General features: G+C 37.4%; 9 protein-coding genes and 2 pseudogenes across 12 annotated transcripts; 5 read left to right on the forward strand and 6 right to left on the reverse strand.

Moving 5' to 3' along the window:
• Nucleotides 1-290: 290 nt before the first annotated feature.
• On the reverse strand, nucleotides 291-1,178 carry LOC143632101 (uncharacterized). The gene has a single exon (XM_077100687.1). The coding sequence runs from the start codon at nucleotides 1,176-1,178 to the stop codon at nucleotides 291-293; it is 888 nt and encodes a 295-aa protein (XP_076956802.1).
• Nucleotides 1,179-4,217: 3,039 nt separating this feature from the next.
• LOC143633095 (protein YLS7-like) lies at nucleotides 4,218-10,277 on the forward strand. Of its 2 annotated transcripts, XM_077101448.1 has the most exons (5): nucleotides 4,218-4,335; nucleotides 5,212-5,786; nucleotides 6,438-6,712; nucleotides 8,051-8,518; nucleotides 9,623-10,277. In XM_077101448.1, exons 2-5 carry the CDS (start codon nucleotides 5,309-5,311, stop codon nucleotides 9,953-9,955), a joined length of 1,554 nt encoding a protein of 517 aa, XP_076957563.1. In that variant the 5' UTR covers nucleotides 4,218-4,335; nucleotides 5,212-5,308; the 3' UTR covers nucleotides 9,956-10,277. The 2 variants fall into 2 exon arrangements, with proteins under 2 accessions (XP_076957563.1, XP_076957568.1); XM_077101453.1 differs by lacking the exon at nucleotides 4,218-4,335 and having other exon boundaries at nucleotides 5,122-5,786.
• Nucleotides 10,278-12,758: 2,481 nt separating this feature from the next.
• LOC143630940 (65-kDa microtubule-associated protein 3-like) lies at nucleotides 12,759-16,922 on the forward strand. Of its 2 annotated transcripts, XM_077099827.1 has the most exons (12): nucleotides 12,759-12,899; nucleotides 12,986-13,192; nucleotides 13,259-13,498; nucleotides 13,575-13,769; nucleotides 14,627-14,782; nucleotides 14,846-15,005; nucleotides 15,126-15,277; nucleotides 15,365-15,452; nucleotides 15,530-15,603; nucleotides 15,694-15,768; nucleotides 15,908-16,163; nucleotides 16,238-16,922. In XM_077099827.1, exons 1-12 carry the CDS (start codon nucleotides 12,828-12,830, stop codon nucleotides 16,678-16,680), a joined length of 2,118 nt encoding a protein of 705 aa, XP_076955942.1. In that variant the 5' UTR covers nucleotides 12,759-12,827; the 3' UTR covers nucleotides 16,681-16,922. The 2 variants fall into 2 exon arrangements, with proteins under 2 accessions (XP_076955942.1, XP_076955935.1); XM_077099820.1 differs by having other exon boundaries at nucleotides 13,268-13,498; nucleotides 15,908-16,373.
• Nucleotides 16,923-26,246: 9,324 nt separating this feature from the next.
• LOC143632113 (proline-rich receptor-like protein kinase PERK15) lies at nucleotides 26,247-27,765 on the forward strand (annotated as a pseudogene).
• A 2,404-nt stretch (nucleotides 27,766-30,169) lies between these two features.
• Nucleotides 30,170-30,652, forward strand: LOC143630956 (putative calcium-binding protein CML13). Its single transcript, XM_077099838.1, has one exon. The coding sequence runs from the start codon at nucleotides 30,205-30,207 to the stop codon at nucleotides 30,640-30,642; it is 438 nt and encodes a 145-aa protein (XP_076955953.1). The 5' UTR covers nucleotides 30,170-30,204; the 3' UTR covers nucleotides 30,643-30,652.
• A 7,842-nt stretch (nucleotides 30,653-38,494) lies between these two features.
• On the reverse strand, nucleotides 38,495-40,375 carry LOC143632123 (histone-lysine N-methyltransferase, H3 lysine-9 specific SUVH5-like; annotated as a pseudogene).
• Nucleotides 40,376-48,440: 8,065 nt separating this feature from the next.
• On the reverse strand, nucleotides 48,441-48,941 carry LOC143632139 (YDG domain-containing protein At5g47150-like). Its single transcript, XM_077100721.1, has one exon. The coding sequence runs from the start codon at nucleotides 48,939-48,941 to the stop codon at nucleotides 48,441-48,443; it is 501 nt and encodes a 166-aa protein (XP_076956836.1).
• Nucleotides 48,517-62,839, reverse strand: LOC143630965 (uncharacterized). Of its 2 annotated transcripts, XR_013153268.1 has the most exons (3): nucleotides 62,383-62,839; nucleotides 48,900-49,216; nucleotides 48,517-48,621 (listed from the first exon to the last, which is right to left on the reverse strand). XR_013153268.1 is itself a non-coding variant. In XM_077099850.1 (2 exons), exons 1-2 carry the CDS (start codon nucleotides 62,825-62,827, stop codon nucleotides 49,023-49,025), a joined length of 639 nt encoding a protein of 212 aa, XP_076955965.1. In that variant the 5' UTR covers nucleotides 62,828-62,839; the 3' UTR covers nucleotides 48,897-49,022. The 2 variants fall into 2 exon arrangements, 1 of the variants encoding a protein (XP_076955965.1); XM_077099850.1 differs by lacking the exon at nucleotides 48,517-48,621 and having other exon boundaries at nucleotides 48,897-49,216.
• An 8,288-nt stretch (nucleotides 62,840-71,127) lies between these two features.
• LOC143632148 (uncharacterized) lies at nucleotides 71,128-75,504 on the reverse strand. Its single transcript, XM_077100729.1, has 3 exons — nucleotides 75,218-75,504; nucleotides 72,735-73,198; nucleotides 71,128-72,028 (listed from the first exon to the last, which is right to left on the reverse strand). The coding sequence occupies exons 1-3, from the start codon at nucleotides 75,502-75,504 to the stop codon at nucleotides 71,172-71,174; spliced, it is 1,608 nt and encodes a 535-aa protein (XP_076956844.1). The 3' UTR covers nucleotides 71,128-71,171.
• An 11,266-nt stretch (nucleotides 75,505-86,770) lies between these two features.
• LOC143632158 (uncharacterized) lies at nucleotides 86,771-90,910 on the reverse strand. The gene is made up of 2 exons (XM_077100737.1): nucleotides 89,455-90,910; nucleotides 86,771-88,680 (listed from the first exon to the last, which is right to left on the reverse strand). Exons 1-2 carry the CDS (start codon nucleotides 90,908-90,910, stop codon nucleotides 86,771-86,773), a joined length of 3,366 nt encoding a protein of 1,121 aa, XP_076956852.1.
• Nucleotides 90,911-91,483: 573 nt separating this feature from the next.
• LOC143633116 (uncharacterized) lies at nucleotides 91,484-97,208 on the forward strand. The gene is made up of 14 exons (XM_077101464.1): nucleotides 91,484-91,741; nucleotides 92,424-92,557; nucleotides 92,637-92,786; nucleotides 92,870-92,981; nucleotides 93,058-93,376; nucleotides 93,454-93,667; nucleotides 93,756-93,845; nucleotides 94,610-94,865; nucleotides 95,460-95,572; nucleotides 95,648-95,746; nucleotides 95,836-95,883; nucleotides 96,004-96,114; nucleotides 96,200-96,290; nucleotides 97,070-97,208. The coding sequence occupies exons 1-14, from the start codon at nucleotides 91,492-91,494 to the stop codon at nucleotides 97,198-97,200; spliced, it is 2,118 nt and encodes a 705-aa protein (XP_076957579.1). The 5' UTR covers nucleotides 91,484-91,491; the 3' UTR covers nucleotides 97,201-97,208.
• Nucleotides 97,209-144,179: the final 46,971 nt, after the last annotated feature.

Genomic DNA, 144,179 nt, shown 5'->3' on the forward strand with positions numbered 1-144,179 from the left:
CATCAATATTGCAGCATCCAAATCCATTTCTCGCCATCAATTCTTGCCAGTTAAATAATTTAGATATAACTTCATTAACACAGTTTAGACCACTTGGCTCACATTTGGCTACTTTTTAAGGTATAGCTTAATTAAATCAACTTAAATGATCCAATGATCCTTTTAACTAATTATATATCTTCTTAATCTATACCTAATAAATAAGCAACTCGGCGCGTCACATTTCACAAACCATAGGAAATTTTGGGATTTCCTAATATTCAAGGCTAACTATTTAATATTTACTTTATTCAACCCATGTAATGCACTGGTTTTAAACTAGTAATAAAGATAATATGTAACATGTCAAGAATTAGCAAAACTAGGATGAATATTAATACCGTGGAGTGATAATACTGATCTTGCGATTCAATGGCTTTCTTAAGGTAACTTCTTCTGCTCATCATAATCAGCTCACCAAGTGTTAACGGCTTTCTCTCACCACCATAGCTTACAATCTCAGTACAAGAATTCGTTGGTGGGACCCTATTTCTCGAGCAACCGACGGTTTCAAGGAAACTAGTTTTCGGGGCCATGAGCGGAAACATGCATTCCAAGAACGACGAGCCAGCCAGACTCGTCGTTCCAGTTGCGTAGCTGCTTGCAAAACTCTCGGTTTCCCACGCGGGCGATGAAGGGGCTTGAAGTTCATCATCAGAAGAATCACAAAACGGGTTGTATTTATCGTGTGTTGGATGATTAGAAGCTTGATGTTCTTGATCAAGATCACAATAGGACGCAGAATCAGAATCACAAAACGGGTTGTTAGTGTGTTGTAGATGTGGTGGTGATGTAGGGGCGGATCCATTACTGGTCCATTTTTGGTGTATTTGACCTGTTTTGACTGGAATATTATTTGTCACCACTGATGAAAGATTCTGGATCTGCCACTCTGGTGAAGTAGGGATAGTGGGTCCGGGTGACTGGTGAGAGAAAGGACCGGGAAGTGGTGTCCCAGGCTTTTCTTCCCACATGAATGGGACTGAAGCGATGAGTTTAACGGGTAGTTGCATGACGGGGTTAACTCGTTTCCAGTTTTTTTTGGGTGTTCCTGGCTTTTCTTCCCAAAGAAACGGGACGGAAATCGTTTGTTTGATTCGTTTGATGGAAGGGTTTTCTGTGGAGTCTTGATCAGCCATGGTGTTTGAGATGAATAGTTTGCATGAATGAATATGTTTGCATGTTTTTATGTATGAAGTTAAGGGAGTTGGTAGAAGTGGGTTAGTAGTTATGGGTATGTTCAGCTGAAGCATTGTCTATGACTAAAAGATTTTTATAAGGTTTAGGTGAAGCAATACGTACTTACAGTGGCGGACCCAGGATTTTTTGTCAATGGGGTCCCATATTTTCGGTGTTCAAATTTTTCGGGTCGGTCGTTGTTCAGGTCGGGTCGAGGAGAAGAACATAATTAAAAACAATATCATAATAAAACTTTCTTTTCAATCATCACTACCTGAACGGGTCAAAATGGGTCGGGTTGACACATAAACACTTTGTTTTCCCTTTCTTAAACATTTTTGAGATAGAACCTAGATCCACCCTTTCATAAGCATGTGTTGAAAACCATTAACTTAAACTAGTGAAAAATAAAACTGATATTTTAAAGTGTTTGAATGTTTCTAAAGAAAACCATGCATAAAGTTGAAAACAATTATATGTATTTTAGAGGTGTTTGAATGTTTCCAAAGTTATAATTGCAACATTAGCAATCAAATGATTGATTAACACTAAAAATTAACACAAAAAACCAAAAACTGAGCCTTGTAAGACTTGAACCCATGACCTTTCAAAGATAAAACAAGGGACTTTCCACCAGACCACATCAACATTAATAGTATGGGTTCCAAGTATTAAATCTTATGGGGTCCTCAAAAAATTTAATATACCGCTTCTAATAAATTTTTAAAAAACATTGGTGTCCCGGGACCCCGATCCACGCTATGTGGGTCCGCCCCTGCGTACTTATATAGTACAACTATACAAGTTTAGATGCGCCAGTTTTACTCAAAGGTGTAAACCATGGGTCGGGTAAGTTCAGGTTAATGGTTAATAGATGTAAAATAATAATAGAAAAATTAATGTCTAAGACGTACGAAGTTATCAAGATTAGACACGTTGTATTTAGATTTTGACAACAAGTATATGTGATTGATACATAAGCTTATGTTCAAAGTTATATGCAAACAACAAAGGACTATTTTTTTTGAACGACCAACTAACTAACGCCGGGTACTACGTACGCGGCCCCCATTGGCTAAAGGTAGCCCGAGCCGGCCACTAGTCCGGACGGACGGAGCCCGAGCAGGCCACCTATTGAGGGATTCACCAAATAAAACCCGACCACACGCCCGCCAAATGGCACGACAGCGAGGAGCCGGTAAAACCGGGTGAGATCAGGACTCGAACCCTGATAAGCCAGGGTCATCCTTCATATCTCTTATATAAATTGGTTACACAAAATATGTTTATTATTATACAAAGTTACATTTTTTTTCTAACTACAATTTTTTTTTACATCTAAAATCCAACAAACTTTGTACTTCTAAAAATTTGAACCCGCACTATTTTTATAAGGCCAAACATTATCACAAGACTACTAGGTACACCTAGTTATATAGTATATATATATATATATATATATATATATATATATATTAAGTAGCTGCTTGTTCTCTTGCGTGAAAGAATATCAGCGTGCGATGAAGCGACATAACTTTGGCCGGTACGAGTGCTTGAGAAAAATGTGTGTGTTTTCATTTTACTCTCAATCTTTTCATAGCCTTTTAAACGTTAAGAATCTTTCTATACATAGAGTATTTGAGAAAAAACAACAACGATGTCTTATGAGAATGAAACACTTTAGTTTGGCATTGTATCTCCATTTCACAATTGGGTCACATGATGATACTAATGTAACATCAAAAAGGATTATTAGTAATAGATAACGAGCCGAGTAAAGAACAGGCCTCTAAAACCGTGTTCTCAATTGTGTAATATATAATTTGATAATTTTACAAATAAGTTTGTCTTTCAAAGGTCCAAAACAAACAAATAATAATAAACATGTTACTAAAATAATTTATATAAAACTCAAATAAAGTTTTCCTTCATTTTTATAAAGAAAACTAATTATGAGAATTAAACCATGACCTTTATTTTCATAGAACCAAAATAGTTATTTTGTAGACTTTTAGAGTTTTAGGTTAAAACAAAATTATAGATAGAATATAAATTTTATTTTTTAACAATTATGGGCCTCTTAGAGGAGTGGACCTATGTCCGTCGCTCTTCTCGCCTCCCCTTGGACCAAGCAAAGAACATGCATCATTTCCACGTAATCCGTAATTCTTTTAATAACATACATTTTCTCTCTTTGATCATGTCTCTCAATCTTAGCATCAGTCTTCTAAGAATGTCGTAAATTTTTGTTTGAACTTTGAAACAACGTAAATGAAGGTTATGGACAAATAAAGTTATTTTTTTTAGTTTTTCTTGTAAACTAAAGTAAAAGTTAAACCTGTATTGCTGATCATTTTGTTATCATCAATTGATATATCATAATTTATAGTATATATATATATATATATATATATATTAAAAACTAAAATTTCTTCCTCCCGCATTTATCACTATTCATTGGTGTCTAACTTTTTACATATAGTACAAGTCTTCATGTGCTCTTAACTTCTAAGATTTGCCAATTTTAGTTCATATAAGTTTTGCCACACAAATTTAATAAACATTTTTTTTATCCTCTACTTTTATTAATCAAATTTAGTTCATTAAACTTTTGTCATACAAGTTTAATAGATATACTTTTTTGGCTAATCTACTTTAATTATAAACTTTGATTTATTACACTTTGTCACAAAAGCTTCAAAATATATTTTAGGCCTCTCAATTTGGTAACAAAACTTTTCCTCTCTTAACTTACATCTTTACTTTATGGTCCATTGACTTTGGTAACGAAACTTTTACTGCAACTTACAAATCGAACTAATTCCTACCAGCTTTTTATTGCGTACTGCTGCAACACACGATAGCTTTTGAAGATGTCATGCATTTAATCCGCTCCACCGCAACACGGGAAAAAAATACTTGTTAAAATTTCAAAACCAACATTTCCTAAATAACTTGTCTTTTCAGTTTCATTATTTATTTTTTAACATGGTGATTCAGTTATAATTAAAGTACGAGTCCGTTGGCTCACACGTCTGGCAACGAATAATATCTAAATTTCTCCTGCAACCACCATTTCCGGCCACCGCCAATATCTCCGATCTCTCAAATCCTCCGGTATATATATAGATATATATATACACACGGACACTGGTATATTCAACACTCTCATTACGTTCACGAACTAATTACTAATTACCTAATTCTAACCCTAGAACATATCGTCATTCAATTCCGAACTTCAATTACATCTTCCAGTCGATACTCTGTAAAATTAGTCCAGTTATATTGTTTATGACGTCATCAATGCGTTAGATTTGGTACTGTTTTAACTTAATTACTTACCATCACAGCAACCTTCTGACTCTTTAAAAAGGAAAAAAAAAACTGTTAGTTTGATCAATATGTTGTGATGACTTGGAGAATCTAATAACTGTCGTAACGAAGGTCCGATATCTTTTGCTTGATATGCTTACATATTAATTAATCTCTGTAATTTTGTTATTAGGATTTAGGAGTTAGCTTTAGCATTGGAATCTATTAAGTCTTAATTATGCATAATTAGTGATTGCGAGTTTGGTTCGGAATATATATCTGTGGATTTCGGATGCCTTTTCTACTTTTGTAGTTAGTGTTAAGTTTCATGAGCGTATCTCATGGTTAATGGTAGAGTTTTTTTTGCATAATCTCAAACAATGTTAGCATAGTAAGTAGTAGTAGGGATGAGCTCGGTACCGATGTCGAAAATATCGATACCGAAAATGGTCAAAAATGGATACCAATGCGAAGACAAAAATTCGGTAAAATAGCGATACTATACCATCCCGAACCGGCAAAAAAGTTAATACCGACGGTACCCGATTAGATACTGGTTTGGTATCGGTACCTGGTACCATTTGCTCATCCTAAGTAGTAGTAACTGGTATGAAAACAGTATAGCGTTTCTGTAGATGTGAAGGTATAAATGTATCTGAAGTGTAGCACTTGTTACAGGTGGATTTTTATTTCTTTTTGCTTTGTCGGTACAAAATGATGCAATGAAGGGGATGATTTTCTTTCTTCGTATTTAATTATTTGGATATTATAAACTATGAGACTGGGTTTCCCAAAATCAATGCCTGCATATCCAAAGAGGGTTCTACCAGTTGCAGCTTCAGTGGGAGGGCTTGCCTTATTCTTAATTATCGCCTCGTTGCTTCTGGTGTATCAGCCATTTGGAACTAACGTTAGTGGTTATTTCTATAATGTGGATCAAAGTCCCAAAATTGGGATAGTATCTTCTAATAATGAAACAAATGTAGTTGAGAATCGGGTGAATGATTCAGACATAAAAGGAAAGATTGTGGATTCAAGTAACGACAAGACTGTTGATTTAGGTACCAACACGGCTGTTGACTCAGGTACCACCACGACTGTTGATTTAGATACAAAAAAGACTAAAGATTTAGAAACCAGTGAGACTGTTGATTTAGATACCAACAAGACTGTTGAAATGGATACCAACACGACTATTGATTTAGGTACAAGCAAGACTGTTGATTCAGGTGCCAAGAGGATTGTTGATTCAGGTAGTAAGCTTTGAATTGCATTCATTTGTAAACCAATACTGCCTTTGCGTTTATAGCATCTTTTATCTGATTTATTGTGGAAGTTATTTTATGCAATTTGCAGTCATCATTTACTTTTGAATGTCTGCTTCATGGAACTCAAAAGGCTTAATGATATAGTGTACATAGTACATATATGAGTACATATATGTTGGAACATCAGGCCTTGATCGAACACAAAATAGACAATATAAATGAACTTATTTCACTCTTGTATTATTGATAACCCGAGAATATAAAGCACGCCCAAACCCATTACATGTTGACTCTGTTAATAGCTAAACAATCTTGATGAACAGGTAACCCAATCCTAAATGGATTCTTACCATAAACATAAACAAATAAATAAAACCCAAACAAAACTCTAAACGAGTTAATTAATTTAACTAGTTAACCAACCCATAATAACCAAAACCCAAAATGCCCCTGCACTATTAGACTTTTGGCAGGATTAATCAACAATATAATGCGTGATCATCTAAGTTGGCAGGATGTGCACTATACATTAATACATCTTTTATGTTAAGCTAGTTTTGTCTTAATACATTTTGGAGTTTGAACCAGTTTAAGTTATATTATTCTGAACTCATGATTTTATGCTTGAATTTGTAGGGTGTGATTTGTATAATGGAAAGTGGGTACATGATACAGCTGGACCATTATACTCAAACAACTCATGCCCCGTGTTGTCACAGAGGCAGAACTGCCAAGGAAATGGTAGGCCCGATAAGGACTATGAGAATTATAGATGGAAACCCACAAAATGTGAACTCCCAAGATTTGACCCGAAATTTTTTTTGGAATTGATGAGAGGAAAGACGTTAGGTTTCATAGGTGACTCGGTTGCCCGAAATCAGATGGAGTCATTGTTATGCATACTTTGGCAGGCAAGTATTCCATCTCTGTTTTCTCTTATAAGTATTAAATGCACTTGTATATTTAGTAGTCATTTAGGGTGTGTTTTATCTTCAACGGGTCAAATCAGGAACTTTAACTAGAAAGGGGATGGGTCAAATGGGTCGAAAGTCGCCCAAAGTATAGATTTTGTGCAGAGAACCTCTTATATCTTGAAATTCGAATATCTAGATTATTATTGTGATAATATTGTTTCTGTTATCATCTTTAACTTCTAGTTATTTATAAAAAAACAGTGCAGCATTTGACTGAACACGTGGTTTATTAAATTGGCCAATTTTTAATTAAGTATAAAAATTACTCTTCAATGTTGAACAATAGAGGGATCCTCATGATTTAAATTCATTTTTGTCAATATTTTGTAATTATTTTTAAGCCTCCGAAGAAAGAGCAACATTGCATAACCTACTTTGGCGAAAAGAAAAGATTATATTTTATTTTGAAAGAATTTCATATATACCCCCCTCCAAACGTCCTTAATATCATATACCCTTCTAAACAATAAAATATCATATATATCCTTGTCTAATAATTCCTAAAATTAAGATAATTTTACCGTTAAATGATTTTAATTAACTCCAGCATTAAGAGAATTTTACCCTTAAGTAGGAGTGTGCAAAAGAACTGAAAAATGAACAGTATTCGTAACCAGAAAAAACCAAACCGATTTGTGAATTCAGTTTTCGGTTCGGTTATCGGTTTCACAATCTTGCTTATTCGGGTAACCTAACTGAAATCAACGAATAAACGCAATAGCAATCGCCAATCGGTTTAATCGGATAACTGAAGTAAATAAATCAATTTAATGGTTGAATTCGGTTTTGTTAGACGCATTCCTAATTTGGATCAGTTCAGTCTTCAGTTAGGGTCAAAATAAAAAAAATTTAAAACCGAATAAATGAACGATGAACACCCCTTTTTATGACAGTTATTGAAGGATTTAAAATAGTTGGGTTAGTTAAAATCACTAAGGGTAAATTTTTGTCTTAATATTAAAGAACTATTTGACAAGGGTATATATATTATATTTCAAATTCACTTAGATATTTATGATATTAACATAGTTTAGAGGGACATATGATATTCTCCCTATTTTAAATGTACACGCAACTTCCTGAGTCGTTGTATTCAAAGATTTAGTTTGTAATAATATCTTTTTAATCATTATTAGATAATATAAATATTGTCTATACAATATTTATATTATCTAATAATCATAAACAACACTTTCATTATTGAAAAAGTATAACAGTGGACGCAGAACTGTTTACAGGTCTGCTACTAAAAAAGTTTCATTTGAAACATTACAGGCTGAAGTTCCAATAAACCGAGGGAATAAACGAATGCAACGTTATTTATTCCGGTCAACGTCCACAACAATAATACGAATCTGGTCATCATGGCTCGTTCAAACAACATCTGAAAAATTTGATTTTGCACCCAAGGGTGTTGACAAGCTTCATCTTGATGCCCCAGATGGATCTTTTATGGATATGATTCCGTCTTTTGATGTTCTTGTACTTTCATCGGGTCACTGGTTTGCGAAACAATCTGTTTACATTTTAAACAACGAGATCGTGGGTGGACAGTTATGGTGGCCCGATAACTCTCGAAAGAAGAAAATTGATAGCAGTGAAGCTTATGAGATATCTGTAGCAACCATTATGTCTTCACTGGTTACTAACCCGGATTACAAAGGTTTGACCGTGGTGCGATCCTATTCACCAGATCATTATGAAGGTGGAGCCTGGAATACGGGCGGGTCATGTACGGGGAAGGTAATAATTACAAACTTAGAGAAGTGCAGTTGGTGATAATAGGGTTGTGTGTGTGTGTGTGTGCGCGCGCGCCAGTTTTGGGCTCAAACTGAACCAAAATCTGAAAGTTCGGATTTTGGGTTTTTGAAAATCGTGACATTTTCGGTTTTCAAGATGGGTTTGATTTTGGCTTTTTCGGTTTTGCGATTCGGGCTTGAAATTGTTTGGGTCGAAAAAAAGCAACCCCAAGTAATGGATTTGGGCCTAATTTTTTTACTTTAATTAATGATTAATTGAATATTACACATTTGAGCCTAAAATTTTTAGGCCACACCATTTATAGTCCATAAATTTAATAAAAAAAAAAGTCGCTCTTTTTGCTTTTTACAGGTTCGGTTTGGTTTTCTCTGTGATAATATCACTTTTGTAATCAAATTTGACACACCAATAAATTAACAGTTTTGATCTGTAGAAAATGGTTTACTTGTTATTCAGATGAACCCATCTTGACCCGTCCTCGAAGTTATAAATAAAACCAAGTAAATTCTTTGTACAGGTCAAAACAGTTTGATCCATGTTGACCTGAAACACTATTTGTCCCAATATTTTATATTTTATATAAATAACCAGTGTGTCAAATATGATTATAGAAACAATAATATTTCAGTAATAATATAAATTTTGAAATAACATGATTTATGAGGTTTATACATTAAAAATACACTTAAAAACAAGTAACTTTTTGGTACGGGTCAAAACAGTTTGACCCACGTTGACCCAAAACTCTATCTGTCTAAAACCGGCATGTCAAATATGATTAAAAGACAAGAATATTTCAGTAATTATATAATTTGGAATAACATGATTTATGATGTTTTATACATTAAAAATACACTTTAAAACAAGTAATCTTTTTACCCATGTTGACCCACCAAAACACCATTTGTCCAAGATTATATATATTTTATATAAACTAGTATTCCAAGTGTGCTTTCAAAAACAGTAATATAATTTCGAATCACATGATTTGAGGTTTTATACATTCAAAAAAAACACGTACGGCTACATTTGACCATAATGTTTGACTCGTTTTCTTTTAATCTTATCAGTTAATATCTTTATCAGGTAAAACCTGTAGCGGATGGCGAGTTAGTCGAGAACGGGTTCACCAACACAATGTATGGCAAACAAGTATCGGGGTTCAAACGCGGCATAAAGAAAAAGACTAACAAATCACGGGTCGCATTCATGGATATCACGAAACCTTTCTCGTATCGGCACGATGGTCATCCAGGCCCATACCGGAATCCTGACCCGAACAAGATCACAAAACGGAGTGCGGACGGGCGACCCCCACCGCAGGATTGTCTGCATTGGTGTATGCCGGGCCCAGTTGATACATGGAATGAGTTTTTATTGGAGATTATAAGAAGGGACTTTGAGGCTCATGATTCATGAGCTTTCTGCAATTAAAATGGTATGATAATATAAAGTAGTTGTAGCATGTTGAAATAGGATGCTTATATATGGGCTTATAATTTTTTAGGCAATGATATTATTGGCTTGCTTCTTAAGCTTCACACGTGTGACTGATCTATCAGAGTTATATATATTATTGATTGCGGCATGTATAAGGATGACGGCGTCGTTTTGTAATATTTGATTAGTACTTGGAACATTTTTTTTGTTAATAGATGTTATATTAAGCTTTCTATGCGAGAAAATATTTTATAAGGTTTTCAAGTCATAAGAAATCTAGCACGCACGTCGCACACAATACAGTGCGTATTCTCATGTCATATGTAGATGTTGTGAAGTGTCATTTCATGTGTATCGCGACATAGATAATGTGTGATGTGCCTTATCATGCGTACCGTCATCATGTGACAACCAACATGAAGTTGTATGGTCTCATGTGTATCGTCCCATTATAAGTGTCATAGTTTGACTTTACAAGTCTTTCTTTTGCAACATTGACCGTAAATATTTTTGTTCGTGTCATATAATACTTGATGAAAATTATATCAATGTAAAATACATTTAAAACCAAATTCATTCATATATTTTACATCAAGTATTATATAACACAAACAAAAATATTGTCGGTCAAAGTTAAACAAGAAAGACTTGAAAAATCAAACTAGGACACTTATAATGGGATGGAGGGAGTATTACGTAGAGCTAGCAAAACCTACCGCATTGAACGCAAAATGAGCTAATTAACACCTGTAATGAACCCAAACACGACACGTTTAAGTAATTTCTCATAAACACTAACATGGACATGTTTAATAAGTGGGTTACACGACACGACATGTCTAACACAATTAAAGCAACCAGTGCATACACAACACGACATGTTTCAAAACTAAATACAAGTTGTTGATAACACGAGTGACATGACACAATTCATTTAGGCACAATTATAAAGTATTAAACCATATTATTTTGATAAATACGAGTCATAAATGTGTATTGCCAATCTATTAGCGTATTTATCACCATAAATAAAACGTATTATGTCTGTCATATACATGTTAAGCAGGTTAAACTGGTTTAGACATGTTTTTAATTGTGTCATTATCATTAAGTAGTTCTTTTTTGTATTAATAATTAAGTGAAAGAAAAATAAAATAAAAAAACGCTCCTTTTTTTTGAACGGCCAACTAAGTAACGCCGGGTACTCTGTACGCGGCCCCCCATTGGCTAAAGGTAGCCCGAGCCGACCACTAGTCCGGACGGACGGAGCCCCTAGCGGTCCACCTGTTGAGGGATTCACCGGATAAAACCCGACCCCCACGCCCGCCAAACAGCACGACAGCGAGGAGCCGGTAAAACCGGGTGAGATCAGGACTCGAATCCTGACAAGCCAGGGTCATCCCTCATATCTCTCATATAAATTGGTGATAGTAAGATTTGAACCCCATACCTCTCACTGGTAAATTGAGAACTCGCCATATCCAATTAAAAAAAACCGCTCCATTTAAATTCAAAATCCTTCCTACCATAAATTAAAAAAATATATAATTTGTCACCGTCTCAACGGTTGAATTAATTCAATATATCTCTAATAATTTAAATATCTCAATTTTTATCAATTAATTCAACAAAATTGATTTCTTCTTCGCCACGATTCACTGATCCAGTCGCAAAATCACACAAATTCAGGTTCAATTTCTAGATTTCAATTGCTACTCATTCGTTGTTTTCTGTAAGTTGTTAATCATTGAATTTAGGGTTTCTTAATTACTTACTTGAATATGGCTAGGGTTTGTATGGCTGATCCAACGTTACACCGTATACTGTACTTTCTATAATTGTTTTCAAATTGGAGCCATTCGCGTTAATTCTTCGAATTAGGATAACCAGTGTGTGAACTGTAACATCTATTTGTTCAGTAATTGCTTTCAAAATATCTCACTATGTGCTTTCTAATGTGTCTAATGGTGTTGTACATGACCAAATACCCTCTCCTTAAATGTCACGTCTGGCCTTTCCTGTATCGAATGTTGTCTCCGATGATGAGGAACGAATCGCAGTCCTGCATGAAAATACAATGCATTGTGAATCCCGCCATGGATATATTGAGTCTGTAGTATCAGATGGACTAAATGTGTTTCATTAGATGTAGACCGTACATCTAGCCATGGTCCTAATATAACTCCTGAAGAAAAAATATTATACGCGGTCTCATTATAAAAGAGAGTGTAACTGTCAATCCTGTATACTTGTATTTAAATGTAATTAAGCATGCATAAATGTTTACAAATCATCAAAAAAAAAAAAATTAAAGTTCTCCCGCAAACCTTCTTCTTAGGTGTATCTGCGTTTTGCCAGACATGTTCCTCTGTCTTGACCTTATTTTAACCGATCTGCAATCAAACACGACGACAATTACTAGCAAAATAGAAACAGGAACACACGACAAACAAACATACTTGGTAAAATAAAAATTGTCACCATTATGTTAAATGTCTCAAGTTATCAAGGTCGGGTTGAACTTTCTGGTTTTGGGTTTCTTGAGTCGGGTTCCTTAGGTATGAGAAATTTATTTCTATTACTCACACCCGACCCTAATCTCTCCCGGGTGTTTTTCGGGTTCGGGTTTTATGAGTACGGGTTAATCGGGTTTTAAGTATTTGACCTAGAAAACTAAAAAATATATATATCATCTTCAAAATTTAACTTCCATAAGCAAATATCAAACCACATAATCCAAAATACACAATACTTAGTCATGTGTCTAATGGTGTTGAGATACATAATCAAACTATGAGATTGTGTGTTGTGTGATCTTATTTTATTTATGTGAAATTTTACATGTCTCAGAATGACCACTCCTGCATATGATCCACTTCTGCAAGTAGAAACAACATGTGGAACCCTTCTTTATGAACTACAGGTATTATTTTTTACCATTAATCTTAATTTATAATTCTAGACTTTTTAAGTAAAGATGTGTAATTTGTATGCCAACTGTGAAATCAGATAATATGGGATGAGGTTGGAGAGTCCGATGTTGAAAGGGACAAAATGTTGTTAGAGATCGAAAGAGAATGCTTTGAGGTGTATAAGAGAAAGGTAGATTTAGCAAACAGAAACCGAGCTATATTAAGGCAAGCAATTGCTGATTCCGAAGCAGAGTTAGCAGCCATATGTTCTGCAATGGGTGAGCGACCCGTGCACATTAGGCAGGTAATAATAATAATAATAATAATATTTATTAAGATATAATTGTTGTATGACATGTTACTTTTTCAGTCTGATCAGGACTCTAGGAGCCTAAAGGCAGAGCTCAAAGCCATTCTTCCGGAACTAGAAGAGATGAAAAAGAGGAAATCCGAGAGAATGAATCAATTCATTGAAATTCTAGAACAAATACAACGGATACAAATGGAAATTTATGCAACTTCTTATAAAACAGTATTGGATGAAACTGATTTATCATTGAGAACACTTGAAGAACTTGATGTGCAACTACAAGAACTTGAGAACAAGAAGGTAATCTAGTTTTTTACGCCATTAGCTTGTTTTAAAACGATTACTAACTACTTTAATTTTTCTTTGAATTATCCAGAGTGATAGACTTAAAAATGTTCTAGACCACATGAGCACCTTAAATTCGCTGTGTTTGGTGCTTGGAATGGACTTTAATCAGACAGTTTATGATATTAATCCTGAAGGAACAACGAACATAAATGATGATGCAATTGGGAGTCTTGCTGCAGCTATAGAGCAGTTACTTGAGGTCAAAATACAGAGAATGCAAACAGTAAGTATAAGAGTGAAATGGGTCAACTGGAACGGACAATTAGAGGAACATGTTTTCTTGTTCGTGTTTGTTTGTTAAGTACATGCGCATGTTCGTGTTTGTTTATGTTCATTTGTTAATGGTATACATGAATAAACATAACCTAGTGAACACCAAATAAAAACTAAACGCCAACATCAATCTGTTGGGCCAAAAAGGTAAAACTAGACTAGATTGTAAGAGGTGATATATTACCTTCATAGAATTAGACTAGATGGTAAGAGGTGATACATTTATTTAATAGAATTCGACTAAATTGTAATAAGCATAAAAATAAACGAACCGAAACAAACATTAACGAACATAAATGAACCATACGAGCGAAAATAAATGAACAAACATAAACGAATGTTCGCAAACTCAAATGAGCAAACGAGACATGTGTTCATGCATGTTTGTTTAACTAAACAAACTAAAAACTTTGTTCATTTCGTTTATCAAATAAACAAACATAAACGAACTGTCTGCAAACAAGGGTTCACTGAATGTTCAGTTCGCTTAAATAAACAAACATATTTTATTAGAGATGGCTTGGGATTAGATTTCAGCTCTAACGGGCCAAATGTATAAAAGTTGAACGGGTCAAATGGTCAAAAGTTGCCAATAGTTTCTTTAAGTATTTGCAACCTCTAAAATCACTTTACTAAAATAAATGGAGCTTGTCAAATGGGTGGAATGGGTTGTAAGTAACTTGAATTGCATTTAAATACTTACATCTCCTAAAACGTGTTGTTACAGATAAAATGTTGGATTAGACTTACTAATGCAGTTTTTGTAATCATGTTTAATACATTATTAATTGGGTAAACACATTGTAGATAAAGAAGCTTGCAACTTCTCTGTTAGAGCTTTGGGATTTGATGGATACACCAACCGAAGAACAACAAATATTTCAGTGTGTCACCTGTAACATAGCTGCTTCAGAGGAGGAGATCACAGAACCCAATCTGCTCTCGGTTGAGTTCATTAATCATGTAAGATATGGTATTTTAGATGAACTATTCAAAATGTTTGAAATCTAACAATTTTTTTTGAAGGTTGATGCTGAGGTTTCACGGCTTGAAGGCTTGAAATCAAGCAAAATGAAGGAACTCGTGTTGAAGAAAAAATCAGAGTTAGAAGACATTTATAGAAAGACACATTTGCTTCCAGACTCTGATAGTTCAATGGAGATTGTTATGGAAGCTATCGAAACTGGTATGTATGTACAATATATACACACATCATATGTATTGCATATTGACTGATATGTTCAATATGTACACATACATATGTATTGCATATTGACTGATATATGGTTTGCATTTGTAAATGAAGGAGCTATTGATCCTGCTGGTCTTCTAGATCAAATTGAGGTTCAAATTGGGGAAGTGAAAGAGGAAGCATACAGCAGGAGAGATATACTTGAGAAAGTTGAAAAGTGGCTTTCTGCTTGTGAAGAAGAGTGTTGGCTTGAGGAATATAACAATGTTGGTTCTCTTTCTTTTATTTTTATTAAATGCTTCTTTTTTATTCAATGCATATCAAACTAATGCAACTTATGTATTATTATTTAGGATGATAATCGTTATAATTCTGGAAGAGGTGCCCATCTCACTCTAAAGCGTGCAGAAAAGGCTCGGGCTTTGGTAAATAAACTTCCAGGTATGATCAGTAATTTCTGAAATGTTTCTTTTGGACATCAACATTTTTATATGCTTTTATCGATGATTATGGAACAGGAATTGTGGAGGCAATAACAGTGAAAACAAGAACCTGGGAGAATGAGAGAGGCACCGATTTCACTTATGATGGGGTAATAACTTTTGATATCATAAATTATCTAAAAATCTGTTATTTTTCTAATAGATCTGGTCCATATTAAAATCTAAGCTATAAAATGCAGATCCGACTTCTTTCCATGCTTGAGGAATATAAGAGATTAAGACAAGAGAAAGAGGAAGAACGAAAACGACAAAAGGTATGTTTTAATCTCAAACGGGTCAAATAAAATATAGCTAAAAGAGCAACGGGTCAACCTGTCCGTCCTGTTTCAACTTTTAACCTAACCCAATCCATTTTACAATGGTGACTTTATAAAAGTGTTTTGTGTGTTGTAGGACCAAAAGAAACTTCAGGCTCAATTGATAGCAGAACAGGAAGCCATGTTTGGGTCAAAACCGAGCCCCATGAAGCAACCAAGTGGGAAAAAGGTAGGGTCTAGAATACCTTATGGTGGTGCAAGTAACAGAAGATTGTCGCTCGGCGGAGCTATGCATGCACCTAAAACCGATCTTTATCAAGTTAGAGCGACACCTAATGCCTGTGACACTAAAAAGTATACTAGGGATGACGGATTTACAGCCCTTTTAACTGGTACATTTCTACCTCCTTATTTGATTATATTATTATTACAAATCTAAATAATATAATATGGTATAAATAATCAGGGAGGAGAGGTCTGGACATAGTTGGACTTCCTGCAAACCGAAAACATTCTATCAGTGAAGTTGAACAGTCACAACAACCGATCTTCCGCCCACCTTTTTCTCCGGTTTCTTCAACAAAATCATCAAAATCCAACATAACAACGACATTGTTAGAAGACATCAACAGAAAACAACATAAAGCTTTTCAAAACACCAACATGATTCCAACGACAACTCCTTCCAAATCCTTAATGTCTGCTGCAGATGATGAAAACAAGAATCCTAAAACAAACATGATTCCTATGACACCATTGGGTTCTCTCCCGATGCAGACAGCAATGACACCTGTGCTGCCGGTTAAGGAGATGATGGTGCATGATGCGGTTATTGAGTACTCTTTTGAAGAAGCGAGAGCTGGTTTTGTGATTCCAAGGGCACATTTGAAGATGCTTGCTGCGGTTTAATGGATTTGGTTTTCTTTTGATGCTTGAGGTCAATCGTAATTGGCTTTTTACACAAGTTTTATGTTTTTTAACAAGATAAGTTGAGCCCACCGTAAGCTTACGGTGTGTACCATAAGGCTTGTTGCCTAGCATTTTCAACGTATGACCATCATATGATGTGAAAACTGAAAAGTGAATATCCGGGCTTGCATTGAAAGTGTTTAAATCAACCAGTATAGCGGTCGGTTGGATTACAGTTTTTTAAAACAGTAGTTTTTTTAATTTTCATGTTGAAAGGGGTTGCACTAATCTAATTGCTATTTTCTTCATTAAGAGAACAAGCTCATCACTAATCCAAATTGCATCTTGTAATTAAAAATAATTAAATGTAGCAGTTCAACTGCTCCCAGTTTAATTATTTTTCTAAAAAGATTTTTTGAAAAGTATATATGAAACTATGCTATAATATTATATCCCAACAAAATAAACAAAAAGAAGATATGAACATTCTTTGAATTTGATTTTTAACATGTGTTACATGAATTCAATCCTAGCCTGGCTCCAACCTTAATTTAACTGGAATTATGCACCACCCTAATATTCATAATTATTTTAAACTCAAATTTTCAGCTTTCCAACCTCTATTAATCTTGTTAATAAATTCTTCAACTTTTTTCATCATCCTGTAATTCCTCGGGTTCTTCGACCGATAAATTGCAATCATTCGACACTTGATCAACGTCTACCAACACATTAATGGCACTTTCTTGAAGCCCTGCAGTCCGAGTGGCGGTTCCATAGCTTTTGTTAGCAGCAGGCAGCGGTGACGGTGGCGGCGGTGGCACATGAAGGAGTGTAGCAATGTGATTGTGATCAGAATGTGAGGTGGATTCCAAACTAGCAAGAATAAGAGTGACTATGATCAAGTTGCAAATGAGAAATATAATGTGTGGATTTGAAGCAGCAAGTATGATCAATTCATATGTGTAGGGGTATGGTACTAAAACCCGGTTCTACGACCCTAAATCTATTATGTTTGGCTTATTTCATTACATGGACTAATACAATGTTATTGGGCTGAGGGGGTTTTGTGGAGGTAACCCTAACTGGGCTAGGCCCATTAGGGTACCATGATTGTGGCCATGAGACTCTATATAAGGAGGTCTCCACCTCCTTATCAAAAGGGATGCTCAATAAGAGCCACCACCACTTTTTGTGTCTGTGAACAAGAAATCCTCAGGATATCTTAGCAGTCACCTCCACACCCCCGAAACCATTGCAGGTCTCAACATTGCAGGTCATAGGCGCAGCCGCAGAAGAAGAAGATCAAGACGTGGTTCGTTCATCTCGAAAATCCGTGGAAACATCGTCATGGATCAGGTAAGATTCATCTCGTGCTTCGACATTGGCGCCATCCGTGGGACGGCAACGAACTGCCCTTCGATCTTCATCTCGGCTGTCAGATCTCTCCCAAGAAAAACACAGATCTGGAAGTTTACAGAAAAAGGCTTCAAAGCTTGTTCTATTAAAGCTCAAAAAGATCCATAGATCTAAAAAGAGGCTTCCAGATCTGGGCAAGAAGGAAAATCCGTGATTCGAATGATCAGATCTCCGAATCTGTGATGGTTTTAAATCTGCTCCGGGCTTCAGACCTGTCCAGAGTTGATTTACAGATCTAGGTCTAGATTACAGACCTGGATTTTAGGTCTAAAGTTGCAGATCTGACTCTTAAATTGCAGATCCAGAAATTACCAGACTTCCGCCGCCATGTACGCACGCCCGTGGGTTCTTACTCCGCAGCCGTGCATGTGCCGCCGCGGAAACCACCATCTGGGTTTTGCGCGAGAGACCTCCGTCATGCACGCGCACTCGCGAGTCACCACTCTATCGCCGTGCATGCGCGCATCAGGCTACGCGCCAAACTTCAAGGTTGGGAATCCTCCTAATATCCCATATGGCTACGCGCCAAGGTTGGGAATCCTCCTAATATCCCATATGGCTACGCGCCAAACTTCAAGGTTGGGAATCCTCCTAATATCCCATATGGCTACGCGCCAAGGTTGGGAATCCTCCTAATATCCCATATGGCTACGCGCCAAACTTCAAGGTTGGGAATCCTCATAATATCCCATATGGCTACGCGCCAAGGTTGGGAATCCTCATAATATCCCATATGGCTACGCGCCAAGGATGGGAATCCTCATAATATCCCATATGGCTACGCGCCAAACTTAGGGGTTGGGAATCCTCATACCATATGCTCACGCATCACATATGCTCACGCATATTACACATGCTTACGCATCACATCCTTACGCATCACATGCTCACACATGTCACAGTCTACACGCACGCGCACGCAACATCTGCGCGTGGCGCATAACACAAAACCAAAGTCTACGCGCACGCGCATGCAACATCTGCACGTGGCGCGTGACATAAAGTAGCTCGTAAGCCGCCTCACGCGCAAGCTCCACTATTATTCACACAGCTCATAAGACGCCTCGCGCGCAAGCTGTTATTATTCTTACAGCCCGTAAGTCGCCTCACGCGCAGGCTTTATTATTCACACAGCTCATAAGACGCCTATTCTTACAGCCCGTAAGTCGCCTCACGCGCAGGCTTTATTATTCACAGCTCATAAGACGCCTCACGCGCAAGCTGTTATTATTCTTACAGCCCGTAAGTCGCCTCACGCGCAGGCTTTATTATTCACAGCTCATAAGACGCCTCGCGCGCAAGCTGTTATTATTCTTACAGCCCGTAAGTCGCCTCACGCGCAGGCTTTATTATTCACACAGCTCATAAGACGCCTCGCGCGCAAGCTGTTATTATTCTTACAGCCCGTAAGTCGCCTCACGCGCAGGCTTTATTATTCACAGCCCATAAGACGCCTCTCGCGCGCAAGCTTTATTACTTTCACAGCTCGTAAGTCGCCTCACGCGCCAGCTCAATTATTATTCTCAAAGCTCATAAGACGCCTCTCGCGCGCAAGCTTTTATTACTTTCACAGCTCGTAAGTCGCCTCACGCGCCAGCTCAATTATTATTCTCAAAGCTCATAAGACGCCTCGCGCGCAAGCTGTTATTATTCTTTCAGCCCGTAAGTCGCCTCACGCGCAGGCTTTATTATTCACAGCTCATAAGACGCCTCGCGCGCAAGCTGTTATTATTCTTACAGCCCGTAAGTCGCCTCACGCGCAGGCTTTATTATTCACAGCTCATAAGACGCCTCGCGCGCAAGCTGTTATTATTCTTACAGCCCATAAGTCGCCTCACGCGCAGGCTTTATTATTCACACAGCTAATAAGACGCCTCGCGCGCAAGCTATTATTATTCTTACAGCCCGTAAGTCGCCTCACGCGCAGGCTTTATTATTCACACAGCCCATAAGACGCCTCTCGCGCGCAAGCTTCATTACTTTCACAGCTCGTAAGTCGCCTCACGCGCCAGCTCAATTATTATTCTCAAAGCTCATAAGACGCCTCTCGCGCGCAAGCTTTATTACTTTCACAGCTCGTAAGTCGCCTCACGCGCCAGCTCAATTATTATTCTCAAAGCTCATAAGACGCCTCTCGCGCGCAAGCTTTATTACTTTCACAGCTCGTAAGTCGCCTCACGCGCCAGCTCAATTATTATTCTCAAAGCTCATAAGACGCCTCTCGCGCGCAAGCTTTATTACTTTCACAGCTCGTAAGTCGCCTCACGCGCCAGCTCAATTATTATTCTCAAAGCTCATAAGACGCCTCTCGCGCGCAAGCTTTTATTACTTTCACAGCTCGTAAGTCGCCTCACGCGCCAGCTCAGTTATTATTCTCAAAGCTCATAAGACGCCTCTCGCGCGCAGGCTTTATTATTCTTAGCTCGTAAGTCGCCCCTCGCGCGCAGGCATTATTATTCTCAAAGCTCATAAGACGCCTCTCGCGCGCAGGCTTTATTATTCTTAGCTCGTAAGTCGCCTCTCGCGCGCAGGCATTATTATTCTCATAGCTCGCAAGTCGCCTCTCGCGCAGGCTCTATTATTATAGCTTGTAAGCCGCCTCACGCGCAGGCTTCATTATTTTTACAGCTTGTCACCATCATGGGGAAAACCTCCCAAAACTCAGACAATAAAGACAAGGCCAAAGAAAAGGGAAAAAACCGCCTCACACCTTATAAAGTCCAGCGCTCCACCTAGACGCTTGCGCGCCCAGGAGCAACACTGGACTTGGGGGGGCTTGTAGGGGTATGGTACTAAAACCCGGTTCTACGACCCTAAATCTATTATGTTTGGCTTATTTCATTACATGGACTAATACAATGTTATTGGGCTGAGGGGGTTTTGTGGAGGTAACCCTAACTGGGCTAGGCCCATTAGGGTACCATGATGGTGGCCATGAGACTCTATATAAGGAGGTCTCCACCTCCTTATCGAGACCTCCTTATCAAAAGGGATGCTCAATAAGAGCCACCACCACTTTTTGTGTCTGTGAACAAGAAATCCTCAGGATATCTTAGCAGTCACCTCCACACCCCCGAAACCATTGCAGGTCTCAACATTGCAGGTCATAGGCGCAGCCGCAGAAGAAGAAGATCAAGACGTGGTTCGTTCATCTCGAAAATCCGTGGAAACATCGTCATGGATCAGGTAAGATTCATCTCGTGCTTCGACAATATGTGAATTCTAACATGGTGTTTAAGTTATCGGGTTTTGGGTTATTCGGGTTTGAGTGTGCTTTGTAAGCTGTGTGTGTAATTTGAAGCTGATGAAGTATATATATGATATATAGGGAAGATTGGAAGAATAAGAAGAGTGTGTTCTGTAAGCTTTTGGATGGTTTAAGGTGTGGTGTGAAAGTTAATGACAGTTGACTAATATAAAAATAAAGTAGTTATGTTTTCAAGCAATTATCTGGTATATAAAATTCATTTTTAAAATATTTTGCTGTATAATTAGAAAACATTAGAGATTTGAGCCAGTAATATTTTTGGATATTTTAATGATAAATGGTTGTTATTAAGTCACTAATTATACCAAAAGTATGGTGTATCTTCAATCCACGTTGAAAATGTAGGGTGGGGCCTATAGGATGATAATTAGAATCGTACCATCACTTTTTATATATATATAATTAAGTCATCCAGGTATGCAAAAAAGTTCTTTTAGAACTTAATAAGGCACATGTCATCGGTTATCCACTTATTTGTTATTAGCGTTTTTTTTTCTCGAACTATCAACAAAATAAAAGCTTGTTATCAAGGGAAACCCAGTGGTACTAAAATGTTAGTGATTTAGTGTAATTGGGAATTCATTTGTTGATCAACTTAATTGTAATATTAAATAAGTCGGGTGCGTAATGCACACTTATTTGATCTTATTATAATTGAAACTTACTAGTGAAGCCCCTAAGTCATGGGGGTTCCAAGGGGCACACCCCCTTGGCAGGGGCTAGTGATGAGTTTTTTTTACCGAATACCGAAACCGTACCGCTACCGTACCGACCGCTAGTAAGCGATACCGGTATCGGCATTCCTTTTTCTAAAATTCGGTATCGGTAAAAAACGGTATCAGTACCGACGGTCTAGAGTTGCAGTGTCAAAATCAGTATGGGATGTTGTCAGCATGTTTTAGGAACTAAAACCGGGTGAGTTCAGGACTTGAACCCTCGCAAGCCAAGGTCATCCCTCATATCTCTCATATAAATTGGTGATAGTGCGGTTTGAACCCCTTACCTCTCACTAGTAAAGTAAGTGCTCTACCATTAAGCCACTTCCAATTTATAAGGCTCACTTAGTTATTAAGAGTAATTTCAAAAGTTGTTAAAAAAGAAGAACTTTGTTGAAATTAAGACACGATTTATGCTTACATAACCTTTAAATTAATAAAATTGAAGAAAAATAATGGAAATGGGTTTAATAAAGAAATTTTGCTTACAATAAATTAATAACTAAACACAACTAGCTTGATATAATGACAAGGGTGTAACTTTTAACCAAATGACTATAAATTTTAGCCTCGTTTAAGGCATAGAGTAAAATAGATATAAACAATACTTTGGTTTAAAAAAAAAGAAAAAAAATGGCAATCAATTATAGACAATGAATGCGCGCACTACAAAATTCTTTTCACATCGATGCCTTTATCATAGCTATATATAGAAATAATCGTTAAGAAGCACGGATCATTCATTGAAAAAACATAAAAACAACAATAAAGTCCTTAGTCACAATTTGAAAATAAAGTATTGATGACGTTCCGATGTTGATTTACTTTATTTTGATGTTGAATATATATCGAATAGTAAATATGAAGTGAAATTTAATATTTCATAAATTCTGATTCTTGTTAAGCAATAATAAGTTCCTTAGTGACAATGGTGAATTGTGAAGTAGCTATTTTAGATGCTCTGTGTTTGTTGAATATTAGCGTATATGTACGTGTCTATGCTAGCGTATATGTATATATGTTTCCGTATATGTTTCCTCTTGTCCATAGATAATAGTTTGTAACCACTTTTACTTTTGAATGAGAATCATTATTTGAATATTACAATTTTCATGCAACAGACATAAAATTTCCAGGGCGGGTTAGGAAATACTAATAATATAATATAGAAATTGTGTTTTTTTAATGGAAATTTTCTTGATACATGGTACATCTTCAAATACGGGGTAGCTGTCTACCTGGTGGAATGCCAATACAAACGTAAGATGTGCCTGATACATCTCTAGTCCTCTAGATAGGTCCATACGTTTGTAACGAGTGGAACTTCGGGTCTCAGCTCACTCATATTATATCTATTTAGACCATGGTAGATTTTATAAGGTCATTACGGGTATTAAAGAGTTAGATCGATCATGTATGAGAATCATAACGGGAAACAAATTGCGGTAAAAATCGGTATTGGTACCGAATTTATATAAGATAAATCTAGATATTATTTAGGGGATCATTTCTCAACTTTTGAAAATATCACTGATTATGCTTACCTATTTTATGCGAATTTTAAGCAATCTATATATCATCCACCAAAGAACAATATGAAGTTAGTGGTATGAAACTATAAATTACTTAACACCATTATTTACTTACGAGTCGACATTTTTTAACGTGTCATTCAAACTGAATATTGCGTCTTCGTAACCATTGATACAAAATATTTCTTTCGTGCACACCAAGAAACATGCTTATGGTTTTGTAAGTATTTTATAAAAAAACCCTTGTCACTTTATGTTTTCCATTTTATCACAAAAGGTTTAAAAAGTTGAGTATATTAATGATAACTAATGATATATAATGATTTGAAGTCATTTCCAACATAGAATCAACTAAACCCCTTTTTTTGTGTAGATAAAAATATAAAAAACTACTTTGGACTAGTTAAATGTTAAAAAAAAGTACAAAAATGATAAAACGGTATCTAAGCGGTAAATTACCAAAATACCGGTACCAATACCAATAGCGTACTGGTACCGAACCGATGTATGCAGTACGGTATTTGGTTTCTATTTTTCTTCAAATGCGGTATTGGTATTTTCGATATCGGTACCGGTACGGTATCCGTACAGTACCGATCTCATCCCTAGCAGGGGCAGCGCCCCTGGCTGGGGTCAAGCTGACCGGCCTGGAAATTTTTATTTCGGACATACATTGCTTCATTAAAATCTTATTAGAAATTTAATTTTACTTAATTTGATTCTTGCACTTAATCTGAGTTTTATCCGGTCAAAACATTTGGGAACCTACAAATAGTTTTGATTTGAAAGTGTTTCACGACTCTCAGATTTTTCTAAGATATAAGATTTACAGAAATCCCTAACATAAAAAATGACCTTATACACTCGTGATCACAGACGTCACTGACTCACTGGGTAGCCCTTGCCTACCATCTTCGGTTATCACTGGTACTAATTCATGATCTACATGTTTGTCACTATGTGACTAGACCGTCTAGACGTCTAAACTAGTGGATGCTTACAAGTTATAATAATTATTGAGAGCTTTCTATTAAGTAAAGCTTACGAAGTCGGGTATGTACTAAAAAAAGTATATTTTAAAATTGAACCCTATAAATTCGGCATCCACATTACCTTCATACTTCACACTAATCGTATCATATTCCTTTCAACCTTACCATATTTTAATTCTCTAAAAAAGTGAATGATAACCCCATATTTCAACTATTGCTAAGATGTTTAAAATGTAAACCAACTTGGAATTATCTAAAAAAATTAAAATATAGCCAATTTATTCTTAGTACTAGCCTATTCGGTCCAGTCAAGTTTGATACGACCAACCGTTGGTATAAACAACATACCAAATATTTATTTATTGTTTAAAATTTTTTAAGGCGGCTGACCAATAATTTTAAAAATGCTGGTAAAATCAAATGGATAATCAGTTTGGTTGATTTAATGATTTTCAAGACTAAACTGTGAACATATACCCGATGTATTAGGTTAATGTCTGATAATGAACCTGTCAATGCAACGGTTGTTACCAATTGAGGATCAAGAACCCTTTAACTTATAAGTAAGCCTAATATATATTACTATTAATATTAATTTTAATCAAGTAAAAACTTTTACTTAAGCAAAAAAGGAAAATAGATTGAGAAATATAACAAATAAATTAAAGTTGATTTCCACAAATCGTAGCTTCAATATTAGTATATTTTCACCAAATAATTTCATTAAAAAACTTTATTTAAAAACCTATGTATATTTAGAAATCAAACTTTTATTCTTACATTATTACACCGACAATGTAGTAAAAATTAAGGGGGCTAGAATCCTCTCATTATATTTAAAAATTTTAAACATGTAAAAGTGAAAAAAAAAATAAAATAAAATAAAACTATACAAGATTTTTTAGATATTCAAAATCTTGTATTTTCCTTGTTCAATCAAAGCTCGTTACATATATATAATGTACTTGTATCCTTTCATTGGACGTACTTATAATAATAACCTTATTATATATTGTGTGTGATCGACTCAAGAACTCATCAAGTCATCAGGCGTCCTCTAGTTCAGGCACCACAACCATCCATTACCACCACTTCACCACCGCCAACAACTCCTTCCACCGCCGTACCTCCACCGTCGTCTTCTTGGGAGGTCATTAAGATTGCAATATATTCAGGATTGTTTATAATCATCATATTTAGCCTTCTTCTTGTACTTTGTAAAAAGAAGAAAACAAGAACCCACCCTAAAGTTCTTCCCATTAAAGGTATTATAGTTGTCAACTAGCTAGGTTCAAACTTCTATGATTGCATGCATGGTCCATATTAATATATGATGACGGTTTCAGGGTAAGAGTTGTTTATGAGTGTCATGTGTCCAGTAAATTAATGACACTCACGGAAGTGTCGTAATATTGCTAAAACACAAAAAAATATCCTAACCACTTCCGTGAATGTAATGACACCCATAAACAAAACAATTTCAGTTGTTACCCAGAAACCGTCATTTATTTGGGAAAACTGCCAATAAAAAAAATAAATTAATTTAATTAGTTGTACTTCACTTTTTGGTTTAACATATCTTTTAATGTTTGGCTGTGTAGTTTCTTCTCCTTCTCATTATAAAGATCATGTTATTACGATGCCGCAACGCGATCATGTTAACATTGTGATAGAGCCCTCACCGCCACATTGCGCTAGTGAAAACCTCAAGACCATATTCACATATGAAGATTTAGCTAATGCAACACAAGATTTCTCGTATTCAGATGATAATATTCTTGGAAAAGGCGGTTTTGGTTATGTTCACAAAGGAGTCCTTCCGAATGGAGAGTGAGTTGCTGTTAAAAAGTTGAGAACCGGAAGTAAACAAGGGGAACTTGAATTTCAAACCGAAGTTGCTATCGCTAGCCCTATTCATCACAAACACATAGTTTCGTTGGTTGGACACTGCGATTATGGGAGTGAGAAGATGCTGGTTTACGAGTTTGTTCCAAACAAGACCTTGGATTTCCACTTGCATGGTGAGTGAACATTTGTTAAAAAATAAATAAAAATATAACAATTAATAGGTTGATGTTTGTTGATGATTACCCAGACCCTACTTATAGCTTTGATGTTGGTGGGACTTCACTGGGTATGATTGATTGATGTTTGTTGATAATTAAGCAACTCATTTCATGTGAAAACTATGACATGGCAGAGAATGGAAACAATGTGTTAAGTTGGGATATGAGGGTGAAAGTTGCGATTGGAATAGCGAAAGGATTGACTTATTTGCATGACGAATGTGAGTTTATTGTAAGCTGTATCTTGATGTTTCTAAATTTTAACTGTCAAGGTATTGAATCAATTTATGTTGTAGGTAAACCTAAGATCATTCATGGGGATATAAAGTCTGCAAATATACTTCTTGATTGCAATTTCGAGCCAAAAGTATGTATAACGTACTAAAACCTTAATGTGTCTCGTGTTTTAAAGAATGAGATATTAATGTTTTTGTTTACAGGTTACTGATTTTGGATTTGCTCGATCTTGTCCCGATGCAGATTCTCATGTTTCTACTCGTTTGATAAGAACTTTCGGGTCAGATTTTCCTTCCCATTATCATTAAGTTGTTATCATATTATGAATACTTCATAAATACTAATATGTAAGTGTATGCTTTATACTTATTCAGTTATTTAGATCCAGAGTATGTTCAATCTGGGAGGTTGACTGAGAAATTGGATGTGTATTCTTTCGGTGTCATACTTCTCGAATTGATTACGGGAAACCAACCTGTTGATTTAGTTTTGGATTATGATACCGTCGGTTGGGTAAGTTATGTTATCCTTTTTAGTTAGTAAATGCAATCTTGTGGTAGCTGGTTTTGCTAATAATATTGATCTAATATTTAGGCAAAGCCATTGCTGGAGCGAGCGTTGAAGGATGGAAAATTTAGCACATTAGTAGACCCAAGATTGCAGAATAATTACAAGTATAGTGAAATGCGTAGAATGATTGTTTGCGCCACTCTTTGTGTGCGCCGTTTGAGAAGACGTAGACCATCAATGAGCCAGATTGTTGGAGCCTTAGAAGGACACCTAGCATTCAAGTGTAAGAGTTTCAAAAAAAGGCATTTGAATGCCAAAAAAGTGAGGCCTAATGTTTTTATTTAACTTTGGGTGTGAAACAAATCCGTTAGGTCAAAACTTCAAAAGTCAATGATGGTCAAAGACAACTATGGCTAAAAGTAAAATCTGGTCCAATAAGTTTTCCTTGCACAAATGTTTGTGGGGGTTAGTGTAGCCTGTACTTAGAGATCTACTATTATTAATTATAATAAAACCACATTAAGTATGAATTATATGTATTTTGAAGGAACTAAGAGATCCAATTGTTATTACTATTACCAGATATTTCACTTGTTTGTGGTTTAGTTCTGGTAGATCTTTTGGTTTGTAATTTGGATGAATTCTTCGGTAGAGAACTTTGGGGGTGTTTGGGATTCCTTATTTTAGCTACTTATAGCTTATAACTTAAGCGATACAAGGTGTCTGGGGAAGTTGGATTTTGTGAGTATGTAAAATAAGAAATCCCAAACACCCCCCTTTGAATGTGGCGTGTTTAATTTTTCACTTATTGTCCACAAGTTGTTCGGTCTCATCATTTTAAAAAAAACTCTCAAGTTATACTTGTATTAGAAAACTATTGGTCGACTGTCAGAGTTCTTCTCGTCGGTCCAACAATTTATATGCCTGGGTCACCACTTACCTAAACACCGCGGTCAATGGTATCTAATAAGTTTTTATACCCATTTGATTTTAGTAATATTTTTTTTGTATCTTTTCTATTCTATTTCTTTTTCGTTGCATAAAAATGTGATCATAAAAATATGATTTCGCTTGATTGTATTTAATCGACAGAATCAAGTCAAACAAAATAACCAAATATAGGGTGTATAAATTGATGATTATTCGGACACACCGACTGGTTATGAAATGGCGTTGATAGCCTCTACTCGTGTCCTAGCCCGTCGTAGAGCTAGATTTGCCTCAATTGTTTGTCTCTTTCCTTCAGCTTTTCTCAAAACATCTTCCGCTATTTCAAGAGTTTGGGACCCTATTCATCTCTTTGGGCTTCTATTGAATCGAGAAATAGGTTTGATTGTCCATCTTTTTGATATATTGGATATCTATATAAGATAAGGCATTCTCCGGATAATTCAAATCGAAGCAATTGGATGTCCAATTCGGGCCTATATGACATGACCGATCAATAGAAAGACTCCAACACTCCACTATTCCATACATCACACTAGATAGATATCATATTCATGGAATACGATTCACTTTCAAGATGCCTTGGTGGTGAAATGGTAGACACGCGAGACTCAAAATCTCATGCTAAAGAGCGTGGAGGTTCGAGTCCTCTTCAAGGCATAATATTGAGAATGCTAATTCAATGAGCAATTCAATAAGAGAGCTCGGATAGCAATACCAATGCCTTCACTTACAATATTTTTTTATGAAAGGAAGACAAATTTATACTAATAGTTAAACAAATATTATATTTTATAATGTTTACAGACAATTTATGTATTAGTTTTGCATTTACAATTTACAAATGTGTAACACCAAATACAAATTACACATCTCTAGCCCTTGATATTATAACCGGTTACACTTAAATTTTTTGAATACCAATCATCTACATTATAAAGGTAGTATTAGTGTAAAATAAATAAAAAAATAAATAAAATTAAAAGTAAAAAACCATTGGTCTTTTTTCATATTTTAAAGAAACACGTCGGACCTTATATTTTTTGAATTCACCCGACCATCTTTAAAATCAGTCGGCCCGACTAGGTTGTTTCAAATTCAAAAATGGGCGCCTCTAATGGTATTATTATTATTTTTTTAGCCCACAATTTTCAAATCCAAATAGCAAAACCAACAAAACTGAAACCGAACCTAAATCAAAAATAAAAAAAAAAAAATAGAATTCAAACAATTTTCAAAAACTAAAAAACCGACATTTTAGTTCGGTTTTAGACCAATCCCAAATTAAACCGACCCATGAACTCCTCATATACAAAGTTGTAAATTTAATAATAATAATAATAATAATAATAATAATAATAATAATGAGCTATATGGTGGAGTGATATGAGAGAAACTTGGTGTTCCATATGATCAAGGTTCGAATCCTGCCCTAACATTTAGTTTTAGAGGCATCAAGGTGGTGATGAGTGACCAGGTGAATATGTGACTTTCACCGCACTGTCGTACATTCGGGCGAATGTTAACATGCGTTGACCTTAGGTGAGCATTTTTCCTGGATCGAAATACGAGTATATCCCGATGTGATGAAATTATAGTCCGTAGCCCATTTGAAGTATTCGTCTTACGTTAAAAAAATAAATAATAATAATAATAATAATAATAATAATAATAAACGGGCTTTTTTACTTTTTGGGCCCAAATAAGTTAACGGACGCCAATAATTACTTACACGTTCTCCAAAATCAATCATCCTCTCTTTCTACATTCATTCATTGATTCACACACACAAAACACAAAAATCATTGATTCAATTCAACCAACAAGAACCAAACAATGGGTTTGAGCGATGAACAGGTAGCCGCGATGAAAGAGGCCTTCACCCTCTTCGACAGCGACGGCGACGGCAAGATCGCCCCATCAGAGCTCGGCATCCTCATGCGTTCTCTCGGCGGCAACCCCACCCAAGCCCAGCTCAAATCCATCATCGCCGAGGAGAAACTCACTTCTCCCTTCGATTTCAACCGCTTCACCGACCTCATGGCCAAGCACCTTAACCCGGAGCCCTTCGATCGCCAGCTCCGTGACGCCTTCAAGGTCATTGATAAAGACGGAACCGGGTTCGTTGTCGTTGCGGATCTCAAACATATTTTGACCAGTATTGGGGAGAAGCTGGAGCCTGCCGAATTTGATGAGTGGATTAAGGAGATTGATGTTGGATCCGATGGCAAGATTAAGTATGAGGATTTCATTGCTCGGATGGTCGCCAAATGATTCGTAAGTCACCGCGCTTTTATTATTATTATTATTATTATTATTATTATTATTATTGTAAACGAACCGAACCGAACAAATTTGAATAGTGTTGCTTATATTTGTATGATAAGATTAGGAAAGGCATTAACGAACATAAATAGCCGTAACAGAAAACATTATTGAACGAACATGGCCTCTGTCGTGTTCGTTCATTTAGTTAATTGAATGGAGATATTAACGAACATAAATAGCCGTAACGGAACAAATTATTGAACGAACATGGCCTCTGTCGTGTTCGTTCATTTAGTTAATCGAATGGAGATTTTCTTCATGGTTTCGTGATTTTTTGTTGATTACCGCCAAAATTAGGTTTCCATTTTAGATATCTATATCCTGTGTTATCTAAATTTCAAGTTTATTTGAATTATTGTTCACATTTAGGAAACACTAAATTTGCTAGTTTTAGATATCCGTATCGTGTAAACAAATTGAAAGGACATGAACATGGGCGTGTTACTCTTTGTTCGTGTAAATTTGATCATACACGAACACGAGCACCAACATGGACATGGACATATAATTGGACAATTTTTTTGTTCATGTTCGTTTGTTTAAAGCCTAAATGAATAGTTCTTGGACGTAAACGAACACAAACAAACAAAGTTAAAACAGATATAATTGAACAAACATAGACTAATACAGATGAACATAAACAAGTTTCTTTTATGTTTATATTTATTTAAATATAATTATTTATTTATGTATATATTTAAATTTAAACGAACAAAAAGTATCAAAGATACACGACATGGATAAACGAACATAAACGGGTGTTCTTGAACATAAATGACTGAACAAAACGTGTGTTCATGTTCGTTCGTTTAATCAAATGGCCAAAAAATATGTTCATGTTCGTTTGTTTATTAAATTAACGAACATCCCGGCAAAAAGTTCATGAACATTCGGTTCGTCTACAGGCGTAAGTGATTAGTGTGTCATTCTTTATATTGTTAATTTGACACATTTGAAAGTTGCAGTTCTTTGCTGATAAAAAATAGAAATTGGTGTAAAAAGGGCAGAATGTTTTTTTTTAATTAAGATTTCTTCATTTTTAATACTGCAAGTCTGCAACTTTGCTTGTGCTTTAAGTTGAGGTAACTATTAAAAAATGATATTTAATGGACAGATCTATTATTTAATTTAATTATACTCTTTTGATGGGAAAAGAAGAAATTATATCCACTAGCTTCAGGCCTTTACCTTTTGAAATTATCATTATTGATCAGCTTAAAATATATATAATTCACTAAGGCTGTGTTGGGTTCGTAGGCCTTGTTGGCCCGGTTTATTATATGAAGTCAAAAGAGGAGACGGGTGTGGGCGGTCGGGCCCAAGCCCGGCCCGGTTTAGATTTCTTGCATAATAATTTACTAACCCTAGTTCAGTCTCTATATAAACAACATTATGTACTTGTAATATTTGGTCACTCAATAAAGATATACCTAGTTGCCACCCGTGGACGTAGGTCAGTTTAGACCGAACCACGTTAAATCCTCGTGTTCGTTTACTGCTTTCGTGTTGTGTGTTTAATCCTAACAAGTGGTATCTAGAGCTTAGGTTCGGATCACGCGAAGAACACGTTGAACCAGTTCCGCCGCCGCCGCATCAAGAGTCGGAGCTAGGGTTCCGCTACGGTACCCAGTAGCCACCGGTCAGTTTCGTTGCGTCACTGCAGAAGGGTAATCGCCGGCTAGGGTTCTGCCATACCCAGTGCCGACGATCTGTGTAAAGGTTCTGTTCGAAAGTAGGTTCACGCATCACCACCGTACCTGTGCCGCTTTCCGCCACCGATTGCTTGGTCAACGTGTATTTGTTTCCAGTTTGTTTGGCTGTATATGATTAACCATAAAGGAGAAAGTTATTATTTATCTTTTCTTTGGAGTTTGGTGTTCTTGTGGCAGAACGTTTGACGGCCGGAAGGAGCAAGAAATCAAGAATTGTTATTTCAACCTTTTTTGGAGTTCATGCCACTATAACACAAGAGAGTTTTTTTTTGGCAGGGAAGAATACGTGAGCAAGGGTTTCTTAATTTTTATTTGTGGGCTGTCTCTTTTGGGCCGAAATACAAAGGGCTGTAGGCCCAGTCTCTTATATTGTGTGGGCTTGGGTTGAAGATCAGTTTTTTTTAATCAGCTTTCGGTTAAGCAAAGAACGAGTAAAACAGCGAATCAAGATCCTATTTTCGTTGAAGAACAGTTTCAAGTCAGAAGAAATTTAAAGAAACTTAGAACCGGTACCAACCGCGTTTGTCAGGTTTCATCGTTTCAGTTTAAAGTTTCAGTTTCTGATTTACAGTTCGTATTTCCGCTGCGGTTTAAATAGGTTGATTTTTTAACAGAGTTCAGTAGAACAATCGTTAAGTTCAGGCTCGTGTTGCTGTGTCTGTCTCTTTTTTTTTTTTTATCCAGTTTTTCGTTTTAGTCATTGTTATGGCAGAAGACGGAAAGGTTTCGATACAGAAGTTTGACGGACAGAAGTTCGGTTGGTGGAAGATGCAGATTGAGGCACTACTTTGTCAGAAAGACTTGGATGTAGTGCTTGAGGATGAAAAACCAGAAAAGTTGTCAGAAGCAGATTGGAAGAAGTTAGACAAGAAAGCTAGGGCTTGTATTACATTGTCGTTGTCGGAAGATGTGGCGTTTAACGTCATGAAAGAAACCACAGCCCGTGGTATGATGGACGCACTATCCAACATGTATGAGAAGCCTTCGGCAGCGAATAAGGTCTATCTTATTAGAGAGCTAGTGACAACTCGAATGAAAGAGGGTGGGTCAGTTACAACTCATATCAATAATCTTAATTCGATCTTGTCCCGCTTAGTGTCAGTTGACATTAAGTTTGATGATGAAGTTCAAGGCCTCTTGTTATTATCCTCTTTGCCCGACAGTTGGTCGCAAACAGTGACTGCAGTTTGTAGTTCGTCTACAAATATTACTTTCGATGGGATTCGAGATCTGATTCTGGGAGAAGATTCAAGACGCAGAAGTTCAGGTGAATCATCAGGCAATATGCTAGTCACAGAAGGTAGAGGTAGGGGAAAACAGCGAGGCAGTGGGAGCAGGAAGAGGAGTCAGTCTAAGACTCGTAAGGATATTGAATGTTGGGGTTGTAAAGAGAAAGGACACTTCAGGAATCAGTGTCCGAATGGTAAGAAAGAGGTGAACGTTACAGAAGACGACACAGATGACGGGGTCAGTAGTGATGAGGCTTTGGTTTGTAGTGTTGAGAGTAGCGTTGATGCTTGGGTGATGGATTCTGGTGCATCGTTTCATGCCACTCACTGTAGTGAAACGATGAAGAATCTTAAATTTGGGGATTTTGGAAAGGTTCGACTAGCGAATGATGATATTTTAGAGGTTACGGGTATGGGAGACGTTGATTTGATAACTTCAGCCGGTACTTCTTGGACTTTGAAAGACGTGAGGGTTATTCCAAGTTTGAAGAAACGTTTGATTTCAGTTGGGCAGTTGGATGACCAAGGGCACGATGTTAAGTTCGTGAATGAGCAGTGGAAAGTAGTCAAAGGGAATCTTGTGGTTGCTCGTGGCAAGAAAATGGGTTCGTTGTATATGGTCGGCATGGTGAAAGACAAAATCCGGTTCACAGAATCTCGTGGGCAGAAGGAGGTTCGTTTTGCAAGTAACAAACCCAGAGCCAAAGTGAAGATTCAGGATGAACGAGCTAGGAAGGTTAAATCAGTTGGGGGACATCGTGACAGTGGGAGCACAGGTCGTGTTTCAGTTACAGTTCCAGGTCGACAGTGGATTAAGAAAACCAGTATTCCAGCTGTAAAAGTCTCTCCAATGAATTACTTGCTGAATATGGAGAGTGTTTGTTCTCAGGTTATCTCAGGATCCGGTAGTTCGTTACAGTGGGAGCCGGTAGGGACAGAGAACGGGTCAGGGGCAGTTTCAGCCATGACTGACGTGTTGGAGCTCCGGGGAGCTTCAACGGGCCTTCAGGTTAATTGATGAGAAGGCGGTGGCAACTAGAAGAAGTTTAATGTTCAGATTACAGAAGTACAATCAGGAGTGCAGACGAGAGTACTCAAGGCCTCCGAGTGGGAGATTGTTGGGTTCGTAGGCCTTGTTGGCCCGGTTTATTATATGAAGTCAAAAGAGGAGACGGGTGTGGGCGGTCGGGCCCAAGCCCGGCCCGGTTTAGATTTCTTGCATAATAATTTACTAACCCTAGTTCAGTCTCTATATAAACAACATTATGTACTTGTAATATTTGGTCACTCAATAAAGATATACCTAGTTGCCACCCGTGGACGTAGGTCAGTTTAGACCGAACCACGTTAAATCCTCGTGTTCGTTTACTGCTTTCGTGTTGTGCGTTTAATCCTAACAGGCTGAGGGGTGTGGGGGGCTTTAATGGGGGCTTTAGTGGGGGCTCCAACCAATAATATTATGACGTGTGGCAGAGAGAGAAACTGGATAAGGGGGTTGTTGGAGCCCCCGTTGGAGCCCTGGCCCCTGGTGTGGAGGGGCTCCAGCAGGGGCTCCAGCGAAATTTTTTTTTAATTTTTTTATAAATATATTCAAACAACGTATTATTAAAAAAACTCATAAATTATTAAAAAACACACATTAATAAAAAAAACACATTAATATCTAAAATTCAAATTACAAAAAAAAACATACTAAAAATTAAACAAACAATAATACTTAATAATAACACTAATCTAATACAAGATCATCGGGTCGCCTCGCCCACAAATGTTCAACCAACTCATGTCGAAGATTCCCGTGTATCTCACGGCTCTTGATATTTGCTATGTTATGAAGTCTTTGTTGATCACTGATTGTGGACGGTTGTGGCGGAATGTCACCTTGGTAGTTTTGGCAGATAGCTTTGCCCTCGTCTTCTAACGTCATGTTGTGTAGGATCAGACACGTGTAGACGACGTCCATTATCCTCTCCCGAGTCCAATAACGTATCGGGTTCGCCGGCACATAATATTGTTTTTTCAGAACTCCAAAAGCTCTTTCAATATCTTTTCTAGCAGACTCTTGCTTCTTCGTAAAATATTTCCGTTTATCGGCGATTGGATCTGTAAAAGCTTGAACTAACAAAGCCCATTCGTTGTAAATACCATCGACCAGATAGTACCCGTACTTGAAGAGTTCTCCATTTGCAACAAAAGATTGAGGTGGTTCAACCCCGTCGATAAGGTCGTTGATCAAATGTGACTGATCGATAACATTAAGGTCGTTATTTGACCCAGCAACACCAAAAAAAGCATGCCAAAACCAAAGATCCTGTGACACCGCCGCCTCAAGTATAAGGGTCGGCCCTTCATGATCACCACGGTGGAACTGACCTCGCCAGGCCGTTGGATACATAGCCCATCCAACATGCGTACAATCGATGCTACCTAGCATCCCAGGAAAACCATGTTTTTCTGCGTGCACCTCATATATGCGTTGGATGTCATACATTGTAGGTTTACGCAGATATCTCCGAGAGTAAATCGATATGACTCCTACGTATATAAAATAATGTATAAACATATAATATATATTACAAAATGTAATAAATATTTAATAAAAACTAAAATTAATGTTTTTTACCTTGGCAGAAAAAATGAAGGGATTCACGTGCAACCCTTTTCGACATCTGTAAATACTCATCCAAAGCGTCCGGCGAGATGCCGTACGCTAATTGACGGATAGCAGCCGTGCATTTTTGAAGAGAGGTAAAACCGGGGAGACCCCTAGCATCCTCCCTTTGTTGAAAAAAGGGATACCGTGCCTCTAAATCACTTGCTATACGCATGAACAATTGTCTGCTCATTCGGAAACGAGTTCGAAAATCCGACTCCTCGTATACCGGTTGAGGGCTAAAATAATGCCTAATCAAAGTATCGTTAGCACCCGATCGATCACGATCACGAGGTGGTGCTCTAACTCTCGGGACTCGAGGTTGATGGGCTTGATTTTGCAAGAGATCCACCACGGTTGCGGTCAAAACTCCCCCTACATGAAGAAGCAAATCATCCTCTTCGGAGGAGTCGGAATCAGACGAGTACCACGACATTTTTTTTGTGTTAGTTTTGAGAGGATTTTAGGAGGAAAGGTGTATAATTGTGAAATGAAGTATATTTTATAAAGGTATATATTTATAGTTTAAGAAAATATTTTTTTTTTAATTTAATATGAGCTCAACGGCTCTTTTCCGTAAACCTATATAGAAAATATATTTTTTTTGTTTTTTTCGGCTCCCAACGGTCCAAAATACCTCAAAAGGTGTGCTCCTCTCTCTCTTCTCCCGCTAACCAGCTCACGCCTGCATTGTTTTTCGCGTTAGCGCCCCGTTAGCGCCTCCGTTAGCGCCCCGGGGTGTGGTGTTAGCGCCTGGGGGCGCGAGCGGAGGGGCTCTAGCGCCCCCGTTGAAGCCCCACACCCCTCAGCCTAATCTAGGATCTATTGTTGGCATTAATAATTTGAAAGCACTAGCAGATGTACTTTTACATAAATATGGAAAATTGTGAAAGGATCATCTAAAAAGAATTAGTTTGTTTACATATATAATTAGAATAACGAGCATTCCCAACCCATCCCTCATAATTATGTGAGGGGAATTGGTAAATTATAGGGTAGAGTTTTGAATGGTTGTGAGTGTAAATTATAGGGTGGAGAGAGAAATGTAGTGATTTTTTGTAAATTTGGGGAACATTGTTTGCCCCTATTTATTTTTTAATATTTGTTGAATTGGTTGTGAGTAGAGGAGAGAGAAAACTGTAATAATAAAGGTATAAAAAAATATTATTTAATTAAACAGGAAAGAAAATTGTAGTGTTTTGTAGTGTAATTATAGGGATAAGGATGGGGGATGGATTGTGAATGCTCTACAACACTTTTGTATCCATTCCTCTAATTTATATAAATAATTAATACGTGCAGGTAAAAATACAGTCGTAAATTAGTGTTAGCATTTGAATAAAAATTTGGGTAACTTTTGACCCGATTTATCTCTAGATAAGTGTTTAGGTTTATCCCTTTGGCCGTTTGAAAATATTTAAAAACCAAGTTGGTTATATTTGTAAACGGGTTGAAATTGTCGTAATCTGATTATAATCTGATATATTTGGCTTGCAGGTTGGTGCTAAGGGGCTGCTGGGTCCCACTTTCTCTTTTTTAGATGCAACATTTTTTTTATTTTGTTCTGGACTTGAGTGTTGTACTTGGGGCATGCTCTGAAAACCAGAGATTTGTGTGAAGTGCTTCTAAAATGCATTGTACTTTGTATGTTTTGACAATAAATGAATATAAGCTTTTTTTTATGTTTGAAATTAGTTTGGTTATCAAATGATATACTTTTTATAAGTATTCAAGATTCGAGTCTATCTTTGAATTCTTCTTATCTGAGCTCGACCAAACTCGGACCTGCTATAGAGAGCTTGCCGAACAATCAAATTGAGCTTGGTTCAACTCATTTCTTGGTCATATTATCAAACCATGATCAATTAAAGGCTTTTTGTGAACAATAAAATAGTAAAAGACAGTTGTTATGAGTTCTCTTGGTGGATTAATGGTATATAAGATTTGGATATTGGAAAGTTTAATCCTGAATTGGAATTTGGAAATCCTAATTGTTGGATGAATGTAATTTTATTGTTTAAAATAGAACATTTTAGAACTTCATGACTTATGTATATTTCAACAATAGATGGCCCATAACTAGCTAAAACAAGAGAACTAAACATGCTAACTGTAGTTCATAAGAAATTCTTAACAACAGACAGGTCGCAAAACTCAAATCCAGATTCAAGCGTTTGAAAGAAGCAGAGATGGTAGAACTGTTATCAGCAGCTAGCATTCAGCATTTGGTGAAGTGCAGGCTGCCCGAGCACTCTATTTAAATGATACTTGAACATAGTCTTGCCATCTTCATTTCTATGTCGTGTATAATGATTCGCAACATACAAACCGTCATACACAAACACCTCATCCTTACCAAATTTAAGGTTCTTATTCACTCGGATCACAGTTCTCTCATCCATACTGTTCTTCAATGCCAGATTACCGCGTTTAAGTTCTTGATCTTCTGGTAGCGATTTAGGCCCTAAGAATTTAAGACCACTATGACCACCATGACCACAGTATATCAACATATCAGCAGATCCGGTCTCATTTGCGTGCCGATGAGAGTCAACGATACTTATTGCCAAGTTTTTTCCTTCAATCTTGGTATAATCAATACCCGATTGAAGTTGGCAATGAAGACCGATCATCTTAAGCTATGCCCGGTATCTGAACTTATTCCCGATTTTTACACCACATATGGGGCCTAAGCTCTTTACAGGCTCCATCCATTTCAGCATTTGTTTCGTTAATTTGACTGCTTCCAAAGGAACCCTCCAATTACCAATCTTTCCCCCCTTTATCTTCATTCAGTTTTCCTACAAAAGTTGGGGTTGGACTTGATCAAAGACATTCATTGCTTCTTTGATCTTCTCACGTTTCTCGTTTTCCTTTCGTGATGCAGTAGTTGTCGTGACTGCTGATTTTTGGGATGATGAGAATACTTACGATGGTGTTGGTGGATAGTTCGAGTGAGGAAAATGGCGAATGGTTACGCAGCAGTGTGGTGATTGTAGTGGTTGCAGGGTGGTTGTAGTGGTTGCGAGTTCTAAGTTGTAAGCCTTCGTATTTATAACATATTTAAATGCTTAAGGGTGTTAACAGCTACATTTTAAAATTTATTCAGTTACTTAACGGATACATTTCAAAATTTGAATTGAATGCTTAAGGGTGTTAACGGATACATTTCAAAATTTATTCAATTTTGTAACGGATACATTTCAAATTAAATTGTATTCAATATATTATCATAAAATCAATAGGATCATATTTTGTATATTTCAAAAAGCTACGCAAGTAGCTAACATATACATTTCAAAAAGTTACGTAAGTAGCTAACATATACATTTCAAAATTTATTCAATTAGCTAACGGATATATTTATCAATCACTCGTTTTCTTTTGAAGAAATTAAGATATTTTAATGAACGTTAAATTCAAGTTTTTATGCTTGGAATATTGGATTTTTATAATCTCAACTTTGACCCATTAGCCGGTGTCAAGCCTAATTTAAAAGATAATTAAAAGAGATGCTACAACAAGGTATCTCCTTATAACCTCTAATTATATGATCTATAACGCTTCTGGTACAATTTGGGCCCGAGTCTGTTATGTTATGTTTTATGCAGAACAAAATCCATGAGGCAAGGGTTAAAACTACATATGAAAAATCATTTTATCGTGGAGAACTCTCAATCAACCGTGGTTTTATAATGTTTTGTTCTTCAAGTTTGTTTAGGCACCGTCCTATATCCGCCGTGGGGGGCTATGCACGATACATAAGTGACATGGATCATCGTGCTTTGGTCCAAACACTTGATTCTTTTGCTTCATTCACGATGTTTGAACATTCTTGTATGTGATTGCATGAACATATAAATAATTATATTTAGCATTTAGTTCACATTCATGTTTGCATTTATATTATCAAGGATTCAAGACAAGTAGTATTGTTTTACAATGTGTGACCATGCATGCACCAACATATTGGTATCGACGACCGTACGTGGATCTAGAAAGGCCACCATTAGCTTTCTACATTTCATTGAAAATGTGACATGATTGCACCTTAACACATCACCTAGTCCTTTCCTCACAGTCATCGCTGCTATGACCTATTTTGAAGCTTGTTCTTTGTCCCTCTTCCCTCAACTTCTGGTTACTCGAAGTGTTACCACCATCTCATACATTGTTAATGTCAGCCATAATTTTGCTAGGAGCTTGAGATCGAGAGATGTCTTTTGATGAAGCCACGAAGAAAGTTGCACACTGGTCGGACAAGGATGTTATGGATTTTTGGTTATTTATTAGATAGGGATATGATGATGACATATAGTACAAACCTCAATAGAAGTTTTAATGCCAATAAATAACTACGGCCGTTCCCAGGTATTTTCACTTATGCAAAATGTAGGTATATGTGATTAATAAAAATAGATTACGAGCTATTAAAGAAATTAAAAATAAATTATATTCTATTGAAAGTTGAAACCATTGATGTAGTTTGTAAAAGAAGAAAGAAAAACGAATCACTGGGTGTATATTATATACTTAGTTATTCATTCCCTTTATGGTCGCGTAGTCCAAACCCTGCAAAGTATCATTGTGTTCCTGAGTTTACTTAACGAAATAAAGGAAAGGAAAGCTTTTCATTTCTTTCTTCTCCTTTCTCTCTTTCTTTTCCTTTCTTCCCAATTCTTTCCATTTTATAAAGAAAGTTTTCTCCTTACTTTTCTTCTTTAATTCTCCGGTTTTCCTTTTTTTCTATATCTTTCTTTTCTTTTCTCTCCTAAAACAAAACTATAACATTTTAGAACTTCATGCATTGTACTTTGTATGTTTTGACAATAAATGAATATTTTTTTTTGATGTGTTAGAATGTTAGTAGTTAATATTCTGGTTGACAAAGTGTTTGTTATAGTGCAGGGACTAAAACTGAACTAATCTTAGTTCAGTTAGGAGTATTATAAGTTTCTGTTGAGTTCTGTCATAGTTGTTAAACTGTAGGGACTATATGTGTAAATGTAATAAGTCAAGTTGTTAGGCGACTTAACGGCTAGATATTGGGGATAAAAGATCTCAATTAGGTTTGTAAACATTCATTCAGTATATTTCAGTTCTTGTAATCTTTTGCTTCAGTTTCAATAATTCGATCAATTCTTTGTTTAATTTAGTATTCAATTCTATACTAATTTCATAAATCATAAAAATTGGTATCAGAGCCTTGTGCTCTTGATTTGTAGTTTTTTGAAGTCTCAATTCCGATTCTGGTTCGTTAATGGCGTCTTCATAGTTTACGTTAGAGAAGTTTGTTGGTCGCAATGACTTCAGCCTTTGGCGAGTCAAGATGTGAGCCCTACTGGTTCACAATGGGGTCGTTGACGCTCTACGTGGTGAAGAATAGTTGCCAGAGGGTTTGAACGAGAAAGAGAAGAAAGAAATCATGGAGAAAGCTCATAGCGAGCTTGTTCTGAGTCTCGGGGATAGGGTTCTGAGTCTCGGGGTCGAAAGAGACAACTGCAGCAGAGATTTGGTCAAAGTTAGAGACCCTGTACATGACGAAATCGCTTGGTAATCGATTGTATCTCAAGAAAAGGCTTTATACGTTTCATATGGCATCCGGTAAGAGTCTTGAAGATCATACTGACGAATTCAACAAATAAATTCGTGATTTAGAAAATATTGAGGTTGAATTGGAAGATGAAGACCAGGCAATTATTTTTCTCACTTCTTTGCCAAGTTCTTATGAACACTTTGTTGATACCCTCATGTATGGTAGAGAAACATTGTCAATGGAAAATGTTTTGGCAACCCTTAATTCAAAGGAATTGAAGAAAAGATCTGATGTTCAAGAAAAATTAGGTGATGGGTTGTATGTGAAAGGAAGACCTGAACAAAGGGGGTCTGGTTCTAAGTCTAAAAGTGTAAGGTCCAAGTCAAAAGGGAAGAGAAGGTGTTTTATCTGTAATTCAGAAAAGCACTTGAAGAAAGAATGTCCTGAAAGAAACAAGAAGAAGAGAGCATATGCAAGTAGTTTCATGAATGAGGTAAATAATTCAACTGATGAATCTTTGGATGGATATGACTGCTGATGTATGTGTTGCATCAAGTCATAGTTCAAAAGATGGTTGGATAATGGATTCTGGTTGCTCTTTTCACATGACTCCTAATAAAGATTTCTTTAAAGTTATGAAATATGAATATCTTGGTGTGGTAAAGCTTGGTAATGACAGATCCTGTACCATTAAAGGGCATTGTGTAGCATGCTTGAAATTGGATTGTGGAACTGAGGTGGAGTTATCAAATGTCAGGTATATTCCTGAGTTAACCAAGGACCTTATTTCTTTAGGAACTTTTGAAAGAAATGGTTATACAATTAGTCTTAAGAATGACAAGGCTAGAGTTGTGAAGGGATCAATGGTAGTTTTATCAGGGTCTAGAGGGGAAAATAACATCTACTTGTTAGATGGTGATACTGTGTTAGGATCAGTTTCTATTGTTGAGGGTAAAATAGTGAATAATGCTTTGTTATGGCACAAGAGACTTGGTCATATGAGTGAGTCAAGATTGTTGGAGTTAAAGAAGCAGGAAGTAATTAAGGATTTATCTAGTTGTGAAGTAGAGTCTTGTGAGGATTGTATTCTTGGCAAGGCTAAGAGGGTGAAATTCTCAAAAGGTGTGCATAAGACTAAGGGTATATTGGACTATGTTACATGCAGATTGTTGGGTCCTACTAAGCATAAGTCACTAGGTGGAGCTTCCTACTTCTTATCCATCATAGATGACTTTTCAAGAAGGGTATGGGTATACATTCTTAAACATAAATCAGATGCATTTAAGATGTTTAAAGAATGGATAGTTTTGGTTGAAAATCAAACTGAGAAGAAAGTTAAGAAATTAAGAACAGACAATGGCTTAGAATTTTGTAGTAGAGAGTTTAATGAATACTGCAAGTCCAAGGGTAAAGCTAGACATCTATCCATTCCAGGTACTCCTCAACAGAATGGCCTAGTTGAAAGAATGAATAGGACTCTCTTAGAGAAAGTGAGATGTATGTAGATTGCTGCTGGTATGCCTAGAGGATTTTGGGCTGAAACTGTTAAAACAACAACATATCTTGTGAATAGATCACCTTCTACATCAATAGAGATGATGGTTCCTATGGAGAAGTGGCCTGGTGAGAAGACAAATTATGAACACTTAAGAGTCTTCGGTTGTTTGGCTTATTCACATGTTAGTCAAGGTAAACTAGGACCAAGAGCTCAAAAGTGTATAATGCTTGGCTATCCAGATGGAGTGAAAGGGTACAAATTATGGAGACTTGATGATGGAAGTCCTAAAGTAATTGTGAGCAGAAATGTTGTGTTCAAAGAAAGTGTTATGTACAAGCAGGTTCAGGGTGTGCAACTTGAGGTGGAGCCTGTAGCTAGTACATATGAACATGGAAGCACAAGTTAGTCTGCTGGTGAATCTGAGGGTAATTTTGGAAATGAAGTAAATGATTATTGGTTGACCAGAGATATAACTAGAAGACAGATTCAAACCCCTTTCAGGTATAGATATGGGAATGATATTTTGGCATTTGTCTTAAATGCAGAAGAAGAGAGTGTGTATGAACCATTGTCTTATATTGAAGCAATTAATTCAGTATATAAAGACAGATGGATTCAAGCAATGGAAGAAGAGATGGATTCTTTGTATAAGAATAATACTTGGAGGTTAGTTGATTAACCACATGAAAGAATATCTTGCAAATGGATTTACAAGATTAAAGAAGGTATTGAAGGGAAACAACCAAGGTTTACGGATAGGTTGGTGGCAAAGGGGTTTCTCAAAAGGCAGGGGTAGATTATGATGAGATATTCTCTCCTGTGGTTTAACATTCTATAAGAGTCACACTTGCTTTGACTGCTTATAAGGATATGGAATTAGAACAATTAGATGTCAAGACAACATTTTTACATGGCAATCTTGATGAAAATATATACATGACTCAACCACAAGGTTTTGAGGGTTGATGGGCAAAATGGGAAAGCTTGTCTTTTGCAGAGATCATTGTATGGATTGAAGCACTCTCCAAGACAATCGTATCTCAGGTTTGATAATTATATTGTGTCTAATGGGTTTGTAACATCCCGAAATTTCTAAGAATAAACAATTATATATTATTTATTTAAGACCGAAAAGTTTACTTGAGTTAATAGAAAAATAGTAAAATAATAATGATGGAAGGATAAGTAAGCTAATTAGATGTAATTAATTATGGATCAAAAAGGAAAGATAGGCCTAAGGTCCATGAGCTTAAGGGAGTATAAATATCCCTTAAAACCCTACTCCTTTCCATTTCCATACATCTCCACACCATAGCCTACACCATCAAAACACACACTTAACCCAATTCCCGTTTTTGATAAAACCACTCACAAAGACACAAAGATTCCTGGAGATCTAGCCATCGGACCGGCCTCAAATTTTAACTGAGTGTTCACGGTATATAAATTAAGATTCCCACCGATTAGATCTTCGATCAGAGGTCGGGAAGTATGGTTTTTATCAGCAAAACTGTAGCAGCTCAAAAATGAGGATTCCGGCGACTGTTCAGCTCTTCCGGCGACTGTAGCGGTTGTTTCCGGCAAAGGTGAGATGATGAGTTTGTATATCGGGATAATACGGTTCCGTGGCCGCTTGAATCACTCAAATCCGAGTTCGTTTGATATGGTTTTGGTCTATTCGAATTATTCGAGCAAAAACATCAAAGGTACGTTTTGGTTAAAAATGTTTACTTTTCGTGTACGGATTTACATGAAAATTGACAGGATGATAGATCGGATCATGATTATTGATAAATTTATGAACTTGATAGTACACGGGTTAGTTGGCTCGTTTCGGGTAAAACAAGTAGTGTTCGGTTTGCGAAAAGGACGGGTAAACGAAGTCGGTTTTGCATGAAACTTGGTAGGATAGTAAATCAGACCCTATTATGTGAGAAAGATGTAAACTTTAACATAAATAAGTTGTTTGGAATAAAAAACGGGTAAATGGGGTAAGATCCCGGTTTTGCGGCGATGACGGCGCCGGAAAGACGGCGCCGAAAAAACGTATACGAGGATGAAAAGAATATTAAAACCCTAACCCTAATTCGTTATGTGAAACTAACGAATTAAAGGTAATTCGTTAACGGACTAGCCTTAATTCGTGAACTGATTCGTTAATGAAGGAATGACGAACTAGCTCCGATTCGTTAAATAATTCGTTATGATGATTCGTTAAGGAAGAACAACGAACTAGCTTCAACTCAGTTAAGCCAGTTCGTTATAAAAGAGCAGTTCGTGATAAAGAGTCCAGTTCTCTATAAGGGTTAATTCGTTATAAAGGCCAATTCGTTATGTGACATTCGTTAAAGACTAGGATAACGAATCACATAATGTATGATAGCGAATCAGATAACGAATCAGGTGATTCGTTACTCACCCAGTTCGCTATATTCTGAATAACGAATTAGAAGTTTGAAAGAATGACAGAAAGGTCCTTGGACTTAGAATAAATGGTTTAATTACATATTATCCCCTAGACTTTATTAATTTATGAAAGATACCTTCAAAGGTTAACGTGTAACGATTAACTAACCGGGTAATGACTCAATGGAGTAAAATCGGCTTAACGCTTATGATTAGTTAAGTAAGCATTAAGAAGGGCTAGAACAATATTTAATATTGTATCTATTAAACAGTTAGTCGCGCACAGCAAAGGAAGGGAATAACCTTAAACGGCGGACACAACCAATATCAGGTGAGTTTCTAGCCCCATTCCTTGTTATGTTTTCGGGTTTGTGTGCATACTCGATGTGATAGTTAATACACTCACCTTAAATGGTAAGTGTATGCCATGTATGATATATGTGATAGATACGATTGATTGCTTGTCGGTACGTGAACGATCTTCGGATATTGCACGTACTGTCAGGTTATAAATAAAGATATGAATATTGTATGTAATGTAAGGATGATGTATGAACGTTATGAAAGAAAGCTTGTCGGTACGTGAACGATCTTCACATACTGCACGTATTGACAGGAAAGGTAATATGTAGTATGCCAAGTATGAAATATGTATGTATGAAAGTACGTGATGAAATGGGTATGTACGAAGGGATGATTATATATAATATGAAAGGTAAGTATGGTTAGAAAGGGAACCGACCCTAATAATGTCGGTCAATGTAGGGAACTGATCCTAATGATATCGGCGAATGTAGGGGACCGACCCTAATAATGTCGGCGAATGTAGGGAACCGACCCTAATGATATCGACGAATGTAGGGGACCGACCCTAATAATGTCGGCGAATGCAGGGAACCGACCGTAATAATGTCGGCGAATGTAGGGAACCGACCCTAATGATATCGGCGAATGTAGGAGACCGACCCTAATAATGTCGGCGAATGCAGGGAACCGACCCTAATAATGTCGGCGAATGTAGAGAACCGACCCTAATAACCATACCGACACACGATCATGGCACAACATCATTGCTCGATACACGGAGATTTAACCATCCCGACACACGGTGATGGCACATCATAACTCCTCGACACACAGAGATTTAACCATCCCTACTCACGGTTATGGAATATCATCACCGAAAACTTCAACTCGATGAACACCAAAACTAAGTTGATGCATGACCTTGTCACACTCCGTTATACCGGCAAACTTAAAACACCTTCTAATTCCCTCACCATTACTTGTTTTGTTCTCAAATTCGAACCCAAACGTGCACACCTGCTATCCTATATGACAGCCCGTTTCCGTTGTTACTAGTAGCCTTTTTTTTATTGTCAAGGCAGCCTTGAAACAACCTACGATCCGCTGTCAACTACTTCCGCAACCTGGATACGTTTGATCGGAAACTCACCGAGATGGAACCTGGACACACCTTCCTTCGATCGGTTTCTCGGTTTTAAACATACTAAAACAGTCGACCTCGCTTCCTTCGACTATGCTTGGTTCAATCACTAGCCCAATAAACAAAACTAGATCGAGACACTGGATCGGAAAACACCAAAACTTTTTATATTTTTCCCCTCCTTTTCTCGACGCCTTCAACTACAAGAACAACCAATATATTTGATCTTAATTTCAAAGTTGATGTGAGGTTGACTTTTGTGATTCCAGTGGGTTAGCCTCGAACAAAAAGAAAGCAACAAACAATATAATAATATATATATTATACTTTCATAATGTAAATAGAAGAACTGCCGATTGCCGTCTTCAAACCTAAACAATCTTCTGTCCGCCTGCTCGTTAATCGACAACTACTATCTTTATTTTAGTTAGATCGAGCACAAACAACTACAGCTAGGTTTAACAACTACGGCTACCCAAGACTAGGTTTAATCAACCAACTCTTTTGTGATCGTGTTCTTTACTGCGATCGGTTTGTTTGCTGCTGCGGTCGGCCTTTTCCTTCTTTATCCGGTTATCAATAATCGCCTCTTGTTCTTGATCACTGCCACAACGAACTGGTCCCTAAAGGTCGTTGCCTTCTCTACTCCGCGTTACGACTCTCGAAACGGATTTTTTTGTTCACCAAGCTCATATACCACTTGTTAAACTTTGAGCAAGCGAATCAAGAACGCAAGCACGGGATTTGATCAACACGCGATCGACTCTTTTATTAAGAAAACGGCAAACGAGAAAAACTTAATAATTAACTAACACATTGAACCTATGGTATATATAAACCAATGGTTTCTAATCCTATACTAACTCAAATACTGAATTTGAAACCAAATACAGTTAGGATTAAAGATAAGACTAACTTATCTAAATAATAAACTAATTATTATTATATCAAATATTCTCCGAGATTCTAGGAGTCATCAATCCGATTTAGTGTTGGATACGTTTAACATTCTCTTGGTGGATTAATGGGAAATAAGATTTGGATATTGGAAAGTTTAATCTTGAATTGGAATTTGGAAATGCTAAATGTTGGATGAATGTAATTTGATTGTTTAAAATATAACATCTTAGAACTTCATGACTTATGTATATTTCAACAACAGATGGCCCATAACTAGCTAAAACAAGAGAACTAAACATGCTAACTGTATTCATAAGAAAAAAAAAAGTTACAAATACTGAACAATAGAACTGATATCAGTAGCTAGCATTCAACATTTGGTGAATTGCAGGCTGCCCATGGTACTCTATTTAAATGATACTTGAACATTGTCTTGCCATCTTCATTTCTATGCCGTGTATAATGATTCGCAACATACAAACCATCATACACAAACACCTCATCCTTACCAAATTTAAGCTTCTTAATCACTCGGATCACAGTTCTCTCATCCATACTGTTCTTCAACGCCACAATACCGCGTTTAAGTTCTCGATCTTCTGGTAGCGATTTAGGCCCTAAGAATTTAAGACCACTATGACCACCATGACCACAATATATCAACATATCAGCAGATCTGGGGTCATTTGCGTACCGATGAGAATCAACGATACTTATGGCCAAGTTTTTTCCTTCAATATTGGTATAATCAATACCTGATTGAAGTTGGCAGTGAAGACCGGTCATCTTTAGTTGTGCCCTGTATTTGAACTTATCACCAACTTGTACACCACATATGGGGCCTAAGCTCTTTACGGGCTCCATCCATTTGAACATTTGTTTTGTTAATTTGACTGCTTCCAAAGGAACCCTCCAGTTACCAATCTTTTCCCCGTTTATCTTTATTCAGTTTTCATGCGAAAGTTGGGGGTAGACTTGATCAAAGACATTCATTGCTTCTTTGATCTTCTCACGTTTCTCGTTTTCCTTTTGTGATGCAGTAGTTGTGACTGCTGATTTTTGGGCCTCGCTGTCTTTTGAGCCAAAAGAAGATTTCTTTCTGCGTAATTCTTCTGGTTGAAATCTTTTAGCCTCACCATCTGAGTCAACATTTTCAGAATTTTTGATAGGCTTTTCCCTTGATACATGAACGGTGGTGGTGACCTTTGGCTGTTGGTCATGAAACGCTGTTAGAGGGTCCCAAAACTTGACCTTTCCAGCAGGTTTTGAGCTGGATGAAGGTTTGAGTCTGCTGACTTCTGGTTGCTTCTTGCTTTTGAGTTTGTCTTGCTCAAAAGACTGTGAATTCAATGAACCTTCCTTAATGTTAACGCGCGAGTTGATCTTCACATTAACATCAGCGTCTGCACCATTTAAAGGCTGCAACGGCTTCCTCACTGTTACAGTGGTGGCGGCTTTCGATTTGTGGGCACCACCGTTGTTTGAACTTCCGAGATCCCAAAATTTCACTTCACCACTTGGTGGTCTTGTGCCAGTAAAATCAGTGGGCCGACCGAATTCATTTGGCCTCAAGCTACCCATCAGTTTCTTATTTTCCACATATGAGTGGACATTTGTCAAATTCCTCAATGGCTTTGTGTCTGATTCTTTGATTCCACAATTTGCAAGAGGGAAATTGTGAACTATTTGCACCATCAGTTTTGTGTTCCTGATCAGCTTCTCGAGATGGCGATCGTTAGAATCCTCAGACGACCACTTTCTAGGAACAATCGGCACACCACATACGGGGCCTAAGCTCTTTACAGACTCCATCCATTTCACCATTTGTTTGGTTAGTTTGACAGCCTCCAAACAGTGAGCAATCTTTTTCCCCTTCATCTTCATTCTGTTTACTTGCAATACATATATGAATATTCATCAACAATCAACCCTATAAGGTTATGGTTGCATCAAATTTAGAGTGAAGATTAAAATCAAAGGGGGTGATGAGAATAGTTACGATGGCGTTGGTGGATAGTTCGAGTGAGGACAATGGCGAATTACTGCGCCGCAGTGTGGTGATTGTAGTGGTTGCAGGGTAATTGTAGTGGTTGCGGGTTTTAAAAAGGAAGCCTTCGTATTTATAACGGATTTAAATGCTTAAGAGTGTTAACGGATACATTTTAAAATTTATTTAATTACCTAACGGATACATTTCAAAATTTGAATTGAATTCTTAAGGGTATTAACGGATACATTTTAAATTCTATTCAATTACCTAACGGATACATTTCAAAATGTGAATTGAATTCTTAAGGGTGTTAACGGATATATTTTAATTTTATTCAATTTTGTAACGGATACATTTCAAAATTGAATTGAATGCTTCAGGGTGTTAACGGACACATTTCAAAATTTATTCAATATATGTAACGAATACATTTCAAATTAACTTTTATTCGTTATATTATCATAAAAATCAATATTATTGGATCATATTGGTATATATAACAATTGCCAAGTTTGGTGTCGCGAAGTCCCGACTGGGTCACTTGGCGGCACCTCATTGGTCATTAACATTTTTTAGTTACGATAGCGTAAAGAACATAACAGAAACCGACCGAATTCATGTATAGCCGTAGAATCACAACCTCAACGCTCGGGACCGACAACGCTGACGGTAGCTTTCTACATTTCATTGAAAATGTGACATGATTGCACCTGACGGTATGCTATTATTTAGCCATGTTTGTTGTATTTAGTTATAATTAGGGTTTTAGCCCATGTAGTTGGTTAAAGCCCATGGGCCTTTTATGGGTTGAAAGCTAGGGTTTGTTTGTGTATAAATAGATGTAGTTGTCTTTGTATTATTCACACATTCAAGTAATAAACATTACTTTCACTACAACCATCTTCTTCTTTACATGGTATCAGAGCTACGGCTCTCGATCCAAACCCTAGCCGCGATCTGACCCGAACCCGAGTCTGACCAGCCGTCACCAGCAGCCTTCAGATCTGAAACAAGCTCCTGCCTTATTGTTCTGTCCTGTCACGAAATCCTTTTTTTTCGACCGTGAAAGTATTGTTCACCGACGAGCACTGTTCACCGGAAAACTGTTCACCGGAATACTGTTCATGCGGAATCACTGTTCACTGGAGTACTGTTCATTGCCGGAAATCACTGTTCCCGCCGGAAGTTACTGTTCAGCCTGGAAATTACTGTTCACGCCGGAAGTTACTGTTTACTGCCGGAAGTTACTGTTCGTTTGCCGGAATTTCTGTTCACTGCCGGAAAGTTACTGTTCGCTGCCGGAATTACTGTTCGCTGCCGGGATTTACTGTTCACGACGAGTAACTGTTTACGCCGGAATCTGTTCCCGCCCTCCACCCGCACTTGTTACTGTTCACAGTCAATTTTCAGTTTCGTGTATCACTATGGGCGAAAATAAATACATGTATACATTTACTAAAGAGGAGCATGATCTTATTCAACGGTTTCTTACCTCCCAGTTGCCTCATCCTCAAACCAGCTCGGCACATTCAGGTAAACCTTCTAGCCTTGACTTATCACCCATCATGGGTGATTGATTCTGGAGCCACACATCACATGACTGGGAATCGGGGTATTTTTTCTAGTCTTCAAAATGTTTCCCATGCACCGGTACGTCTTGCCGATGGATCTTCATGTCCCGTTCTCGGCATAGGATCCATCAGTAACTCAGAAAACCTAAAACTGTCTTCTATCCTATTTGTTCCTAAATTTCCTACCAGTCTTTGTTCAGTGAGTCAGATTACCAAACAAAACAACTGTTCTGTGACCTTTTACCCAACTCACTGCGTTTTTCATGAACTAGGAACAAACCGGGTAATTGGTATTGGTTTTGAGTCAGGAGGTCTCTATCGTATATCCCCGTTTTCGCATCCTGTAGCAAACTTATGTGATTCCGTTGTCAGGGAGGCTTACTGTCGGTTAGGTCATCCATCTACAGCGTTTCTGAGGCAAATGCGACCAGATTTACCACTTTCGTCTTTTAATTTTCATTGTGAGTCGTGTCAACTTGGTAAACATACCAGGCGTCCCTATCCCCCTAGGGTGCCCAATCGAGTCAGTTCTTGTATTGAACTGTTGCATTCTGATGTATGGGGTCCTTGACCTATCAAATCTACGTTGGGTTTTGAATATTTTATTACCTTTATTGATGACTATTCTCGCACTACTTGGGTTTATTTGTTGAAATCTCGTAGTGAGGTATTTTCCATATTTCGAGAATTTAATGCTTATGTTCAAAACCAATTTAACACCACCATTAAAACTTTACGATCTGATAATGCTAAAGAATACTTTTCCACCGACTTTTCTTCATACTTAAAAACCAACGGCATTATTCATGAATCATCGTGTGCTTATACATCTCAACAAAATGGTGTGTCCGAACGCAAAAATCGTCACATATTGGATGTTGCTCGCACAATCATGATCCAATCACGTGTTCCTCATCGTTTTTGGGGAGATGCCGTTCTCACTGCCACATATCTGATTAACCGCATGCCCTCAACCGTTCTTCATGGTATAACACCGTTTTTTGTACTATTTCCCAACGATGATCCATTTCCCCTCGCACCTAAAGTATTTGGTTGCGTCGCCTATGTTCATGACCATCGTCCGAAAACCATCAAACTTGATCCCCGAGCCATTCGTTGTGTCTTTCTTGGTTACTCACGGGTTCAAAAAGGGTATCGATGCTATAGCCCATCACTTCACCGATACTTTACTAGTGACGATGTCACTTTTCACGAGTCTCCTTACTTTCCCGAGTGTTCCACTCCTGTTTCTGACCCGTTTCCCGACCTCGATATACCCACATCTCCCTTCCTCCCCACCATTCCTGTGTCGATTCCCTCTACCGATCCAATCTCTGCTGATTCTGACCCACCGACAGAACCTCCGCCACTGCTTTTCACATATGCTAGGCGAGGTAAGGGTCAAATATCAGAGACACTTGATTCACATTCAGGCCACAACCCCGAAATACCCTCAGATCCTCCGTCTGCATCCGAACAATCTACACCTCTCACTGATACATCCTTACCCGATCCGACACCTTTACCAGAAGCTACCCCAGATACACCCGTTTATGATCCTCCTGGTGCACCACTACCCGATATACCTATTTCTTTTCGCAAAGAACCCCGGAAATGCACTCGTTACCCAATTCAGGACTATGTTGCCTACACCCGCCTATCTCCTGAATCTCATGCGTACACCACTACTCTTATTCCTACCCGATTCCCAAAAATGTGACGAGCGCTCTCGCTCACCCAGGATGGCGAAAGGCTATGGAAGACGAAATTGGGGCTCTAAAGTCCAATCATACATGGGATCTTGAAACACTTCCTAAAGGGAAGCTTATTGTTGGTTGTCGTTGGGTGTTTACGGTTAAACTACACCCGGACGGCTCCTTACACCGCTTGAAGGCTCGGTTGGTCGCAAAAGGGTATTCTCAGGCATATGGCATTGATTATAATGAAACCTTCTCGCCAGTTGCTAAAATGCCATCTGTCCGTATTTGTATTGCTCTTGCTGCCATTAATCATTGGCCGCTCCACCAGCTTGATGTCAAGAACGCCTTTCTTAATGGTGTTCTTGAGGAGGAGGTATATATGGAGCAGCCACCAGGGTTCGTTGTTGAGGAGGAGGCCTCGAAAGTTTGTAGACTACGTCGTTCTCTATATGGTCGTAAACAGTCTCCCAGGGCATGGTTTGGTCGATTCTCTAGTGTTATGGGACAGTTTGGGATGACTCGGAGTGCCTACGATCACTCTGTCTTCTTTAGACACCAGAAAGGAAAGAGGATTATCGTAGTTGTTTATGTGGATGACATTATAATCACAGGTGATGACGAGGTCGGGATCACCGAACTCAAGCAGTTTCTTCAGTCTCAGTTTCAGGTCAGCGACTTAGGTTGATTGAGGTATTTCCTTGGCATAGAAGTTTCTCGCTCTCCACAAGGAATACTTCTCTCCCAACGAAAGTATGTCCTTGATATGTTGACTGAATGTGGCTTACTGGGTTGTAAACCTGTTGATACCCCAATGCTTCCTACAAAGAAACTCCTCCCAAAGGAAGGAGATCCAATGAAAGATCCTGAGCGATACAGACGGTTGGTTGGTAAACTTAATTATTTAACCGTCACACGACCGGATATCTCCTTTACTTTTAGTGTTCTACTGAGCCAATTTATGGCTGCGCCATACACCGGTCACTGGGATGCTGCCATTCGTGTCTTAAGATATCTTAAGACCTCACCTGGTTTGAGTATATTATACTCTGATCAGGGTCATTGTCGTGTGGGTGCCTTCACGGAAGAAGGAGATGGTCGGATATCAGGGTTCTCAGATGCAGATTGGGCAGGTTGTCCGATTTCTCGACGATCTACCACCGGATATTGTGTGTTTGTTGGAGGAAATCTTGTATCATGGAAGAGTAAGAAGCAACACACGGTTTCCCGGTCGAGTGCCGAATCGGAGTATAGAGCCATGGCAGATGTAACATCAGAGATGACATGGGTACGTCGTCTTCTCAAAGAACTCGGGGTTGTTTCTAATGACTTGATGCGGTTATACTGTGATAGTCAATCAACCATTCACATAGCCAAGAATCAAGTATTTCATGAGAGGACAAAACATATTGAGGTCGACTGCCACCTTATCAGAGATCGAGTAGTAGGCACACAAACTGATCCTCCATCCATTCAACCAGTTCATGTGAAGACAAATTTTCAGCTAGCAGACATTCTAACTAAACCGCTCCGGAAAGCTCATATAGATTTTATTTGTAACAAGTTGGGCATGATTAACATCTATGCTCCAACTTGAGGAGGAGTGTTAGTTGTATTTAGTTATAATTAGGGTTTTAGCCCATGTAGTTGGTTAAAGCCCATGGGCCTTTTATGAGTTGAAAGCTAGGGTTTGTTTGTGTATAAATAGATGTAGTTGTCTTTGTATTATTCACACATTCAAGTAATAAACATTACTTTCACTACAACCATCTTCTTCTTTACAAGCCACAATAGTAAGTTGTTACAACCAGTGTCCCTTCAAAACGACAATTTGCATACTCTGATCCGATTTTGTTTCATCAATCAGGTAAACAAATCAACCTTTGTAATATATATGATTATTACATTCTCGACAACTACTTTCCACTACCTAGTCCTTCCCTCACAGTCACCGCTGCTATTACCTATTTTGAAACTTGTTCTTTGTCCCTCTTCCCTCAACTTCTGGTTACTCGAAGTGTTACCACCATCTCATACATTGTTAATGTCAGCCATATAATTTTGCTAGGAGCTTGAGATCGAGAGATGTCTTTTGATGAAGCCACATGGAAGATGAAGAAAGCTGCACGTCGGACAAGGATGTTATGGATTTTTGGTTATTTATTAGATAGGGATATGATGACATATAGTACAACCCCAATAGAAGTTTTAATGCCAATAAATAACTATGGCCGTTCCCAGGTATATTCACTTATGCAAAATCTTACAATACTAATAAACAAAAATAATGATGTTTAGGTGTCATAACCATATTCATTCCTAGATTAAAATTTCATACTAATATTCTAATCTCTCTTCTCCTTAATCCATGCTATCCATTGGTCATTGGTAAAAATGATTTGACCCATGAGTTACATCTCAAGAAATAATGCATACATTAATGACTATTTACAATAATATAAAACCTAAAACATAATTTTGCTCAATGTATACATTACTTTTTATTAAAGATGTCAACACATGTTTTAACAACAGGGACTCATGAATTCAGTTTGAATTATGCGAGACTTCTCATTTAATATATATAAATTTTTAATTATGCTATTTAATTTAAAATTTCAATTAATGTAATTATTAATTTTATATTTTTAATTTAAAAATATAAACGTACTCATTTTTAAAAAAAAATTTAGCATTGAAACAATGATCGGTTATACCTAAAGAAATTTGGAGTCCTGTGTAACAACTCGGTTTTTCCAAAATAATATTTTTGTTCATTGACCCGACTCGTTTTACATTCGGGAAACTTTATCGATAAACCATAACCCAAACCAGGACCCAAATTCAGTTTCTTGTACCCGAATACCCAATTGGCTAGCTTGGACCATAATTTTCGTTGCTAACATAGAAATTGAATCAACTATTACGTTATACATGCCTATTTCGGCTCAACCGTTCATCTAATTTGGGTAAACACGATCACAATGATTCGTTTACCTTATTTGCCCTAGCCGACACCTCATGAGACGCATTATATAAGCTACGAACAGTTATAACTCAATTAAACTTGCATATAGAACCGCTAAGCCGTCGCCTACTGCAACCCCATAACCAATTGGATTAACAAGGCTGCTGTGTCGTGTTCCCGTTCTTGTTCCCTGCCGGCTACATATGGATACAATTAACCCTTGATCGGACATCGTTAGAGGTAATCAATTAGTGTAACAAGTTCGTCTTTACCCACTAATCATTAACCCTAATTTTAATCGTTTAATCGTATAACAGTTTAACCAAATCGGATCTCTAGGGTTTGTTTGATTAGTTATCTGCTTCTGTTAAGTTATATCTATTTAAAACTATTTTCTAACCAGATGAGCCACCAGCCCAGTTGACTGGTGCGCCCTTAGCCGAGCTTTCTAGTGAGGGGTCACGGTTTCGATCCCTGCTAACCCTGGCTTTTAGTTAAATTTTTGGCATTTTTCTTTTAAAGCTATTTAATATGTATAGTAATAACAATAATGAATAAATAAACTATTTTACTAGAAACCGATCACATATATACTTATTTTCTCACGTCTTTGTCCGGGTATGTACATATATGTGTATTTAGATATACATATATGTATATATACGTATATATAATGCCATGTAAACTAATATTTTTGGTTATATATATATATATATATATATATATATATATATATATATATATATATATATATAAATGGACAAACTTATTAAATGTTTTAACAAACTAATAAATATTTTAAAGATTTATTTTACTTAATAATATTTCTATATAATAAAATTCATCGTAACACTTTTTTAAATGGATTAATAAACTAGTAATTATTGAAGATATGTTTTACTTATATAATACCTTTATATAATATACTTTGTTTATAATTTGGCAAACCAATAGTTTTTCATATAATAACTTTATATATAATTAAATATTATATTACATATAAGTAAAAAGAATATTTTACGACTTAATTAGTGAACTCGTTTATCCGATCTAGTTGACTAACTTAGCGTATCTCCGTATTCTTTTTCCTTATTAGGCCTTATCGTCAACGTGCGTGATCCGCTTTCGTTATTTTTATTGTTATCTATTCGCTATTGTTCGTCTATTGAGGTGAGTACCACATTCCCATATTTTACTTGTTTCCACTTTTTGGGGACATATGCGTAAATAATATTTCTTATACATACTTATACTTAAAACTGCAACTTTGTCTTATGTGTTAACAACTTATACCTTACTTGTTTATGTGCTTATTTGCTTTGTATGCTTTCGCATTCGGAGAGGTCCAACATAATCTCAGTCTAGTATGATCATACGCCAGTCGAAAGCCTTTGTGCTTCTCGACATCTCAGTTATACTTGCTCATTTGGTTATTTTGTTATTCTCATATGACTTGTTGCAGCTACGTATTTTGTTATATATATACTATATGTACAACTAAACTGGTGTGTTGCTCACTCAACATGTGTTGTTGACAAAACTTTATTTTATACGCATATGCAGGTTGGTGAAGACTTAGTGAAGAATTTAGCTAGAAGAATATTTTAATCAAGAAATATAAAATTTGTATTGTTGTATGAATAATGTACTTGTTTGTATTTGATTTATTTGATAATTGAATTCAATTAATAGATATTGTCATTTAAATATTGTGCATGATAGTAACCTTGAGAGCTGTGACAATCAGTTCGCGCCCCGGCATTCCGCCGTAGGTTGGGGTGTGACATCCTGTAATTTAGATTTTTTTAAAAAGTTATATAACCGAATTCTTTGTTTTTTGGAAATTGTAAAATTTCGTTTTTTAATTCCATAAACATTTATTACATAATCAATTTCAACAAAACAAATCTTATGTTACTTTACTAATAAAACAAAGTGTTGATGCTTAAGTGTCAAGCCTACATTCACTCATAGCTTAATTTTTCATCATAATTTCTAATATCTCATCTCATTCTTCCTAACTATCCATTAGTTAAAACCATTTTATCAGTTGGGTTATAGCATCGTTAGATGGATTTTATTAACTATTTAAAGGTGTATAAATGCCACATTTTATAATCACCATTCAAGAATTGATGCTAAATATAATCAATTATTGGGTTGGTTGTTGTTTTTCAACATTGCATAAAGTATATATTTAGGTGTGCATATATGTAATCTTATGACATTATACTATAAAATATTGTCTATATGCACATTAATCATCATCTTTTAAACATTGTTACACGAAAAATTACATTAAGTTCATATTATCCACCATGTGTATTACACATAGTGAAAACATGAAGAAGATACATTTTATAAGTCGTGAAACGTGAAAAATTTATTATTCATAAATCGTTTACTTTGTCTAATACATTAATTTACATGGTAAATGAGACCTAAAAATGATGTTTACAAATTTGAAAATACTTTTTTGTATACAAAATTTGTATCACATGTTGCGCTTAATGTGAAGACACCTTTTGGACATGCAATCCTATTACCAAATTGTGTTTGTCGCATTTCGGACTACAGTTGTATCACATGTTTCATTCTGATTTGACATGAGACAATCATCGAATACTTATGGATCATTTTAAAAAATGGTGATTTTGGTTCATTTCAATACAACTTCAATAAAAACTAATATAGCCTCAAAGGCTTGTGTAGGCACTTGCATTTATAGCAACTCGGTTTATCATCATCATCAATGCATCTTTTAGATTTATTATATGGTATGTAAGCTACACACAATTTCAATCATGAAAAGTCTTTTAAGAATCACAATTAAAATATCATACCTGATTTCTTAATTTATTTTTATCTTTCATTTCGTTTCTTTTTTTAAAATAATATAACTTATTTATTTTTATTATTTGACAAATCCCGTATAATACACGGGTTCAAAAACTAGTGTAGATATATGTGATTAATAAAAATAGATTACGAGCTGTTAAAGAAATTATTAATAACCAAACGTATTATATTCTACTGAAAGTTGAAACAATTGATATAGTTTGTAAAAGAAAAAGAAAAACGAATCAGTGTCATCATCTGGGTGTATATTAGACTAAAAGGTGTGGATGTCATTTTTCTTCTCACTTTATAGTGTCATGTCAGCGCCACATCATATGCCACTTCACTTCACCATCTTTCATAGAACTATGGAAATTGTTACCAATTCACCACTTTCCTCTCTTTTAAAATTAAATAAAAATATTGATATAAGTAAAATTAATTTAATATAACTTAAATAAAAATATTAAATTAAGTACAAATGTAAAATAAAAAAAAATATTAAATTTCAAGTATCCATCGTTGTCGGATAGTCAAAAAAACATAAATATATTTCGACAAGCTTATCAAGGTCGTTTACGAGACAAAAAACTCTTTTTTTCAAAACTAATATTTTTTTGTTAAAATTTATACCGGGGTGTTCATAAAAAAATATTATAGAAACCTATCTACTTAGTTTTTTTTAAGAAAATTAACAAAAACATGTTAATAACTAAAAGCTATTAACCTACTCAAATAATTGTCTCAAGTTTTTTTTTAAATACAATTAAAATCTATACTATTTAATAAATAAAGCATTCTAAATGCCATATGTCATCACTATATTTATCCTTACAAAATTTTCCCTCCTCTCTCTCATATTAAGTATATTTCTCTTTTTAATATTTCATTTTCAATTTTAATAATTCCATCCTAATTTAAAGAATTAATACCATCATAAATTTGTTAATTTGTTTAATATAAAATATATTGCATTAGTTATTAATATTAGATTTTTATAAGTAACCAATAGAAAACGGGTGGGTTTGTTTAACCGATTAAATTATCAAACATTGTTCATGTCAAAACAATTTAAGATCAGAATGAGTTTTGGTCCACGAGTTGGTTTAAAAACGTAGCCATCTACAACTAAGTTTTAATATAGAAAATAACAAAGAAATAATTTATGAATTTTCTAACAACTTTTTATTTCCAAATTACGTAATGTGTAATTTTTTTACCGTCTAATATATCTTTATATATGTGATGTATTTTTTTTTTGTATTTCACATTATGTTATTATTTAAAAAATTACTTATTCTAACCCGTGTGCTACACGGGTAACTAACATAGTATTAAATAAACACACATCATGTTAAGAAAAAGTACATCTTCTTTTCCACAACTCCACCCCATCAACCTGCAACTTCAGATCTCTCAAGTCACAACACATCCTCAAATTCCAATTTTTAGTCTTCTTCTCTATATTGTGGATTCAATAATTTAACACCCCATTTAAAAGATGGGAAGATTTTAAAGTTGGCCGGCAATTTCATCGGGAAATCTCCATCAAATTTTTACCGATTTATGAATTTGGGCGGCACCACCAACAACGGGGTGGTGTTTGCCAGCGGCACCGCCCGCCACCTCAGCAGTTGAGTGGCAAAACGGTTTCCATACCGTATAGCCAAACCCTTTATGGTCGAGTAGTCCAAACCCCGCAAAGTATCATTGTGTTCCTGAGTTTACTTAACGAAATAACAGAAAGGAAAGGAAAGCTTTTCATTCTTTCTTTTCCCTTTCTTCTCCTTTCTTTCTTTTCCTTTCTTCCCAATTCTATCCATTTTATAAAGAAAGTTTTCTCCTTACTTTTCTTCTTTAATCCTCCCGTTTTCCTTTTTTTCTATATCTTTCTTTTCTTTTCTTTCCTAAATCAAAACTGTAACATTTTAGAACTTCTTGCATTGTACTTTGTATGTTTTGACAATAAATATATATAAATTTTTTTTGGTGTTTGAAATTAGTTTGGTTATCAAATGATGATACTTTTTATAAGTATTCAAGATTCGAGTCTTTCTTTGAATTCTTCTTATCAAAGCTCGACCAACATCGGACCTGCAATAGAAAGCTCGCCGAACAATCAAATCGAGCTTGGTTTAACTCATTTCTTGGTCATATTATCAAACCATAATCAATTAAAGGCTTTTTGTGAACAATAAAATATTGTAAAAGACAGTTGTTATGAGTTCTATTGGTGGATTAACAGGAAATAAGATTTGGATATTGGAAAGTTTAATCCTGAATTGGAATTTGGAAATGCTACATGTTAGATGAATGTAATTTGATTGTTTAAAATATAAAACATTTTAGAACTTCATGACTTATGTATATTTCAACAACAAATGGCCCATAGCTAGCTAAAACAAGAGAACTAAACATGCTAACTTTAGTTCATAAGAAAAAAAAAGCTACAAATACTGAACAACAGAACTGATATCAGTAGCTAGCATTTAACATTTGGTGAAGTGCAGGCTCCCAGGTACTCTATTTAAATGATACTTGAACATTGTCTTGCCATCTTCATTTATATGTCGTGTATAATGATTCGCAACATACAAACCATCATACACAAACACCTCATCCTTATCAAATTTAAGCTTCTTAATCACTCGGATTACAGTTCTCTCATCCATACTGTTCTTCAACGCCAGATTACCGCGATTAAGTTCTTGATCTTCTGGTAGCGATTTAGGCCCTAAGAATTTAAGACCACTATGACCACCATGACCACAGTATATCAACAGATCAGCAGATCCGGTCTCATTTGCATACCGATGAGAGTCAACGATACTTATTGCCAAGTTTTTTCCCTCAATCTCGGTATAATCAATACCCGATTGAAGTTGGCAATAAAGACCAATCATCTTAAGATGTGCTCCGTATCTGAACTTATCCCCGATTTTTACACCACATATGGGGCCTAAGCTCTTTACAGGCTCCATCCATTTCAGCAGTTGTTTTGTTAATTTGACTGCTTCCAAAGGAACCCTCCAATTACCAATCTTTTCCCCATTTATCTTCATTCGGTTTTCATGCGAAAGTTGGGGGTAGACTTGATCAAAGACATGCACTGCTTCTTTGTTCTTCTCACGTTTCTCGCTTTCCTTTCTTGATGCAGTACTAGTGATTGTGACTTCTGACTTTTGGGCCGAAGATTTGTTTCGGCGCAATTCTTCTGGTTGAAGTCTTTTAGCCTGATCACCATTTGGATCAATATTTCCTGAGTTCTTCAACGGTTTTCCCCTTGATACATGAATGGTGGTGGTGACCTTTGGCTGTTGGTCATGCCCCGCTGTTAGAGGGTCCCAAAACTTAACCTTTCCAGCAGGCTTCGAGCTGGATGAAGGTTTGTTTCTGCCGACTTCTCGTTGCTTCTTGCTTTTGAGTTTGTCTTGCTCAAAAGATTGTGAATTCAATGAACTTTCCTTAATGTTAACGCGCGAGTTGATCTTCACATTAACATTAGCGTCTGCACCATTTAAAGGTTGCAACAGCTTCCTCACAGTTACAGTGGTGGTGACTTTCGGTTTGTGGGTGCCACCGTTGGTTGAACTTCTGGGATCCCAAAATTTAACCTTACCACTTGGTGGTCTTGTGCCAGTAAAATCAGTGGATCGGCCAAATTTATTTGGCTTTAAGCTACCCATCAGTTTCTTATTTTCCACATCTGAGTGGACATTTGTCAAATTCTTCAATGGCTTTGTGTCTGATTCTTTGATTCCACAATTTGCAAGAGGGAAATTGTGAACTGTTTGCACCATCAGTTTTGGTTTCTTGATCAGCTTCTCGAGATGGCGATCGTTAGAATCCTCAGACGACCACTTTCTAGGAACAAGTTGCGCCGCTATCCTCTTTTGAATCGCAAAGCCTATTCTACTAAATATAAATCATTGGTTCCTCGGGCTCTGCGAGTCACTGTGGACCACCTTCTGCACCCGCTCCAAGAAGCGAACCGCCTCAGGAGCTAGGGATCCAAAAGTGTCGAAGGCAAATGGAATGAACACGTGCTGATTCTCCAAACACAGTGTCTCATGCTTAGCAACCTTCCTAGACTCCGCTCTCAAAACCGCCTGTCCCGGTACGAAGCCACTGTCTCTCAGCCCCACCAACGAGGACACCCCAGTGAGGTCAACACACGCATGCTTACCCCCTGCCCAGCCAAACACAAGAACATCCGCAGGACGCATGGTAGATCTTCCCTCACGCGGATCAGTCAAAAAGTTAACAGGTGCCTCTTTCTTGGCTGAGATCCCGGCACGTCTATGCACATCCCATAACACATCTCTAACCTAGTCATGACGATACTTGAATCCCGACAATTCCTTACAGTGGAGGGTATGCTCACCGAATCTATCCAAACAAGCTTTTTTACAAATGGGGCATAATTCATCTGGAGGGAAAAGGGGAATCATAAGCCGGTATTTAAGGATGGCTCTGTATTCAACCGCCGACATCTATTGCCCAAGACCTTCAATTGGCACAACAGTCAAAAAATCCTGGGCATGAGCCCCCTTGAGACAAGCTAAAACTGCCTTTTGTCTCGGGGTCATATCGAATCGCTCCTCCAAATCATGTACGTGTTTACCATAAAGAGCACTCGCCAAGGTTTGTTGAGGTTTCTTGGGGGCGGTCTCCTTATCAGTAAAACCGCCTATATCAAGGTTCGGGAGCGTTGTTCCAATATTACCAAGTGCAAAAGAGTAGTCAGGATCTACCCCCGTAACACCAGCGTTTCGCAGGACGTGGTCTTGCAATTTCCACAACTGAGACCTGGAAGCCACAAATGCATATGCGGAGACATCCTCAGCCGAGAAAATTCCTAAGCCTCCGCAACGCATAGGGAAGGAATCCAACCTGGAGGTCCCCAAAATGCGGTCCTCCACACACAACAATATCTTCAAATTCCCCCGTAGGCCCGCATCAAAGATGGACACAGCCTCTTTGACATGTTCAGGTTGACAGGTCCGGAGCCCAAACACTAACTTAGCAACCCCCATGCACAAGCGTAACAAAAGGAGCTCACTTTGGGGGTCCCTCAGGTCCGGCAGGCGTTTCATAAGTTCAACCGCCCTCAAAGCTCTTTTAGTTGCCAAAGACCGAATAAACCCTGCATCCCGACTAACCGCTCCCCCCAAGAGTTTAACTCCCATCGCAGGCCTGCTAATCTCTCCAGGGAATAAACCCGACACTTTCTTCGAATTATCACATGATGGCCAAAAAACCTTTGTTTTTCGAATATTAAGCCTAAGCCCTAGAGACGCCCCCTCTGAGCGAATAATGCCCAACGCTCTAGCGACCTCCTCAGCCTTACTAATAATAGTGCCATCGTCTAAATACCAAGCATGGAAGGGCAAGGGACAGGTCCCCTGCACCCTAAGGATGAGCGGATGAAGGACCAACGCAAAAAAAAGAGGGCCAAGGGGGTCCCCTTGCTACACACCAGTAAAAGCCCTGATATGAGTATCCCCCACATATAAACGGGCGGGGCGGGCATATAAAAACTGGACCCATGGGAAGATGGATGGACATATGCAGCTAACTTCCCTGAGAAGGGTCGTCCGATCCACCTCGTTGAAGGCGTTAGAAAAATCAACAGTGAGCATAGCCAGGGACCCGTCAGAATGAAACGCGCTCAAAAATCTGTTAGCACTATGCAATACCGCTTCTGCCCCATTAGGGATCCCAACCCCGAATTGGAAATCCCCTAGATAAGCAGCCACCTTTTTCCCTATTTTACTCATAGCGACTTTCGACACCAATCTTCTCCAAATGGCCCCACTGCGATGGGTCTAATTCTATTGTCAGGCTTCAACAGGGGGTCAACGGTGCCGAAGCAATGAACTCCGCTAGAACTTTTGGACAAAGCCCCCCAAGCCACAAGTTGACAACATTAGTGATGGCCTTTAAGGCCAGAGGCGGTCGGAGACCCCTGGCCACAGAAAGCGTCTAAAATATGTTGGGCCCGCAAACCATCCCTCCCACAAGATGTACCTTTCGGGAAGGTTTTAATACATTCCAACACACAATCACCGTCCACCTGCAAGGCTGGTTCCGATGGCACGACGGAGGGCATGGTCGGGGGGTCCACCACAGGATGTTTATCAATCAATGCTCTCAAAGTATCCCCCCCGGCAGGCGCGACCCCGGATGAACACAGGACTTTGATCGCCGCTGTGTAATGGCCGTCCGCTACCTTCCGGAGGCACTGCTTGATATTGCCCCCCTCCCTCTTCTTTATGTTGACAATCCCACATCACTGGAAGTTCAAGGAGCGGTAGCACCAACTCTTCTAAACCTGCCCCATCTTTCCAAACAGCCAAAGCCCGCATAATGGAGCTACATTGAAGCGATTTCCTATTACCGGACCTTCGTTCTTGCCTAGTAGCCGGTTTGACAACACGTAACGTGCAACGAGGCAACAACAAAAGTTTAACCCAAGCCTCAATAGACCTCGGGGCATCCACCACTTTACGGAGCCCCCCTGACAAAGCCTGAGCAAAATCCATGGACACGCGGGCGGGATACTCTTGACAGTGGCAATAGGAATGGCGAGGACACGCTCAAGGAGAGCGACATCTACCACAAACGTCTCAGACTGACCACTCCCAATTTGAATTGAATGCTTAGGGGCGTTAACAGATACATTTCAAAATTTATTCAATTTTGTAACGGATACATTTCAAATTAAATTTTATTTATTATATTATCGTAAAATCAATATTATTGGATCATATTATTATTATACATAACCATTACCAAGTTTGCTGTCGCCAAGTCCCAACTGGGTCACTTAGCGGCACCTCATTGGTCATTAACATGTTTTAGCTATGGCAGCGTAACGAACATAACAGAAACATACTGAATTCATCTATAGCCGTAGACTCACAACCTCAACGCTCGGGACCAACTCTGACGTTTACAACGTCTGAGTTTACCAACCAACTTTCACCATTTGCGGATTTATGCGCACAAAGTGGCATAATACATGAATTAACCCCTCCTTATTCTCCACAATCAAATGGCATGGCGGAACGAAAGAACCGTACATTGAAAGAGATGATGAATGCCATGTTGGTTAGTTCTGGGGTGAGCCATGACATGTGGGGGGATGCCATTTTAACGACAAATTATCTTTTAAATAAGATACCTCTCAAGAATAGGGACGAGACTCCTTATAAGTTATGGAAGGGAAGAGAACCTTCGTACAAATACATGAAAGTGTGAGGGTGCCTAGCTAAAGTCACAGTACCACCTCCTCAATGCCTGGGACCGACAACACTTGGGTTTTACCACCGTTTGAGCCCATGACCTCATATTTCATACCTTTACCGTCTTATCACATCATCAAATAAAAAAACAAGCTGTTGAAACAAATAAAAGAAGCTAACAATTTTCATATACGTACCAAGTTGCATGAAGAAATACTTTAAATAACAACAAAAATGGATATATTGCTTAAATCCATAGCGTAAAAGGGAACTCGGTGTCTTTTTTGTTGTTGTTGGGGGTCGGGTGGGGGGGATACGTTTCTTAATTATAGTTAATTTAAAGTGTTAATCAACGTTGTTATTACATAAATGTCATGATTTAAGAAGTCACTTTAGACCTCAAAAGCTTGTTTCGTGTCCCTTGGTTTGGTTAAAAAAAAATTTGCGCGCTCCATGTAAATCTGAGTCTGTATGAATTTTTCATATAAAAACAATCTACAGGATGAAGGTATTGTGAAATGTCTACTTAATTAATAGGTTTGCATCTTAAACAAATGAGTCATTGAGTGATGCAATTTCAAAGAATTGTAAACAGATATACATCGCTAGCTAACTATATAACAGAAAATGGTTACAACAAACTAACAAAACAACTTGCTAGCTAGCTATAACAAACCAGAACAAGTATATATGCACGGAGAACTCCAACATCTGGTAATGAGCATACTAAGAGAAATTTAAGCTTAATTCATTTTCTTTTCTTAACGGTAGCGTATCATATATATAGATTTCTTTATTTTAGAACGGTTTACTCTCACACAATTTGAACCTACTCCTAATAAATCCACAACAATATCTAGCTAGTACTATGGAACTAGAACCCTCAGCCACTTTGGAAGAAACACCTTTACTACACACCTTGATATATACCTTTAGGTACAAGCCCGTTGGTTTAATATATGTGCTATACATTGTTGTGTACGTAAGTAACAATTTCTAATCAATGAACTAGTGTCGGAGCTTGGTCGCTGCAAAGTAGAGCAGTAAGCGCGCAACATACTAATTATATACAAACATTCAATTCTCTTATAAAACTTTCACACGGACCACACACATAATATCCATACAAAGTTGCATACTACATAGAGTTATTTTCTCATGCTTAAAGTAAAGAACACAAGTTTGAAATCCACAGCAACGTTTAGAAGTTTCATCATGAATGAGGTTAAATCGATCGACTAGTTAGAGGAAGAAGAACCGTTGAGGCAACTCTCCCAGCTTCCATACCGCGAACTGAAGCTTTTTCCACCTATTTTTTGCGAGTATTCAGACATTACAGCACACGCACTAGCATCCCATTTATTTGCCAGCTCTCTAAGACGCAATTTTCCAAGGAGATCAGCTAGCTTCTTGAGATGGCGATCGTTAGATTCCTCAGACGACCACTTTCTAGGAACAATCGGTACACCACATACGGGGCCTAAGCTCTTTACAGACTCCATCGATTTCACCATTTGTTTGGTTAGTTTGACAGCCTCCAAACAGTGAGCAATCTTTTTCCCCTTCATCTTCATTCTGTTTACTTGCAATACATATATGAATATTCGTCAATTTAGAGTAAAGATTAAAATCAAAGGGGTGATGAGAATAGTTACGATGGCGTTGGTGGATAGTTCGAGTGAGGACAATGGCGAATGGTTACGCCGCAGTGTGGTGATTTTAGTGGTTGTGGGGTGATTGTAGTGGTTGCGGGTTTTATAAAGGAAGCCTTCGTATTTATAACGGATTTAAATGCTTAAGGGTATTAACGGATACATTTTAAAATTTATTTAATTACCTAACGGATACATTTCAAATTTGAATTGAATTCTTAAGGGTGTTAACGGATACATTTTAAATTTTATTCAATTACCTAAAGGATACATTTCAAATCTGAATTGAATTCTTAAGGGTGTTAACGGATACATTTCAAAATTCATTCAATTTTGTAACGGATACATTTCAAAATTGAATTTAATACTTCAGGGTGTTAACAACGGACACATTTCAAAATTTATTCAATATACGTAACGGATACATTTCAAATTAATTTTTATTCGTTATATTATCATAAAAATCAATATTATTGGATCGTATCAGTATATATAACAATTGCCAAGTTTGGTGTTGCGAAGTCCCGACTGGGTCACTTGCCGGCACATCATTGGTCATTAACATTTTTTAGTTATGGTAACGTGACGAACATAACATAAACTGACCGAATTCGCATATAGCCGTAGACTCACAACCTCAACGCTCGAGACCGACAACGCTGATGTTTACCAACGCCCGAGTTTACCAACCGACACCACCCCATTGTCCACCTCAAGTTTTTAAATTTTCCCCTTTTTTAGCTCCAGTGTCATTATGAAAGTAACTGAAACCGACTGAACTCGTGTCGAGTTATTGCCTCAATGCCCGAGACCGACAACACTTTGGTTTTACCACAGTCCGGGTTTTACCAACATGTCCTGACGCAACGCGCCGGGTAAAATACTTGTATTATATATTTCAAAAAGTACCGTAAGTAGCTAACATACATATACATTTCAAAATTTATTTTCAATCAGCTAATGGATATTTATCAATCTCTCATTTTCTTTAGAAGATATTAATATATTTTACTGATGTTAAATTCAAGTTTTTATGTTTGGAATATTGGATTTTAATAAACCCAACTTTGACTCATTGGTTGGCGTCAAGCCCAACTTAAAAAATAATTACAAAGAGATGTTATAACAAGGTATCTCCTTATAACCTCTAGTCATATGATCTATAACGCTTCTGGTACATTTTGGTCCGAGTCTGTTATGTTATGTTTTGTGCTGAACAAAATCCATGTGGAAATGGTCAAAACTTCATATGAAAAAATCATTTTATGTTGAGAACTCTCAATCAACCGTGGTTTTATGTTGTTTTGTTCTTCAATTTTGTTTAGGCACCGTTTCCATATCTGCCGGGGGCGGATACATAAGTCACATGGATCATCGTGCTGTGGTCAATACTTGATTCTTTTGCTTCATTTACGATGTTTGAACATTCTTTTATGTGATTGCATGAACATATAAATAGTTCTATTTAGCGTTTAGATCACATGCATGTTTGCATTTTTATTATCAAGGATTCAAGACAAGTAGTATTGTTTTACAATGTGTGATCATGTATACACCAACATATTGGTATCGACAATCGTACGTGGATCTAGAAAGGCCACCATTAGCTTTCTACATTTCATTGAAACTGTGAAATGATTGCACCTTAACACATCACCTTCAGGACGGTATGCTATTATTTAGCCACGATAGTAAGTTGTTACAACCAGTGTCCCTTCAAAACGACAATTTGCATACTCTGATCCGATTTTGTTTCATCAATCAGGTAAACAAATCAATCTTTGTAATATATATGATTATTACATTCTCGACAACTACTTTCCACTACCTAGTCCTTCCCTCACAGTCACCGCTGCTATTACCTATTTTGAAACTTGTTCTTTGTCCCTCTTCCCTCAACTTCTGGTTACTCGAAGTGTTACCACCATCTCATACATTGTTAATGTCAGCCATATAATTTTGCTAGGAGCTTGAGATCGAGAGATGTCTTTTGATGAAGCCACAGGGAAGATGAAGAAAGGCACGTCGGACAAGGATGTTATGGATTTTTGGTTATTTATTAGATAGGGATATGATGACATTTAGTACAACCTCAATCGAAGTTTTAATGCCAAATTGCCAATAAATAACTATGGCTGTTCCCAGATATTTTTACTTATGCAAAAGGTAGATATATGTGATTAATAAAAATAGATTACGAGCTGTTAAAGAAATTAAAAATACCCAAACCTATTATATTCTATTGAAAGTTGAAACCATTGATGTAGTTTGTAAAAGAAAAAGAAAAACGAATCACTGTCATTATCTGGGTGTATATTATATGCTCAATTGTTCATTCCCTTTATGGTCGCGTAGTCCAAACCCTGCAAAGTATCATTGTGTTCCTGAGTTTACTTAACGAAATAAAGGAAATGAAAGCTTTTCATTCCTTTCTTTTCCCTTTCTTCTCCTTTCTCTCTTTCTTTTCCTTTCCTTTCTTCTTTAATTCTCCCGTTTTCCTTTTTTTCTATATCTTTCTTTTCTTTTCGCTCCTAAAACAAAACTATAACATTTTAGAACTTCATGCATTGTACTTTGTATGTTTTGACAATAAATGAATATAATTTTTTTTGATGTTTGAAATTAGTTTGGTTATCAAATGATAATTCTTTTTATAAGTATTCAAGATTAGAGTCTATCTTTGAATTCTTCTCATCTGAGCTCTCGACCAAGCTAGCCGAACAATCAAATCGAGCTTGGTTCAACTCATTTCTTGGTCATATTATCAAACCATAATCAATTACAGGCCTTTTGTGAACGATAAAACAGTAAAAGACAGTTGTTATGAGTTCTCTTGGTGGATTAATGGGAAATAAGATTTGGATATTGGAAAGTTTAATCCTGAATAGGAATTTGGAAATGCTAAATGTTGGATGAATGTAATTTGATTGTTTAAAATATAACATTTTAGAACTTCATGACTTATGTATATTTCAACAACAGATGGCCCATAACTAGCTAAAACAAGAGAACTAAACTTGCTAACTGTAGTTCATAAGAAAAAAAAGTTACAAATTCTTAACAACAGACGTGTCGCAAAATTCAAATCCAGATTCAAGCATTTGAAAGGTACAGAGATGGTAGAACTGTTATCAGCAGCTAGCATTCAGCATTTGGTGAAGTGCAGGCTGCCCGAGCACTCTATTTAAATGATACTTGAACATAGTCTTGCCATCTTCATTTCTATGTCGTGTATAATGATTCGCAACATACAAACCATCATACACAAACACCTCATCCTTACCAAATTTAAGCTTCTTAATCACTCGGATCACAGTTCTCTCATCCATACTGTTCTTCAATGCCAGATTACCGAGTTTAAGTTCTTGATCTTCTTGTAGCGATTTTGGCCCTAAGAATTTAAGACCACTATGACCACCATGACCACAATATATCAACATATCAGCAGATCCGGTCTCATTTGCATATCGATGAGAGTCAACGATACTTATTGCCAAGTTTTTACCTTCAATATTGGTATAATTAATACCCGATTGAAGTTGGCAATGAAGACCGATCATCTTAAGCTGTGCCCGATATTTGAACTTATCCCCGATTTGTACACCACATATGGGGCCTAAGCTCTTTACAGGCTCCATCCATTTCAGCATTTGTTTTGTTAATTTGGCTGCTTCCAAAGGAACCCTCCAGTTACCAATCTTTTCCCCGTTTATCTTCATTCGGTTTTCATGCGAAAGTTGGGGATAGACTTGATCAAAGACATGCATTGCTTCTTTGATCTTCTCACGTTTCTCGGTTTCCTTTCTTGATGCAGTACTAGTGATTGTGACTTCTGACTTTTGGGCCGAAGATTTGTTTCTGCGCAATTCTTCTGGTTGAAGTCTTTTAGCCTGATCACCATTTGGATCAATATTTTCTGAGTTCTTCAACGGTTTTACCCTTGATACATGAATGGTGGTGGTGACCTTTGGCTGTTGGCCATGACCCGCTGTTAGAGGGTGTTGGAAAATTTGTTACGTGTGCATTAGTAGGTTGTTATGACACAACAAATGCACACTAATAGACATTGATGAATGAGATATCGATGTGTGATTGTGTGTATTTGAAAGAAAATACTATAGTGGTGTATCCTACATTGGTGGGATGAAAAACTTGTGCCTTGTTTTTCCTCTATAAATAGAGAGGTAAACTAAGTTGCAACACACACAGAACCTTACACACAACACAAGCATTGTTGCAAGGTTTTTCCAACTTCTTCTTCTTCTTCTACATTTCTGGTTTCTTTTATTCGAACCTTTTTCAGGTTTACGGTTAACTCCGGCAGTACTACTGCTCCGGATGTTTTACCCTGGGAAACAACGAGTTCTCTTGGGAGACTCGAAATATTGTTTTAAGGGGCCCGTGTTCAACACGATCCTCAGCCAAACCTTTTATATTTTTTTCCGTATTGTATTTGGTTTATTTCTTTGATTCTGTATTGTATTTCAGATTCTTGTATTGTATTGTATGAGTAATAAAACTGTTTGTTAATTTTCTGTTTATTTACTCAATTCACGAATTCGGTTCCTACAGAGGGTCCCAAAACTTAATCTTTCCAGCGGGCTTTGAGCTGGATGAAGGTTTGTTTCTCATGAACTCTGCTTGTTTATAGCTTTTGAGTTTATCGTGTTCAAAGGATTGTGATTTCAATGAACCCTCCTTAATGTTAACGTGCGAGTTCATCTTCACATTAACATCAGCGTCTGCACCATTTAAAGGCTGCGACGGCTTCCAAAATTTCACTTTACCACTTGGTAGTCTTGTTTCAGTAAAATCAGCGGATCTACCAAATTTATTTGGCTTCAAGCTACTCATCAGTTTCTTATTCTCAACATCTGAGTGGACATTTGTCAAATTCTTCAATGGCTTTGTGTCTGATTCTTTGATTCCACAATTTGCGAGAGGGAAATTGTGAACTGTTTGCACCATCAGTTTTGGTTTCCTGATCAGCTTCTCGAGATGGTGATCGTTAGAATCCTCAGACGACCACTTTCTAGGAACAATCGGTACACCACATACGGGGCCTAAGCTCTTTACAGACTCCATCCATTTCACCATTTGTTTGGTTAGTTTGACAGATTCCAAACAGTGAGCAATCTTTTTCCCCTTCATCTTCATTCTGCAATACATATAAGGTTATGTTTGCATCAAATTTAGAGTAAAGATTAAAATCATAGGGGTGATGAAAATAGTTACGATAGCGTTGGTGGATAGTTCGAGTGAGGACAATGGCGAATGGTTACGCCGCAGTGTGGTGATTGTAGTGGCTGCGGGGTGATTGTAGTGGTTGCGGGTTTTAAAAAGGAAGCCTTCGTATTTATAACGGATTTAAATGCTTAAGAGTGTTAACAGATACATTTTAAAATTTATTCAATTACCTAACGGATACATTTCAAAATTTGAATTAAATTCTTAAGTGTGTTAACGGATACATTTTAAAATTTATTCAATTACCTACCGGATACTTTTCAAAATTTGAATTGAATGGTTAGGGGTGTTAATGGATACATTTCAAAATTTATTCAATTTTGTAACGGATACATTTCAAATTAAATTTTATTTTTTATATTATCGTAAAATCAATATTATTGGATCATATTATTATTATACATAACCATTACCAAGTTTGGTGTCGCTAAGTCCCGACTGGGTCACTTAGCGGCACCTCATTGGTCATTAACATTTTTTAGCTATGGCAGCGTAACGAACATAACAGAAACATACCGAATTCATATGTAGCCGTAGACTCACAACGTCAACGCTCGGGACCAACTCTGACGTTTACCAACGCCTGAGTTTACCAACCAACATCACCCCATTGTCCACCTCAAATTTTTAGATTTTCCCTTTTTTAGTTCCGGTATCATAATGAAAGTAACCGAAACTGACTGAACTCGTGTCGAGTTACCGCCTCAATGCCCGGGACCGACAACACTTGGGATTTTTACCACCGTTTAAACCCATGACCTCATATTTCATACCTTTACCGTCTTATCGCATGATCATCAAATAAAAATACAAACTGTTGAAACAAATAAAAGAAGCTAACAATCTTCATATACCAAGTTGCATGAAGAAATACTTTAAATAACAACAAAAATGGATATATTGCTTAAATCCATAGCGTAAAAGGGAATTCGGTGTCTTTTTAGTTGGGGTGGGGGGATACGTTTCTTAATTATAGTTAATTTAAAGTGTTAATCAACGTTGTTATTACATAAATGTCATGATTTAAGAAGTCACTTTAGACCTCAAAAGCTTGTTTCGTGTCCCTTGGTTTGGTTAAAAAAAAATTTGCGCGCTCCATGTAAATCTGAGTCTGTATGAATTTTTCATATAAAAACAATCTACAGGATGAAGATATTGTGAAATGTCTACTTAATTAATAGGTTTGCATCTTAAACAAATGAGTCATTGAGTGATGCAATTTCAAAGAATTGTAAATAGATATACATCGCTAGCTAACTATATAACAGAAAATGGTTACAACAAACTAACAAAACAACTTGCTAGCTAGCTAGCTATAACAAACCAGAACAAGTATATATGCACGGAGAACTCCAACATCTGGTAATGAGCATACTAAGAGAAATTTAAGCTTAATTCATTTTCTTTTCTTAATGGTAGCGTATCATATATATAGATTTCTTTATTTTAGAACGGTTTACTCTCACACAATTTGAACCAACTCCTAATAAATCCACAACAATATCTAGCTAGTACTATGGAACTAGAACCCTCAGCCACTTTGGAAGAAACACCTTTACTACACACCTTGATATATACCTTTAGGTACAAGCCCGTTGGTTTAATATATGTGCCATACATTGTTGTGTACGTAGGTAACAATTTCTAATCAATGAACTAGTGTCGGAGCTTGGTCAAAGTAGAGCAGTAAGCGCGCAACATACTAATTATATACAAACATTCAATTCTCTATTAAAACTTTAACACGGACCAAACACATAATATCCATACAAAGTTGCATACTACATAGAGTTATTTTCTCATGCTTAAAGTAAAGAACACAAGTTTGAAATCCACAGCAACGTTTAGAAGTTTCATCATGAATGAGGATAAATCGATCGACTAGTTAGAGGAAGAAGAACCGTTGAGGCAACTCTCCCAGCTTCCATACCGCGAACTGAAGCTTTTTCCACCTATTTTTTGCGAGTATTCAGACATTACAGCACACGCACTAGCATCCCACTTATTTGCCAGCTCTCTAACACGCAATTTTCCAAGGAGATCAGCTAGCTTCTCGAGATGGCGATCGTTAGATTCCTCAGACGACCACTTTCTAGGAACAATCGGTACACCACATACGGGGCCTAAGCTCTTTACAGACTCCATCGATTTCACCATTTGTTTGGTTAGTTTGACAGCCTCCAAACAGTGAGCAATCTTTTTCCCCTTCATCTTCATTCTGTTTACTTGCAATACATATATGAATATTCGTCAATTTAGAGTAAAGATTAAAATCAAAGGGGCGATGAGAATAGTTACGATGGCGTTGGTGGATAGTTCGAGTGAGGACAATGGCGAATGGTTACGCCGCAGTGTGGTGATTTTAGTGGTTGTGGGGTGATTGTAGTGGTTGCGGGTTTTAAAAAGGAAGCCTTCGTATTTATAACGGATTTAAATGCTTAAGGGTATTAACGAATAAATTTAAAAATTTATTTAATTACCTAACGGATACATTTCAAATTTGAATTGAATTCTTAAGGGTGTTAACGGATATATTTCAAAATTCATTCAATTTTGTAACGGATACATTTCAAAATTGAATTTAATACTTCAGGGTGTTAACGGACACATTTCAAAATTTATTCAATATATGTAACGGATACATTTCAAATTAATTTTTATTCGTTATATTATCATAAAAATCAATATTATTGGATCGTATCAGTATATATAACAATTGCCAAGTTTGGTGTTGCGAAGTCCCGACTGGGTCACTTGCCGGCACATCATTGGTCATTAACATTTTTTAGTTATGGTAACGTGACGAACATAACATAAACTGACCGAATTCGCATATAGCCGTAGACTCACAACCTCAACGCTCGAGACCGACAACGCTGATGTTTACCAACGCCCGAGTTTACCAACCGACACCACCCCATTGTCCACCTCAAGTTTTTAAATTTCCCCCTTTTTAGCTCCAGTGTCATTATGAAAGTAACTGAAACCGACTGAACTCGTGTCGAGTTATTGCCTCAATGCCCGAGACCGACAACACTTTGGTTTTACCACAGTCCGGGTTTTACCAACATGTCCTGACGCAACGCGCCGGGTAAAATACTTGTATTATATATTTCAAAAAGTACCGTAAGTAGCTAACATACATATACATTTCAAAATTTATTCATTCAGCTAATGGATATTTTATCAATCTCTCATTTTCTTTAGAAGATATTAATATATTTTACTGAACGTTAAATTCAAGTTTTTATGTTTGGAATATTGGATTTTAATAAACCCAACTTTGACCCATTGGTCGGCGCCAAGCCCAACTTAAAAAATAATTACAAAGAGATGCTACGACAAGGTATCTCCTTATAACCTATAGTTATATGATCTATAACGCTTCTGGTACATTTTGGCCCGAGTCTATTATGTTCTGTTTTGTGCCGAACAAAATCCATGTGGAAATGGTTAAAACTTCATATGGAAAAAATCATATTATGTTGAGAACTCTCAATCAACTGTTGTTTTATGTTGTTTTGTTTTTCAAATTTGTTTAGGAACCGCTTCTATATCTGCCGGGGTAGGGGGGGGGGGGGGTGGAGAAATACATAAGTCACATGGATCATCGTGCTTTGGTCAATACTTGATTCTTTTGCTTCATTTACGATGTTTGAACATTCTTGTATGTGATTGCATGAACATATAAATAATTATATTTAGCATTTAGATCACATGCATGTTTGCATTTTTATTATCAAGGATTCAAGACAAGTAATATTGTTTTACAATGTGTGATCATGTATGCACCAACATATTGGTATCGACGACCGTACGTGGATCTAGAAAGGCCACCATTAGCTTTCTACATTTCATTGAAACTGTGACATGATTGCACCTCGATCGACACATCACGTTTAGGACGTTATGCTATTATTCAGCCACGATAGTAAGTTGTTACAACCACTCTCCCCTTCAAATCGACAAGATGAACGAAGAAACTCAGAAAGGCATGATGGACAAAGATGTTAGGGATTGTTGGTTATTTATTTACATAGGGATATGATGACATATAGTACAACCTCAATAGAAGTTTCAATGCCAATAAATAACTATGGTCGTTCCCAGTTGACATTTCGGTGGTAAGGTATTATCACTCTATCTTAGAGGTCGTGTCACACCCCGACCAAAGGCGGCGGAACATGCCGGGGTGCAACGTGATTGGACAAATACACAAGACACTATTTAAAGTGACAATATTTAACCAACTTATTCATTTCATAAATCAATAAACAAACACATCTCGTTCATATAAACAAATTTGGAAACAAGTAGTAATCATATTGTTCGTTTTACTAATACCCTAATAGTCTTGGTAACGTTTTTCATCAAGTTCTCGAGTCAACAAAAGTCAAACCTGTAACATGCATAAAATAATATTTGTCAACACGTATGTTGGTGAGCAATTTCACAGTTTGAGTATATATAATATGAGCGAAATCCACAAACGTATATGAGACTATAAATAAAAGCATCAATCGTGGCATATTAAACATATGTAAATGAGGATCCTTTCTACTCGGTAACAACCGACATACTCAGATAATGAGGCCCTATTCTACTAGCACAAGGCTAAGTAGTTAGGGGAGCGTATGATCATACTTAATGAGGCTCAACAACAACATAAAAATAAACACTCGCGCACGTAAAGCATATGAGGCATATAGCACACAAAAGAGCAAGTATTCCAAGTATCATATAACCTAAAGTTTGTGGTTTGAGAAAAGTGTATAATAAATCATTCTTGTTTTGAATAAGTATGCATGTTACCCCCAAAAGATAAAAGTGAAAACGGGGGATGAAATGTACTCACCTCAATTGACGAATCGAGAAATACTAAATGATCAAAATGTAGAAAGCTTACGAACTAAACGAACGAATCCAACTCGAAAGCTAAATGAAAACGAATAAATAAAATATATTAATGAACTTGAACTTTAGTTGAAACTACATTGAAACATTGAACGAGAAGGTTCGGTTATTAGTCGGGTTACCGGTAAATTTGTTAACGATTAGGGACTCGTACTTAATTGATAATTTAAAATAAAACAATATTATATGATTGAGCTTTTAAATAGTTAAACCAATATTAAATAGAAACAAGACGAGTTTAAATAAACAGTTCAGTTTTATAAAAATGAATTGATAATAAAGTTTATAATAATATTATTAATGGTAAAGATAGAAATGATAATAATGATTTTAAAGTATGTTATATATATATATATATATATAAGATAATGTTGATGATATAGAAAGATATACTACCACTCGAGGATTATTGTTAAAAGAGAGGTAGAGAGAGCAGAGAGAGAACTGAGTGACGGAGAGAGTGCAACACGGCGGCCGGAGTGTCGTCGCGGCCTCTCGCCGGAATCTGGGTTCGCCGGAAAAACGTAAACAAAGGGGAACAGGGGCTGTCGGAACGCGAGGGGGAAAAGGGGCTGCCGGAACGCGAGGGGGAAGGAGATGGTAGTTTCGGAGCTCGGTGGTGGTCGCCGGAGGTGTCACCGGAGCTATTCCAGTCGCCGAAAAATGGAAGAGGGAGGGTGGCGGCTGTGATGTTAATATGTTAGGGTTAGGTATTGTTTGTATATATAGGTGGGTATAAAATTTACCCCTTTGGCCCCTCAAGTTTCAATAATAGTTTAATACAAGCTTAAAGGTTTGCAAAGCTTATAACGAGTTTACGAAAAATCATTTTAAACCCCTTATGTTTGTCTTAACGACTCTATAATATGACAAACATCGATTTATTTATGATCGAGGTCTATATAATATTATATAATAATTAATTTAGGTTCAAAAAATAATCGAGTAGGATTTTACAAAATAAAAGTTTAAAATACGGATACAACTCGAGACTCAAAATTGGAGAATGTCACAGTATCCCCAACTTTTGAAAATTTCGTCCAGAAATTAAAATAAACTTAAAGGAAAGTAACTATTAACGAACATTGTCTTTAGTAAGATATTTGCATGAACAACTTTTAAGCAAAAGAATAACGTCAAATCCTTGAATGACTCGAAAAACACTATAAATGAGAAACATAATAAAATGCACTTATATATAGGAAGTACCAGCGGCGTATCCACCATGCCCTTATCATGATTTCGCATTTTTATCATTTTTTTTTCTGCCATCATCCTCGGACCTGAGTTATCGCACACAAGTGTACTTACTATGGCTTCCATACGGGGATTTCGATAATTAAGTGTGCACCCATAATTATTTCGATCGTCGTATGGTCCACATGGTTCGTCCCATTGTGTGGTTTAAGAGACATATTTATTTTGAAATCTTTAAATAATAGATGTGTAAATAAATTTGTTGAATTTTACCAATATTGACTAATCAATACTCGCGGTTGAAAATGTTGGGATTGACTTTTTAATAAGTAGGAAAATGAGATACATAAATGACACGATTTAATGTCTTAGAATATGAACTAAGGCGTAAATCACAATTCGTTTTTTTTTTTATTATTATTTTTAACTGAGTAAAGACGATCGAATAAGTAAATAAAATAAGATTTTAGGGTGAACAATATGAAGTGAGATTTGGAGTCAAGGTCATCAAGATAAATGTTAAAGTCTATAAGTCGAGGTACTAAATAAAATTGATAAACTGAAATCCGATAATTAAATTGAGAAGTCCAATGAATAGACACATAAAGGTTGGGATAAATGATTATACAATTTACAATAACGTCGTACAATGAGTTTCACACGTGCACAAACTTGAGGTTATAAGTATTCGAGGATATGATTACATGGAATGATTAAGTATCAAGAGAATGAAGTGAGTTATTTGGGGTGACGCATACGTGATTCAAAAGAACTAAAATAGTATTTGATTAATAACCAAAACAATCAATGAAATGTGATCAAATGTGAATACGGCCACTATTGTGAAACCATTTATATACTCGTCATTATAATAACGGTTTCTAATAGCGCCAAAACTTGCGGACAACCACACATAGGTCGCTTAATAAATTAAATGAAATGATGTAGAATAATACATAGAATCGTGTTTCACTTTGAAATGCATAAATGCTCAATTATGAATAACATAGTCATGAAAATATCGTTTAAAAGATAAACGAAAATTTTAGCAAAAGTGAGGCTTCGAAAGTAGTACATCAATTGTTATTAAATAACTTGAATTAGGTCATGAATAATCAAAACACAATATGAAATCTCACGTGCATAAAATTATCATCGAAACATCTCATCAATGGGAAAAATATCGCAATAATCGTGTGACTCGAATTAATGATTAAAACTGTAAATCGCGTTTTATATGTTCTTTGAAAATATAAGGATAACATCGAAAACGAAGTCTCTCAAGTAAAGTCGTTTTTTCATTGTTTCCCAGAAAATGTATATAATAATAAACATCGCGGTAATGTTTAGTTAGAGAAATGTGTAAATCATTATCAAATGTAAATCTCGTAAGCCGAGTTGTTAAAGGAATTTGTATACTTGAAGCCGTTGTGAAGAAAAATATTTATAAAATAATGCTCGTGATGATAAGAAGTAATGGTTTGCGTAAATCGTTATTGAACGAAAATTTGTTACTAAATAAATTCTGCATTCAACATTCAAAATGAAACCTCGTATTTATAAAGTCTTTATGAGATTTATCACCTTAGGTGACAATATTTAAAATCTTGAAATCATACATATAATCGTTTAATAAACTTTGAAAACAAATCCTCATAATCAAATTTTTTATTTATTTATTTATTTTTTTTGTTGTGACGACAATACCATATATATATATATATAGAGAGAGAGAGAGAGTTTATAATTTAAAGGTAATTATTTTAACACATGAGGTTGTTATAAATACACTAGTTGTTATATATAAATAAATAAATAAAAATTTAGGAAAAATGAAGCTTGCATGTGTAGGGAGTGGTCTTAAGCTTCGTACGGTGAATGGTTTGGAAATTTAGTGGTAAGTGAGAGTGTTTAGGTCGGATTGGATTGCTGAGTGTTCTTGAGTTGAATCGATGGGGTTTGTTGAGTTTAGGTCTTTTAAGTGGGTTAGGCTTGGATGATTTGTGTGAGTAGTGGTTGGGCTAATAGGTGAGGTTTGGTTTATTTGAGCTCGGGTTAAGTTGATGGGTTAGATAACTTTGATCTTGGCTAGTTTGGGTTGAGATTTGGTTTATACATGTATTTTGTAAGGAGTGTTTGGGTTTCTATTTTGATATCAAACTCTATGGTTGGATGAGAACGATGTGGCGATATGGTTTGGTGAATTGACATAGCATGGGTCGAAGGATTTGAGTCATAGCTGGGTAAGCTTTGGTTATTATATAAGGCATTTTATGGGTGTGTTTGTCGGTGTCTTTGAAGTATTTGGATAGTGAGTTTGATAGGTGTTCGTGGCATAAAGGTGTCGGTATTTAAGGCTTTCTGTATATCTTGGATTTTGCATGGGGTTTGAGTAGGTGAGGATATAACATTATGTGTTAGGTTTCGTTCATATTGAGGAAAGATGTGAGTACTCGGGAAACTTTTAAAGTTGAAGGGTGGTTTGATTTAAGGCGGTTGTTTGAGATAAGATACGGGTGTCTGGGAACTTGTGGTTGTGTATATGGAGATTTTGTTTTACTAATAATAGGTATTAAATTGAAAATATCATAGTTTATAAATGATGTTTGAAGCATCCATGAAAATTTTGATAATAAAAATTACAAGTTAATATATATATATACATGAATATATATATATATATATATATATATATATATATATATATATATTGTATAAATATAATTTTTGGAGATTCGAGCGTGTGAATCACAAAACTTTTTTTTTTATTTAAAAATATTTTTTTTTCTTATGAGGAAATTTAAAATACGTAAATTTGAATGTCAAAATTTGTTATGAGGTCTCAATGTTAAATGATGAATGTCGTTTCTGGAAATACAAAGTTGCGTAATGAAATTTTATTTTATTTTATTTTATTTTTACCCAGTTCGTTACTTAATATCGTGTAACGAAAATATCATGGTAAGTTAAAATGTCCGGCATTGCAAATCGAGAATTTACAAGTAACGATTTTTGGTCTTTAACGTAAATTTTCTATGAAGTTTTGTATGAGGGTTTCAAGAAGATTACAAGCTATAAGTTTGTGACTTTCTTGAGAAATCATGGCAAAACAATCATAAGAATTTTAAAAGGCGGAAAATCGTATGATGTAATTTTTTTTTTTTGCGAAAATTTATAATGAACCAAAGATTGCATGATGAAAGTTGTTATGAAAATAAATTTGGGTAACGAAAATTTTTACCACGTGTATTATATAATGTGGTGTAATTTAAAATGTCGTGAGAAGTTTAAATAGTTAAATTTTGAGGTGACTGTCCAAAATAAACGGAATAGTTATAAAAATAAAATTTTATAAAATTTTGTACAAGGACTTTAAAGACGATTTAACGTTTATACATTAGGAAATTCACTTGAAAAGTTGAGGTGAAATTTATCATAAAACCTTCTTAATATCTTAATATGATGAAATTCGTATAATAAGATTTTTTTTTGTTAACAGTCTTAATGAAAATAAATGGCATATTAAAAATCATTATGAATAGATCAACTCTATATATACATATATTTAACCTATATCGAAGAGGTCATAATGAACGAAGTTTGTAATAAAAATCATCGTGAAATCAAAATGAGAAAATTGGTGTAAAACTTTACCATATAAAATCGAGATATATATAAAAAAATATATATAACATTTATAAATGAAGACTTGTGATAAGAATTTATAACAAAATAAAGGAAAAATGGTTTAAATTCTTGAAACGTAATAATAATGTTTTAAGATTTAAAGGCGGAGAAATCGTGCATGAACCACCATGACTTGATATTCCGACACTAAAAACCTTTAATACCAAAAATACCATGTTGGAGTCTAAACATGTGCACGTACCACCGTGTCTTTTCATGTTTTTGACTCAAATAACGATTGTAACAAAAACAATAAATCAGAATACAACGTCATGTCAAAACACTAGTCCACGAAATCACCGTAGTTCTATTGTTTTAACACCGAAAATTAAGATGGCGGGCGGAACGCTCGCATTCGACAAGTTAGAGTGGCCATCTCATATGAGACAATCTTTAAGGAGATTTGAAACAACGGATCCAAGTTAAGCTCGTGATCCATAAAACACAATAAACTAATGTTTTTGCGTTTTAGGGTAAGGATACCTTGGAGTACTATGAAAGTGTGTGTATGTGTATATATAAAATTAAACAAAAGTAAGGTAAGGATACCGTAGTATGTTTCGGGTATTTGTTTAAATATGCGATTTGATGAAACAAATAAGTATATAAATAAACAAGTGTATTGAACAATCAAGTAGGGTAAACACGTATAGACAACACGTATAAGGACCATAAGGTAAAGACTATACTAGGTCGTTACGTCTAACCACCTATCCTATAGTCTTGTGGCTCTGATACCAATATGTAAATGAGGATCCTTTCTACTCGGTAACAACCGACATACTCGGATAATGAGGCCCTATTCTACTAGCACAAGGCTAAGTAGTTAGGGGAGCGTATGATCATACTTAATGAGGCTCAACAACAACATAAAAATAAACACTCGCGCACGTAAAGCATATGAGGCATATAACACACAAAAGAGCAAGTATTCCAAGTATCATATACCCTAAAGTTTGTGGTTTGAGAAAAGTGTATAATAAATCATATTTATTTTGAATAAGTATGCATGTTACCCCCAAAAGATAAAAGTGAAAACGGGGATGAAATGTACTCACCTCTATTGACGAATCGAGAAATACTAAATGACCGAAATGTAGAAAGCTTGCGAACGAAACGAACGAATCCAACTCGAAAGCTAAATGAAAACGAATAAATAAAATATATTAATGAACTTGAACTTTAGTTGAAACTACATTGAAACATTGAACGAGGAGGTTCGGTTATTAGTCGGGTTACCGGTAAATTTGTTAACGATTAGGGACTCATACTTAATTGATAATTTAAAATAAAACAATATTATATGATTGAGCTTTTAAATAGTTAAACCAATATTAAATAGAAACAAGACGGGTTTAAATCAGGAGTTCAGTTTTATAAAAATGAATTGATAATAAAGTTTATAATAATATTATTAATGGTAAAGATAGAAATGATAATAATGATCTTAAAGTATGTTTTATATATATATATATATATATGTATATATATATATATATATATATAAGATAATGTTGATGATATAGAAAGATATACTACCACTCGAGGATTATTGTTAAAAACTAATAATAGTAATAGTAATAACAAATATAATAATAATTACTTTTGTTGTTGATTACATTATTAACGGATTTTATGAATTTTATTATTAATAACTATTTTTACATAAGTAATTATATGTGCCAGATTAATAATAACTACTACTTGTCACATTTTAATAAAGTAATATTAGTGATAAGAATATAACTCAAGTAACGATGTCGTTAAACGACAACTAGGCCCGACATGGGTTTCGGTTTAATAAAACAAGTGGATAATATTCAAAATAATATAATTTAATAATATTACTTAATAATCATAATAAAAATGATAATAATCATAATAATAATAATCTATTGTTATGAAAATAATGATGATAATAATAACAATAATAATAATAAATATTATTTTGTTAATAATAATAATAATAATTATAATAAGTTGAGATTTATAAAATAATTAATATGATTCCAAACACTCTCAAAAGTCGGTTTAGGGGAAAACGACTCGCGACTCGATTACCGGTTATGAGTTAAACACAAAAACAATTAAAACTTTAAATCTCCTTACCATGATGTTTGGCCGAGAACAATATCGGAGCCGAGCACGGTCATCAAAGAAGGTTTCCTCCAGGGAGAGAGAGAGAAAGATAGGCCGAGGGAGAGAGAGGCCGTGAGAGAGAGAGAGAGAGAGAGACGGGGAGAGAGAATAACAGAGAGAGAGAGAAACAGAGAGAACGGAGAGAGGGATGACGGAGCACCGGGGCCACGGCCGGTCGCCGGAACAACGAGGCGGAGAGAAGGGAGAGCCGAAGAGAGAAGGAGAGGAAGTGAGAAAGAGAGGTAGAGAGAGCAGAGAGAGAACTGAGTGACGGAGAGAGTGCAACACGGCGGCCGGAGTGTCGTCGCGGCCTCTCGCCGGAATCTGGGTTCGCCGGAAAAACGTAAACAAAGGGAAACAGGGGCTGCCGGAACGTGAGGGGGAAAGGAGGGGTGGTGGTGATGTTTGGGATGCAGGGGGAAGGAGATGGTGGTGTCGGAGCTCGGTGGTGGTCGCCGGAGGTGTCACCGGAGCTATTCCGGTCGCCGGAATGGAAGAGGAAGGGTGGCGGCTGTGATGTTAATATGTTAGGGTTAGGTATTGTTTGTATATATAGGTGGGTATAAAATTTACCCCTTTGGCCCCTCAAGTTTCAATAATAGTTTAATACGAGCTTAAAGGTTTGCAAAGCTTATAACGAGTTTACGAAAAATCATTTTAAACCCCTTATGTTTGTCTTAACGACTCTATAATATGACAAACATCGGTTTATTTATGATCGATGTCTATATAATATTATATAATAATTAATTTAGGTTCTAAAAATAATTGAGTCGGTTTTTACAAAATAAAAGTTTAAAATACGGATACAACTCGAGAATCAAAATTGGAGAATGTCACAGGTCGAGGTTCAAATTCTGCTAAATGCATATATACATGATTAATAAAAATAGATTACGAGTTGTTAAAGAAGTTAAAAATAGCCAAACGTATCATATTTGCTTGAATCACTATCATTATTTGGGCGTGTAATATGTGTTCATTCCATTTATGGTCGGGTTCAAACCATGTAAAGTGTTGACTCTCTGTAAAAAATAAAGAGAAAAAATCAATTTTATACACATGTGACTGGGTGAGCAATAATCGAATCATTAACCGAAACCGAATCGAAATAATTTAACACCAAATTAACCGAACTCTTCATCTTTTTTATATTTTCGAGCCTTTCTCCCCTCTATTTCAAGTATTATATCATATGTATTAATAATTTAATTTAATAGTATCATTTTTATGTGTTTATATTTCCATTTCATGTAATAATACATCAACTTCTTATATTTATACATTCATTTCATGTATTAAAGCATATTTCATGTATTTTTTAAACATAATTTTAGCCTAAATGTTAGAGTTTGTAACTCTTTCTCTGATCTCATCTCATTATTTACAATCAATATATAATGGTTACAAGTCAATGGTCATCCTAGGAATCCTCCTATAATTATGCTATAGTAAATGGTTTACAATATTATGATGCCAATCAATGATATGATTGAGCGGTTTACAATATTATGATGCCAATCAATGATATGATTGAGCTCTTATTCTAATATTCCCCCGCAGTCGAAACGGGAGGATCACGGATGTTGAGGCTGGTTCGAAAATCGTCGAATAGAACCTTTGGCAACCCTTTTGTAAAAATATCGGCTATTTGGTACCGTGATGGGACATGTAGAACTCGAACTTCACCCTTGGCGACCTTTTCACGAACGAAATGAATATCCATTTCAACGTGTTTTGTGCGTTGATGTTGAACTGGGTTACCGGATAGGTAGATAGCACTCACGTTGTCACAGTAGACTAAGGTGGCGCGTTGTAGAGGGTGATGGAGTTCTAGTAGTAAATTGCGAAGCCAGCAAATTTCGGAAACCACATTAGCGACGCCACGGTACTCAGCCTCGGCACTTGAGCGGGACAAAGTGGGTTGACGTTTGGAGGACCATGAGAGAAGATTGTCACCCATATATACACAATAACCGGATGTTGAACGCCGTGTGTCGGGACACCCTCCCCAATCGGCATCGGTATAAGCAGTGAGAGAGGATGTCGAGGATGGTTGAATGTGAAGACCATATGAGATTGTGCCTTTAATGTATCTTAGAATTCTTCGAAGAGCATTTAAATGAGTGGTCTTAGGGGCGTGCATATGAAGACATACTTGTTGAACTGCGTATGAGATGTCCGGTCGGGTAAAGGTGAGGTATTGTAACGCGCCGGCGAGGCTTCGGTATTGTGTAATATTGTCAACCGGTGTCCCATTATTACTGCTCAATTTGTTCTGTGTGTCAACCGGGGTGGCTGCTGGGTTGCAATCCGAGAGGCCGGCTCGTTCAAGGATTTCTCGAGCATACTTTTCTTGCGAAAGAAATAGAAAGTTTGAGTTCCGTGTAACCGAGATTCCAAGGAAGTAGCTAAGGGGTCCGAGATCCTTCATTGCAAATTCTTTAGAAAGCCGAGTCATGAATTTGTTTCTTAAGTCATCGGAAGATGTTATCAGCAGAATGTCATCAACATATAATAATATGAATGCCATTTGAGGACCTTGGTTAAAGATGAATAATGAATGATCACATTGGCTATGTTGAAAACCCATTTGTGAAACAAAATCCGCAAACCGTTGGTACCATGCTCTCGGTGCTTGTTTGAGGCCATAAAGAGACTTTTTGAGTAGACAAACATGATTAGGATAAGTTGGATCACGAAAGCCCATTGGTTGATGCATAAAAACCGTTTCATTTAAGTTCCCATGTAGAAAAGCATTTTTGACATCGAGTTGATGTATAGGCCACGACTTTGATAAAGCTAAAGATAACACTGTTCTAATTGTTGCCGGTTTAACGACGGGGCTAAATGTTTCTCCACAATCAACACCAACTTGTTGGGAACGACCATCACACACTAACCGGGCCTTATATCGTTCTAGTGTGCCATCTGCTTTCTTTTTATGTTTAAAAATCCACATGCTACGAACAATATTCATACCAGGTTGTTTGGGTACTAATTCCCAAGTCTTGTTATCAATAAGTGCACGAAACTCGTCGGTCATGGCATTTTTCCAGTTCGTATTGGAAAGGGCTTCGGTGGTTGATTTTGGTAGAGGAGAGAGGAGAGGTGTGGTTGACATGTTTAGATTAAAGTGAGTTTTAGGTTTGAAGATACCCGACATGGAGCGGGTGTTCATGGTGCGAGTCGGTGGGGGTGGAGGTGGTGAAGGTGAAGGCGATGGTGTGGGTTGGTGTTGAGCCGTAGGGGTGGTTAATGGGCTGGTTGTTGGGCTGTTTGGTGTGGGTGTTGGGCTGGTTTGGTGTTGGATGTGAGGAGGGTTGGCTGGGACAGACGAGGTATTTGGAGGAAATGGAGTTGGGGTTGTAGAAGTAGACCAGTGAAAGGGATATGGAGTGGAGGTTAGAAAGTCATAAGAGGAGGTGGGTGGTGTTTGAGTTGCAAAAGGAAACACTGTTTCATCAAAAATGACATCTCGTGAGATTTGAATTTGTTTGGTTTTGATGTTGTAGCACTTGTAGCCTCGGTGATGTGAAGGGTAGCCTAAAAAAACGCAAGGAGTGGAGCGGTCGGCTAGTTTATGGATTGTGTTGGAAGGTAGAAGGGGATAACAAAGGCAACCAAAAATGCGTAGATGGTCATAAGAAGGGTGGCGGTGATAGAGACAGAAAGTGGGAGTGGAGTTGTTTAGAACTTTGGAGGGTAGGATGTTTAATAGATATGTTGCGTGTTCGAGTGCATGGGGCCAAAAAGAATGAGGTACGGATGAATGTGATAGGATGGTACGCATGATGTTGTTAATTGATCTAATTTTACGCTCCGATTTTCCGTTTTGAGCGGAGGTGTATGGACATGAAAATCGAAATTGCATGCCATTAGAAGTGCAAAATTGATGAAAAGAAGAGTTGTTATACTCGCGTCCATTATCACATTGAAAACATTTTATTGTGGTTTGAAATTGGGTGTTTATTAATTTGTGAAATGCTAGAAATTTAGAATAAACTTGTGATTTGGAAGTGAGAGCATATGTCCATAAATAATTTGTTTTGTCATCTAAAAATAGGACATAGTATCGACATCCGGTTGAGGAAAGAATAGGTGAGGTCCATAAGTCGCTATGAACAATGTCAAATGGTAAATGTGTATGTGAATGTGAGTCATGGAAAGTAAATTTTATTTGTTTGCCAAACACACAAGGTTCACATATAGAAGAAAGTTGAATATTACGAGACAAATTTAAAGTAGACTTTAAACAACGTAGAATATTATTTCCGGGATGGCCAAGACGTCGATGCCAAATGTCTTGGGTCACGGCTAGAAAGGAAGAAACTTGAGCATTAGAAGGTTGAACTTTGGAACTTGATGGTGGAGTTAACGGATATAGATCACCGGTGCTATCACATCGAAGGAGGTGTTTCCGAGTGTGGAGGTCCTTCACATCAAAACCAAACGGGTCAAATTCTATTGAAACATTGTTGTCGGTGGTGAAACGGCGAACCGAAATTAAATTTTTAATGAGTTTTGGTGCAAAAAGGACGTTATTTAGTTTGAAGTTTGGAAAGGGTGGTGGTAATGTATGGTTACCAATTGCATGAACGGGTATAGTTTTGCCATCACCGACTGTAATGTTTCGTTGATACGCATTATTTAAACAAGAAGTGAGATTAGTAGAGTTGTGAGTCATTATACCTGTTGCACCGGAGTCCATGTACCAAGTTTGATCCGGTGGATTTAAAGTGAAAGTATTGAAGGCCTGGTCAAGAGCTGTAGGCATGTATGGAGTCTCTGAAGCCGTGAAAGCCTGTTGTGGGCGAGGGCCAAGGATTCCTTGCTGTGATGTTGGTGGTCGAGACTGTGTAATGGTGGGATAGGGGCAAGGTGGAGAGGTCCAAAAATAACCAGTGGGTTGCGACCAAGTTGGAGGGCGGTTATGGGTAGTTGTCGGCTGGGAAAACCATGGGTAATGAGTCCATTGTGGTGAAGATTGGTGTCTGCCACGACCGCGACCGCGTCCGCGGCCTCGTCCTCTAGTGTTTCGGGTGTAAGAAGGAGTGGTATTAGTTTGTGGAGGAGGGTTCTCGGGTGGAGTGTCTGCTGTGTGTAGGGCTGTTTCGGTGACGACTCGGTTTGCTTTAGTTGTTTCTTCAAGGATAAGTTTGGACCGGGCCTCATAAAAAGATGGGAATGGTTTGGTATTTTGAATGATTGCACCGATGGTACTATAGGCTTCGGATAATCCGGTGATGAGTTGAATGACCAAGTCACATTCGGTTACAGGGGACCCGATATTCGCCAATTGGTCAGAAGTTATTTTTACCTGTTTGCAATATGCGGACATGTTGGGAAAGGAAGCAAGCTTCAGAATGGCGAATTGTTGTTTTAGAAGGACGGCACGAGTGGCTTGGTTATCATGAAAAATGCGTTGTAAGGCGACCCACGCATAGCAAGCGGTGGAGTCGGGTCGTATGATGGTGCTTAAAAGATCGTTAGAGATGGTGCCATAGATCCATTGAAGAACTATGGCGTCAAGCCGATCCCAGACATCATCATCAGTAGTGTTGGTAGAGGTGGCTTTAGTGGAAGAGGTGGCTGTGATGCGTGGGGAGAGGTGGTGGAGAACTTGAAACGCCCGGCAATGGATTTTGAAAAGTTCAGCCCAAGAGGAGTATTGGCTGTTGTCCATTTCGAGGGTGATAGGTATGAATGTTTTGATATTGGACACGGTAATGGCGGGATGTGTTTTCGGGTCCATGTTTAGGGTAAAGAAAAGAAAACAGAAGATGGTGGCCGGCGATATTATGATGCCAATCAATGATATGATTGAGCTCTTATTCTAATACTAAATTTGATATTAATTATTGACCGAACCAAACCGAACCGTACGCAGGAAAGGGCCGTACCCCTACACGTCAGCTTAAAATGAGAAAATGAACGTTGGCAATAAAAAGGGAAAGTTTCTGGCGACTGTAATGTAATAATAATATCAGTCACAGCACATCAACTTCTTATATTTATACATTCATTTCATGTATTAAAGCATATTTCATGTATTTTTTAAACATAATTTTAGCCTAAATTTGATATTAATTATTGACCGAACCAAACCGAACCGTACGCAGGAAAGGGCCGTACCCCTACACGTCAGCTTAAAATGAGAAAATGAACGTTGGCAATAAAAAGGGAAAGTTTCTGGCGACTGTAATGTAATAATAATATCAGTCACAGCACAGCCACCAGTGATGGAAGCCATCTGTATCTATCTCCATGGCGATTCTTCACTTCCCACACACTCCAACTCTCACATATCATCACCGCCGTCTCACTCCCGTCCGATCTTCTATTATTCCACCAACAACCGTCAGATTCTCCACTGGCAAAAACAGCACATATGACACCGCAGCAGTTCTCTGGTACAAAAGTGATCTTCGCGTTGATGATCATCCAGGTCTAATTGCCGCCTCCAAACACGCATCTCTTCTTCCGCTCTACGTCTTCGATCACCGAATCCTTCGTGGTCAGTTGTAATTAACTTCCGAGTTTCATTTGTATGAGAATAAGTAAAGCAGATAAAATTGGTGCTATATAAACCCTAACCCTAACCACATCCAATTAATATGAATCCATCTGGTTTAAGGCTCTTGTTTACAAATCGAACCGAAACAAATTTGAAGTTGAATGTAATGTACATGAAAATAAATTGAAGTTAGTAGTGTTTAATAAAACTAGTAGTAGCTTGCAAGTTTTTATAAAATTGTAGTTATATATGATGTATATAATAAAACAATTAATGATTATTTAAATAGTTATATATGCACAAATATATAATTTGTTTTTATAACTATTTTAAATATTGAAATATTGAATACTGAATATAATTATTTTTTACTTATTAATTATTTAAAGTACTTGAAGATACTCAATAATTGAAAATTAATTATATCTTTTATTCAATAGCTCATTATTCAAGATAATTATAAAAAACAAATTATATTATTTGTGCAAATATAAAAAATATTCGAGCCGAGCCGAACCGAGTGGACCTTTGCTCATTACTTGGCTCGTTTACAATCAAGCGAAAAAACGAGCGAGCATTTTCTGAGCGAGTGTCAACTGTCAAGCGAGTTTTTGTGACGAGTGGTTTGGACAGCCCTAATGTGGTTATGTTGATGAATTGCCTCTCATTGTACCAATTGTAGACTTCAATGAAGAAATGTTTGAGCTGCTCCTGTTTGCTGTGACTGATTTAAGAAACTCGTTGAAGGATTTGGGATCTAACCTGATGGTCCGGTTTGGGCGGACTGAATCTGTTATTCAGGAGCTTGCAAAAGAGGTTGTTAGTGTGTTACGTTGAAGTTCGGTTAGTTAGTAAGAAAATTTTTAAGTAGAATAATTGATTAGAGTTGGAACAGGTTAGGGTTGCGAATATTTACACGCAAGAAGAGGTGGAGTACGACTCGCAGTTGGTGATTGAGAAAGTTAGAGAAAGCTTGGGAGATGTGTTTGTTGAGAAGGATATACCTAATATAACTCTATGGAGCACTGCCTTTTATGATATAAAGGTATATTTGTTTGGTTTCGTTAGTGCTAGTTTGCATTTTGGGTGGATTATGCATTTATGTTGATGTGATTTTATTTTTTCTAGAATATTACGGACCTTCCATTGTCATATGACGAGTTTCAAAAGTTAAAATTGCGTGTGCATTCGCCTCTTTCAGCCCCAAATTTACCTGGTTCAGTGGCAGATTTGGCATGGGGTAAGTAATCTGGCTTTAGTTTGAGGCAGCTAATCCAAATTTTGGGAATTTTATATATATTTGGTTCATGATTCAGGTCCTCTACCAACACTCGATGATTTGAAGGAATTCATGGATGAAAGTCCATACAAGTTAAAAGATAGCTGGAGATTGATCAAGAGCACTTCTGCTGAATCTGTATTGCAGAATGATAGGATTCGTATATCAGATGGTGTGGCAAAGGGTCAAAGTAGTTTGACTTCCTTTGCTTCTCCTATTAATAAAAAGAAATTGAAAAAATCAGCATTTATTACAAAACAAGGAACCTTTGTTGGAGGTGGAACTAGTGATGTGCTTAATGCGTTGGCTGCATACTTGAAATATTTTGAGGGTACCTCACGGGATGATTGGCAGGAGTATGTAGTTTACTGATTTTCTATAATTTTTGTATACCGCATTTAGTTTCATGTTGGCTGCTTGCTTACTGTTGCAGGTTGCATGAAAAATTACGGATTTTTGAAACCCGTGAAGGAGCTTCATTTGGTTTTCTTTTTGGACCTATTCTTCAACTTGGAGTCGTTTCTAGAAGAAGAGTATATGATGAGACAATAAAATATGAAAAAGACCGAAATGGTGGATTATTGTCACCCTTTGGGTACTCATGTTTCACTACAGCTTCAGTAGCTGATCATGTCTGCTCTAGGGAGGTGTGTGTATCCATGTTTCCAAACATACCGTATGTTTTTGTTACTAGTGATAATAAATCTTATTCCAGTTTGTGACATTTTGTGATAGTGGTACCGTCTTTTGGCTTCAAGAAGTCAAGTGGATTACACAGAAAATTATTCCACTCGTTACTGGAGGTGGAAAGGTCATCTAATACAGGTTAGTATTAAAAACAAATGTGACTTAAAATTTTTAGCCATATTTTGGTTTCGTTTTCCGAATACCGGTGCCGGTTCCAATAATACTGATACTAGTACTGATGTTCTGTCAGAACGCGTTTAGTTCGTCATGGTACTGGTAGGGTACAGGAGCCATATAGCTTATGATACAAAGAACTCTATTTTGAATACAACTCTGTTTTCGACAAAATTTATGCCTAAATGTCGAGAAGAAAAAAATTAAACACAACTGTGAAACCATCAAACGAATGCAGGTATTGATTCTGAAAATACCAATATTGGTACCTATGCTGTTCAGTCAGAGTCGGTTCAGTTAATACTGGTACCGGTTCCGATTATACCGATACTGCTACCGATGATGTTCTGTCGGAATTGGTATTTTTAGGGCCTGCACTCATATAGCGTACGATACCAAAAACAATACTTCATATTGAATACAACTCTGTTTCCAAAAAAAGTTATACCGCAATGTCGGAAAAAAACAAAATAAAATACAATGGTGTATTCAGCCACTTTTAGAAAAAGTTAACGAACACGCGTTATTAGAGAAAAATCAAATTGAATGATTAATAAATGGGTTTAAGTGTGTATTATTTAAAGTATGACGGTTGAAAATGAAACTTAAAAATAAATATTTTTTTACTGATCATTCCGACATTTCATTTAATATACAGTAATGTGAATATAAATTTCTAGCCATATTTTGATTTCAATCTCCATATGCATATTTCTTGTTTTTTACAGTATGCTGTTATGGGCTGTGAAGGTCCTGCTGTCCTTCTTGTACATGGTTTTGGCGCGTTTTTGGAGCATTACCGTGACAATATTATTGACATAGTTGAAGGTGGAAACCGAGTTTGGGCCATCACACTTTTAGGATTTGGCAGATCTGAGAAACCAAATGTTGTATACACTGAACTTATGTGGGCTGAGTTAATAAGAAATTTTATAACTGATGTTGTTGGGGAACCGGTTCATCTTGTTGGGAACTCGTTTGGAGGTTTGTTTCTATCTTATATAGACAACCAGGCCTGTAAACGAACCAGACATTCAGTTGGAAGTTCATTTGTCTTCGTTTAATTATTAAGTGAACGAACATGAACAAATTTTGTGTTCATTTAGTTAATGAACGGACATGATTGCATGTCTCATCTGTTCCTTTATGCTCGTGAACATTCGTTTAAGTTCATTCATTTTAAATTCGTTTATGTTTTTTTACGTTCATTTATGTTCGTTAATTTACGTTTGTTTAAGTTCATTCGTTTACGACCCTTAATTTATTCATTTGAATGTTATAGGCCAATTACAATTACTCTAATTTTAATAGCTTTTTAGGCCAACACATTGTCTTTCTGTTTTGGTTTTAGCTCAGTTATGTTTGTTCTTCTATGTTCATTCGTTTATGTGCATGAACCACTTGTTAATACCGTTAACGAACGAACAAGAAATCCCCGCTTGTTTAACTATTCATGTTCATTTACAGGCCTACAAACCACTCTAGTCTAAAATCATTGTCAGTCAGTCTGACGGTATAATGATTAATAATAGCAATTGCAACAAAATTTGAACTATTTTTTAACTGGTATACTTTCAGGCTATTTTGTTTCTATTGTTGCTGGCTTGTGGCCCGGTTTAGCTAGATCTGTGGTGCTGTTAAATAGTGCTGGCCATTACATTCCAGGATACTCTTCTGTACCTCCCTTTAAGGTAGTTTGACTTTTGAGCTTGACTTTTCAGTATGACTTCCAATTTTGAGTTCTTCAAATCTCTGTTTATTTTTAGGAAAGGAAAACTACAGGGATTGCATGGTTAGGTGCCAGGGGACTTTCATTCTACTTAAGACTGAGCTTTAGGAATTTAGTGAAACGTTGCTACCCGACGGTAATGTTTATTTATCTTATTTTTCACAGTATAAATGTGTTATTTTTGGTGTTAGTTATGGCTGTTACTGAGTATGTTAATGTTTGCAGAAAACAGACCGTGCTGATGAAGGGCTTCTCAATGAGATGGTAAGGGCAGTATCCTTTTTCAAGACCCTGTTACATTTTGTTGTTTGAACACTTTCACTACTTGTTATTTATTTATCTATTTTCATGAAACAAAAATGTGTTAGTTTTGCTTTTCTTAATGAAGGCTAGTCATATGACCCTGGTATTCTGGTGGTTCTTGAAAGCATCTTCACATTTGATCCTTCAATCCCTTTAAATTATTTACTCAAAGGGTTCAAGGAAAAGGTTCTTATTATCCAGGTAAGACTTTCGATAACGTATTAACGTGCGATGAATAAATATTGTATTCACTTGATTTCCTTTTGAATCTTGTATGTGTAATTAGGGCATGAAAGACCCGATATCGGATTCGAAGACCAAAGTGAGTGTTGTCAAGGAACACTTCAAAGATATTGTAATCAAGGAGCTTGATGCAGGTAACCCTTGGTTAGAACTTAGATACGGCAATTTTGTTCCATTTACATAATGGGTCTATTCGTCTGTGTTTTATTTCTAACGGGTCAAACGGGTAATGGGCTAGATTAGATGTTTGACTAGTTTTAGAATACTATAGTTTTGTAATCATATATAATAGAGAAAAATTCACAAGTGGTCCCTGAGGTTTAACCATATTGCAATTTTGGTCCCCATATTACTGAAAGTGACAAACTTAGTCCAAATATTTGTGAGAGTTTTGCATGTTTTGTCCACATCATTAATCTCATTTAGTTCTTTATGGAAAAGTGATGTCATGTAGGAGTGTTCAGTATTCGAATCGGTCTCGAGGAACTCGAAATTCGATTTTCAATCAATCGAATTCGATTTGGTTCGAATTTGATTTAGTAATCGAATACAAATTCATGATTTGAAATTCGATTCGAAATTCTAATTCATATTATACATTTTATTTATATTATAATTATACATATTTATAAAAGATAAATTACATAAGTCTTTTAAGTTTCTAAAGACTAAAAATTGAAATTTCATAATTCTGGTTATTAGTTCATGTAATTAGACGTTACCACTTTGAATATTTAACTTTGAATATTTAGGATGCTATAACTTTGAATAATTCGATTTGAATAAATTGAATGTTCGAAATTCGATTCGTTGAACACCCCTAAATTTTCATGTGCCGTTCATGTTAGGTACCAAAAAAGTTAGGTTATTATCGAAATGATATAACATCTGTAAATGTGATCATATGTATTAGGTCACTGCCCCCATGATGAGGTACCAGAGGAAGTCAACTCTATCATTCAGGAATGGGTGGTCAAGATTGAAAGTAGACACAAGAATTTGGAACCAACAGCCGAAGATGGAAGCAGCATTGCAGCAACCTGAGAGCTTTCTGTTGGGTTCGTAGGCCTTGTTGGCCCGGTTTATTATATGAAGTCAAAAGAGGAGACGGGTGTGGGCGGTCGGGCCCAAGCCCGGCCCGGTTTAGATTTCTTGCATAATAATTTACTAACCCTAGTTCAGTCTCTATATAAACAACATTATGTACTTGTAATATTTGTCACTCAATAAAGATATACCTAGTTGCCACCCGTGGACGTAGGTCAGTTTAGACCGAACCACGTTAAATCCTCGTGTTCGTTTACTGCTTTCGTGTGTGTGTTCGGTTTCGTGTGTGAGTTTAATCCTAACAAGTGGTATCTAGAGCTTAGGTTGGGATCACACGAAGAACACGGGAACCAGCCGAGTCGCCCCCAAACCTTCCGCCGCCGCCACCCTACTGCGCTAGGGTTCCGCCGTCGCTACGGTTTCCGATCGTCGTTAGGGTTTACCGCGTTGTTGTTTCGCCGCTAACCCAGCTCGACGATAACGACGAGGGTTCAGTCAAGCACGTTATCAGTAGTTAGGATTTGAGATAAGAATCAAAGAACCAGATCAAGAGGCTAAATCGCAGGTGCGTTTTAGCAGGAGACGGTTGAAGACTTGTGATTTAAAAATCAATTTAGCTACATCGTCAGTTTGCATGCTGTGACCATCAATTAAATAATATTGAATTTGTGCATCATTCAAAAAGTAAAGAAAGAAAAGGATTTGTTTATTCCTTTTGGTTCGGTTAGTTTTGAGGAAGAAGACAAAGAAAGGGGCTTGACCTTTTTTATTGGCTGAAGAAGGCAGTAGCCTATTTTGTGGTGCATAATCCTTGGGCAATTTTTTTTTGGATTAGGTGCATGAGTTATTTAGTTTCGGTTTAGCAAAGTACGAGCTAAGAACAGTTGAATCGATTCCTATTTTCATTGAAGAACAGTTTTAAGTCAGAAGAAGCGTTAAAGAAACGGAGAACCAGTGCCAACCGCGTTTGTCAGGTTTTATCGTTTCGGTTAAAGTTTCTGTTTTCTGATTTACAGTTCGTTATTCCGCTGCACGTTTAAAATAGGTTGATTTTTTAACAGAGTTCAGTAGAACAATCGTTAAGTTCAGGCTCGTGTTGCTGTGTCTGTCTCTGTTTTTTTATCCAGTTTTTCGTTTTAGTCATTGTTATGGCAGAAGACGGAAAGGTTTCGATACAGAAGTTTGACGGACAGAAGTTCGGTTGGTGGAAGATGCAGATTGAGGCACTACTTTGTCAGAAAGACTTGGATGTAGTGTTCGAGGATGAAAAACCAGAAAAGTTGTCAGAAGCAGATTGGAAGAAGTTAGACAAGAAAGCTAGGGCTTGTATTACATTGTCGTTGTCGGAAGATGTGGCGTTTAACGTCATGAAAGAAACCACAGCCCGTGGTATGATGGACGCACTATCCAACATGTATGAGAAGCCTTCGGCAGCGAATAAGGTCTATCTTATCAGAGAGCTAGTGACAACTCGAATGAAAGAGGGTGGGTCAGTTACAACTCATATCAATAATCTTAATTCGATCTTGTCCCGCTTAGTGTCAGTTGACATTAAGTTTGATGATGAAGTTCAAGGCCTCTTGTTATTATCCTCTTTGCCCGACAGTTGGTCGCAAACAGTGACTGCAGTTTGTAGTTCGTCTACAAATATTACTTTCGATGGGATTCGAGATCTGATTCTGGGAGAAGATTCAAGAAGCAGAAATTCAGGTGAATCATCAGGCAATATGCTAGTCACAGAAGGTAGAGGTAGAGGAAAACAGCGAGGCAGTGGGAGCAGGAAGAGGAGTCAGTCTAAGACTCGTAAGGATATTGAATGTTGGGGTTGTAAAGAGAAAGGACACTTCAGGAATCAGTGTCCGAATGGTAAGAAAGAGGTGAACGTTACAGAAGACGACACAGATGACGGGGTCAGTAGTGATGAGGCTTTGGTTTGTAGTGTTGAGAGTAGCGTTGATGCTTGGGTGATGGATTCTGGTGCATCGTTTCATGCCACTCACTGTAGTGAAACGATGAAGAATCTTAAATTTGGGGATTTTGGAAAGGTTCGACTAGCGAATGATGATATTTTAGAGGTTACGGGTATGGGAGACGTTGATTTGATAACTTCAGCCGGTACTTCTTGGACTTTGAAAGACGTGAGGGTTATTCCAAGTTTGAAGAAACGTTTGATTTCAGTTGGGCAGTTGGATGACCAAGGGCACGATGTTAAGTTCGGGAATGGGCAGTGGAAAGTAGTCAAAGGGAATCTCGTGGTTGCTCGTGGCAAGAAAATGGGTTCGTTGTATATGGTCGATATGTCACCAAAAGGAGTGGATCCAGTTTTGGTGAAAGACAAAATCCGGTTCACAGAATCTCGTGGGCAGAAGAAGGTTCGTTTTGCAAGTAACAAACCCAGAGCCAAAGTGAAGATTCAGGATGAACGAGCTAGGAAGGTTAAATCAGTTGGGGGACATCGTGACAGTGGGAGCACAGGTCGTGTTTCAGTTACAGTTCCAGGTCGACAGTGGATTAAGAAAACCAGTATTCTAGCTGTAAAAGTCTCTCCAATGAATTACTTGCTGAATATGGAGAGTGTTTGTTCTCAGGTTATCTCAGGATCCGGTAGTTCGTTACAATGGGAGCCGGTAGGGACAGAGAACGGGTCAGGGGCAGTTTCAGCCATGACTGACGTGTTGGAGCTCCGGGGAGCTTCAACGGGCCTTCAGGTTAATTGATGAGAAGGCGGTGGCAACTAGAAGAAGTTTAATGTTCAGATTACAGAAGTACAATCAGGAGTGCAGACGAGAGTACTCAAGGCCTCCGAGTGGGAGATTGTTGGGTTCGTAGGCCTTGTTGGCCCGGTTTATTATATGAAGTCAAAAGAGGAGACGGGTGTGGGCGGTCGGGCCCAAGCCCGGCCCGGTTTAGATTTCTTGCATAATAATTTACTAACCCTAGTTCAGTCTCTATATAAACAACATTATGTACTTGTAATATTTGTCACTCAATAAAGATATACCTAGTTGCCACCCGTGGACGTAGGTCAGTTTAGACCGAACCACGTTAAATCCTCGTGTTCGTTTACTGCTTTCGTGTGTGTGTTCGGTTTCGTGTGTGAGTTTAATCCTAACACTTTCATTCCACAAAAGCGGGTATTTTTTTTGTAAATCTTAGCGTGTATGTGTATCAAGTTAGACTGCATTAAAGACGTACATAGTGGGATTCAATTTTTTTGAAATATTATTAGTAGCCTCAAACACTTGTTTTTTTTTTTGAAATATTATTATCCAAGTTACTTTTTTGCTAATTATGATTGACCGATTGAGCAACTATGGGTTTTTATTGGGCTAAAATGTGATTTTTAATAAGTCTTTACTTCTTTTTTAAGTTTTAGCAGTTGAAAGAAAATATAATAAGTGTTTTAAGGCTTTAAGCATTTTATTGAGTATCATGTAAGACTATAAGAATAATAAAAGTTGATTTATTGTAGAAGTAAATGTAACTTAGCTTTTAAGAACTTTATTGGACGACGTATTGGAACAATAAAACCGCTTGTTATCCAAAACTCTTGGTCCATTATGTTAAGAAAAATAAAATACAATACACTAATGCACGATTTTCCCTAAAATCTCTGCTAAATTTGTGTACATTTAATGCGTAAAAGGCCTTTTGCTTTTGAGCCTCCAAGCCTACGTTTGTTACAGGTTGGTAGACTAGATGACTGTTCTGGTTATGTTCTTTTGGATTTTCGCCATCTAGGGTGCTGATATAGGTTTTGTATTTTAGTTTCTATGAATAAATATAAAGTTATACGTAGCTTTTAGACGGCCCTTGATAAAATGGTTCAAACCGTCATTGACTTGTAGCAAAGAGAATGACCTTTATCATGATTTGTTATTGTTTAGTACTAGTATGTTCCCCATGCGCGTTGTGTGGGACAGTGGGCCCGAATATCAAAACACGGATATACAAACGCATCGTAATTACTATCACTTCAACACAAAATAAAAGGTTTAGAAAAAATGGTGTTGCTTTAATAGATTAATTAGATGCTTAATAGCCCCAACAAGCGCAAAAGACGTTGCTTTTCGCTTTCGAGCCCAAGCCTACAATTGCTTAGTACGGTTGGCAGACTATAGCTAGACAACTGTTTTGGCTTTGTTCTTCTGGATTTCGTCATTTTCTATTGCTTCGCGTAGTAGCACGACGCCGATATCCTTGCTTCATCTGCGTTTATCAATGTAATAAAGCAATGGGGAAGAAGCTTACAAGTTAGATTGCTTCAGGAATGTATAAGGCTTAACATGCTATAAGTTCCAAAGTTGTAGTATAGGGATAACTTCAATTTTGAACCATTATAATTCACCGTCAAATTAAAATATTTTGATGGTACCATCAAAAGCTTAGTTGTATGATGTACGGAGAAAATGAAAGCAGATATACCGAATCGGTTATCGAATGTCGTATTAAAATTAGACCAACGACCTCTATTCTGATTGTTATTAATTGGTTTAGAAATAATTATAGCAAACTATAGAGGTAGGGTACTAAAAAGACCCAAATACCCTTAAGTAATGCCCGCGGGTCAATCAGAAGTCCCTCATAAGGCACCCGCGGGACATATAAACTATCCGCATAATCAGTTGAGGAAGAAACACCCTCATAGCACATACGGAAGCATCATAGCACCCTCAAAGGTTATCCGCAGGAAGAGATACCCTTCCGCGTAAATGACCACAAGGTAATGCTCCGGGACAGCTGTCAATAACCAATTACCTTCTAGAAGACTTGCCAAGATACTTTCTCTGGCAATACGTAATCTTTCAATCAATTAGCCAGTGACACCTGGCAAGGTCGTTATAACCGTGCACATGGCCAATATTCCCTCGTTAACCAAAGATAAAGAGACACGTGTCCAGGTTGTTATACATGCACATGCAACGTATAGGCTGAACCTATCACAAAGGGACACGTGTCCAGACGGTTATGCAGGCATCTTCTTAAGGGACAGCTGGCCCAATCACCTTTCCAGACCCTTCGACTATAAATACCCTCCTAATCATCATGAGGTATTCATTCACTCCCTCTGTACTTTCTCAATTTACTTAAGTACTTTATTCTCATCAGAGCTATACTTATTCTCACGCCGGAGGGTGGTTACGGGAAGACCCCCCCTCTTGTCATTCCCGTAACGAGCTCACGGTGTTCTGTTTTGCAGGATTCACGTCATTGGACTTTGAGAATTGTATTCATATCGTATTGGTAATAACCGTATCCTACCTTGTGGACTCATGGGATCTAGGACCCATTAGTGGGGATTAGATCCGTGTTTCTTCATTGGCGCCATTCGTGCTTTTGTTAGAACAGTTAAAAATTTTCCGCTCTCTTTACGATATGAGTCAGTTGCCTAAAGGGCCGACGGAGAATCAAGCACAACCTCCACATGATCTCAACCTCGAAACACGTGAAGGAGCAACGTCTGTGTTTGCTCGAATTTCGACCCCTACCACAAGAACCGACACCGTCAACCCAGGAATCCTTTCCTTGGGTGGTTCGACGACTCAGGGGTTGTTTGCTTAACAAGAGGGTGTTACCCCGGTAGATACCGGAAACGTTGTTACACCAACTACTGACTTGGGTACGTCACAGCCCCAGGATGTTCTAACTTGAGGAATTTAGAACGAATCGCAAGAGAAGTCCACCAAACTCAGTCGGAGTTAGGTTTGGAAGAAGATTCCGGTGATTCTAATCTAAGAAGAGCTCACCGTCACGATTTCAGAACCGAAGAAACTTTGTCTCCAGACGAGTGGCTTCGTGTTCAGCAAAATAGTCTGAAAGCAGAGTATGAACGTCGGGTCCGGAATGAGCGTTTTCATGGTCGTACCCTGACGTATGATGAGCCTCCCAGGAGATCTATTTCTCCTCCCATAAGGGGAAGTCACATCCAGTACAGTTTGCCACCGGAGCGGAACATGAGCGAAACCCGAAGGTTGCGTCATCGCATAGATATGCGGGTGCCATCCTATGAGGACGAACTAGACGGGTACGACTCATCTTATCGCCCGGATGGTAGTTTTTATAGCAGGGATAGCCGTCTTCCTTCGTACGAAGGAGCTAGCTATCCGCGCCCAGTTGTCCGCCATGCGGAGTATCATAGCAATGCTGAATATGATTTTTCCAAACCGTATTGCCCGGAGTCCTTCGCAGAAAAATCAAAATTCATTCCGAGCATCGCGACAGCTCCATTCCCGATTAATGCAAAAATTCCAACATCCGTTGGAACATATAATGGAATGACTGATCCTAGCGATCATCTGTTAAGGTTTGAAGCAGTTGGAGGGGTCAGCGGTTGGACCCTTCCATACTGGTGTCACATGTTCGCACTAACATTCACCGGGGCGGGGCAGGAATGGTTTGAGAAATTGCCATGCGGAAAGATTACAAGTTGGAAAGACTTTGTAGCGATTCTCTCAACATTTCAGTCAACAAAAGAAACATACCCGTGACCCTTCGGAAATATTAGATGTTACAAGGCGAAATAATGAGTCTATTGAGGACTTCATTACTCGTTTTACTAACGAGAGCCTTAATATCGGAGGAGTGAGTGAAGATATGCTGCGCGGAGCATTTTGTAAGAACGTCCACAGTGATGCCTCGATTCGTACTCTAACGGGAAGAGATGGAATGCCTGAGTCATGGGATGAAATCATGAAGGCATCAAAATTGTTTGCAAGAACTGAGAAAACCCTAAGTTCCAGCAGTCAAAAACAATCACCGAAGATTGAGTTTCAAACTCCATGACCAAACAGGCAGGCTAAGGGACCAATATGGCCGAGACTCCAGCCAAGTGCGGAAGCATATAAGCCTTTTGATGCAAGATCTTTGATCGGCAACGAAGGCAAACGTAATTTTTCAGCTCGCTCCACCAACAGTTGGACCCAGTTATCAAATACTCCCTCAGAAATTCTCACTACTGAGAATCTGACTTTCCGGAAATCTCGGCCAATACCTCGGAAGTCATTCCTGGATACCAAAAAACATTGCTCATATCATAATGATGTTGGACACAACATGAATGAGTGAGTGGCTCTCAGAAATGAAATTGAAGCAGCTGTTAAAAATGGTAAACTCGAACATTTGAGGTGTACGAGGAGAGACTGGCAAACCTCCTGCAAAGGATAGCCAGGGTCCGGCCAAAAGGCAAATCAAAGATCTGAATGTCCACATGATTCAAGGGGGACATTCGGGTAAGGGAAAACAGAGGGAATATTCGGATGAAGAGTGGAAAAACGAGCCCGTTATTTTTCCTCGGATCAAAGGGGGCCCGTGCAACAAAAACCCGCTGATAATTACTGCCGAATTTGGCCACTACCGATCACAATATGTGTTCTTTGACACAAGTAGTACGTCCGATATTATGTACGAACAATGTTTCGAACAACTGGATGAGGAAGACAAAGAAAGACTACAACCAATTCATGCTCCTATTTCTGGTTTCGGGGGAGAGATAATGCATCCGCGGGGTGTCATCACTTTCCCGGTCACACTAAGTGACGGAGTACATTCAAGAACAGAGGAAGTTGAATTTTTGTCTTACCAGCAACTTCTAAACATGACGTTATCTTGGGACGAGAAGCAATTGGAGATTTCAATGCCCACCCGTCCACAGCACACGGTGCAGTAGGAGTTCCAACTCGCACTGGTGTGGCGATAATTCATGTAAATAAACATTGTTTTACAACTGAAAGTTCAAGACCAAGCAAGGTTCCAAGACAGGCTCAGAGGACTGAGCCCGAGAAATGGGTTTTGAATAAGAAGTTTCCAGACCAGACAATTACAATAGGACTCGTTAGCTCAGAGATAGTGAGAACCTTTTTAAAGCAATTATTGACCAAGAACATTAACGTTTTTGCTTGGCAACCTGCAGACATGAACGGTTTCCCGCGGAGCATTTCGGAACACAAGTTGAGGGTGAATCCGTTAATCACCCCAATTGTATTAAAGAAACGAAAGATGGGTCCAGAACAAACGAAGGCTATGAATTAGCAAGTACAAGACCTTCTTCATGCTGGGATCATACGAGAAATCAAATACCAAACATGGGTGGCTAACCCAGTGATTGTCCCAAAAAGCAACGGAACATGGAGGATGTGCATAGATTATAAAGACTTGAACAAGGCATGTCCGAAAGATTGTTACCCGCTTCCGGAGATCGACTTAAAAGTAGACGTTGTGGCCCCATTTAAATTCAAATGCTTCCTCGATGCCTACAAAGGGTATCACCAAATTCATATGGCAGCTGGTGACGAGGACAAGACAACGTTTCGAACTGACCAGGGAACATTCTGTTACAGAATGATGCCTTTCAGATTAAAAAACGCAGGGGCCACATATCAACGACTGATGGATCAGGCTTTCAAAAGTCAAATAAGTCGGAATCTCGAAGTTTATATGGACGCTTTGGTAATCATAAGCATCGAAGAAGATCAGATGTTAAGAGATATGAAGAGACCTTTGAAACACTCCGAAGCATCAATATGAAGTTGAATCCGGCTAAGTGTTCATTTGGCATGGAAGAGGGTAAATTCCTTAGAGTCATAGTAACAGGCACGGGCTTTAAAGCTAACCCAGATAAGGTCCAGGCTATAGCCCGCATGCCTTCTACTTCTTCCCTCAAGGAGGTTCAAACACTTAATGGGAGACTTGTGGCGCTGAACCGATTCTTAGCAAACCACGCAGCCAAGTCTCATCCATTCGTGTCAACACTTAAAAATTGCCTTAAAAAGGCACATTTCAAGTGGACCGTGGAGGCTGAAAAAGCATTCTTAGAAGTTAAGAAATGCTTAATGGAGCTTCCTACTCTAACAGCACCATATGCGGGTGAACCTCTGACACTGTATTTATCTGCCTCAGACATTGCCATAGGAGCCGTTCTGCTGACCGATAGGAAAAATGTTCAAACTCCAATCTACTACGTCAGTAGAACGTTATCGGACCCGGAAACAAAATATTCGATGTTGGAAAAGCTGGTTTTAGCATTGGTTTATGCCGCCAGACGGCTCCGCAGATATTTCCAGGGCCACCCTATCAATGTATTAACCGGATACAAACTCAAGAACGTATTGAGTAAACCTAAGTTATCCGGACGCCTGGCAAAGTGGGCTATTGAATTGGGTGAACACTTGATCGAATATAAGCCCATACCAGCGATCAAGGGGCAGGTACTTGCGGACTTCGTCACAGAAGTTCCGCAGTACAAAGAGCAAGAATGTTTAATCGAACAACAAACCCAAGCACCTCCGGAACAGGGACAAGTTTGGTCGTTGTTCATGGACGGAGCTTCCAGCAGCGAAGGGTCAGGTGCAGGTTTAAGGTTAATCAACCCGGAGGGGCATGAATTTACGTATGCCATCAAGTTGGACTTTAAAAGTACCAATAATGAGGCGGAATATGAAGCCTTCTTGGCAGGACTGCGGATAGCAAGAAAGCTTGGGGTGAAACATTTAGAGGCTCGGGTGGATTCTATGCTAATTGCGGGACAAATAAACGGACATACGAAGCCAAAAACGATGTCATGATTTCTTATTTGTCACAAGCAAGGTTCTTGATTCGCCAATTTTCTTCCTTCAACATTGTCCACATTAAGAGGAGCGAGAACAAATCGGCGGACGCTCTTAGCAAACTAGTTTCAACGAATTTTGAGCATTTCGCCAAAGATATTCGTGTAGAAGTTCTAGACCATCCATCCGTTCCACAGAATCAAGTCCTGGTAATTCAAACTGGTGTCGAGTCTTGGATGTCACCCATTATAGCTTACCTATCTTCCGGAGCACTTCCAACAGGAAAGGCTGAGGCTCGGAAGATTAAACATAAAGCTCTGAATTACCAGTTGACTGATGGTATTTTATACCGTAGATCATTTCTTGGTCCACTATTACGCTGTGTAGATGCGGAAGACGCAAATTACCTAATCAGAGAAATCCATGAAGGCATTTGCGGATTACACGCGGGACCAAGGATGACGGTTGCAAAAATTATGAAAGCAGGGTACTATTGGCCCGGCATGCATTTAGATGCTGTGCAAGAAATAAGAAAGTGTGATTCATGCCAGCGTCATGCCCCCAACACCCTGTGTCCAAAGAACGAGTTGATTCCAGTAACATCTGCCTGGCCGTTCCAAAAGTGAGCTATTGATATCATGGGACCTTTCCCAGAAGCCCCGGGACGAGTCAAGTTCCTGATAGTGGCCATTGATTACTTCACCAAATGGGTAGAAGCCAAACCAGTTGCATCAATCACGGCTTCAAGTGTGAAAAAATTCCTTTGGGAATTTATCATCTGCCGGTTTGGTCTCCCGCAAGAATTGGTAAGTGACAATGGGACCCAATTTGTTGACAGTGGATTGCAAGCATGGTTGAAAGAACTCCAAGTCATTCAAACATTTACATCCGTTGCTCATCCACAAGAAAATGGTCAGGTTGAGAGGACCAACCGAACTATCAAGAAGGGGATTAAGGCAAGACTAGGGACGAAACGAACTGGTTGGGTGGATGAACTGCCTCATGTACTTTAAGCTTTTCGCACCCAAAAGAACTCCAGCAATTTGGAGACACCCTTTATCCTGACATACGGAACAGAAGCCATGATCCTCGCAGAGATCGGGATTCCATCCGCGAGAGTTCTGCTGATTGATAACAACGATCACGAACTCAGGATGAATCTGGATTTGTTGGAAGAAATAAGAGAGCTAGCATTGATTCGTGAGCACAATTATAAGCGACGGCTTGAAAAATATTACAACTCGCGAGTCCAAAGTTGCAAGTTTGATGCGGGAGACTTTGTCTTCCGCAACAACGAGGCTTCCGGCCAAGAGCCTCCGGGCAAGCTAGCCCCAACTTGGGAAGGACCTTACAAATCAAACAAATACTAGCTAAAGGTGCCTATAAGTTGGAGAAGTTTGATGGGACTGAGGTCCCACGAACTTGGAACGCAGCACAATTGAAGAAATGCTATATATAGCAGTTTTGTTCATCTTTTATTTTTTCGGCCTGCGTGCCCACATAGATTAGCAAGTTATGCAATTTCTTTTTGTAAGGCTTCCGCCCAACAAATATAGAATGTCCAGTTAATTTCATGTTATTGCAAGATGTAATCGTTTATTGACAAAACCGAAGTTCCGAACAAACACTTATATTGTGGCACATAAGACAAAGTGCACCAGAAGAAAACAAGACTTCTTATTAATGGTCAAATGAGATTACAAACAAAAGAAATATTTACAACAAGACATATGTATTTACGGGGTGACATCCTCATCTTCCGTGGTATCATCAGCCTCCTCTTCTTCCTCCTCTTCAAGGTCCAGTAGCTCCTTTAATTGCCAAGATCGTCACTGTTACGAACGTCAGCAATAACCTGTTAAAGACAAACATACATATGTAAGAACATATTAACCCGAACCGATCATTAAAGAAACTTGATACCTTGGGAATCGCTGTCGATAGAAGCCATTTTTTGTCCACTTGAGCTCGGAGGAGATCCATCTTGTGATTAGCACACTCTAAGGCTTGGTTTCGGCTCTTAGCATTTAGATCAGACAAACGCTTGTCTTTCGCTGCCAAGTCAGCCTGGAGAGTCCTTATCAGCTCAGCCTGTTCGTCTAGTTATTTCTGAAAAGAAACTTTAGCTTCCTCCAGGGCTCGATGACTGTCCTGGGCATCAGTTAATGCCTTGAGAGCCTCTTTCTTGGCACCAAGCAAGTTCCGCTCGGTTTCCTCCAACTCATCATTCATAGCTAACCAATCCCGGCGAAGTTCCTGGTTGGTAGACACAGCGTTCGCCACATGATAAGAGTTGGAGTCGAACAGATCTTTACGGATACGGCGACGTTGTCGTTCCTTCTCTGCAGGAGGAAGACTTTTGTCGAGATATTCCTGGCAGACATCCGCATCATTCAATACTGAGTTCCGCCGTAACGACCAACGGGGATGATACGGGGCAGTATCCGCATTCACTCGAGAGGAGGAAGAATGCTGCCCGTGTTTAAGCACACTAACCTCACCCTGATCTGGGACGGTATGCTCGTGATGGGATGGAGATATGGGAAACCGATCAGCTTCACCAACCTTCTTGTCCTTAATAGGAGAAGAGTCTGATAAATCGATTGGCTCTTGAACAGTATTCAGTGGTGAAGATGATGGAGTCGGAAGTTTGGTAGCAACAGAATCCTTCAAACCTGAAATATTCCAAAAAATAAAAATCTTCAAGTTACCAAAAAGAAATATATGGAAGAACAATCATAAAAGGACCAAGCCTTACCTTTAGAAACGTCTTGGGCAGCAAGCCCCCGAAGACGAGCGCCCAGGTCCGGGGCCTCAACTTTAGTTTTCATCTTTTTCTTCTTCTTGGGTACGACATCGGAAGGCTGTGCCTTCCGCTTTCCAGCAGCCTTCGACGTACCCACGTCTACAGCCTGAGTTTCACCCTCAACGAATTGAGGACCACCCTCCCCACCTGTTGTTGGGTCGGTAGTGGTCTTCGAATCTTGCTTACGGGTCAAACCTACAGTCGAAGGCGAAGGGTTAGTAGCACCAATCGATAACTCCCCTTCACAGAGTGATGACTCATCACTGGACGAAAGAAGAACTATCACTCCGCTTGAGGTAACGGCAGTTACAGGGCAGGGTTGAAAAATACCTTCGCATTTTTTGACAAATTCCTCGCCTTGGGCCTACATAGCCTCGGAGACAATAAGCTCTGGCGTATAGGTTGTGGAAAAGACGAAATTACTTTGCGTACGCTCCAAAAAGGGTACGTCATGCTGAGTAATAGGACGGCGAACCATCATGCCTCCTATCTTGTCCACAAGAGTAGAAAGGATTGAACCTAAACCTACAGTCAAGGAACGTTAAGGAAAGTAAATTGGAAAACCAAAATATTATAAATAAACACTTACTCCCATCAAAATTCTCGTTGTAAGGCTCCAAGGTAGGAAACGGCCACAAACGACTCATCCGGGCATGCACCATCGCCCCCCTCATGAATGTGACACATGGGCGTTGGAGTCTTCGTCAACGCAAGAAACCAGGCACGACCTTCGTGTTCGGAAGCAGGGACTTCCAGCAATTTGTCCTTGGGCTTCCGATAAGTCATGGCGAACGGGATAACATCCTCACGGATCCAAAAGAATTTTGTTTTCCACCCATGAATACTACGAAGCCATTCAAAGCCAATAGTTCCTTTACCGGTGGTGGCGAAACCATACCAGCCTTCACGATAGGTCATCTTATAGAGTGCGGCGAACATCCCGACAGAGGGATCATAGTTGTGTGCTTCGCAACAGAATTCGAAATGCCGAATTCTAAGCATTCCAAAAGGGTGAACTTGGGACAAATGAATCCCGTAAGCCGTCAGGACCGATTGCACGAACTTAGTCACCGGTAACCGGAAGTTCCCGGTGGTGAAGTGGTCCACATAAGCGGCCAATTTCTTCGTCGGAGGCGTTGTCGCAATGGCCCTTTTAGATGGAGGTTCGGCCTCCCACTCCGGTGGAAAACCATATACATTTTTAACATCTTCAAAGTCCTTTTCTTTAATGTCGCATCCGACTTCATTAATAGCAGGGGGATTTTTCTTCTGGGCAGCCATTAGAATCAGATAATGGAAAGAAAGAAGCAAACGGTCTCTGATATGAATGAAAGCAAAGATGTGTAAGTGATAAAAAGGGATCGAAGGCATCAAGGCCTATTTATACTCATCGCAATTAATGCGATCGTCTGACTAATAGAAGAAAGAGAAAATAAGGACCAAGGGATGACTGACACGTCAGGCAGGAGGTTCGAAAAAGCACTTACAGGCTGTCAAACAAGCAATTAACACGTCTTGTCAGCCACCGCCTAGAAAATTCTCTCTCCGCCACGTCACCAGTATTATCCAAATTAAATATGTTCAAAAAACAAAGGAAGAAATATCACAAAGGTATTATCAACTTGAATTTCCTTTCGTTTATACTCAAAAAGGTGATTACAAAATACGGAAAGAGATTACAAGTTCAAATCTATACATCTACACCTATTCTATGGGTAAAGGGATGTCGTGTCTTTCGGAGCATTATGGTCCTCATCTTCCGCGTTGTCGCAGTCAGATTTATCGTCCTCAGACTCGTCATCATCAGACTCATCATCAATATAGACCCGCAACTGCTTCACACCATCTTCGGATAAGGCAAATTCCGGAAGCATATGTTGCAGCGGAAAGATCAGATTGTCATATTCTTGGACACGTATGCCGAGTTCTTGCTCCGCGTCAAGTCCGTGAAGAGGATGACTCTCAATAGGTTGTCCGGATTGGGCGAATGCCAACCCTTCATTGAAACCCTTCACCCGGCCAACCCCTTCGGAAGCAGTAGTCAAGTTCACGAAACAATCAGTAAGTTCTGTGCTCCTTTTGACATGACGGATGACCTATGAACAAAATTGTGTCAACATCATATAATCAATGACACAAAAATAAAAGAGTACACGAAGAAGAACTTACAGAGTCAAGACCATGGTTGAGGAAGTATTGCCTCTCCCGTTCAGCACGCTCCGCCCTGCCACGAAGTTCTTGCAACTCGATAGAGGCGCGGTCACTTGCTTCAGTTTGGGATCGGAAGAGGGAGTCATATGCAGATTGCATTTCAACAATAGTCTTATCTTTCATTTCAGACTGCTCCCCTTGCAATCTTAAAGCTTCCTCGAGCTCTTGGATCCGGACATTCTGCTGAGACACTTCTTCCTGTACCTTTTCCAGCTCGTCCTTCTTCCTTTGAGTTTCAGCCCGGGAAGCTTCAAGGGTGGCATTAGACCTCTCGCAGGCCTCTTTCCAACTCTTGGCAGCAGCAACACTTCGATCTTTTTCCTTTTGGAGTGCAGCTTCAGCATCGGTTTGTTTCCACCTAGCCACACTCGCTGCTTTACGATGCCCCTCGGCTTCCGCCTGGGCAACCTTCAAGGCCTCGGAAGCCGCACCAAGCTTCCCACCCATCGTTCGCCACTCCCGCAGAATTTCCTGACTACAAGCTAAGTTGTTAGTCAAAGAAGTAGCCAGATCAGTATGAAGGTCCTGGCGGGAGCGAGTCCGCTGATATGCCATTTCAGCGGGTGGCATACAGTGCTCAACGAAACTCATACAGGTTTTGGGTTCGGAGACCCGCGACCCGTTGACAATATCCCAAGACGGGACAAATAAATCATAGTCTCCTCCCAACTGAACGTTCTCGAAGTACTGGGAACTGGAAGTCCCGAGACGAACAGGAGTAGAGGAAGACTGTTGAGGTTCACCCTGTGAGGAACCCCCCCCCCCCAGCCTCATGGACAGATGGTCCAAAAAAGATAGCATCTTCCCCGCCCGGTGCAAAGGGCGAAGAAGTAGGATTAAATTGAGGACTGGATTGAGAAGGAGGTTCGTCAGCCCTGAAGCCTTCTGCAGTGACTTCAGGGTTACCTTGCTGAAAACCAGTGGTATCCCCACCTTGAAAAAGATAATCCAATGACCCAGTGGTCATTGGCTAAACGACAGCCCCCTCCACAGTCGTTTCAACAGGAGGGATAAAAGGCTTGTCCGCTTCCTTCTCCGGAGGAGGCGAAGGTTGCTTCTCAACATTGGGTGTCGGCATGGGCAGCTTCCCAAATGTGCGTCCTTTAACGATGGATGGATCTGCATAAAAACACCATAGTTAGACCTCAATATTTCGGTTGACAAAAGTTAGCAAGTAAAAACGTACCTTTCACCGTCCCCAAACGTTCCGCAAGATTGGACGGGAGTGGTTGCCTCGGACGATGCGTCCGGCGTTTCTTGGTCTTCGGTTCCTTCCCGGCATCCGCGGTGCTAGTACCCGCGTCACTCGCCTGCGATGCACGGAGAGACCTCTTCCGGTAAAGTTCTGCTAACAAATGCGAGACAGATGAAACTTCAGAAGCATCATCTGAGCTTTCCCCCTCAAGGAAAGCATAATCGTCACTTAGAATGACAATCGTCCCATTGGAGGTCAGCGAATTAAGAGGAGGGTTTAGAATGTACGCACCTGTTTCAAAGATCGCCTCCGAGACAATCGGTTCAGCACGCACTTTGACAGGGAAGAGGAAATATTGAGCAGTCCTCTCAAGGATAGGCGCATCCTTTACGTCACGGATAGCCCTACCCACACAGCCCTTGCCATCATCTAGGGCGTTCAACATTGATCCAAAACCTGAAAATAACTGCAATCGTTAGCCATAAATACCTAAATGTGGAAGAATAAAAGAACAAGATATCAAAACTCACGGTCGTCTAGCCCGATAAAAACAGGCTCCATGAAATGAGAAGGCCACAAACGGCTCATACCAGCCCATACAAGGGCCTCTTCCGGAAGCGCCCGCACAAAAGTTGGCGGAGTAGTGAGCCTGCGAAACCAGTCACGCTTCTCGTGAGCGGCTGGTGTAATATCAATAAGAGCGCCGTTCGGAGAACGACGAGTCATGGCCTCCGGCACCACATCCTCAGAGATCCAGAAAAAAATTTTCTTCCAATCCTTGGAAGTCTCTTCGGAAACACCGCCGATAACTCTATCAGGCAAGCTATGACAAGTGTACCATCCATTTCGGTTGGCCATCTTATAGAATACAACAAACCGGTCCAACCGGGGAACTAGGTCATGTGCCATACACACAAACTCGAAGTGACGAATTCACATGACGGCACGAGGATGGAGTTGAGACAAGTGAATCCCAAACGCCTTGACCACTCGTTGAAAGAATTTTGTGATAGGAAGCCGGAAATTCCCATGGTCAAAGTAATCGGCATATAAAGCCATCTTTTCTGGAGGAGGAAAACTGGCTATTGACCCAGCAGAGGGGAACTCCGGCCCCTACTCTGGTGAATGCCATAGGTTGTAATCAGCTTTTGATATTCCTCTTGGTCCTAGTAAACTTCTATCTCATCGACCTCAGATTGAGAAGGCGCCATTTAGAACACTTGGTAATAATATCTGATTTTGTTCAAAGAAATCAAAGAGAGATTGAAGGATTCAGAGAGAAAAAGCAAGTTCAAAGATTCAAAAGGCGATAAAACTTCAAAAAGAAGTTAACTCCCTCTATTTATACCCACCGCAATTAATGCGATGGGATATGAACAGTAGAGAGAGAAAAAACCTTCCAGTAACAGATCGCCACGTCACGCGGGAAATTCGAAAAAGAGAAAAAGTTGTACAGTCGGGTACAGTAACAGCCGTCAAAAATGTCCTGTCACCTGCACACGCGCCTGCGAGTGGTTAACTTGTCCTTTTTCATGATTATCCACAAACAACAGAAGATATTTCCCACCAACTTGCAAAGTCAAAAACTCTCAAATCCACATTAAGTCCAGAATTTCACCCGCATAAAAATACTTCACACGGAAGAAACACTGGACTGGGGGGACTTATTGAGGTAGGGTACCAAAAAAGACCCAAATACCCTTAAGTAATGCCCGCGGGTCAATCAGAAGTCCCTCATAAGGCACCCGCGGGACATATAAACTATCCGCATAATCAGTTGAGGAAGAAACACCCTCATAGCACATGCGGAAGCATCATAGCACCTTCAAAGGTCATCCGCAGGAAGAAATACCCTTCCGCGTAAATGACCACGAGGTAATGCTCCGGGACAGCTGTCAATAACCAATTACCTTCTAGAAGACTTGCCAAGATACTTTCTCTGGCAATACGTAATCTTTCAATCAATTAGCCAGTGACACCTGGCAAGGTCGTTATAACCGTGCACATGGCCAATATTCCCCCGTTAACCAAAGATAAAGAGACACGTGTCCAGGTTGTTATACATGCACATGCAACGTATAGGCTGAACCTATCACAAAGGGACACGTGTCCAGACGGTTATGCAAGCATCTTCTTAAGGGACAGCTGGCCCAATCACCTTTCCAGACCCTTCGGCTATAAATACCCTCCTAATCATCATGAGGTATTCATTCACTCCCACTGTACTTTCTCAATTTACTTAAGTACTTTATTCTCATCAGAGCTATACTTATTCTCACGCCGGAGGGTGGTTACGGGAAGACCCCCCCCCCCCCTCTTGTCCTTCCCGTAACGAGCTCACGGTGTTCTGTTTTGCAGGATTCACGTCATTGGACTTTGGGAATTGTATTCATATCGTATTGGTAATAACCGTATCCTACCTTGTGGACTCATGGGATCTAGGACCCATTAGTGGGGAGTAGATCTGTGTTTCTTTACAAACAGAACATGAACATGGTTTATCCTGATGTGTTATAGTTTGCTCTAGTTTTCTTGATCGAGGATATATATTCATTGCATGTTACACAACATAGTTATTTAAAGAATTTGGATTTCAATGTTGTGCACAAATCATAAATTATTATTATTTTTTTTTTATTTTTTTGTAAATTAAGTACAAAAGTTAGATTAACCTACAAGGAAATGATTCTATAAGATCTTCTAGCTGTATTATTAAGTACTTTTCCTTTATATTTCCTGCTCATTGAAACTATTCTGAAGTCTATTCTAAAATATAACGTTGACAATCTACTAATCACATTTCTAGAAATATTTTCTAATTATTTTCTAATGTCTGTTTTGTTGTACTTGAATTTTATCCCTTTGCCCGAGTTTGTTTTACATTTATTGTTTCTATTATATATATATATATATATTATTTTAAATGTATTATTATAAGAAAGTTAATAATATATTTAAAGTTTAATGATGACAGTTTAATGTTATAACAATAACTTAGAGCATTCTCAATCCGTTCCCCATCTCTATCCCTATAATTACACTAAAAAACACTACATTTCTCTCTCATGCTTAATTAAATAGTATTTTTTATACATTTATCATTACAGTTTTCTCTCTCCTCTACTCACAACCAATCCAACAAATATTAAAAAATAAATAGGGAAAACAATGTTTCCCCAAATGTTTTCCCAAATTTACAAAAAATCACTACATTTCTCTCTCCACCCTATAATTTACACTCACAACCACTCATCACCACACCCTATAATTTACAAACTTCCCTCACATATTTATAGAGAATAGGATGAGAATGCTCTTATAAGCACTTAATTGTTTGTCAACTCCATTATTAAAAATTCAGAAGGAATTAGTTCATTTCCTATAAATTGGGAACCAAATATTTATCTCAAACAAACAAACAAACAGCAATGGATCAAACCAGTTGTTTCTTCTCAATTTTCTTTATGGCATTCATTGCCACTGCAATGGCCCAATCCACCACCGACACGAGTTTTATCGAAACATCATGCAGTGCCACCAGTCTCCCATCAGATTGCCTAGCCCCCCTCCTTCCTTACGCCGCCAACGTCCAGGAAAGCGCCGTTCAACTCATCCGATATGCGATCTTAACCACTGTCGACCAAGTAAACGTTCTCAAGAACAGATACAGTGCTCTCACCAGTGGCGGACCCAGGATTTTTTGTCAATGGGGTCTCAATTTTTCCGGTTTACAAAATTTTTGGGTCGGTCGTTATTCGGGTCGGGTTGAGAGGAGGAACATAATAAAACACGAAAATATGGTGTCATCAAAAACAAGTAAGTAGAAAGAATATAGATTATAAACTAGATAGAACATACACTTTTAATTCATTTTTATTAATACCCGAAAAACATAAGCGTAAGCTATATATATATGGTCTTACATGAATAACCAAGACATGAAAAACTAACTCTTACACAAATAAATGATTAATTATAATATACATACACAAGATAAATAATTTAAGTATATGTAAAACTCATGTTGTCATTATATATGTTGCATGGTGATAATGGTTATATGGGATAAACTAAAGTGATAATGGTTATATAGGATAAACTAAAGAAAAAACACAAATACCCTAACTAAATAACTAATATTGACTAGAATATTAAAAAAACAACAAAAACTGGGTATGGTGAGGCTTGAACCTGTAACCTCTCAAAGAAAAAACAAGAGATTTTCCACTAGACTAGTTCAGCCTTAATAGTATGGGTTCCAAGTATTAATTTTTATGGGGTCTTTACAAAATTTAATATATCGTCTCTAAGTAATTTTTAAAAAACATTGGTGTCCCGGGACCCCGATGGGAACTATGTGGGTCCGCCCCTGGCTCTCACTGCAGAAGATGCACACTGCATCAAACCTTTACTGGATTTCCTTCGTGAAATTATAATTAGCACCCGCTCCCTCGACAACCCCTCGCTCCTTAAGCTGCCTATTTCTAATGTGGCCGCGTGGGCTAATGCAGCTCTCAACAATGAGGACGACTGCACCCGCAGGCTTTTAGAGAAGCAATATGGTCCGGAGTGGGCGAATACCATTAGGAGTGAGATAGCGAGTGTTGCCAAGATGGCTAGTATTATTTTAGATCTTATTAATAACCTTATCAGTTGAAATATTATAAGGGTCTGGGCGTACCAGGGTTATTGTAAGTGTGAACAGTACTACGTAAGCGTCACATGCCTGGGCGTAAGTGTGTGACCATGGTATTGTAACAATGTTGTTTTTAATTTATTTGGTGTAATTAAACACTTGAAATATATTGAATGTAAGTGTTGATTTTCAACTTAAATGTTTTTAATTTTATTTTTGTGTCATGGATCCAAAATGTTAAGTAAACACAAAGATAGTGTAACACTGAAAAATTCGGTTTTTGTTTTTAAATCATAGATTTTTTTATTAAAAAAAGGTTTGTTAAAATGACAGTTCTTTACATTATATTTCTAGTATAATCGGCACTATTAGATCAAATGGTATAAGATTAGAAACTTATATTGTAATTAATTTGGGGGTATATATAAAAGATCTTTTGTAAATACTTTATATACTTTTGCATTGTTACTATTTTTATATGTGTTTACACTATTTTATTTTTGCTTAATTTGCTTAGTTCTTCAGTTTTTTTATATTTTGGAGAATAATACACAACTTCAGAAGAAACAGTGAATCCAAATAGCAAAATCAGTTCAAAACAATTCAAACATCATATTAAAAATAGCACATGAAAAACAATGCGTATTCTAAAAAGATTAAGATAGCACCCGAAAAACAATGGATATTCAAAAAATATTGATAGTATTAGTATTCCCAGAAGTTTATTATGATAATTTTAGATAAAACAAGAGCAAATATACAAAATTTGTAATTATACATCGTATAAGAATTAGACCAAAAGCCTCTATTTTGATTATTATCGCTTGATGACTAGCTTGAGCTCTTTGCAAGTGGTGCGTTTTGATTGACGTGCGAGATTTGGAATAAGGGTGGTTTGAGACTATGAGACATTATATTTTTGTACTTTTAGTTATACATACGTACCGTTTTTAGGTACTATTCAATGGTAAAAGGCAATAATTCATAAAATCATTGATTCTTAGGGGTGTTTGGTACAGAGAATGGAATTGTAGAGAAATGGAATTGCAGAGAAAGGGAATTGGTCTGGAGAATGAGAATTGACTGTTCTGTTTGGTAGTACAGAGATTTCAGTAGAGAAATATAGCTGAGAATCATTTCTCTTGTTTGGTACATAGGAAATAAACAGAGAATTATATAAAAAGATGCATAAATTGCAACCAAAATATGCATTGATCAAACCAATTCACATACAAAACATAGTTTTTAAGCAAAAAACATCAACCATAGTTAAAACCAATTCACATACAAAACATACTTCAACCATACACAACTATCCCATTGAACCATCGGTATACAACTCGACCATCTCAATTTTCTCTTCTATTGTCAACGCAAGAAAAGAACGTCCTAGATCCACATCTTTACCAATCAAATGAGCTGCTTTGAACCGTTTTTTCGTAGTGATACCTGGTAAAGCTTTCAACTCATCACTAACCTTTTCATAGATTTCACGAGCCTCCATACCTTCTTTGCTAAGTTGTTCACCCACCATCTCCCCAAATCGAAGCAAAACTTCCTTGATATCTTTGCAAGACTCTCGATATATCTCATCTGCATCCGTGCTTCTACCTCTTTTGCGCTTGCTTGTTACACTTTCTGTTTGTCCTTCAGATCTATCAACATTTGGAACGGCTTCATCAACAAAATCAAAGTCTTCAATATCAACAGGTGAGCTTTTTTGCGTCTCTTGAACAACATCTTCTTCTCCAAGGTCAACTGCTTTACTACCAGTAGCTCTATCCTTACCGAATATGGTACACAATTTGTTATAGAAAGGAAATGACTTGTCACGAAAATGCACAGCACCTTTGTGAGACTACAAGACAATTACAAATAAATTAGACTAAAATTTTAAAATCTAAAAAATATATTTTTTAGAATATACCTTCACGTATTCATTCCAAACACTATCATCGGCAATAATACAACATTTTTGTTCATCCCAACCAAACCCACTTGTATGCACCATATCATATACAATGCTAAAGTGTGTCTTCCATGTCTTCATCCTAGACTTTATATGTGGTTCTGCTTTGAGGCAAGAGTTAGGAAGACTTACATCTAGCAATTGTTGAACACCATTTAAATAACCTGGTTTGAATCCATTGTCAGCACCAGCATACTTTCCGGATGCATGTATCTCCATTAATGCATCAATTAGCTTTGCATCTTCATCATTTGTCCAGGTATGCTTGCTCCGAGTAACTCCTCTCACTATATTTGAATCTGCCATGTCTACGTACAAATGCATAATTATACAATTAAAAATCATAATTCATGTAACTACAAATACAAATATAATAAGAAACATTAATAAGAAACAAATAAAGTGCATAAATAAACATTAATAAGAAACATCCTTGGTTCTACAAATAAAAAATACATAATTGTCAAACATAATTAAGAAACATTGTTGGCACGCTGCGCACGCATCGCAGTCCAACTATTAAACATTTCATTAGCAAGAAGGTCTCTACGATCGGTCCATTCTTGTGAGGGCTCGATCATAGAAATAACATTGTCATGGTCATTTGCAGGTTGTGTGTGATTTACTGGGATTTCGTTATCAAGAGGGTCTTCACTCATTGTTGTTCGTATGAATTGTGCAATAAACAACAAGCAATGATGATACGTGGCATGGACTCTATGGGATGATATGAGTTATCACGCAAAATAGCCCATCTATCTTTAATCATTCCGAAACATCTTTCTATAACATTCCTGGCCGATGAATGTCTCATATTAAAGAACTCCTTAGCATTCGTAGGAGGACGAGACCAATCGTTAAGATGATAACGTTGACCTCGATATGGAGTTAAAAATCCTTCACCATTTGTATAACCGGCATCACAAAGGTAGTATGTTCCTACAATTAACCATAAACTCTATGTTAATTATCATACTTAAATCTATGTATATTCTTTGAAAATTGTCTATCACATACCCGGAGTTATTTTAAGACCATTGGGTCTACTGATTGCATCACGCAAAACTCTACTATCAGCTGCAGAACCCTCCCATCCCGCTAAGACATACGTAAATAAAAGGTCTCTCGTACATACTCCGAGTACGTTAGTACAAATCTGCCCTTTTCTTGTCCTATAAGGTTTTCTATCAATAGCAGGGACTTTAACTTTAATGTATGTTCCATCTAATGCTCCTAAGCAACCCTGAGTTAAAAGAAAACATTACTTACTAATTTATGTTAGCAAAAAATATCTTTAATAAAAAATGTGTTTGACTAACCTTAAACCATTTCCATCTTTCATCAGTTTCATTATTTGGCACTGGCACGGGTGACTTGTAGAGTTCTTTGTGTAATCGACATATAACATTTAAGACTAACTTGAAATACCGACTTACAGTTTCCCCGGACCGATGAAATCTGTTGACTAGTATCCTATTCTTTGCATTATGAGCAAGGGTATGTAAAAACATAGCAACTTGCTCATCGACTAGCATGTTTTTACTATTCTTTAGTCCCCCTCTAGTTTCTAGCATATCACAAAGTGTTGTAAATGCATGTATATTCATTCTTATGTTAACAACACTCGTAACATCACTTTCATAAACCATCCTCACCATGTTTTCACGCCTATTATGGTAACTCATTAAATATTTTGTACGTAAAGTCATTGACTCAATCGACCGACGCAAATGATAAGTACACAACATCCACCAACGAATCGTAACATAAATGACATAAAATGCACCTATGGCAACTATTCTTTGTCTGGAAGGTGATCTTGCCATCTACACATAAAAATATAAGAAAATTCAAGAAAAGCAAATAACTCCAAAATATAATCCAAATATTAGCAACAAAGTGATCATGAAAGCAAGAAAAATGATTACATGCTACTTTATTCACTGACTTGCTGAATGTTGTTTAATTGCCAATGTTTACATCAATATATATGTTATTTTGGATGAAATTGAACATCCAAGTTTCCATGTGAGTTACAAGTCAATGTTATACAAGATCCCTAAGGTTTCCATGTGAGTTACAAGTCAATTTCTAGATAAAAATGGTGTAAAAAGTGATGATTTGTTGATATGTAGAAATCTGAGTTTTTTGGTCAGATTTGAGTTTGTAAATATAGATTTATTTATCAACAAAACAATTGAAATAAATTATGAAAATATTTTCACAGAAACTTCAACATCTCTAGGTGTTTATATATTTTTCTCAAATTTTTAAAGTATGCATAAGGTTTTCAACTAAAATGCTAATTATCAAAGGTATCTAAAACTTACTGTTCAGAGTTTGTAAATGTCAAAATTTCTCAAAAATTGACTACTCAGGATTTGCATACAAAGCCAATTGTGAAATATTCTAGACACTTAAAATGTTCATTAGAAAGAGGAATGAAGTCTAAAACTTCAAAAACAAGAGAGTTATGCTCTTTAGAAGTGGACCTAAAATCTGTCAGTTAAAAACAGATTTGACCTTCGGTTTTATTTTTCACGTTTGGGTAATCAAAACTTCTCTAAAAATTACGAAGCCAGTGGGGTTTGAAGCTAGACTCTTTGAACTTAATGTTAGACTCAAGAAACGATCAATTTGCATCTGTTATGATCAAAATATTGTTTGAACAAAACAGCATTACAGATTTCATCAGCAACAGCATTCAAGCAACTCATGTAAACATTCAATTTATCGGTTCCAACATTCAACCTAGCATCTAAATATCATTCTAACATAAAATTCATGATTCAAACTCATCAATTTCATACCATATAATGTTCAATTCCCAACCTAGACATCAAAGATTTCATCAAGAGTCGAATTAAACATAAACCATGAAATCTAACATATCTAAATCGATTACCAACAATATACAAACATCCCACGATAACAATCGACATCAGCAGCTGAGTTTGGATCGAGGTTTAGGTCTGGTCGAGCATAAGAAAGTCGAAAAAATGAAAGTTTCATACCTAGGATCGTTGGAATCGAAGCAAGGATCGCGAATACGAACTCGGTTCTTGGATTGGAGATGATTTGTGGGTGATTAGAGGCTGCAAGTCGATCGAACAGCAGGGAGAGGCGTGAGTTTGCTGCTGTAGATCGAACAGCAGGGAGAGGCGTGAGAGAGTGAGGCTGAGAAATGAAACCCTAGAAATCCAATTCTCCGCTTTTTTTAGAGAAACAAAATCAGAGAAATGGAAATGATTTATTTCCATTTCTCACCTCTTTCTTTCATAAACAAACAAGAGAATTCTTTCCAATTCCATTTCTCACCCCTCAATTCCCTCTACCAAACACCCCCTTACTTTCTTAGAAAAGTATAGCAAACAGAAAATGGTTTATCAAGATATGTGGTAGTTCAAAATTTTAATTTGCTTGAGAATAATTATTCATCTAGTGTTGATTTTTGCATAACAAATTTATAGAATTTGAACAAATCATAAATTAAACATTTTTTAAATAAAGTACAAAAGTTAGATTAATCTACAAAGAAATGATACTATAAGATCTTCTAGCTGTATTATTAAGTAAATCCTTTATATTTTATTAACAATACTTGCACATGGAAAGAATTTTAACTTAATTAAATATAATGTTGACATACTACAAACTAGGTTATAGCCCGCGTGACACGCGGGTGGAATAACATATCACTAAACATAATCAATTTAAACATCAATTTAAACAAACATATATTTCTTTAACTATTAAAACTTGATAGATTTACATTGTCACTAAACACATCACCATACCAACAAAAAATTAAAATATTTACATTGTCTTAATATTAAAACTTTCAAATTACAAGAAGTTAATTTGAGCATAACAACCATTACACATCAACAAAATAACTCATAATGTTCTTTGCTATTAAACCATCATCAGCATCTTGAAAACTTCAACCAAAAGAAAATCACTTTTCGTAACACACCTGAAAATTGTTACAACACAATAGCATATTATATAAAATATAAAACCACACAAAACAACATGTCTAATAATTAGTAACATATAAACATTACTAAAGTTGTTATATGAAACCAATAAATCTTAACTTCCAAATTATAGTTATATTGAAAATGTATATTTAGAATGGTTTACTATATTTAAGGTTAATCAAAATCAGTTAACAAAGACAATAATAAGTTGCTTAATTTAAAAATGAAATAATAATAAGAATAATATATAAACATTAAACTCTCTCCTTAATTATCGTTTTTATAGTCAAACATTATAATATATTTGAATTTCAAATTAGTGTAAAATAAAATATTAACATTTTTAGAAACTTCTAGAATATATTATATTTGAAAAAATAAAAGATTGATCATAAAACAAAGTATATTTAGAATCTATGATTATATACTATTATATAATTTTATGTAATATTATATAATTTCAGATCACGAATAAACACCTTAACAATCTTTTCTCATATAACAATATCTAGATAATTAGAGACTGTTAATAATATAATCGTAAGAAATTCATAATTAGTTTAATTGAGATAAATAATAAATAATAAAATATGTTGATTTTGAAAACGAAAAGGTGGTCCGATACATTTACCAGTTATGGGTAAACCGGTCAGTTTTAAACAATTAGAAATCCAATGCTAGCTTTTTAGAGACCATTCTTCTTATTATTATTTTTTTCCTAAAATAAACGATTGATTATATTCAAAATGTATATTTAGAATGTAATATTATATAATAAATTTAATATTTCAATATTTATGGTCAATCAAAATCGTTTTAATATTTAATAATAATACGTTGCTTAATTTAGGAATGTAATAACAATAACAATAATAAAAAACATAATAGTTTCATTAACTATCGTTATTATAGTCAAACATTTAAATATATTTGAATTTCAAATTTTTGTAAAAATGTCAATTATTATTATTATTATTAATAAATTATAAAATTCTGGAATAATAACGGATTAATTTAATGTAGATTAATATTTTTAGAAACTTCTAGAATAGATTATATTTGGAAAATCTATTATACTTTTTGTTTAATTTTAAAAATCACTATTATGATTTAGTAAATTTACTAAATTTATAATTCAATAAATATTAATAAAAATTTATAATTCAATAAATATTAATAAAAAATTTAGAAACTTTATAATTATATACGGTTATATAATTTTATTTAATATTATATATAAAAAACATAAATTATTTTCTTAATTATAGTTAATTTAGTCAAACCTTTAAATATAGTCAATAATAATTTGAATTTGAATTTCAAATTATAGTCAAAAGGTTAATTAATAATGGAATCAGTTATGTACATTAATATCTTTATTAAATTCTAGAATAAATTATATGTGGAAGGTGAATATTATAATTTAATATGTATTTTAATTTTAAAAATCAATAATATATTTAGTTTAGTAAATTTAGTATATTTATAATTAGTAAATGTTAATAAAAAAATTAGTAATTTTATAATTAATATTTCAGGAATATTAAATTAAAGATTAAAGATCATAACCCAATAAAACATTAAAGAGTACTGAATCAAAATTGGCCGAAAAAATATTAAAAATTGGACGAAAATTATGTTTCTTAATATTTAGTAAAGAAAAAAAATAAAAAATTGGACAGAAAAAAAACATAAAGTAGACAGAATTTTAGATCTGGACAAACAAAACAATAAAAAACTGGCCGGAAAATTTTAGAATTGGACAAACAAAACAATAAAAAATTGGTCAGAAAACAATTAAGAATTTGGACGGAAATTCAATTATGAATATTCAATAAACAAAAAAATAACAAATTCACCGGAAAATCTTATTAAACATAAGAATATGCTTATAACAAAGTGGCCGGAAAATATTCATCGTATATTATAACAAAACAAAGTGGCCGGAATATATTCATCGGATCTTACTATACTATTAAACCAATATGCGCAAGAATGGATTGTTAATTACCTTTATTATATTCATCGGATAATAGATCTGTTATAAGAATCATCAATTGAGGAAAAAAATCCTTATAACATCTTCTCTGACAAACGGTGAATTGAACGAAATCAAAGCGATTAGCGACCTGTCCACCTATGGAAGTGAAGAATAACATGTTAGATTAAAAAATTGATGGTGAATAATGTAGAAGTCGGAATATGACCGCCGAAATTTGAGTTGAATTTGAGTAGCGGAATTAGGGTTAATATGTTCGTGAAGAGGTTAGAGAGAAAAATGACTGGTTGCATTGGTTGTGGGTTATGGAAAATGGAGTGGGTTATTTATTTTAGGTTTATGGTTAATATGACACGTGGCATTATTAGAGAGACTCTTAGAATGGAAATATGGTGAGTTGGAGGCCTAGGTGGACAAGCTAGTAGAATGTCATGTGAAAGAATGTATTTGATGACCGTCGTTTGAGTCAATCAAAAACCTAATTAAACTATCTAGATAGGATAAGTAAGGTATCGTATCCACCAGGAGCATGTGGTCAATGTGATTCGTGTAAACTACTTTAATATTATGAAGTAACAGATTTAGTGCTGATCACACAAGCAATGATTTGAATTTAGAGTTAAACAAGCAAACGAGTAAACAAGTTTCAATCAATTAACAAAGCAAATCACACCCAGGAATTCAAGTAAGCAACTTATAGTAATCTCATGCAACCTAACAGATTAATTATTACTGGTTAACTACAGACTGATCAATCAGACAAAACCTTAGACATCAATAATCGCTTTACACACGGCACTGGTTATCAAACGGTCCTTGCCAGTGTGACTCAGTTAAGGGCAATTATATGTTTTATCGTATTCAATCTAATCAAACAATCATATGATCAATTATCTAGCAACTGGTAACAAATCGTTCAGACCAACGTAAACCTAAACCGACTGAACACACAGAAATACTAAACATCAATAATCATATATCAACTATAAACAATTATACATAGTGTTCTTAATCACATGAGAAAAACTGTAAAAGTTACAAACTATACATCCTGGGTAAGATTCGGAGAAGACTAGCCGAGCATCGTAATCGATAGATCTTCAATTATGATGAGGAAGGCCATTAGGATTGATCAAGAGATGATTGGTAGCCCTGGAATTCACTCAAAATCGCCTTATAGCTGCTGCTGGTCGTCAATACGGAGTTAGGGTTCTTGTTTATGAAGAATGAGATATAAACCTAAAATTCCCGATTTTTATGTCCATCGCGATACGCGATGGCCATTTGACCATCCCATCGCGTATCGCGGCCTAAGAAAACCTCATTTTCAGATTCCTCTCGTCGAGAAACCCAAAATTCATATATTATGGCTCCCGTAACTCATTTCCTAGCTTAGGATATGCTCGTTTTACTTCAAGATCGCATTTTGTCAACCCATCTTGTTCAGTTTTAGCATCGGCTTATGATTTCCCATCCATACTCTTCACGAATCCTTGTAACACTTCCCAAGACAAAAAATCATGCTTCGGTCTTCCCGAGATATCATTCCATGCTCGTACAAGTCTCCAATTTAGCATCTTTAATGATCAATGACCTGAAATACAAAATAACGTATGAAGTACCAAAGTTCTAACAATATATTCAATTAAACTACATAATTAATACACTAATATATATTACAAAATACCCGACCATCAGTATTGCTTTAATAGTATTTAAAGATCACATTTCTGATTTCTCATATTATTTTCTAATAAATGTTATATTTTACTTATATTTAGTTTTGCTGTTAATTAAATATAAAAATAATAAAAAGAGAGTAATTATTACTATATAATAAATTAAAAGTTTGGTGCCGCTTGAGATCTTATTGGACCAAGTGGTATGATATCAATGGACCACGTCATCTTTTAAGTTTTTTTTTAATTTAGGTTTTAATTTCAGTACGGTAATGTACGTAATTAACGCTACTAGAAAAAGAGATGTTTTTCTACAACTGAACTCGTAGGAAATTTGTTGGAAAATTCAGTTTCTAACAGTTTCTCAACAAAAGGTTACGTTGTAAAAAACAATGCTTGAAAATCGTTTTCAACCTTTTCCAATAATTTTTCTTACAAAATTACTACAGAAACATGTGGTTATGAACTTCCTACAACTAGCTTTTCTAAAAAAACTGTTTTGACTTAACGTAATTTTTAATAGATAATATTGTATCAAAGTTGGAGTTTGTTTTTTTGTTGGAAATATGTTGCAACTGCTTGTCATAGAAAATTTGTAGGATTTTTTTGTGAAAAAATGACTTGTTTTCTAGTGGTGTGAAATAGGTCAGATTTGCGTCGACTCACTACCGCAAAGCTCGAATTTAACCAATGTCCAAGTTTTATCTACCGCTGCAATGCCAGGGACCGATAAAACTTGGTTTACCAACGTCCGAGATTCAACGCCTAGATTTAAACGACCAAATAAAATCCATCTTAAATATTTTATAACACGCTATACGAGTGCCGCTACCTTTTTTTGGTTTGATTTTAAATATGTTAGCTTGGACGAATTTATTTTTATGTTTAGTTCTGGTATTGTGACGAATGTAGTCGGTACCGATCGAATTCGTGTTGACTCGCCGTTGCAATAACCGGGGTTACCGACCAAATTCACACGCAACGCGTGCAGAAAAAAATATGTATCGTTACTATTACGTACTTTTTCACATGTTAATTTTTATCTATATGAACGTTACTACTATTTTATGCGTTAACATATTGATTTAGTTTTTTTTTAGTTTAGTATCGATAACTTAACGAACTTAAAGCATACCAACCGAATCCACATTAATACACCACTGTTATGCGACATGTATAAAAAAATCGCAACCATCGGGTAAAAAAACTAGTTAAATATATAATTCATGTAAATTGAATTTCAATAAAAAAAGAATAAATTAAACGTATTTTATTATTATTCTACAAAGTTTTGTTCCCGAGTTAACTTAAAAAAAATGTTCTTTCATTTTCCATTCATACATGATACATCCTACTCTTTTGCTTTTCATGTTGCAAAGAAAGTTTTCACTCTTTAAAACACATAAAATCCTTACTCGTTTCTTGCTTAAATATGAGTTTTATCCGGTCAAAACATTTAGAAACCAACAAATAATTTTGATCTAAAAGTGATTCACGACTCTCAGATTTTTCAAAGATAATTCGTTTTCCCAACAAATACCTGAAACCCCGCCCCCCCCCATCCGTTTCTTTTCTCCCTTTAAATAAAACTTGGGACACGGTTTTTAACATTTCATTTTTTCCTTTAAAAAAATAATAAATAAAAAAAAAACACTCACAAACACAACCCCCCCCCCCCCCCCACCCCCAAATAAGATCTAAGATCTTGTAAGGAAAAAAGTGAAGGGGGGCAAAACCCAAAAAAATTAGTTAATAAGTATTGAAAGCATCAAAATTAACATGGACAAACACGAGGATGTTATTATAAGCACTTCTTTGTCAACTATATTCTTAAAAATTCCGAAGTTAAGTTCCTATAAATTGGGAACCAAATATCTATCTCAACATCACATTCACCTCCAAACACAACACAGCAATGGATCACACCACTAGTTTCATCTCACTTTTCTTTCTGGCATTCATTGCCACTTCATCAATGGCCCAAATATCCACCACCACCGACACCGGCTTTATCAAAATATCATGCAGCGCCACCACTTTCCCACCAGTTTGCACAGCCTCCCTCCTCCCATTCACCACCACGGTCCTATCAGACGCCTCTCTACTCGCCAATGAAGCCATCTCCCTCACCGAATCCGAACTAGACAACCTCAAGAACATAATAAACGGCCTGTCTCTCAACAGTGAATACACAACCTGCATCCAAACTGTCCAGGACTCATTTGGTGAGCTTGCAACCGCCGTGAGCAATCCTTCTAGCCTTGTAGTGCCTTCTAATCTCGTCTCGTGGACTACATCGGCCCTCGATGGCGCGGACTCCTGCACCCTCTGGATCTTAGATGTAGTTAGTCCGGTGGTGGTGGATACTATCAGGAGTGGCACAGTCACTGCTGCAAGGATGGCTACCATTGCTATAGACCTCGTTAATAACCTCATCACTTGAAATATTTTAAGGGCATCTTAATTATGTACCACGTACGTAAACTTCACATGCATGTGTACGTGAGTGTGACCATCTTATATATTGTAACAATGTTGTTTTTAATTTGTTTAGTACGTGTAATAAAACATGTGAAGTATTATGATTGTAACTCTTGATTTTTAATCAAAGTAACTAGTGGTATTGAATACATGTGTTGCGTCGGACGACGATGAGAATATTTTTGCTCCGTATCAGCTTGGTTTGTTATAGTATGACTAGTAGGATATACACAATGGCAATCGTAAAAGAATGCTCTGAAAATAAATTGTAATATAATTAATATGATATCTAAATAATCATGATATAAATTACCTTCCCAAACATTTATAATTAAGTTTTACGTCTTGCTTTTTAATATGATCAAAACAAAAACAATTTTGTAAAAGTTTTTAAAAGAACCATAAATAAAACTATTATCGAAATTCTTAATATAAATTATTATTATTATTATTATTGTTATTATTGTTATTATTATATTATATTATTATTATTATTATTATTATTTTAGTTAAGGTTCAAAGTTAACGTTACTTAATAATTATTTTTATTAAATACTAAATTAAAATTTGTGAAAGATTTAATTTAATTTTTAAATTTAACGGACTTGAAAATGTCAAATTAGCAAGCTTAAAATGAAGAAAGAAGAAGAAAAGAGGTTGCTCAAAAGCCTAGTTAAACCACTCAACCACAGTGTTCTTTTTAGAGTAATTAGTTTAACTTTTTTTTTTATTTGGGTTATATAATGAGTCCAAAATGTAATGATTTATTTTCCATTATATTTTCTTTTTTTACCTAGTCCGGGTTGATCTGATCATAAACCAAGCATTATCGGTTTCTGTAAGCTAGGTTATGTGCTGATGGCTTGACACTACAACAATTAGGGGCTTTAGCGAAGACAAAAGTCGTCGAGATAGGCTCTGTTTGTCCTTGATATAGACTTTCTCAACGACTTGTCGTCAATATATCTGTCTTCGTTGCGTAATTGTCGTAATAGCTGAAAGTTGTCATCGATATAGAGTCACCTATCTCGCCACATGTCCTCGAGATAGGGTGATTAAAAAATGATTAATTATTTTTGACCAACTCTATATCGACGAAATGTCCTAGAGAAAAAGCTTGTAATAGCGACGAATTTTGTCCTCGATATAGCCTTGGTCGCTATAGGGTTAATTTCTTGTAGTGTGAATTAGATAACTGAATCTTATAGAGAGAATAGAATATCCATCAACAAGCTAAACCGTTTATTAGCTACCTAATCGTTATTATAGTTGCTAACAATCAACTCAATTAACAGACTTGACAACGAAAACATTACAAAACAAACTATTACAATTGATCCTGAATATTAACAGTTGACAAATGACCTCCTGAACTATTGTGAATGTATCATGTACTTTCTTGCTTATTCCTCTTGTATATAAATCGAACTAGCTTTTGAACCCGTGTATTACACGGGATTTGTTAGAAAGAAATGAACAAAATTATAGGTAAAAAGAAGATAAAATATATATTACAAACAATAAGAAGTCTAAAATATCAAATTTACAAATTTGATTTTTTTTATATACAACATTTGCATAAATTGTTTTGACCAATTACCCGTGAATAACTATGATAAATGAGATGAGAGATTAGAGAATTAAAAGAGAAATTATAACCCATTTCTCAAAACTGTTTTATCCCATGACTCGTGGATATGTAGGATAAATAAGATGAGAAATTAGAGAATTAAAAGAGAAATTATAACTCAATTGCCAAAATTATTTTGGCCCATAACTAATGGATAGTTAGGATGAATGAGATGACAGATTAGAGAATTAGAAAAGAAATTATAACCCATTTGTCAATATGGTTTAGCTCTATAACCCATATATATGTAGGATGAATGAGAAGAGAGATTAGACCTAAAATGAATGTGAGATTGTCATATAATCCTCATTATTTTCGTTTATTAGTATAGTTAGATAAGTAGATCGGGTCACCTACCGTTTTATTTTTAGAATTTAACTTCCTCTTGACCTCTTTTATTATTATTATTATTATTATCATCGGAATTAATTCTCTATAGTTGCTTTGCGTTTTTAACAAAGGAGCATTAACAAATTGGATGTGGCTCAATGGTAGAGCACTCACTTTATAAGTGAGAGGTAGGGGGTTCAAGCCTCACTATCACCAATTTATATGGGAGATATGAGGGATGACCCTGGCATGCCAGGGTTCGAGTCCTGATTTCACCCGGTTTTACCAGCTTCTCGCTGTCGTGCCATTTGGCGGGCGTGGGGTCGGGTTTTACCCGGTGAATCCCTCAATAGGTGGACCGCTAGAGGCTTCGTCCGTCCGGATTAGTGGCCGGCTCGGGCTACCTTTAGCCAATGGGGGGCACGTACGAAATACCCGGCGTTACTTAGTTGGTCGTTCAAAAAAAAAAACAAAGGAGCATTAAAAAATATTAGAAAATTCAAACGTCTCTATCCATGTAAAATAATAAACTAATCATATATCTTAACATATAAAATAAAAATCTAGAAACATAATCGCACAAATTTCAATTCATAATAACAAGTAAAATAATCTACTACTCTAATAAAAGAATACTACTTTGTACTACTTATCACGTTTTCAACCATCCTCACATTTTTTAAACTCATTTTTTTATTTGAATCTCATGTGGGTCATTACCAACCCTAAATAGCCTTATTCTTATGTATATATAAATGAAGTGTGTTAATGATTATTTATTTCTTTTTTTTTATATATTCTAATGTCATGTTTATCCTTAAGTAATAAAATGAAACAATTTAGCTATAGAAAAAGAACATGTCAAATGGGATTGAAGTGGTCGGAACATTGCTTTATTACTATTTGTTTTTAGTATTTTCAGGTTTATAAAATAAAATCAATTAAAATACTTTCTTCCTTAAAAATTTTCATTATATACATTTGACTACATTCTCATAAATTTTATCGACATAGTAGCCATTTAAATTTATTCTCTTGATTTATTTTGGAAAGCTAGAATCATGAAGTTATTTTCTTAGTTAATATGGGTTTGCTGAGACCCATGGCCCACTTATTTTTTTACTATAAAATTGTTTCTTAATTGTAAATAATATCTTTAAAAAAACGGACACTAATTTTTAGTATATCCCTATTTTATAGGATTTTCATATCATGTATTTTATGAGATTAATTTTTAATATGATGAGATGTTATAACCCGCTTAAAAGGCTGTTTGGGTTTAGTGAGACTCATACCCATGAATTCGGTTTAAATGCATGAGAAACCTTCATTTACAAATAAAGCAATCTGATGGCTTGAGAGAATTTAAGGAGGTTTCGTTTATATATATTTAAGATTTAATACATAATCTTATTTTATTATTTATGGTTGGCTTGTACTTGAAAGAACCCGTGTTTTTACACGGACCTCTATACATCGCTTTGTCGAGATTTACAGGCAAACATTGACTAACATTTTTTATTATTGATAAACCAGGTATATTGACTAACACAACCACAAATGTAGTGTATAAGGAAAATTTTTCTTATCGAACTATCTATATAATTGTCTACCATAAAATCCTAAGTGTCGCTCTCAGGTTGTTCCCCCCATTATCTAGAGCCACCAGATTGCTTAATTTATAAATGGAGGCTCCTCATGCATTTGACCCGAATTTGTGGGTATGGGTCTCACCAAACCCGGATAATATTTAAATGGGTTATAACATCTCATTTATTTCTAAAACTATTTCATAATCAAACAATAATTTTTGCGGGTCATGGGTCTCACCAAACCCGGATAACCCTTAAACGTGTTATACATCTCATTTATTTTTTTTAAATAACCCCTTAATCATCAAAGAATAGTTTTCACGGGTTATGGGTTTTACCAAACTCTAATAGTCCTCAAATGGGTTATAAGATCTCATTTATTGATTAGCACCTTCATCATCAAACCATAATTTAATTTATCTGCTTCGCATGTTCTCCGTTGCTGATCTATCATCTTCATCGTCGGTTAACTTCCGATACTACCCACCATCGTCAACTACATCAACGCCCCTTTTTTCATTAGACAAATATTTGTGTTCATGTTTGTACATTTAAAAAAACCAAGATGCTCGTGTTCGTTTATGTTTGTTCGTTAAAAGTATAAAAAACTTAAACATCTCAACTAATAAAACCCAAACGTTAAAAAATATAATAACAATCTAATATCTATGTATTAAATTAAAACAAAACTACGTTAAAAAATTAAATAAATCATCATAAAATAGCAAAACGATTAAAAACAAAACTTTAAATAAACTCCCGTAACACCGGAGGATCAAACTAGTTAGTATATATTTGCGTAATGTTTCTTTAGTATTTCTTATATTTTTAATAAAAATTGTAATTTTATCAACAATATATGATAATTGTGTTGTTGATTGTATTTTAATTTATGTTAAAAATTTAAATTTTTCATCAATTTATCGTGTATTACACGGAACTTAAACTAGTATTTAATAATTTAACTACGCAAAACTCTCTTTGGCAGAATAACGGAACATTGGATGGATGGGCCACATAGATTAAGTAATGCAATATTGTTGTCTTTTTTGTTTTTTCAAAAGACCAACAATATTAAAAACTAAAAAAAAGAGAAAAATCACAAGCCAAGAAGCCCAAACATACAACTTGAAAACACTTGCAATTCTACTGAGTAACTGATACACGGTTTTGGAGCATTGCTATTGACTAGGTTGAAGCTGTGAAGGTAACAAGTAGAGGTGCACAAATTGGGTTTTTTAAATACTCGGGTTTGGGTATGGAATCGGGTTCGGGTATGACCGGGTATTGAAAAATCGGGTATTGGTAATAACCGGGTAGGGTTCGGGTCCGGGTATTGCCTCTAAAAACCATACCCTATGCATCGGGTTCGGGTCAGGTTTAGAACCGGATATTCTAAAACCGGGTATTTGAATACCCTATTTTCGGGTATTGAAAAAACTCTAATTGTGGGTTTTTTCGGGCTTTTTTCCAGGTATTTATCATGTATATATTGGATTTTTTAAAAGGTTGCACATTTTAAGGATCTTATTGGTACTTTTAAGGTATTTTTCGGGTATACATCGGGTATTTGAAATACCCGGTTCCGGGTATGGAACCGGTTCGGGTATTCGGGTATTACCAGGTACAAATCGGGTATGGTTCGGGTTCGGGTTTTAGTACCGAAATGCATACCCTATTCGTACCCTACGGGTAGGGTCGGGTACGGTTTCAGGTATTAAAAAACCGGTTCCGAATTTTTATTCCGGTTTCGAGTTTTTTTGTGCACCTCTAGTAAGTAGTAACAAGGAACAACCAAGAGTGGGCCATCAACTAAGGATTTGGCAGATCAAAGAAACCGAATGTTGTATACACTCAACTTATGTGGGCTGATTTAATAAGAAGATTTGCATTTATCCATAATTAGGCCCATTGCTTTTCTCGTATATTGTATCTGTATTTATCATATGTTGTATTGTATTTGTATTTATCCGTATAGGTAGGCCCATTGTATTTTTATAAATATCAAGAAAATCGATGAGAAAAATATGTATCTATAGAGGTAGGGTACCAAAAAGACCCAAATACCCTTAAATACCACCCACGGGTCGTGGAAGAACCCCTCATATAACACCCGCGGGACATATGGATCACCCGCATAACACGGTAGAGGAAGAGCGTCCTCGCACCGTACGCAGAAGCATCCAGGCACCCTCAGAAGTCATCCGGGAGACAGGACACTTGTCTGTCAAAATGACCGGAAGGCAATGCCAACTGGACACCTGTCATTAACTATTTACCCTCTAGAAGAATATCCACGATTGATTACTTGAGGAATACGTGACTCGCTAGCCAATGAGCAAAGGACACCTGGCCAGGTTGTTATAACCATGCACATGGCCAAGGTATGGTCCATCCTATCATAGGGCGACGCGTGTACAGGTTGTTATAACCGTGCATATGGGACGTATAGCTCAACCTATCACAAAGGGACACGCGTCCAAGAGGTTATCAAAGATCTTCTAGAAGAGAACAATTGGCACAATCACATTCCCACATCCTTCGGCTATAAATACCTTGTCAACCTGCATGAGGGGTTCTTGTTCCTGGGACCTCCCTTGACTCGTGAAATGATCACTGGCTCATTCTTCCACTCTTCCTTGTCGTATTCCCGCCTCTTTCCTCCGACCTTTCGTCCGCCTTGAATCATGTGAACGTTTAAGTCCTTGACTTGTTATTTGGATGAGCCCTGGTTGTCCCGCATGGGAGCTTTACCAGTCCCAGGTTTCCTATTTTCGCGAACACCAAGGCTCCCTCGTGAATCTCCCGTAGTGGTGTTGGTGTCTTGATCAACGTGGCATACCACGGAAGGTTGATTTCGGTGGTTGCAGTGACGGATGGGATGTGTCATCCGCCTTGCGATGAACCATCGAAAAAGGGATTGCATCTTCCCGAATCCAGAAAAACTTTAGCTTCCACTCATATAGGCTCCGGTACCACTCGGTACCGATGGGACCCTTCTTGGTAGAAGCCCAACCAAACCATCCATCGCGGCTCGTCAGTTTGTAGAAGACAACAAATCGGGCAACTGTAGGCTCAATGGTGTTGGCCTGACAGCAGAACTCGAAGTGTCGAACCCGCAACATCCCAAGGGGATGAATTTGGGATAAATGAATACCATAAGATGTTAAGATGGCCCTCATAAATTTCGTAACGGGTAACCGGAAATTCCCCGTCGTGAAGAAATCCGTATATACAGCCATTTTCCGCGACGGAGGATTAGTGGCGATTGAACCGTTAGCCGGACGTTCTGGCCCCCACTCCGGTGCGAGGCCGTACACGTTGACGACGTTATCATAATCTTTCTGTTTTAAATGAACGACAACCTCATGGATTGCCGGAGTATTCTTCTTTTTCCCAGCCATTAAAGTAATACGTTTGGTCAAATATAAGAAGGAAATAACTCTCAGATGATTCAAGTTTTGAATGTTTGAGAGAAGAAGAGTTTGACAGCGATAAGAGTTAAATGGAAACCACGAGTGACCTATTTATACGCATCGCAATTAATGCGACTGATGAAGTGACAGAAGAAAGAGAAACTGCGGACCGTTGGATGATTGACACGTCAGGCGGGAGATTCTAGAAAGTGCGAACAAGTTGTCAAAGGCGTCATACACGTCTTGTCAGTTATCCCTAAAAAGTTTCTCTCCCCGCCACGTCATCACGGTTATCCAATTTCTAAAACTTCAAATTTCGAAAAATATCTTCTAAAGATATCTTCCTCAAACAGTTTAATATTCACAAAAGATAAAAGTTTCTTTCCATTAAATATTCAAAAGAGTTACAAAATGGAAGAACAATTACAAAATATCAAGCATCTAAACATAGTCTACGGGTTTGAAATTGTCGTGTCTTCCGGAGCTTTTGATGAAGTATCCTCGGACGAGTCATCCTCAGACTCATCACCCAAGTAATTATTCAACTGCTGCACGCCATCACTAGCTAAAGCAAACTCCGGAAGCATATTTTTCAACGGGAAGACCAGGCCATCATGCTCTTTAATCCGCATATCTCGTTCCTGCTTGACATCAATGCCATGAAGCGGATGATTGATAAAATTGTGATTACTTTGAGCATAGGCCATCCCTTCATTGAAGCCTCTCACGCGACCAAGCTGGGAAGAAGTAGTCATCAGATTAGCAAAGCTATCAGTTAGCCCCGCACTTCCCTTGATATGGCGGATAACCTGACAAAGTGAAAACATAAGTTGTTTAGTACCAAGCGTGAGATATATAATGCACAACAAATGAGGATAACTTACAGAATCAAGTCCCCGGGTGAGGAACCACTGACGATCCTGCTCTGCACGTTCAACTCTCTTTCGGAGTACTTGGGACTCCTCAGCCATTTGTTGTCTTTCATTCAAGGCTGCAGTGGCGCGAGCCTCCGCCTCTTCACGGGCTTGCAAAAGGGAATCATAGGCCGCTTGTATCTCGGCAGCACTTTTGTCACTTGATCTTCCAGAGCTGAGTTCACCCCTTGAGCCTGCGCCAAGTCATCTTTTTCTTTGGTGCCTCCGCCCGGGCAGCCTCAAGAAGGGAATTCTGTTTTTCACAGGCTTCCTTCCATTGGCGGGCGGCGGCAGCGCTCCGGTCTTGTTCACCCTTAAGGGCGATCTCGGCGTCCGCCTGCTTCCACTTGGCTGTACTAGCCGCCAAGCGGTGATCTTCAGCCTCTTTCTTCGCAGCTTCAACAGCTCGAGAAGCTTCGCCCGGTTTCCCGCCCATAGTACGCCATTCACGAAGAATTTCCTGGCTATAGGCTAAAGTGTTAGCTAGGGAAAAAGACAAGTCAGTGTGAAGGTCGTGGCGGGAACGGTCACGCTGGTGCACCATTTCAGCAGGTGGCACGCAATGCTTGACAAAACTCATACGGGTTCCGGGATCAGAAAACCGGGACCCATTGGTAATATCCCATGGAGGGACAAACAAATCAAAATCATCCCCCAGGTTCGCATCTCCGTAATAACGGGAACCTGAGGCTTCGAGGAGAACGGGGATTGAGGACGGTTGTTGAGGAGCATTCTGCGTTGTTGCCTCCCCGGCACCTCGGAACGCTTGCCCAATTTGAAAACCTCCTTCCCCACCAATATTTAAAGGGGAAGAGGTAGCAAAAATTTGTGGAGGAGAACGAGGAGGAGATTCGTCCGTCCTAAAACCCTCCGCATTAACAGCCAGGCCACCCTCCTGAAAACCAGTAGCAGTCCCAGTCTGAAAAAGATAGTCAAACGGATTTTCAGTCCCAGATTGGACGACTGGCTCCTCCGCGGTGATCTCAGTCAGAGGGATAGGTGGCTTATCTTCCGTTGTCTTCTCCGGAGGAGGAGACAGTTGTTTCTTGAATACAGGGGTCGGAGATGGCAATTTCTTGGACACATCGTCCCCAAAGATCGATGGATCTGCACAAAAAGCTATACTTAGCTAAATATTCAAGGCAGCAAAGTACAACAAAGAAATACATACCTTCTACCGTATCCATACGTTCAGCAAGACTGTACTGCGGCTTCATGGGATGATGGGTTTTCCTTTTTTTCTTCGAAGATCCTTCTCCGGCGTCCGCGGTTTTTACACCCGCATCACCCGCCTGAAAGAATGAGAATGCTCTCTTTTTCTCCAACTCTGTCAATAAATGTGAGATACAGGAAAATTCAGAGGCATCGCCATCAGAGCTCCTTTCTTCTTGGGATGCGGAATCCTCACTCGATGACAGAATGGCGAACACCCCATCAGAAGAAAGAGCATTAAGTGGAGGAGGGTTTAAAACATACGCACCCGATTCAAAGGTTGCGTCCGAAACTACGGGTTCGGCCCGCACCTTTGTCGGGAAAATAAATCGCCCCTTGGTTTTTTCAAGGATAGGTTTCTCACCCGCATCACGAATACTTTTGCGGGTATATCATCTATCCTCAAAAAGAGCTTTGAGCATAGAACCTGGACCTGAAAGAAAAAACATACATAAATTAATCACGAAGTTTCAAGTAAGAGAAAAATCAACGAGGCAACTTACGTTCATCCAGACCAATGAAGACAGGTTCCAGGAACTCCGATGGCCATAGGCGGCTCATGCCCGCCCACACCAGAGCTTCCTCGGGCAGTGCTCGCATCGGCGTTGGCTCCGACATTAGGACGCGGAACCAATCACGTCCCTCGTGAGCAGCCGTAACAACGTCCGGGGGCGTAGCGTTAACCGGACGACGGACCATGGAAACAGGCACCACGTCCTCAGATATCCAAAAAAACTTTTTACGCCAGTCTGTGGACCCCTTCTCAACCTCGTAACCGATACTTCGGTCGGAAAATCCTTGACATGTGAACCAACCGTCACGGTTGGCAAATCGGTAAAAGACCGGAAATCGGTCAAGATGAGGAAGCCTTCCGTGTGCCGTACACACGAATTCGTAATGGCGAATTCGCATGACGGCACGAGGATGCAACTACGATAAATGGATCCCGTATGCACTCAGAACCTTCATGAAAAATTTTGTATTGGGAAAACGGAAATTCCCATGGGTAAAGTAATCAGAATACACAACCATTTTTTCGAGCAGCGGCAGGCTAGCTATTGAACCAGGGGAAGGGAATTCCGGTTCCCACTCCGGTGGAATGCCATACGTCTCAAGTAACATTTCATAGTCGGACTGATCCCAAAGAACTTCTATTTCATCAACCTCGGATTGAACGTTCGTCATTACAATAAAATTTGGTAAAATAGCAAGAGGTTGTAAGAGAAATTCAGTAGTTTATCAACGTACTCAGAGAAAAAGCAAGAAGATAATCAGAAATCAAAGGCGATGAAACTTTTAAAAGAAGATAACTCCCTCTATTTATACACATCGCAATTAATGCGATGGGATATGAACAGTGGAGAGAGAAAGTCATCGCCCAATCAAAGACCACCACGTCACGCGGGAAATTCGAAAAAGAGAAAAATTTGCACAGTCAGGTATAGTGACAACCGTCGTAAACGTCTCGTCACTTGTTCACGCGCCTGCGAGTGGTCAACTTGTCCGTTTTTCATGATTATCTACACCAACAGAAGATATTTTCTACCAAACTTTCAAAATTTCAAAAACCCCCAATATATATTAAGTTCAAAATTTCACCCGCATAAAGACTTCACGCGGAAGAAACAATGGACTGGGGGACTTATAGAGGTAGGGTACCAAAAAGACCCAAATACCCTTAAATACCACCCACGGGTCGTGGAAGAACCCCTCATATAACACCCGCGGGACATATGGATCACCCGCATAACACGGTAGAGGAAGAACGTCCTCGCACCATACGCAGAAGCATCCAGGCACCCTTGTAACGTCCTACTTTTGGTTATTAATAAAATAAATTTCGTTTATTTTATAATGGGCGTTATCGGTTTAGATGAATAGAATATGAGTTGGGCTAGTGTTGGGTGAATGGATATGGGTTATGGACTTGGGTTATGAAAAGAAAGAAGGAAAGACCATGGGCTTAAGCCCATGATCCATAAATATATAAACCCTTAATACCCATTTAATTCTTCATTCTCACATATTCCATACACCACCAACACACACATTTAAGATCTCTCTCTTCATTTTCTCTAAGCCGAAACCAAGAAGGAAAACGATTTCGACCTGAGGTAATACTAGTATGATGTTTTATTTACCTAAACTCGTTAGACATAATCGCGAAACTATGAGCCGACACCGTTAAACCGTTTAAGTCACGAGTTCCGGATGGAATCGGGTATAAACCGAACCTAAGATGATCTTAGGGATCATCCTAGCTCAGATCTGGATCGAACGGGACGAAAAACGGTGAAAAACGAGTTAAAACACGTTTTTCCGGCGAATCCGCGATTTTCCAGCGGCTTTCCGGCGGCGGCGCCGGAAAAGTTAATACGAGATAGCAGGAATGTCAGGGAATGTTCTGACATTCCCTGACCTAACCCTAGTTCGCTATGGGGACTTAGCGAATCGGAGGGTGATTCTTTAGCTGATTCGCATAAGGAAGCCTAACGAACTAGACCTGATTCGTATCCGATTCGTTAAAGGAAAAGGGTAACGAATTACCCTTGTTTCGTGTTAGCCAGTTCGTTAAAGAAGATAACGAATTAGATTATCCAATTCGCTACAGGAACTGATTCGTTTAAACAACCAGTTCGTTAAGGGGGTCAATTCGTTACAAGAACCAGCTCGTATGACAGCCCGATTCGTTAAGAATAATGTAACGAATTAGAAGTTTAACTGAATGACAGAATGGTCCCTGGACTTAGAAAAGAATGTTTTAATTACAAAGAAGCCCTTGGACTTTTAAGCTCGACCCCAGCCAGGGGCTCTGCCTCTTGGACCCTGCTAGGGGCTGCCGCCCCTAGACCCCGCTGCCAGGGGCGCTGCCCCCGGACCCCCGTTCGTTGAGGGTAATAATTAAGACTAGAAAGACGATATAAATAGTGATAGTTAATTGATACGTGTAATTGTTATACAGTTAGCCGTGCCCAACTGAAGAAAGGAATAACTATTAACGGTGAATGTAACCGACTTCAGGTGAGTTTCTAGTCCCACTTCCTTGTTATGTTTTCGGGGCTGTGTGCATGCTCGATGTGATAGTTAATACACTTACCTTAAGTGGTAAGTGTATGCCTTGTATGATTTATGTATGATGATTGCTTGACGGTGCATGAACGATCTTCGGATATTGCATGTACCGTCAGGTGTTAGTTAAAGATATGATTGATAAGTATGATGTAAGATATGATGTATGTATGTATGAATACGTATTGTCAAGGAAAGTATGTATGAATATGTATGGTACAGTTGCATGAAACAAAGGGACCAGACCCTAATAATATCTGTGATGGTAGGGACCAGACCCTAATAATATCTGTGATGTTGGGGACCAGACCCCTTTATAATATATGTGATGTTAGGGACCAGACCCTTATAATATCTGTGAGGTTATAGCGCGGAAGGCTCTTTAAATAGGAGGATAGTTATGTATGAAAAATAAGTATGAATAATGTACACCCCTTCGGGCACGTGTGCAAGTATGTGAACAGATTGTATGATTGTATGATTTACTAGAACTCACTCAGCGTAGCTGACTTTTAGTATGCACGCAGGTGAGTAGAATGAGACAACTTGCTTGAGGGGAAGCACATGGCATGGAATTGAAGACACTGGCATCTCAATGAAGTGTTATGTTTTGATAATTTAAAGACAATGTTTTATGTTTAAATAATTTGAATGCCCGTTAAGACAACAAAGTATGATTTTGTAATATGATGGTTTGAAGGTTTTAATATTTCGCGAATGTTTTTTATTAACTCTGATATTATGAACTGTGTTTATGAGTAAATCCAACACCAAAGTAGGTTTACCGGTAACGGGGCCTTACAACCCTCAGAAGTCATCCGCGAGACAGGACACTTGTCCGCCAAAATGACCGGAACACAATGCCAACTGGACAGCTGTCATTAACTATTTACCCTCTAGAAAAATATCCACAATTGATTACTTGAGGAATACGTGACTCGCTAGCCAATGAGCAAATGACACCTGGCCAGGTTGTTATAACCATGCACATGGCCAAGGTATGGTCCATCCTATCATAGGGCGACGCGTGTCCAGGTTGTTATAACCGTGCACATGGGACGTATAGCTCAACCTATCACAAAGGGACACGCGTCCAAGCGGTTATCAAAGATCTTCTAGAAAAAGACAGCTGGCCCAATCACATTCCCACATCCTTCGGCTATAAATACCTTGTCAACATGCATGAGGTATTCATTCACATTCACTCTAACTCACTTATACTCTGGCTATACTTAGTCTGTATACTTCAGTACTTTCTCCCTTACGAACGATACTGATTCTCACGCCGGAGGATAAATACAGGAAGACCCCCCCCCCTCCTGCCCTTCCTGTAACGAGACTCACGGTGTCTATTTTGGAGGTTCCGGTCATTGAACTTCGGGAAGTTGTGCCCATACTGTATTAGCAGTTATCGTATTTTACCCTGTTGACTCATTGGATCCAGGACCCATACCCGAGGAACGGATCTGTGTTTCTTCAGTACCTTTCACTATTTGGCATATGTTGTATTCAAAATATATGTATTGCGTGTTCATTGATGACATACAAGTTAGAAGTCCCCAAATATACAAATGCGTTCACTTTTGAATAAAAAAAACTTCATTTTAAACATATAATGAAGAAGTCTAAGCTATAAAGTTTTTGAAATGAGATTATATTTTAAGTCTTAAGCCAAAAACGACCACAATTGTCTTCAAAAACCGGTTAATCAAAATGACTAATCGGAAACCAATAGGCTAATAGACTCCAATGACTAAATGTTCCGGTCAATGCTTAAAACCGAACTAAACCGGCCCATATATACACATAACTCCTCTAGGTAAGAGTGATTTGATGAATATATAACAAACTAGAGAATGATTAATGGTTTTTTCTAAATAAGAGTGATTTGAATCATTTGATGAATAAAACATAAAAATCTAAAGAGTGGTTAGTGGTTTTTCTAGATAAGATTGATTTGATGAATAAAATATAAAATTTTAAAGAGTGGTAAATGGTACTCCCTCCGTCCCTCTACAAGTGTCATAGTTTGAAAAACACAAAGTTTAAGAAAGTTTGAATGATTGTACTTTTTGATTAACAAATGACTATAATGCCCTTAATATATATAAAAAGACAAAATTTAAGAAAGTTTGAATGATTGATTTATGTAAGGGTAAACTTGAAAATTAGTTAATAAATTTTGAAAGTGGACATTTGTAATGGAACAAACTAAAAAAGAAATATGGACACTTTCAAAGGGACGGGGGGAATATTTAGTTTGTCGGCATCTACCTTGGGGGCAATTTTACCCGGTTGTTGGGATTTGCCTA

The sequence above is a fragment of the Bidens hawaiensis genome, unplaced genomic scaffold (genome assembly GCF_021521415.1).
Source record: "Bidens hawaiensis isolate Kalapana, Puna unplaced genomic scaffold, B.hawaiensis_p1.1 tig00000512_1, whole genome shotgun sequence".
NCBI classification, from domain to species: domain Eukaryota; kingdom Viridiplantae; phylum Streptophyta; class Magnoliopsida; order Asterales; family Asteraceae; genus Bidens; species Bidens hawaiensis.

What these genes read in the sequence shown, in the direction of transcription:
- LOC143633116 (XM_077101464.1), top strand. Translation starts at nt 91,492, where the DNA reads ATGGCGATTCTTCACTTCCCACACACTCCAACTCTCACATATCATCAC. An exon ending in CGATCACCGAATCCTTCGTG is followed by an intron (nt 91,742 to 92,423) that starts GTCAGTTGTAAT and finishes TACCAATTGTAG; the next exon opens with ACTTCAATGAAGAAATGTTT. An exon ending in TTCAGGAGCTTGCAAAAGAG is followed by an intron (nt 92,558 to 92,636) that starts GTTGTTAGTGTG and finishes GAGTTGGAACAG; the next exon opens with GTTAGGGTTGCGAATATTTA.
- LOC143630956 (XM_077099838.1), top strand. Translation starts at nt 30,205, where the DNA reads ATGGGTTTGAGCGATGAACAGGTAGCCGCGATGAAAGAGGCCTTCACC.
- LOC143632158 (XM_077100737.1), bottom strand. Translation starts at nt 90,910, where the DNA reads ATGGACAACAGCCAATACTCCTCTTGGGCTGAACTTTTCAAAATCCAT. An exon ending in GTCTACTTTAAATTTGTCTC is followed by an intron (nt 88,681 to 89,454) that starts GTAATATTCAAC and finishes TTGATGAAACAG; the next exon opens with TGTTTCCTTTTGCAACTCAA.
- LOC143630940 (XM_077099827.1), top strand. Translation starts at nt 12,828, where the DNA reads ATGACCACTCCTGCATATGATCCACTTCTGCAAGTAGAAACAACATGT. An exon ending in CCCTTCTTTATGAACTACAG is followed by an intron (nt 12,900 to 12,985) that starts GTATTATTTTTT and finishes CTGTGAAATCAG; the next exon opens with ATAATATGGGATGAGGTTGG. An exon ending in AAGAACGAAAACGACAAAAG is followed by an intron (nt 15,769 to 15,907) that starts GTATGTTTTAAT and finishes TGTGTGTTGTAG; the next exon opens with GACCAAAAGAAACTTCAGGC.
- LOC143632139 (XM_077100721.1), bottom strand. Translation starts at nt 48,941, where the DNA reads ATGGAGCCCGTAAAGAGCTTAGGCCCCATATGTGGTGTACAAGTTGGT.
- LOC143632101 (XM_077100687.1), bottom strand. Translation starts at nt 1,178, where the DNA reads ATGGCTGATCAAGACTCCACAGAAAACCCTTCCATCAAACGAATCAAA.
- LOC143630965 (XM_077099850.1), bottom strand. Translation starts at nt 62,827, where the DNA reads ATGGGTAGCTTAAAGCCAAATAAATTTGGCCGATCCACTGATTTTACT. An exon ending in AGGAAATATTGATCCAAATG is followed by an intron (nt 49,217 to 62,382) that starts GTGATCAGGCTA and finishes ATGTTGACTCAG; the next exon opens with ATGGTGAGGCTAAAAGATTT.
- LOC143633095 (XM_077101448.1), top strand. Translation starts at nt 5,309, where the DNA reads ATGAGACTGGGTTTCCCAAAATCAATGCCTGCATATCCAAAGAGGGTT. An exon ending in CAAGAGGATTGTTGATTCAG is followed by an intron (nt 5,787 to 6,437) that starts GTAGTAAGCTTT and finishes TTGAATTTGTAG; the next exon opens with GGTGTGATTTGTATAATGGA. An exon ending in GCGGGTCATGTACGGGGAAG is followed by an intron (nt 8,519 to 9,622) that starts GTAATAATTACA and finishes TATCTTTATCAG; the next exon opens with GTAAAACCTGTAGCGGATGG.
- LOC143632148 (XM_077100729.1), bottom strand. Translation starts at nt 75,504, where the DNA reads ATGAAGATGAAGGGGAAAAAGATTGCTCACTGTTTGGAGGCTGTCAAA. An exon ending in GGAAAAAGCTTCAGTTCGCG is followed by an intron (nt 73,199 to 75,217) that starts GTATGGAAGCTG and finishes TATGTATTGCAG; the next exon opens with AATGAAGATGAAGGGGAAAA. An exon ending in GCACGTTAACATTAAGGAGG is followed by an intron (nt 72,029 to 72,734) that starts GTTCATTGAAAT and finishes ACCCTCTAACAG; the next exon opens with CGGGTCATGGCCAACAGCCA.